At 40.8% G+C, this 124,377-nt stretch overlaps 2 protein-coding genes across 5 annotated transcripts; both read left to right on the top strand.

Annotated features, from left to right (window-relative positions):
* Window positions 1-13,104: 13,104 nt before the first annotated feature.
* On the top strand, window positions 13,105-78,414 carry MRPL42 (mitochondrial ribosomal protein L42). Of its 3 annotated transcripts, XR_004676120.1 has the most exons (8): window positions 13,105-13,145; window positions 14,735-14,898; window positions 20,134-20,197; window positions 22,287-22,371; window positions 28,515-28,678; window positions 71,010-71,093; window positions 71,211-71,260; window positions 71,592-78,414. XR_004676120.1 is itself a non-coding variant. In XM_034987844.1 (7 exons), the coding sequence occupies exons 2-6, from the start codon at window positions 14,829-14,831 to the stop codon at window positions 71,068-71,070; spliced, it is 444 nt and encodes a 147-aa protein (XP_034843735.1). In that variant the 5' UTR covers window positions 13,105-13,145; window positions 14,735-14,828; the 3' UTR covers window positions 71,071-71,093; window positions 74,122-78,414. The 3 variants fall into 3 exon arrangements, 2 of the variants coding, with proteins under 2 accessions (XP_034843735.1, XP_034843736.1); XM_034987844.1 differs by lacking the exon at window positions 71,211-71,260 and having other exon boundaries at window positions 74,122-78,414; XM_034987845.1 differs by lacking the exons at window positions 71,010-71,093; window positions 71,211-71,260; window positions 71,592-78,414 and adding an exon at window positions 43,189-43,354.
* Window positions 78,415-93,514: 15,100 nt separating this feature from the next.
* SOCS2 (suppressor of cytokine signaling 2) lies at window positions 93,515-98,994 on the top strand. Of its 2 annotated transcripts, none has more exons than XM_034987842.1 (3): window positions 93,515-93,779; window positions 95,076-95,433; window positions 97,158-98,994. In XM_034987842.1, the coding sequence occupies exons 2-3, from the start codon at window positions 95,295-95,297 to the stop codon at window positions 97,613-97,615; spliced, it is 597 nt and encodes a 198-aa protein (XP_034843733.1). In that variant the 5' UTR covers window positions 93,515-93,779; window positions 95,076-95,294; the 3' UTR covers window positions 97,616-98,994. The 2 variants fall into 2 exon arrangements, with proteins under 2 accessions (XP_034843733.1, XP_034843734.1); XM_034987843.1 differs by lacking the exon at window positions 93,515-93,779 and adding an exon at window positions 94,090-94,382.
* Window positions 98,995-124,377: the final 25,383 nt, after the last annotated feature.

Here is a 124,377-nt window from a genome sequence, read left to right as displayed (position 1 = left end):
CAGGATTAGAGAGCCCAGAGCAATCCCTGAGAGAGGGATTACCCGTGGAGCGCAGGGCCCTAAAGGAAGGTTAGAGTGGCGATGCCTGAAAATGGGACTGTTGGAGAAGCATTTTGTGACATTTGATGACTGCTTGCTTGCTCTGGGATAGGCTTTTCACAGGTATTATTTTACTTCACAGCAATCTTAAGAAGGTGTCTCTACAATGAGGCTCAGAAATGTCAACTAATTTTTTCCAAGATTATGCAGGAGAAAATGGAGCTGTTTTGACCCCGAGCAGGTCTCCCAAAACATGGACCCCTGATTGCTTAACCACAGTGTTTCCTAGCACAGCACAAAGGTAGATGGCGAGTAAGGCTGTGCCAGGTGCTGTGCTGGGGGGTGAGAATACAAAGACAACACTGACTGCCTTCCAGTCCAATAGAGAAGAGAGACAAGTAATTAATTACAACCCAGTGTGTTAATGGCCATAGTAGAGGTTCCTCCAAGGCGCTGTTTGAGCCCAGAGAGGCATTAATTGAAAAGTCAGAGAAGGCTTTCCCAAAGGGGAAGAGTTGCCCTCAAGGGTGAATAAGAGTCTAAGAGACCCAGTAGGGAAGAGCATGTCAGGCATAGGAAATAGCCTATAAAATGGCATGGGACTACAAGAAAAAGTATATGTGTGTGTATACACACACACACATTGCATTAAAGAAATGGAGACTATGAATGCAAGAAACCTAGTAAAAATAAAAGAATATTATGTGCTGGGCACAATGTTAAATGATTACATGGATCATCTCATCTAACTATAAAGCTCATGAGGTAGGTTCTGTTATTACCAGTGCTTTTGAGATGAGAAACCAAGCCTCAGAGGTAATAATGAGAACCTCACATAACCAGAAGTCTGAAATAAGTGGTTCTGTGATTAGAAGAATCTGGGAAAATAAAAGACATTGGACAAGGGTACTTTCAGAATATTTTAGAGAGGGCTCAGGAGAATTCACCCTGATAGGAAGAAAAGCAGAGTGAATATTAAGTTAGAAGTGTGCTGTTCCACTTACCTATTGTTGCCTAACAAACCAGCTCATACTTCCTGTTTAAAGCGACAACGATTATTTACTTAGCTCTTGAAACTGCAGTTTGGGCAGGGCTTGGCAGGGAAGGCACATCTCTGTTCCATGCTGTGCTGTGTCAGCCTGGGCAGCCTGACTGGGCCCAGATCCATTTCCAAGATGGCTCACGTAGCTGGCAGGTTGGTGCTGGCTATTAGCTTCTCTCCTAGTGGGCCTCTCCCTGGGCTTTCTCACTACCTGGTAGCTGGGTTCCAAGAGTGAGTGTTCTAGCTAGCAAAAACAGAAGCTGAATTGTCTTTTTTTGACCTAGTCCTGGAAGTCACATAGCATCACTCCCACTATAATCTATTGGTTGACTAATCACAAAAACCCACCCAGTTTCAAAGGTATGGGGGCATGGACTCCACCTCTTGAAAGGGGAGTGGAAAGATTCTAGAAACTAACATAGTATGTGTATGTTGGAAGATACGGTTGTGGCCAATTTTGGAAAACATAAACTGTCACAGGTATGAGAGTTGTCATTGTGCTTACAGCCAGCCGGCTTAGTGTCACCTGCCTGTACTGGTTAAAATAAGCATGCCTGGCTGGAGCCCTTCTCTCGGAGATTCTAATTCTCTAAGTCAGTGCCGGGGCCTGGGAACCTGCATTTAAATATGAGTAATTTTGATGGATCCTAAAATTTGAGAATAAAGATTATGAATAAACAACAAAAATGTATAAACAGAAAATATTGCCACGTGCCTTCTTTTGGCTGTTCTCTATTAGAATGGATAATGAGTATCATGCAAATTAAGAGTGAGGGCACTGGAGCCCTGGTCTAGGTTTGAGAACTTACATTTGCTATCCCTTCATTTTCTTCACCTATGAAATGTATATACTTCATGTGATTGTTGTGAAGCTTAAATAAAGACTACATAGCCCTTAGCAAGGACTATTATTTTCATAATCTTGATAGAACCAGGTATAGTTTTCCTTAGGAAACCAGACTTTTAAAACATGACAGTATAAATTTGTTTGGCAGAGACTATTTGATGGCATGAAATACTCTTAAGAGTATTAACAGTAAAATATATTTTTGCATGTCTCTTCTAGTTGTTTTTCCCATTATTTTCCCCCTTGAGAATAACTCACACTATACTCATCTGGAAAATAAAATCTGAACTTCTGATTCATATAAGTCCTGTAGAACAGGATATAGTCTTAGAAGGACAGGTTACCACAGGATCAAGATGAGGTCTATTCTCAAGTTACAAATCTAGTTAAGAATCCTTACTCTAAAATATGGATAAAACAAGGATATCCACTAAACTAACTGAGTTGATTCAGGGAGGGGTGTTTGGTATTGGAGGGAGGAGTGGGGTATTGGAGAACAGAGGTAAAAGAAAGACATTTCACTTACATTCTTGTACCTTTTAGATTTTGGACTGTGTGAATGTGTTACCTATTTAAAACATTAAATAATCTAATTCACTAATTTCAACAGTCTTAAGAGATACTCAAAGTTCTTTCAGTGCTGATCAGGATGATAGTATACACTCAAAACTCAGCAAAAAGATGCCGGTCCATGATACTGAATAAATTATAGTGACCAGATAGCTCTACTAAGTTGAGTAGTGCTAGGCAGAGTTCTTAGCTAATTAATCTTTGGCTTTTGACTTAGCATTATGCATCTCTTCATTTTGGTTACCAGTGTATCCCTGAGGCCTAGCTCAGGGCCTGCTATATGATAGTTCTCAAACCATGAGAGACTATGGACTCCGGGAAACAAACTGAGGGTTTCAGAGGGGAAGGGGGTGGGAGGATGGGTTAGCCCGTTGATGGGTATTAAGGAGGACACGTATTGCATGGAGCACGGGGTATTATATGCAAACAATGAATCTACATTACATCAAAAACTAATGATGTACTGTATGGTGACTAACAATAAAAAAATTATTAAAAAATAAATATCAGATCATTTTGGTAAAAAAAAATAAAAAATAAACTTCCTATGTGTGTTTTTATTTACATAGTTTTAATCATCCTGTATATATCATTTTGTATTCTATTTTTTCCTTGGTATCTAATCAGTAGCATTTCCATGTTCTTAACTGACCTCTGTAACTAGTATTAAAAACTGTTGCATTACATTCTACCCCCCCCAAAAAAAATTTGTCAAGGGAATGAACCAATAATTGCAGGGGAAAAATAAACACCTGTTTGAGAATAGGTTACATAGATTCATGATCAATATGTGAATGCTTACAGAAAGCACAGGATGTTTATGTTCATCCCTAAACTTTTCAACTTCCTGAAGGGCAACAGTTTTTTTCAGAAACTGCCTTGTGCTTTGCAGAGACAAAATAGAATAGATGAGTTTGGAAAATGGTATATCAGTCACCTCTACTAGAGGCTCTGTTTCAATTCAGGAGGGGTAGTCATCAGGCAGAAGTATTTGTCTGCAAGTACACTTATTGTTTCTTTTTTTTTTTTTTAAGATTTTATTTATTTATTTGACTTTGAAAGAGGCAGCGAGAGAGGGAACACAAGCAGGGGGAGTGGGGGAGGGAGAAGCAGACTCCCCGTGGAGCAGGGAGCCTGATGCGGGGCTCGATCCCAGGCCCCTGGGATCATGACCTGGAAGGCAGACGCTTAAGGACTGAGCCACCCAGGTGCCCCACACTTACTGCTTCTTGCAGCATAAGAAAACCGTTTCATGAGCGATCAAGACAGGAGTATCTGTGAGAAGAGAGTTCATGAGCACTGACTCAGGGGGGAGGAGGGTGAGGGAGAAAGAAAAGGTTGCACACTGAGTTAAAAGAAGAAAGAAAAAAAAATGCCTGTTGCCTCATATTCAAGAGGTCAATGTCAGTAGCTGAGCACTTATAAACTGTTAGCCAACACAGTGCCAGCCTATAAGAAGGAGCTGAGCAGGATCATCCAGGGTCATAAGAACACTATCTCAAGGTGGAAGGCATCAGGAAAGATGAGAGCCAGGAGAATCAGAGTAATAAAGTTTACCATTGTTTAATGCGTTAGCTTTACAAAGCATTTTTGAATGTCCTCTCATCCACGGAGGACCTTTAAGTGCATCCACCACTGGAGGCATTCTGTAGAGCCCACCATTGACTCCACCATGTCTCTATCAAAGTAGATGGAGGGGGTATGCCTTTCTCTGGGCCATTGCCCAGTGGTAACAGGATTCCAGGGGATGGTGACTCAAGACATTTGGCCAGAAGCCTGGCTGGAACAGGAACTCTGAAAGCAAGGTTCTTTCCCCTGCAAATGTGTGCTACCCTTCCAAGTTCCCAAAGAACTGTTTGCCTGCCATGACTTGGGCTTCAGTCGCTGCGTAACTGGGCCCGTGATTGCATACTCAGTCTACCAGCTAAACTGTCCCTGCCTTTCTCTCTACCTGGTATGCCTTCACCTTTCTTCTTCTCCAGCCAGCACCTGTCTCTCTGAGTCTTATTGGCTTCTCATATGCTTCTCGGTTGTGTTGCTTGCTGTCTGCAGAAACTGTCCACCTGGTTCCAGCATGATTAGAAACGTTTTGAAAACTGTTTTGCTTTTGATAACAATGACTTGGGATCCAATAAACTCTGGAGCAGAGGTTTCCAAACTTTGGAGGGTTAAACACCTCAGAGGCTGGTTAAACATACAGGTGCAGGGGCCCCACCCAAGGTCTTCTCAGTGCAAGTCAAAGGTCCCATGCATCTGTGTTTTTAACACACTCCCCAGGCACTACTGAAGGGCCCAAAGCTTGAGAGTCACTATCCCATATTATCTGATCTGCTCGAGAAAACAAAACAGTTGCAACAGCAACCCTGACTTATACTGTTCTTGTTCTTGTTTTGCTAGATCCTTTTTGACTCACTACTTTTCTCCTGCTTGTTCTAATTTTCTTGGTCCAGGTATTAGATATTTCAGATTGTTTGTGTTTAAGCTGGCCCAAGTGTTCAGTATTTCAGATTGTTAGGTTTTAAGGAGGCCAAGAAATAAAACCCACTTTCCCCTCCTGAAACTACAACCAAATTGAAAAAGATGGAGCTCAGAACATTGCTTTCATTACTAATAAAGCTGATTGGAGAACACAGCTCTAAGTCTGCAGTAATTTGGGTTACTCGCATTCCCCCCAACCTACTCCCCAGTCATAGGCACAGCCAGACAAGTGCGGGCCCCATAACCCCAGCGAGAGCAGAACTGGGAATGCTGGAGAGCAGAAGACAGGCCGCTGAAGAAGAAAGAGAAAGAGGAGGAGGGATTGGAGGGGGAGGAAAAGGAGAAAGAGGAAATGGAGGGGGAGGAAGAGGAGAAAAAGAAGAAGAAAGAGGAAGAAGGACATAAAGGAAGGAGAAAGGGAGAGGGAGAAAGGAAAAGAGAGGGGAAAGGGAGGGAGGGAAAGAAAAGAGAGAAGGAGACAAGGCTGAGCAGACCCAGCTCATCATTTTAAATTCACCAGAGAATTTATTCCTTTCAGCTTCAATTTACAAAACCTCTTGCCATCTTCTTAACCCAAAGCTTACTTTCCATCTCAACTTCCCGGAGGCAACCTCAGCCCTCAGTTCGGACAAATTCATCGAAGCTTTGAATATCCTGTGATCCATCATACCTATCTCTCTAACACCCTAATTTTCACACCTGGGTGCCTCTTTGCTCACAGTTCTCCACCCCATCTGCCCACTAGTCTCACCCTCCTCTCCAAAACATCTTCACAGTATGTTCTAACAAATGCTCACTCTGATCATCTGTTTACAAATCTCCCTCACCACGCTGTGCACCCTTCTAAGGCAGGGAGCACCATATTCTTCTTTCTGTGTGTTCAGCAGTAACCTAATGTCTGACACATATTCCTCCTTCCTGCCTTTCTGCCTTCCTTCATTCTCTGTCTATTACGTACTAGACCCTCCCTAGCAACTGGTATGTTTTTTTAATTTAAATTCAATTAGCCAACATATAGTACATCATTAGTTTTTGACATACTGTCCAATGATTCATTAGTTGCATATAACACCCAGTGCTCATCACATCATGTGCCCTCCTTAATGCCAACCAGTATTTTAAAATGAACTGGGTAGGATCTCCAATCTTGAGCTTACTTTCTAATATGGGAAACAGATATTAAAACAAATTAATATATTTTATGTGATAAGTTCTGTAATTAGGATATAGAAGATACAGTGAAGCATATACATAAGATACAGGGAAGGCTTCATTCACTCAATTATTTAATAAACGTTTGGTGAGTGCCTATTAAGTACCAGGCACCATACTAGTTTCTACAGGTAAATGATGAGCCAGATCAGACATGGAATTGCCCTCATGGAGAATGGATGTGGACATACATGAATGAAATTAATACAAGATAAGCGTGAAATGTTTTTTAATCAGAGTTCCCGGCTGCAGGCATAGAAACTGACGCAGACTAACAGAAAAGGAACTCATTGGGAGGACGTTGGGTGGTTCATATGATCACAGGGAAGGCTGCAGACCAGACTCAGAAACACAGAGGGTGTTGGCATTCTGGAACTGGGCAAGGAAGGGAGCCAGAGGACTCACCTGGCCAGTTTTCTGTTGGACACTTCTCCCCTGACCTCCTCCACGTATGGTGTTCCTGAGTCCAGAGCCTCTTGGATTCTGATTGCCATTTCTGGCTAGGGTGGGCTGATGGGCATGGGAGTCTGGCTTCTAAACTTTCAACCACTCCAACGGTTTTCAGTTCCCTCCTCACTCCCTCTTCCTAAATACTTGGTGCCACCAATTATTTGAACCTTGGTACAACCTGCAGTCTTAACGTTGCTAAGTCAGGTGTCATTCCTGCATTGGCTGGCTTCCATCCTTCTTCTCATTTGTGTTTGGGGCTGATTTTTGAAAAAGAGGGCAAAAACATCTTTATGACGAAATGAGTATTTTTGTGTCTTTGAGGCAACTTTCCTACAAAAGATTATTCACAGATTAGTTTTTAATAAATATTCAATTTATTGAAGTAACCATAAAGTATAGTTTTTCCTTAAGCTTTCAAGTTCAACTACAAATCTTATTATTCTATTTGTAAGACTAGCAAAAAAGTTTTTACAAATTAGGATCACAGGGGTACCTGGGTGGCTCAGTCGGTTAAGCGTTTGATTCTTGATCTCAGGGTTGTGAGTTCAAGCCCCATGTTGGGCTCCATGCTGGGTTTGGAGCCTACTTTAAAAAAAAAAAGATTAGGATCACAAAGCTCATCTAACAGGCCACAAACCAAATCTGATAGTACAAATTATATCTCCTAAATACTTCATTATAAACATGGCATACACATGTTTGTAAATGTGTTATATTTTCAAATCTAACCGGAAACTAGTACGACTAGGTGGGTTTGATTTACTTAATCATTTCTACACTTAATTCTAAATCTTTGAGGAACTAAAGTCACATCCAGGGGAACAATTAAGGAACCTCTAAGTACTCTGAGATTACCGATACAAGCAATTTGGGGGTGCCTTCTAGATTGGTTGTGAGGGTAAAGTCTGGAAGGACAGACTTCCAGGATCATCTTCTGAATGACCTGGAGGGAGAAGCAGAGCCCTCTTTTACGGTTGTGGTGCCAATAGGAATTCCAAGTCCATGCCCACCAAATAGGGTCGTCTCACTACCCCTGTCACTTGAACTCAGGTTACACATTTACTTAATTCTTAGTGTGATTGGAGCCCCTAATCTTTTACCTAGGTTGTTTCACTATTTGATTTACCAACATATTCAATAAAGCTACTTATTGCCTGAAACTATTCAGAATTCTTTTCACATTCTATCAATATGGGAGAGTCACATTGCTTATACCTAAGTGACATCCAGTTGGATTCTGCACCAATCTCTGGCTTTATAGTTACAACACTACAGGTATGCTAATAACACTTATTCTGATATGGTGCCACTTATCTCCCTTTTGCTCCTCCAGATCCACTCTTTATTTTGTCCACCCTGCTCTCTGCCCAGGAAGTTGATCTGAATGTACCACCCTGTGTGGAGGGGGTTCCTTGCCCTCTGGTTTGAGGAAAGATGGGAAGGTCAGAGTAATTATTAACCTGGGTTAGTCTTGGCAAGGCCACCTTAGGCTGACTATGCCCTTCAACAAAAGGTTAGTGCTCCTCTCAAGGTAGCCAACTATAAGATTCTCTCCTTCTGGGGTCCAGTAACTGCTCCCTCTCTTTGTTCCTTCTGGTCTGGAAGGAACAGCCAGTGCCACTAAGCCTGGGTTATACTCCTCCTCTTCCTTGGAATTCCACTCACACTTCTGTAAAGAATCCCACTGTAAATAAACTCTTCTGGAATTACACCAGTTTGAGTATGTCATCTGTTTTCTGCTGTGACCCTAAGTGATATACCAACTTAAAGCTAGAAATTATTATTGTCCATTTTAGACTATATTTTTCATTTTTAATTACATTCATTAGATTATTTCTGACAGTCAGAAGAGAAGGATTATATTTTAATGCCTAAGAAATAAGTAATCTCCTTGGGCAAGATATTCATAAAAATTCATTATACAAATATTTACTAAGCACCTACAAGGTATAATTATTGCTAGCATTGATTAAGTGCTTATTACATTTGCTAAGCATTTTACTTACCTTCTTTTATTTAATCCACTCAACAATTCGATAAAGTAGGGAAGATCATTCTTGTACCCCTTTTACAAAAAATAAACTAAGACTCAAAAATGTTAAGAAAAGCCTCTGCCTTCAGCTCAGATCATGATCCCAGGGTCCTGGGATCAAGTCCTGCATCAAGCTCCTTCCTCAGCGGGTAGCCTGCTTCTCCCTCTGCCGCTCCCCCTGCTTGTGTTCGCTCTCTTGCTGTCTCTCTCTATCTCTCTGACAAATAAATAAATAAAATCTTTCAAAAAACCTGACACTATTTAGGCTATTCACAGGAAAGATGTTCATGATATATTTTTTAAGTTATTCATATATTATACATATATATATAGTTTTTAAAAAGAAAATCTATATGTGCAAGTATATGTGTATTTATTTATATATGCATATTTATAGGAATAAAAGAAAACCTAAATATGTGTTTGTGCGAAAGAGAGGGAGATTGAAGGAGAACCAGGCCATCTGGTTCGTATCTCAGCTCCACCATTTACTGGCATAGGATTTTAAAACAGTACACATAATGTGTCCAATAAATGTTAGCTATTATAATATGGACATAAGAAGAGATGAAAAGTGACAGATTATACACCCAAGCGTTAGCAGTGACTATCTATTGGGTTTTGTTTTTCAACATCTGTATTAGTATTTTTTTTTAGTATACATTTTCTATTTGGAAATGAGCATTGCACAGGTTAAGCTCAGGGGTGCTGAGTAGTTCCCAGACTCAAGTCACAGTTCTACCATTCGTACCTTGCATGACTTTGAACAAGTTATTTTCCTTCTCTGTGTTTCTGGAACGTCATTTGTATAATGACAGTCACAATAATTATACCCACCTCCTAGGACTCTCAGAAGGAATAGAAAAAAAAACATTTAAAGTGTTTGAAGAATGGGCGCCTGGGTGGCTCAGTTGGTTAAGCAACTGCCTTCGGCTCAGGTCATGATCCTGGAGTCCTGGGATCGAGTTCCACACCGGGCTCCCTGCTCGGCAGGGAGTCTGCTTCTCCCTCTGACCCTCCCCCCTCTCATGTGCTCTCTATGTCATTCTCTCTCTCAAATAAATAAATAAAATCTTGAAAAAAATAAAAATAAAAATAAAGTGTTTGAAGAATAATGTCCGACACATAGTAAGTACTCAAAACTGTAGCCAATTTTATGTAATAAAAAATAAATAAAAGTTTTTAGAAACATTATCCCTAATGGCTTGGTAGTTATTGCCCTGGAGTCTTTGATCTCTGATTTATATAAAAAGTGACTTTATTTTGTGAAGTTAGGGAAGATAAAAGGCATTTCTCGGCAGAAGCCATTTGAAGCCAACTCCAAAGTTTTACAGTTTTGTCTGTTTCATCATTTTACTAGCATGAACTTAAACTGCTTTTATGTAAGCCAATGTAAGTTGTCACTGGTGTTCCCAGTTTGTATTTTGGGGAATTACAGTTTTAAACTTGCGGGTATCAAACTACTTTACAACATGCCTCTCTTAGCTGCACTCACACCACAGTCTCTTGGTTTTCATACTGCCTGTCTCCTTGCCACCTCCGAGAGGTCCTTGCGGGGTCTTTGCCCTCCTCCACGTGACCTCTAAATGTTGGAATTCCCTGGGCCCACATTCTAGGGCCTTTTTCTTTTTCTTTTTTTCTGCATTCTCTCCCTACATGCACTCAACATCTACATCTACCTTAAACTCTTCTTCAGACACATCTACATCTACCTTAAACTCTTCTTCAGACACATCTATCTAACCACGTGTCTCATTTTATATTTCTATTATATCTCTATTTATGTCTCAGAGATATCTCAAACTCAACAACGCTCAAGTGGAATTACTCATTTCCACCCTCGTCAGACCCCCCAACCTGCTCCTCTTTCAGTCTCCCCTATCTCCTGAACCATACCACCTTCAAGCTAGTCATCAAAGCATCTCCTGAGGGGTCTTTCCTCTCTCTCAACTCCCACATCTAATCAATCCATCAGTAAGTTCAGTCGTCATTTCTACTTCCAACATATATCTGGACACTGCCCTTCTCTTCATCTCATGGTTGCCATCATCTATCATGTCACCATTCCTCACAAGTAGAGCCAGAGTAATCTTTTAAAAACATAAATCATGGGGCACCTGGGTGGCTCAGTTGGTTAAGCGTCTGCCTTTGGCTCAGGTCATGATCTTGGGGTCCTGGGATGGAGCCCATGTCGGGCTCCCTGCTCAGCAGGGAGTCTGCTTCTCCCTCTCCCCCTGCCCCTCCCCCTGGCTCGTGCTCTCTCAAATAAATAAATAAAATCTTTTTAAAAAATTAAAAAATAGGGCGCCTGGGTGGCTCAGTTGGTTAAGCGACTGCCTTCGGCTCAGGTCATGATCCCGGAGTCCCTGGATCGAGTCCCGCATCGGGCTCCCTGCTCGGCAGGGAGTCTGCTTCTCCCTCTGACCCTCCCCCCTCTCATGTGCTCTCTCTCTCATTCTCTCTCTCTCAAATAAATAAATAAAAAATCTTTAAAAAAAATAAAAAATAAAAATAAATAAAAACATAAATCATATCATGTCTCTCTTTTGGTGTTAGAACCCTTCAGTGACTCCCTTACTGCATTGAACATAATATCTATGCATATGGCCTCTGTCCTGATTCCATGTGCTCTCTACCAATGCCTGCAAAGCCCAACATGACCTGGCTCTTATTCACCTCATCTCCTGCCACTCTCCTCCACACCATAGTCCAGCAGAGGGTAAGCTACTTCTACCCCCTTTAGACTTTTAAGTAGTTCCCTTAGAGTAGAGCTGTCTCTACTCTTTTTCCCATGCACATGGTTGGTTTCTTTTCTGGTCTCAGCTTTGTCATTTTTTCCTGGCCCCACGAAGTGAGTCTCCCTGTTGGTCAGTGGTCCCCACGCAGCTCACAGCCATCAAGATGGGTCCTCTGGAGTTATCCTTGATCCATCCATCTTCTGCATTGCATAGCAAATGCTTAACAAGTCCAGTTGATTGTTCATTCAAATCTGTTTCTCCTCTCTGTCTCTTCCTACAACATAGTTCAGAAAGACATTACAAGACAGCTTTGAAGGATGGGCAAGATTAGAAAAGACAGACATGGGTCCTCAGTGTGGGCTTCTACAGGAGCAAAGATTAGTAGCAGAACAAACTTGGTATTATGTAAAAATAAGGAAAGACACCAAAACAGCCCACATTTATTTTTCTTTATTGTGAACTTATATTATGTTCACTTATTTTCAATATTAACTACTCAGGACTATGGCCTTAAGTTTTTGTTTTTGTTTTTTAAGTAGGCTTAAAACGTGGAGCCCAAAACAAGGCTTGAACTCACAACCCTGAGATCAAGACCTGAGCTGAGATCAAGAGTCAGACACTTAACCAACTGAGCCATCCAGGCACTCATATCATATGGCCCTTGACTTTTGAGGAGTTTATTGTCCCCTTTGAATACACGATAAAAGTTATGAATTCTTTTCAGAAAAATGTAGATATATACAAAATTTTGCAAATCATTTGGGAAAGGAATTCCCAGGCTAAACTGCTGCTTCAGCAGTCAATCATCTACTGCTTTGGATATCTGCAGTGTTATTGTTTCATTCATTCAACAAATATTGGAGGCTTACAATGGGGCCAAATGCAGTTCTACATGTTGGGTTTATATAGAGTATAAAACATGATAGATACTTGTTCCTGCCTTCATGGAGCTTGAATTCTAGCATAAGAGACAGACATTAAACAAGGAAACAAATGATAACAGAATGTTATATAATGGTAAATGTTATGAAGAATAATAAAGGAGAGCAATGGGATAAGGGCAGATGAAGCTCTTTTCTTGATATGGTCTTCTCCGAGATGATATTTGAGCAAGACCTGTATAAAATAAGGCAGTAGTCATGAGAAGAGGTGAGAGAAAAGCATTGCTGGCAATGAGAACAGGAAGTGCAAAGGCCCGGGGGCCTCCTCGCCTCACAAAAATATAAGGCAAGGTCCAGGATTCTGCACATTTTCTTCCTTCCATAATGAATAGCCAGCACAATTCTCACAACAGTTTTGGGCTTTCAGGTGGAAGGGCCTCCCCACTTCCCTATGTCAAACGTCAAATCCAACCCCATCGGCCTTCAGGGCTTCTCTGAAATTACTTCTTCCCCCCAGGAAACCTTAGCTTACTCAACAAGAATGGATCTCGAACGCCTCTAATTATTTGTACAAAGTTTTTAAAAAGATAGTGCTTGCTACTTTCTAAGGATGTGTGCATGGGTCAGTGATTTTGTTTTTTGGGGAGAGGGGGGTTCATGAGCTCAAGTTGAGGCAAACAGCTTCAGCTAAACACGGGAACAAGTTCAATAGATCCGGCTCTCAGCCCACCCGGAGCTCTTCCCGCGGAGACTACATTTCCCAGAGTGCCCCGCGGACCAGGGGGGGTGCGTGAAGCCGTGTCTTCTAGGACCCGGATTCAGGTAAAATGGCGGGCTCGCGATGAACGGCTGTCAGGTAACTGCTACCCTCTCTTCCTCCGGTTAAGGAGTTTCTAAAAGCTAGGCAGGTCCAGAAGCCTTATGGGGAGATGTCGATGTGGTCTACCTATCGTTCGCGGCAGGGTGAAGCCCCTGGTGTCACCATTCTCAGTCCGTCCTGCAGAAGGGTTGGCGTGTGGCCGTGCCCTTCCTGTGGGCTCCCCTCGTGCCTCGGCGGATCGCTCGGGGACCCCTCCAGTCCAGGTCTTTCGATTTTGTTCTTGGGTGCTAGTCCCGATGCTTCTCTTAGCATGTTCCTCAGACCGCGAGTCCTTCGAAGCTCTCCGGAGTTTTTCCTTCGGGGTTGAATTCTGGGCCAAGGAATTTACTGTCTGAATTTCTCTCCCTGGAGTGAGTAATCTGACTTTCCAGTTGCCCTGATTGAGGGGGACATTAGATCCCCCCAGATACTTTGTTTCTTGGTTCGTAGTCAGAAGACATGGGTTTGCGTCCAACCCATGCCGCCTATAAAGCAGCGGTATAGCGGGCAGGTAACTCGTTTGACCTCTCTGAACCTCAGGTTCTCAGTGTATAAAATGGAGACGCCTACTTCACAGACTTGTGAAAGAGCATATAATGTATAGGGAAAGGGGCTTACAAACTGTAAAAAGCACACTGTATGAACTCAGGAAAGTAGTGCAAATGTACTGACGGTGCAGGGAATCACCCTGCGTAACTTAGTCTAGCAAGTAAGACTGTGAGGCCTGTGTCCCAATTCCATTTTATCACTATTGGGGGGAAGGGAACGAATAGTCATTGAGGCTAATTAAAAACAAGGGATGTAGCAATGGTTATAAGTCATTTACCGACAAAAGCCATGGAGGTTGTGGTTGTTTTCCCCATTTTACCGTGGAAGAAACAGAGGATCGTTTAGTTAATGACTTGCCCAAAGTTTCCCAGTTTATAAGTGACTGGCTCTAAAGTTCTTGGAAGCAAATCATTTAAATTTTGTACTTTAGTTTTTTCATGAATGAAATAAAGATACCTGTCATGATTAATAGAGTAAAATGAAATGGTAATGAAAGCACCTTGGAAAGTTAAAAACCTTGTACATATGTAAGAGGGTGAAATTTTACTAGGGACTTTAGAGTGTTTATATGTGTTCCTCTAAATCAGTATTTAATGGGTAAAGGATAGGCCTTGTTTAATATTTAATTTAATTAGAAACAATCCTACTTCAAGTGATGTAGTAAGATCATGTGTATGGCACCTGAGAGGCTGCACACAGACACATGAGCATTATGAAGGAGGATGCTTTGTGTAGCATGTGTGAGTGACTGTTTTCTAAGGGGAATTACACGTTTGCTGAGTGCTCACTAAATGGAAAGAACTATACTAGGTGCTGAGAAGTGTGCATTTAAGAAAAATAGTAATGGACATAGTTCCAGGGCGTTGGGTCTTATATTTTGGTGGTGTTCTTTGTCATATATTACATGGAAATGGAAAGTTGTTTAGAAGGTTTTCTTGTGACTGTAGTTCTAGCTAGCGATTCCTCTTGTTCTTGTAGCGTTCAATATATCGTATCACTTTATCATAAGCATTAATTTTTCTTTATCTTTTATGCAGGGATGAAAATAGGTATACCTGCAAGAAGATTTTAAAATCAGTTTCTCTTCAGATCATCTTCTTTCTCACCACCTAATAAGCATCTTGATTCACCATGGCGTTAGCAGCAGTAAAATGGGCGATATCAAACAGAGCTATCTGGAAACATTTATTTCCAATTCAAAGTGAGATTTTTTTCATGTTTAAAAAGAGATGTAAAATTTTTCATATATTAAGAAATCCATGTTCGCTGTAGAAGATTTAAAGTCTTTAGTTATTAGGCAAAAAAAGAAGTGTTTAGTTATTGTATATGCCTCTTAATAGGAGTGTTTGCAATAATGGAAAAGGGGAGAAAGTCTAAATGGCCATCAAAAGGGGTGGATAAATTTTGGCACATCTTTATGAATATCAACAGCTGTTACCAATATGAAAAGATCTCTAAATAGAAGGGGGGAAAAGTATGTCACGGAACAGTATTTATTGTATGATCCCATTTGTGCATTTAAAAGATGATCTACCGTATACCTGTATAGGTATATGCATAAATACAGAGTAAAAAGTGTGGACCAAAAAGGTTATCTGTATAGACCACTAGTGGGATTTAGCTGAGGGCAAGTGAGGGATTGACAAAGAGGAACTTTCTCTGGTTTGAATCACTTATGTTCACTATGTTTTCACATATCACTTTTTTAGTAGTTCTTAAAATTAGCAAGTAAAAGGCAAATTTACAATTTCATCTTATAAAAATCATTGCTAATATTTAGGATTTCAGTATGTGTTTTCTGTGTACTTAGCCATTTAAAAATATGTATGTTTAATATAAAGATGCATTTTATATGTCATAGTATGTAAAATATTTATAATTTATATGGGCACCTGGCTGGGTCAGTTAGCAGAGCATGCAACTCTCAGTCTCAGGGTCATGAGTTCAAGCCCCATGTTGGGCATGACACCTAGTTTTAAAGAAAAGGAATTTATAATTTAATATATAATTTGTACCTTTCTTTTTAAAAGAAATGTGCATGGTCTAATATTTTCTTCAAAGCCTCTTGATACATCTTTGATAGTCAAAACATTGGCCCATATAAATAAATAGACTATTATTAAAATCTTATTTCCCAACCAGTCTTGCTTTCACTCTCCCTTTCCTCTGTGAACTCTCTTCTTCCATTTCTAAAGCAGATAATGGTTAGAGTGTAATAATCAGTTTGCTTTTTCTTCTTTACCTATGCAAGCCAACTTTTTTACACATCTCTGGCTGACCTTAATCTCTTCCTTCATGTTTTCTATTTATTGCCATTTGTAATTGAATGTTTGTTTATTGAGTTAGGGGAAAAGAGTTGAAAACTAAGGTAAAAAGTAGATTTAATCAAGTAAATTAGGAGGAGATTGTTAAGAGACTTTAGATATAAACTAAAATCAGGGGGTCCCTGGGTGGCTTAGTTGGTTAAGTGTCCAACTTTTTTTTTTTTTTTTTTTAGATTTTACTGATTTATTTGAGAGAGAAAGCAAGAGACAGAACACAAGTGGAGGGGGAGGGGCAGAGGGAGAGGGAGAAGCAGACTCCCCACTGAGTAGGGAGCCCAATAGTGGCTCGACGCTGGGATCATGACCTGAGCTGAAGGCAGACACTTAACTGACTGAGCCACCCAGGCGCCCCTCGTCCAATTCTTGATTTTGGCTCAGGTCATGATCTCGGGGTTGTGAGAGCAAGTCCCGCATTGGGCTCTGTGCTGAGTGTGGAGCCTACTTTAGATTCTCTTTCTCCCTCTCCCCCTCCTTTCTCTCTCTCTCTCATCCCTCCCTTAAAAAGAATAAAAATCAATGAGAACAAAACAAAACAGTAGTCGGTTCTTGATCACTTAGGAGCATTTTTGTTGTTGAGAATTGGGAAAGACTTCTGCTTGCTTAAACCTTTGCCCTGACTTGAACCCAGCCTCAAGGCTGATGGTAAATCAGACCTAATCATTTTTTCCTAGTCCATTTCCTGAAACAGCAATTAGCCCTCACTGAGGTTAATCTGAAAACCAGTTAATCTGCCCCTGGATAAGTGAAAATTATCTATGTATACTTTACCTACTAGATTATAAATTTGTAGTGTCTAATTTATTTTGGTTTCCTTAGTACCTCTCATACCTGGTAGGTGATAAATATTTGTGAGCTGATTTGAATGGACTGGAGTTGTCAAAATATCTAGTTAACTAAGAATTAATTTAAGTTACCCCAGAAAATTATTTCATTATTACTCAGTCATCCTAATATTCAGTGACTGCCTAACTTCTTGCATCCTGAAGCCCCTTATTCTCCACAAGTCCTATAATTACTATTATTGAAGGTAAAGTATTATTACTATTATTGATATCTTATATGAAAAGGAAGAACATTAAGATTAGAGGCAAAGCAAAACCATGATTAAGGGAGAAAGTTCAGTGAGCAGAAATAAAAAGGCCTCCCATTTGCCAAAAGGAACATTTAAAACCTTCCAAAATATACAATCAACAATGGGAATGTAGAATATTTTAAGGGTTTTTAAGCATACTAAGTCATTGATCTTTACAACTTTGAATTTTACAACTTTGAATAATACTACATGGTAGGTGTTCTATGAAGATGAAGGAACTTGAGTTCTCTGACCCCTCAGAAACTTACCACGGTTGTATATCAGATAGATGAGAGCTGTGATCGAGACTTGGGTCTTCCCACCTTATTTAGTCTAAAACACTTTCTACTATATCTTCTTTCCTGTAGTAACTTAAAATATGGAGCATTTGAAGGTTAAGTGGGACTGTCAGTTTTTATAGATCTTATCAAAAAGCAGTTAAACATATGTATACATAACAAGAATAGCCTGTAAATTATGGAGAGCTGACTCATTGAAATTCTTTTTGGTAAATTGAGTTGATTGATGTTAACTTTGGCATTAATTCTTTTTTTTTAAAGGTTTATTTATTTGAGAGCGAGAGAACATGCGCTCGTGTGCGGGGTGTGGGGAGGGGCAGAGGGAGAGAGAGAGAGAATCCCAAGCAGACCACTGAGCACAGAGCCTGATGCGGGGCTCAATCTCAGGACCCTGGAGATCATGACGTGAGCTGAAATCAAGAGTCAGACGCTTAACCGTCTGAGTCACCTAGGCGCCCCAATTCTAATTATATATTTAAAACCTCTGATATTTACCATATTTAGAGTTTTTCTCTTGATAAAGTGTCAGGTGCATATCTCTAATTATGTACTAACTGTGAAGAAGTTAGCATTTTAGACACAGTTCAGCAGTCACTTCTCTGTTAGTAGCCACTGGAGGGGACAGAGTCATGATTGAGGTGTGGTTCCTGGCCTTAAGGAACTTATCTACACTTGTAGGTGAAGCAGACATCTATGGAAATAAGAAATACCTGAATATGATATAAAATGTCATGTATGTCATGAGGGTACAAACAAATGTCTGTGTTTAAGTACAGGGTAGAAATTTAACAGTTTCTTCTTGAACTGAAATACTGTTGTCTTGAGTTTTCCCTCCTGCCTATTTTAAAAACATTTAATTCTGTCTGTCCTGCCTCTGCCACCCAGCCCAACCCTGTTTCTTTCAGTGAATGTGTATATCACCTAGCTGGTATATATTCAGAGACTACAAACTTCTTTTAGTATTAATTCATATATAATTAAGAAGATTCCCGACAGTGTGAAGAAAATAAAATAAGTGTAAATGATGTTTATGTCATCCTCTGACTTGTCATGCTGAATGTTGCTTCATATTAGCACAGATAATCGAAAACCAAATCTTTTGAGAGATGAGGTTAAATTTCTAATTCTTTGTATTTTATAATCTTACATCAATAGAATTTTGGGATTGACATTTTGCTGAGCAATCTTTTATGATAGAAGTGAGTTTTGTTAAGGCACTTTTTATGCTTTGGAGTAAGAATTTATGTTTAGACCTCTATATGCAGCCCTTGGGGAAAGGAGGAATATACAAAGTTGGAAAATATATCTTATTTATACATCTTTGATACATATAAATAACTGATGCAGAAAAAAAAAAAAAGACCACAAAGAAGATATAGCAATGTCAAGTGAAGCATAGGTTTTGGGACATGTACAATAGACCACTCCTTTCTCTGTGATGGGAATTGTGGGGCAGGGAGGAGAAAAAGGATTTCATGGAAGAGTAGCATTAGACTTTGAAGGATGAATGGTATTTGAACAAAATGGGGATTGCATTTCATACTGAGGAGCAAGAGGCTCAGTTGAGAGAAGTTGATCCTTGGCTTTAGCCAGCATATAAAGTATTTCTCCCTTATCTGTGGAGGATACATTCCAAGACTCCCAGTGGATGCCTGACACTGTGGATAGTACTGAACCCTCTATATGCTATGCTTTTTCCTATACATACATACCTGTGATAAATTTACCAGTTAGGCACAGTAGAGATTAACAACCATAATTAATAACAAAATAGGACAATTCTAATAAGGTACTGTAATAAAAATTATGTGAATGTGGTCTTTATTGTCCTGTACTCACCCTTCTTCTTATGATAATGTGAGATAAAATGTCTATGTATTGAGATGAAGCAAGGTGAACGACATAGCATTGTGATATAGCATTAGGCTACTCCTGACCTGACACTGTGTCAGGAGGAGGATCATCTGCTTCTGGACTGTGGTTGACCTTGGGTAACTGAAACTGCAAAAAACAAAAACATGGATGGGGGAGGACTACCCTATTCAGAACTGTTTTTAACTATACTGAGCTACGTTTACATTTTTTCTTTGTATTTAAAGGAACACTGTTTCTCTGAACATAGGAGAAACAAAGTAATTATGGCTCTTGAATTTGCAGATATTCTAAAAAAGGAAAATATGCTTTGAAATCTGAGCATTTTGATTAAGAAAAGTTAAATTTGAACAGTTTATTTTGTATTTCATCACTTAACATACTCCCTTTGTACCATGCACTTGGTCTCACAAAGTTTTTATTTATTTATTTATTTTTACAAGTTTTTAGAATACCTAAATCCTTCCTGTATTCCTCTGATCCTTAGCACTTGTAACTCCCTACAAGGAACATTGTACTCACCCCTGCCAACTCCTGCTTATCCTTCCATCCTTCAGAGCACCTTAGACATCATCTTCACTGGAAAGGCATTCTTAAAACTGCACAGTCCTATTTTGTAACCTGTGTGCCCTCTCCCAGTGCCTACCCATCCTAACAAGGCTTGTCATTTATATTGGAATTGTCTCTCACCAGACTTGTACCTTTTTTGAGAGCAGGGACTAGATCTTGTTGAATCCCCGATCTCTAGTACACCCCTGTTTCATAGTAAACAGTAAATATTGGTTGAATGAATGAAACTAGCTTTACATTTATGTGAGAACATACGCTCAAATGAACTAAATCCATTTTACTGCTTGGGGTTTTTGCAGACGGAGCTTTATATTGTGTTTGTCATAAATCTACGTATTCTTCTCTACCAGATGACTATAATTGGTATGTATTTAAATTCAGTTGAAAAAATAACAGTTTGTTAGTTGTATCTGAAGTGTTTTAATTTTATTTCTCATTTTGGTATTTTCTGCGTTCTTTTCTGATTCTTTAATTTTGTATTTAAAAATTATTTCAGCGGCCTTATTTACACAGTATCTGGGCTCATAAATGTTTTAAATAAAAATCATTATCATTGTGTTTCAGTGAATCCTTAATTTGTTGTAAGACAGACATGCTGTTAGAAATGCTATCTTTTGGGCGCCTGGGTGGCTCAGTCAGTTAAGCGGCTGCCTTCGGCTCAGGTCATGATCCCAGGGTCCTGGGATTGAGCCCCACGTCCGGCTCCCTGCTCAGTGGAGAGCCTGCTTCTCCCTCTCTCTCTGCTTACTTGTGCTTTCTCTCTCTGTGTCAAATAAATAAATAAAATCTTAAAAAAAAAAAAAAAAAAGATTTAAAAAAAAAAGAAAGAAATGCTATCTTTTATTCTAAAGCATTCTTTAGCTTTTTGGAAAAGTTAATTAGTTTTTTTAGTTTTTTCTCTTGGGGTTCATATCTTTTAGCTTAAGCATTTATTTATCTTATCTTTTGGTTGATGTTGAATAACCCTAAATTACAAATAATTTAATTCAGTCACAATTTATTTGGTACTTACTCAATTCTAGTCACTATGCTAAGAACAAGGAATAATATATGAATAAGATGTTGTTTTCTTCTCTGTAGTAGTCTGATGTACAGAAACTCAACATATTTTCTTAAGCTATGATGTTTTTATTGCAAATTTTGGTAAAAAAATATTTTTTTCCCTCTTGACACTAGTTTTAATTTGAATTTTAAGTGTATACTTAGTAAGTACTAAGATAGTGATGAAATTAGACTAGGTAATAGGTAACACTTTAAACCTGAAAAGATTGAATCTTATAAGTGTTGTGTATTATATAAAACTCCATTCTTCATCAAAAATCACTTGATAGATTAAATGTTCATTATAGCTGTGTTATGCTATTTGATCTTAAAATCGTGGTGAAACAACCTAATACTGTATCTTACGTTAGCTAAAATACACTGTAGTGTTTAATTGCCAATCTAGTTCAAATCTGGTTAGTATTGAAACCCTAGAAACTTAAATGTGTAGGTATCTAGAGAACACATAAGGTTAATGAAAGCTGAAAGTTGTGCTCCTTAGAATGTATGTGGATTTGAGTATAATAGTTGATAGGATCTTTGAAAAATAGTCTTGGTCAGTTGGTACCTGGGTGAGATCCAGCCAGAATATTGCTGGAAAAAATATTTAGAGGAGTATTGCCCAAAATATGTTTTTCTGAGGGATATCAGTGGAGGGAAGGGATAGTATTCAGTAATTGCCAAATTTATTTGACTGCAGAACTCTTTTTACGGGAGACTTCTTACAGCTGTATTGTTCCGCGAAAGGCACTTGGAGAAGGCACTTGATCTAGAAAAGGGCTCAGCTGCAATCTTTATGATTGGAAATTCAAGTGATCCTTTGCTTGAAAGATTATGTACTTTGCTGATATTTAATTTTAATAATTTAACAAAGTAATATACTTCTTACAGCTTTTTGAAGGTAGTTTTTATTTTTTAAGATTTTATTTATTAGAGAGAGAGAGCACAAGCAGGGTCAGGGGCAGAGGGAAAGGGAGAAGCAGACTCCCATCTGAGCAGGGAGCCTGACAGGGGGCTCCGTCCCAGGACCCCGAGATCATGACCTGAGCTGAAGGCAGCCGCTTAACTGACTTAAGCCACCTAGGCACCCTGAGGGTAGTTTTTAGATAAGGAAAAAAGTTCTGGTAATAGTGATGAGTAAACATGAAGATCCCTCCCAAAGATTTGGATAGTCTAAAAACAAATAGGTAAAAGAGTGGGTTATGCATTAATGGTTTGTTGTGGTAGTTAAGCTGACATATTTTGTGGGATGGTCTGAGTTGTCCCCTCTGATACAGGTACCAGGTCTGCCAGTCTAGTGTCATAGCATCTATTCTTCAGGGATTTATGGTTGGTTAATTAATTTTATCTCTAAGAAAATCATTCTGTCTTGAATACAGTATAACTCTGTTTCTAAAACATTCTTTTTTAGCAAAGTGGAGCTTGCTTTGACATCGGATGGCAGGACAATAGTATGCTACCACCCTTCTGTGGACATTCCATATGAACATACAAAAGTATGTATGAGAAAATCTCTTGTAATTTATAATTTGCTGTTAGAAATATTCACATTTCCTTACAGTATCCAAAGAGAATGGAATTGTTTGATTTCCTTTATTTGGTTTATATCTTTTTTTGGTTTTTATTTTACTATTTCAGTTTTTCTCATATCTTTTTCATCTTCTTTCTTTAAAGACTTTTTCAGTATACAGAGTGAACCATTTAAACACAATTATGGCATCAGTTTTCTGGTCTAAAATCTGGTAGGTGATTTTTGGCTAGTACAGATTTATAAAACACATTGTCCCATACTACCTTATATTGTAATCTAATAAATCATGAAAAACTTGTATTTTGGTATGCTGTTTTATACCCTTTATATTATATTGGTTCTGATAATCCGTTGCATGTTTGGTGAATTTTTTTTTCCAGTTTTTTTCTAATGGGTCAACATGGGCATATATTTTAAGGACTAGTTTAATTTTTTCCATATTTCTTCAAAAGCCAAGCACTAGGTAGAGGAAGTTTTGTTTTTGTCTTCAGTACGATTTATTTTAGCTTGACCCAAGTCTTTTTCTTATTTTATATTTGAAATGCTTCCTTCTATGTCTTTTAAGCCTTAGTTTACTATATTTAGTAATGTTTGATTTGCTCTTTGAGGAGAAAAGAATTAGATAATTCAAATCGTCACATGATGCATCTAGTGGTACCTGTTTTTTAAAAATCATCATTAGGGTCAGAATAATGGTTGATTTGAGAAAATAGCTTAATTGTATTTTGCTAGTTTTTATTCCCTTTAATCTCACCGTTTTGTCTGCCTGCTTTGTATTCTAGTCACATATCATAGGCAGTAATCCAGTACCTCTTTCATTTCATTTCTTGGGGCAGTGTGTAGAAAATAGGCATAAATCACTGACTTTTGGCTTGTAAACACTACAGCTCTCGCTGTATTGTGCCCTGACCTCTCCATCTTTTTCCCCTACCTCAGCCTCCATTCCCACTGCTGTATTTTAGAGATGTTCTAATCACAAATACCTGCTCCTCCTTCCTGCCAGTCTAGATTTCAAGAATTCCCCTAGCTTCCTACCAGTTCCCCCAGTCTCCCACCTCCAAGAATTCTTCATCTCCTCATTGAGACCTACATCCATTGATCAAAGCACTTTTTCTTAGCCCTCATGTATCTCACACATTCTCACTTCTCTCCTTGCCTGGCATAGATTCCATGGTCCATCATTATAATCACTCCCTTGCATACATGTCCAACTCCCTGGTTCCTTTTTTTCTGTTGCACTCCCATTGTAGCTGTTGTCTCCTCTCCCACATCATCAGTATTCCTTCCTCCCTCTTTCTCTCCCTCCCTCTCTCTGTCTTTCTCTCTCTCTTGTCTAGAAGATTACTCTTATCACTTTACATGTAATCATTCCACTGCTCACCACACTGGCCTCCCTGCTGTTCTTCAGGTACATTAGGCAGGCTCCTACCTCTGGGCTAAATGTAGTACCCGTACTGCTGGGCTCCTTCCTATTGTCTTTTCTCAATGGCTTGTATCATTTCTGGCACAATAGATACTTTCTTGTATTTCTGTCTATCTCCCATCACTAAAATGTAACCTCCATGAGGACAGGGCTCTGTGTCGTTCTCTGGTATATCCTTAGCATCTGGAATAACACCTGTACTTGGTAAGTGAACACTAAATATGTGTTGATTAAATGAATAAATTTGTTCCTCTCTCTTCATGCTTATGGGTTTTCTGTTTTAGGGCTAAGAGACATTCACATGGGGAAGCATGGAATTTTTTTGTTTCTCAAGTAATAAATTATAGATTGGGCTGCACAATAAGAAACATTCTTGAAAACACATTACTGTTAGAATTTAGAATACAGTATGTTCTTTTTGAATCTAGATTTACAAATCTCATGCAGATAGTACATGATAATAAATAAATACCCTCCAACATGACTTGAAGTTTAGTCTTGATTTTTTTTCTTTCCTCAAGGAGGTAGGGCTGCTACAACTCCAGGGTGCCCTTTGATTCTCTAGGCCCTGGAAAGCAACTGCATGCAAAGATCCTGGTCATATGTAGAAATACCTACTGAGACTGGCTTTAAGAAAATTAGGATGATTTGCATGTTTGGTTTTCTGGTAATTTGAATTTAAAACATGTTGATTGTTTTCCACAGATCCAGATCTGTGAAGAAAGATCCTTCCTTCTTCTTTTGCCGAGTATATTTTTTATTAAAAGTACTAATATTCTAAAAATGTTTTTCTAGAATTTAGGATTTCTAGTTTAGGAAAATAAAGATATTACACAAGGGGCAAAAAGAATGACTTGGAAATACTAAAATGTAAGCACTAGGCAATTCTTTTAGTGGCTGATTTGGTGGAAAATTTCAAAAGTCAAATTTTGAAAATTCTTAAGAGAAACAAGGAAAAGTCAGGATGACAGTTCTGAATGTTTTTTAAAGTTGACAGTTTTATTTTAGTTTTTCCTTTTTTGAAATAGTCATGTGTCCTTTCTTTGAAGTTTGATCAAGGAGATCAAATGCTACCTAAAAATCAATTCTGAATCAGCCAGAGGCTCTTGGAAGGCAGCTATGCTCACCACTGTACCACCAACGCTGCCAGAGGCTCTTGGTATAGACTTTGAAGAATCCATTAATTCCGATGTCTTTTATCTATGTGCCTGGAAAAGAAGTGTGTTTAATCATACAAAGCAGAGAGAATTTGTGATATATTAGAATTGAGCCTGCTTGGGAATAGGAAGAGAGACAATGGAACATTCATGAATACTTGGAAACAACTTAACTTTTGATAATACTAAAAACATTTGATCTTTAGCAACAAGTATAGTCACCTAAAAGAGAGAAAACTATTATAGGTTCTAATCCTGTGTTTGCTAGACCTCTGAGGGTCTCATAGTAACTTGCAAAGACACTTACTAATATTTCGCTTTACATACAAGTAATGATCTTTTAAAATTACTTTAAATGTCTAAGGAGGACTTTTTCTTTAAAGTAAATTCTCTCCTGTTTGAGGCCTTAAAGAAATCTTAGTAGCTGCCTACCAGTATTGAACTCTTAAGAGTACAAGGGACAGCTAAGCATACCATATATTATTATTTCATTTAATCCTCACCAAGCCCTTTTGGGTAGGTATTATTTCTCTGACTTTACAGAAAGGGAAATTAAGAGCTTAAATAACTTGTCCAAGGTCACAGAGCTATTAAGTGGTAGAATTAGAAACCAAAGCTCAAGTTCTTAACCTCTTTACTACCTGCTCATTCCCTCCCACACTAAGTAGTTCCTTATTTCTACTTATCTCAAATTGTTACAAGTCTTACTTTGCAGGCCTTTCATAATCTGATTTCTCAAGATCCATTTTTATTTTTTTAAAGATTTTATTTATTTGAGCGAGCGAGAGAGAGGAAGCGCATGAGCAGGGGGGAGGGGCAGAGGGAGAGAGAGAAGCAGACTCTGCTGAGCAGGAGATCCCAGGACTCTGGGATCATGCATGACCTGAGCCGAAGGCAGGTGCTTAATCGACTGAGCCACCCAGGTGCCCTCAAGATCCATTTTAAAGTTTATCTCTTTATTGTGTGTTCTTTCCTACTTTTAATATTTGTTATTCCTTGTAGAATGCATTCTGCCCTCTGTAACAAGGCTCTGACTTGGCTCCTATTTTACCTCTCACTGATATCTTTTTGTTACTTTGCATTTCTGTAGTATTGAGTCAGTTGTGCCACCTTCATGCGCTTAGATACTGCTTTTTAAAGAAGTCTTATTTTTTATGTACATATGCCTAACAAATATAATTATATGCTATAGCATTTAATACAATGGGAGAATGTAGTAGTTGTCATTAATAGTGTATGAATGTAAAGACATTTATGTTTGAATTATTTTCTTTCTGGTTAAAAATTCAGATTTTCATTGTATTGTAATACGTATATATGGTATTTGTAAAGCAAGACAATGTTACCACCTTGTGTTACATACCTCATCATGTAATATTTAAAATATACATGACTTGACTTTCCAAAACAGTGATTCTTAAAGGCTTTAATGAGTTAGTGTTATTGATGGGAATATGTTATATCATTCAAATGTGTTGGGGAGGAGATGAGATTTTTAGTAGTTGATGTCTTTAGGTGAAAAAGTACTCAAGTTATCATAAAGCATCATTTGATGACATTTCAGTCACCTGAAATGAACGCACTGAAATTTTTTTGTTTCCTTTGGATGTAAGAAATACCATTTTCATTGTATCTCACTTTAATGATAAGCAAGGTTAAAGATTGTAAACTTTTTTCCTCCCCTAAGATTTTATTTATTTATTCTTGAGAGACACAGAGCGAGAGAGAGAGAGAGAGGGGCAGAGGCAGAAGGAGAAGCAGGCTTCCCACGGAGCAGGGAGCCCAATGCAGGACTCAATCCCAGGACCCCGGGATCACGACCTGAGCCGAAGGCATACAGTTAACTAACTGAGCCAGCCAGGCACCCGAGACTGTAAACTTTCAAGTTAAAAAATAATGGGCACAATTTATAGTTTTGGGAAATAAAAATTAAAGTAATAAGTGCTTTATTATTGGGGGAACAATAACATTAAATAAGAACTTTATTATTGGAAAAGAAACCCAAAACTTGATATGAGAGAAAAAATATTTGACTTTTTTTTTTTAAGAGGGGGAGGAGAGAGAGGTATGGGAGGGGCAGAGGAAGAGGGAGAGAGAATCTTTTTTTTTAATTTATTTTTATTTAAATTTAATTACCATATAATGTATTACTGGTTTCAGAGGTAGAGGTCAGTGATTCATCAGTCTTATATAATACCCAGTGCTCATTACATCATGTGCCCTCCTTAATGTCCACCACCCACTTACCCCATCCCGCAACCCTTCTCCCCTCCAGCAACCCTTAGTTTGTTTCCTATGATTAAGAGTCTCTTATGGTTTGTCTCCCTCTCTGGTTTTGTCTTATTTTATTTTTTCCTCTTTTCCCCTATGATCCTCTGTTTTGTTTCTTTTTTTTTTAAAAAAGATCTTATTTATTTATTTGACAGAGACAGAGAGAGCGAGAGCAGGAACACAAGCAGCGGGAGTGGGAGAGGGAGAAGCAGGCCTCCCCCCCGAGGAGGGAGCCCGACGTGAGGCTCGATCCCAGGACCCTGGGATCATGACCTGAGCCAAAGGCAGACGCTTAACGACTGAGCCACCCAGGCGCCCTCTCTGTTTTGTTTCTTAAATTCCACATATCAGTGAGATCATATGATAATTATTTTTCTCTGATTGACATACTTCACTTAATACCCTCTAGTTCCATCCATGTCATGGCAAATGGCAAGATTTCAATTTTTTGATGGCTGAGTAATATTCCATTGTATATAAATACCACATCATCTTTATCCATTCATCTGTTGATGGACATCTGGGCTTTTTCCATAGTTTGGCTATTGTGGATATTGCTGCTATAAACATTGGGGTGTAGGTGCCCCTTCGGATCACTGCATTTGTATCTTTGGGATAAATACCCAGTAGTGCAATTGCTGGGTCGTAGGGTAGCTCTATTTTCAACTTTTTGAGGAACCTCCATACTGTTTTCCAGAGTGGCTTCACCAGCTTGCATTCCCACCAACAGTGTAAGAGGTAGGGAGAGAGAATCTTAAGCAGGCTCCATGCCCAGTGCAGAGCCTGACAAGAGGCTCGATCTCACAATCCTGAGATCATGACCTGAGCCAAGATCAAGAGTTGGATGTTTAACCAACCGAGGTGCCCCTATTTCTGATTCTTTAATGAATAATGCAACTAAGTAAAATTCTGTTCTGAAAACTTACTTACCTACCTTGAGGTACTATAATGAATTCCGGAGTGTGTTAATTGTTGTGTTGTAAACTCAGTCAAATGCTGGCTAACATTCCTATATATATATATTTTTAAAGATTTTATTTATTTATTTGAGAGAGAGAGAATGAGAGAGAACACATGAGAGGGGATAGGGTCAGAGGACGAAGCAGACTCCCTGCCGAGCAGGGAGCCCAATGCGGAACTCGATCCAGGGACTCCAGGATCATGACCTGAGCCGAAGGCAGTCGCTTAACCAACTGAGCCACCCAGGCGCCCATCATTCCTATATTTTGATGCTGTTGATTTCTGATTATTTTGTAGCCTATACCTCGGCCAGATCCTGTGCATAATAATGAAGAAACACATGACCAAGTGCTGAAAACCAGATTAGAAGAAAAAAATGAGCAATTTGAGCAAGGACCCATGATAGAACAACTTAGCAAAATGTTCTTTACTACTAAGCACCGTTGGTATCCTCGTGGACAGTAAGTTCTTTTCTTTAACTCCCACTTGACAACTAAAAGAATGTGTAACTTTTCTTACATTAACAAACTTCCAAGGTTGTATTCTGCATGGGGAAATTAACACCCAGTATGATCACCTATTAAATGGTATTTTTATTTTTTTTAATATATATATATATTTTAAATGTTTTATTTATTTATTCATGAGAGTCAGAGAGAGAGGCAGAGGCAGAGGGAAAAGCAGGCTCTCCGCCTAGCAGGGAGCCCGATGTGGGGCTCGATCCCAGGATCCTGGGATCATGACCTGAACCAAAGGCAGACACTTAACCATCTGAGCCACCCAGGCGTCCCTTAAATGGTATTTTTAGATGTACAAATAGTGTAGCTAAAATGAAATAGTACTTCTTTTTTCTTTTATTTTAATCGGGGAATTTAACCAAAGCTTTCAGTGAATTTTGCAAGAATTCTTGAAAATTTTTCTATTTTGTGATATAGTCATTTACTGTTTTTATTCATCCTCCTGCCAAATAATTGACCTTGTTCTCAGCCCACCTATCCATTTATTTAACAGATTTCAAGTTATTGTTTAAAAAAATAGGGTATAGCAAATGATTGGGCAGTGTATATAGTTCTCAGTTCCTTTAGAAACTAGTTGCCCCTGTTTGCTAGTACTCACATTTTATTACATGGATTCTTACCTCCTATCTGACTCTGGCTTTAAATATTTTTCTTCTTTTAATTCTTCTTTCTTTTGTATCTATCTTATTCCCTACTAAAACTGAGAGGTGACTTTTTTTTTTATTCTTATGTTAATCCCCATACATTACATCATTAGTTTTAGATGTAGTGTTCCATGATTCATTGTTTGTGGAGAAGTGACTATTTTTAATGGCTTATGTTTGAGCAAACTTTGTTCTTGCTCACTTAGTCAACCAATAACTAAGCACTAGGCTGGCACATTTCATGGCAGGACATGCTTATGGAATTAATGAATATACATTCATCCACCTACTCTACTAAGTGCTGGGAGATAAAAAATACAGTCCTTGTTTACAAGTTGTTTATAGTCAAAGAGAGAGGATAATATAGTAAGTAAAGGCAAGTGATTGAGCCTTGAAGAATGGTTAGGAGCTAGCCATGGGCAGAGAGAACAGGATGTCATAGAGTATGCTGGGGAAATTGCAAGTAGTTAAGCTTGGATGGGACCCAGAATATGAGGAAGGAGTGTAGGTCTTATGAAGGATTTTGTATTGTGCTGAGGTTAGATTTTATTTTCATTGCCAAATTTTAAGAAAAAAAGTTAATGCATTAGAAAATCATAAAGTGGGTTCTGTACTTGGGATACATGGAAGGTGTATATGGAAAGGTGATATATGGAAAGTTTGGAGTCAGGGAGACCTGTTTGGAAACGATTATAATAGTCTAGGTGAAGTTTATTGAAAATCTTAATGAAAGGGCCAGAAATGGGAATAGAAAGGGGGAAAATAAAAGAAAGGACTTTGATAAAAGGAGGAAATAAAAGGAGGAAGGAGGAAAAAAGAATTTTAATTAACAGCAGTACGTCACTGACTAGGTGTGGGAAGAGACAGGCAGCCTCTCAAGTTTCTGACAGAGGTGTTTGGGTGATGATGGTGCCATTCATACATGTGGGGAAACAGGAAGATGAACCCGTTGTTGATCATGTTGAGTCTGATGGGTCAATGGATCAATCTGGTGGGGAGCATTTCTGAAAGCAAATGGATGTATGGATCTGGAGCTTGGTTTACTTATTTATTCAGAAGGTACTTCCTCCCTTATCCTTAGGTAAAATAGATTCCCTTATCCTTAGGTAAAGTAGAGATTCCTTAGGTAAAATAGAGATTCCTCAAGTCTCATACTCCATGTCTTGCTGAAATTCATTCTAAGAGCTTTAACTACATTCATTATATAGATGACATGCAACTTGCTCCATTATACATTTTTTTATTTCCTTGCTCTTATTCCCAGTATCATGTCCTTAGAAATTTCAAAATAGGTATCTGTCCAAAGTTTTAAATTCATATAACAAAAACATAGCTCTTCTATTTCTGTCTTAAAAAAGTTCCTCCCTTAATAATCTTTCTATAATAAAAGTGATATTTCTGTATCAATTTCCCAGGATAAAAATCTGCAATTTTTTGGCCACCATGGTGTCTTTCAATTCCTGCTTCTGTTTTCTCTCCTCTTCTTTGATTTTTCTTTCTTATTTAGTACCCACTTTGTTTATACATGCTCTCTGGGTTTTTCATAATTTAGGGTATGTGGAAACAAATCAGCAAACCATTTCTTAGCCCCAGATCTGTGTCATTACTGTATTCTGAGATTTCTTTCCATGATTCATAACATCACTCATGTTTATATTTTATTTTGTCTCATTATCCAGATATTTTAGTTCAAGCCCTATCTTGAAATTCTTCTGTGATGACTTTCAGTACCTGTTTTCTTCCTGTGTGTTCCATATCGCTGCAATCTTCTGCCGTCTTTTGTGTATAACCAAATCACTGTAGTTATAAAAGTCCTGTAAAGGGGACTTGAAGGGAACAAAATTGAAGGCAAGAAGACCATTAGCAAGTCTTAAAATCATGTGTGTTATCCTCAGACTTTTATGTCTAGTGTCCCACCTATGTTTAATCTTACTTATTTAATCTTATTACTGCTTACTAGCTTTTGACCGCTAATTAATTTAATCTTCTGGTATGTCTTGTCCCATCAGGATTACTAGGCACCTGCAATTTTAAGCAGACTTTAATTAGATGCAGTTGATTATCCCAGTATCTCTCCTAATAAAGGGTTTAGCAGAAAAACTCCAGATACTAGCTTATGTATATAAAGAAAATTTTTACCAATAGGCATTGTCCTTGTGATGCATCATCTTTCAGAATTTTAAATAAGCTAAGTTGTGATCACTAATCACTCAACAAGTATTTGTTTGCTATCTAAATATTTATTTTGGATTAATGTAAGCCATTATCAAGTGTTGATTTCTAGATGTCATTGAGCTCTTCTTAAACATCAAGCAGTGTATAGAAGGATGTTTTATTAAATATTTCACCATTTTTAAATTAGGGCAATCAAAAGACTGGGACCCATTATGAATTCAATAATTGCGGGTATATAATATCTTTTTAAATAAGCTTTTATTAACTGATACAAAACACTCGTTTAAAGTATTTTTAAACAATGCAGTAAAGTGTAAAGTAGAAATTTTCTTTATACTTACTCATTCCTTATGCCCCATAGTTAAACACTGTTAAACTCTTCCTATATGAATAGACCTATCTCATATTATACTCAATCTTGTGCTTTTTAAACTCCATTAAAGCAAAATTCTTTTCTGAGTGTACAATTTTGTTTTAAAGGGGCCTGGGCTTACTCAGATCATCTTCCCTCTGCTAGTTACTAGCTATTTATTTAATCTTGTTATTTTTTAAAGAAAATAGAAATAATAATGCCTAATTTGCCTGGTGGTTTTTAAAATGTAATTGATTAATTAATTCCAGTGTTATATTAGTTTCAGGTGTACAATATAGTGATTCACCAATTCTATACATTACTCAGTGCTCATCATGATAAGTGTACTCTTAATCCCCTTTACCTATTTCATCTGTCTCCCCACCTACCTCCCCTCTGGTAACTGCCCATTTGTTCTCTGTAGTTAAGTGTTTTTTGGTTTGTCTCTTTTTATCTTTGTTTACACATATGAGTGAAATCATATGGTATTTGTCTTTCTCTATTTCACTTAGCAATGTACATCCTCTAGATCCATCCATGTTGTTGCAAATGGCAACATTTCATTCTTTTTTATGGTTGAGTAATATTCCATATATATATGTATATATATGTTTCATCTTTATTTACTTCTTTATTCATCTATAGATGGACACTTGGATTGTTTCATGTCTTGGCTATTGCAAATAATGTTGCAATAAACGTAGGGGTGTGCATATCTTTTCAAATTGTGTTTTCATATTCTTCGGGAAAATTCTGCATGATGGTTTTGAGATAAAATATAATCATGTAAGGGGCGCCTGGGTGGCTCAGTCGGTTAAGCATCTGCCTTCAGCCCAGGTCATGATCCCAGGGTCCTGGGATCGAGTCCCGCGTCAGGCTTCCTGCTCTTAGGGAGCCTGCTTCTCCCTCTCTCTCTGCTGTTCCCCCTGCTTGTGCTCGCTTTCTCTGTCAAATAAATAAATTAAAATCTTTTTTTTTTAAAGATTTTATTTATTTGACAGAGAGAGACACAGTGAGAGAGGGAACACAAGCAGGGGGAGTGGGAGAGGGAGAAGCAGGCTTCCCACCGCGCAGGAAGCCCGACGCGGGGCTCGGTCCCAGGACCCTGGGATCATGACCTGGGCCGAAGGCAGACACTTAATGACCTAGCCACCCAGGCACCCCATAAATTAAAATCTTTAAAAAATATATATAACCGTGTAAGTTAAGCACTTTTTGAAATATCTTTTCTTAGATAGATTGTTTTGAAGTATAATTTACATACAGAAAAATTCACCAGTTTTAAGTATTCACTGTGATGAGTTTTGACAAACATGTATACAATTGTATAATCATACAATCATACTACCACAGTCAGAATAAAGACTGGTTCATCACTCTAAAAAGTTCTCTCTTTTGCAGTGAGTTTCTTCCCTTTAACCCCACCCTTGGCAGTCACTGATCTCCTTCCTATCACTTTTTAGAATTTCATGAATTTTTAGAATTTCATGTTTTTCCCTTTCTAGAATTTAATGTAAATGGAATTACATAGTCTGGAGCCTTTTGTGTCTGGCTTTTTTAACTTAGTATAATGCTTTTGAGATTCATCTTTGTTGTTGTGTTTACCAGTAGTTTATCCCTTTTTATTTCTGAGTAATATTCTCTTGTATGGATAGACCACAATTTGTTTATCTAGTCACCAGTTGTTGGACATCTTGGATTCTTTCCAGTTTGGGCCTGTTATGACTAAAGCTGCATAAATATTCAAGTACAAGTCATTATTGACATATTTTCATTTCTCTTGGGTAAATACCTAGGGGTAGGATTAATTGGTCAGATGATAAGGACATGTTTAAATTCATAAGAAACTATCAAAGGGGCTGAACCATTTTTCATTCCCACCAGCAGTGTGTGACAGTTCCAGTTGTTCCACATCCTTCCCAACACTTGCTATTATCAGTCTTTTTAATTTTAGTCATTCTGTTGAGTGAGTAGTAGTATCCTTGTGGTTTAAATTTATGTTTCCCTAATTGCTAATACTTATGAGCATCTTTTTATGTGCTTATTGGCCTTTGTACGTTGGGAGGGGTTTTTTTTGTTTGGGGTTTTTTTGGGGTTATTTTGGTGAGATATCTGTAAAAAGCTTTTGACTATTTTTAAAAAGCAGATTAGTTGTCTTATTATGGTGTAAAACTTGTGGATCAAAGCCCTTTGTGAGACAGATGTCTTGCAAATATTTTCTCTCTGTGGCTTGCTTTTTCACTTAATAGTGTCTTTTGAAGATCAAAAATTTTTATAATTTTCATAAAGTCCAATTTACAAATTTTTCCTTTACATTCTACTTTAAAAATCTTTGCCTAATCCAAGGTCACTAAGACTTTCTTCTGTGTTTTCTTCGAGGAGTTTTATTAATTTAAGCTCTAACATTTAGGTCTCTGATCCATTTTTTTTTTTTTTAATTAATTCATGAGAGACAGAGAGAGAGAGAGAGGCAGAGGGAGAAGCAGGCTCCCAAGGAGCAGGGAGCCCGATGTGGGACTCGATCCCAGGACCCTGGGATCATGACCTGAGCCGAAGGCAGACGCTTAACCATCTGAGGCACCCAGGCGCCCAGGTCTCTGATCCATTTATGGTTAATCTGTATATATGGTGTGGGGCATAAGTTGTTCATTTTTTTGGCATATATATATATATATATATATATATATATATATATATATATATCTCCAGTTGTTCCAACACTATTAGCTGAATATATTATCTTTTACCACTGAATTGCCCTACCAACTTTGTTAAAACTCAGTTGACCCATATATGTGGGTGCTGGATGCCATACCATTCTGTTTTGGCTAAATAACTTTAAGCCTTGAAATCAGGTAAAGTCCTCTAATTTTGTTCTTTTTTTCAAAGTCTCAGCAGTCTTAGGTCTTTTGCATTTCCATATAAATTTTAGAATCAGCTTATCAATTTCTATAAAAAGCCTGCTGGGATTTGAAGGAGATTGCATTCAGTCTCTAGATCAATTTCAGAATTGCTGTCTTAATGGTATTGAATCTTTCTGACCATTAAAATGGTATATTTCTCCATTTATTTAAGTCTTTAAAAATTTTTCACTTAACAGTGTTTTTTATAACTTGCAGTGTATGGATATGGTACTTTTTTGTTAAATTTATTTCAAATATTTCATAATTTTTATGCTGTTATAACTAGTATTGGGTTTTTAATTTCAGTTTCCAAAGATTTGTTGTTTCTAATACAATTTTATTTATTGTAGAAATGTGATTGATTTTTGTTTATTGATGTTGTCTCCTGTGATCTTGAGAGTAGTTCTAGTAGTTTTTTAAATATATTCCTTAGGATTTTCTGTGTAGATGATCATGGTATCATTGAATAAAGGTAATTTTACTTCTTCTTTTACAATCTGTGCTTTTTATTTATTTTTCTTGCCTTATAGCACAGCTTAGAGTCTTAAGTAAAATGTTGCATAAAGTGTTGAGAATGGACATCATTGCTTTTTTTCCAGTTTTAGCGAGGGAAAGCATTGAGTCTTTAAACATTGTGTGATGTTTCAATATGGGTCTTCTTATAGATGCCCTTTATCAGGTTGAGAAAATCCCTTCTATTCCTGGTATGGAGAGTTTTTATCATGAATGGATGTTGAATTTTGTTGGATGCTTTTCTCTATATTTATTAAAATGATCATAACATTTTTCTTTTTTAGTCATTTGATGAATTATACTGAATGACTTAAAATGTTGTACCAACCTTTCATTCCTGGGCTAAACTTCACTTGGCGATGATCTATTATTACTATTTTTTTTATGTATTGTTTGGATTCTATTTGCTAAAATTTTGTTGTAGAATTTTTACATCTTTGTTTATTAGGGATATTGGTCTATAGATTTATAATATCTTTGTCTGGTTTTGGTTTCATAGTAACACTTGCAACATAGAGTAGGTTTGGTACTATTTCCTCCTTTTCAGTGTTTGGGAAGAATATGTGTAGAATGGGTATTATTTCTTAATGTTGGAATTGACCAGTGAAGCCATCTGGGTCTTGAATTTTCTTTGTGGAAAGATTTTTAACTGCAAATTCAACTTCTGTACTCAATAGAAAGGACTATTCAGTTTATCTCTTCTTGAGGGAGCTTTGGTAGTTTGTATCAAATCCCTTTGGGATTTGCCCATTTTATGTAGATTGTTGAATTTATTTGTACATAATTTATAATATTCCTTTATTATCCTTTTAGTATTTTCATAATCTGTAGTGATGTCATCTCTCTCATTCCTGGTATTGTTATTTTGTTGATTTTTTTGAGAACCAGCTTTTGGTTTAATTGATTCTGTTGTCTTTCTGTTTCCTTCCTTCCTCCCTCCCTCCCTCCCTCTCCCTCTCCCTTTCTTCCTCCCTTCCTTCCTTCCCTTTCCTCCCTTTCTTTCCTTCTTTCTAAGTAGGCTTTACACTGGGGCTTGAACTCACAACCCTGAGATCAAGACCTGAGCTGAGATCAAGAGTTGGATGCATAACCGACTGAGCCACCCAGGCGCCCCAGTTTTCTATTTTTGCTCCTTGTTATTTCCTTCCTTCTGCTTACTCTGGGTTTAATTTGTTCCTTTTCTAGTTTCTTAAGGCTTATTGTTTAGAAACCTGTCTTTTTTAAGTTTTTAATGCTATAAATTTCCCATTAAGCACTGCATTAGCGCATCCCACAAATTTTGATATCTTTTCATTTTCATTCAGTTCAAAATGTTTTATTTCTCTTGTGATTTCTTCTTTGACCCATAGGTTATTTAGCAGTGAGTTAATTTCAAAATATTTGGAAAATTTTCAGATACCTTTCTGTTACTGATTTCTAGTTTAATTCTGTTGTGATCACAAAGCATACTTTGTATGATTTCAGTCTTTAAATTGATTAAGATTTGTTTTATGGCCCAGATTGTAGTCTCTCTTGGTGAATGTTTCACATACATTTGAAAAGTAGGTGTATATTCTGCCATTATTGCTAGTAGTGTTCTAAAAATATCAATTAGGTCTACTTGGCTGATAGTGTTATTCAGGTTTTCTATACCCTCACTAATTTTCTGTTTATCTAATTGATTATTATTAGAGGAACATTGAAATCTACATCTGTACTTACGGATTTTTCTATTTCTCCTCCTAATTCTGTGTTTATATATTTTGAAATTCTGTTACTAGCTGTACATATGTTTATTATTTATATTTTCTTGGTGAATTGACACCTTTATCTTTATGAAGTCTTCTTTTTTTTTTTTTTAAGATTTTATTTATTTATTTGACAGAGAGAGACACAGTGAGAGAGGGAACACAAGCAATGGGGGAGTGGGAGAGGGCGAAGCGGGCTTCCCACCAATGACAGAGAGAGACACAGCGAGAGAGGGAACACAAGCAGGGGCAGTGGGAGAGGGAGAAGCAGGCTTCCCACTGAGCAGGGAGCCCGATGCAGGGCTTGATCCCAGGACCCTTGGGATCATGACCTGAGCCGAAGGCAGACGCTTAACGACTGAGCCACCCAGGCGCCCCTGAAGTCTTCTTTTTATTGCTGCTAATATTTCATATCCTGAAACATAATTTGTCTAGTATTAATATAGCCCCTCCAGGCTTCTTTTGACTAGTGTTTACATGATCTTTCTGTTTCTGTTACTTTTAACTTATCTGTGTCTTTATATTTCAGGTGGGTTTCTTAGAAGTAGAATATAGTTGGATTTTGCTTTTTTGTCCAGTTTTACTTTTCATTTCAGTATTAAGTCGTCTTAAATGCTGTTTCCTTTGATTTTCAGTACTTTCATTTTTCTGTCATTTGCCTTTAGCTCACTTTTCTTCATGAAATTTAATTTGATTATAGTCATTTTGAATAGCTGTTACCCCTGTTAGCCCAACTATATATAACTATAGGTGGCTAGATATCTGTTAATGTTATATTTATATTTGTGGGTAAATTTTTGTTTACATCTCCTGCTCTAGATTATTCTCTCTTCATCAGGAATGCATCTTTTGTTTTGTACTTTTCCACGTGATCTCTAATACAGTATTCTTAATACAGTGTGTGAGTGCTTGCTCAGTTGCTGTCTGATGAAATATTATCTTACCTAATTATCTTCACAGCTTCTTTTCTTTTTTTTTTTTTTTAAAGGTTTTATTTATTTGAGAGAGAGCACATGAGAGGGGGGAGGGTCAGAGGGAGAAGCACACTCCCTGCCGAGCAGGAAGCCCGATGTGGGACTCGATCCAGGGACTCCAGGATCACGACCTGAGCCGAAGGCAGTTGCTCAACCAACTGAGCCACCCAGGCGCCCATATTCACAGCTTCTTGAAGGTGTTCAGTTTTTCTTTTTTTTTTTTTTAAGATTTTATTTATTATTTATTTGATAGTGAGAGAGGGAACACAAGCAGGGGGAGTGGGAGAGGGAGAAGCAGGCTTCCTGCAGAGCAGGGAGCCCGATGCGGGGCTTGATCCCAGGACCCTGGGATCATGACCTGAGCCGAAGACAGACGCTTAACCAACTGAGCCACCCAAGTGCCTCTCAGTTTTTCTTTGAAATGGTACTTTATTTATGCTAGTTTTGGGGGTGGTCCACTGGTAAATTTCTCAGTGATTCTTAGAAGTTTTATTCCCAGAGTTTAGCTATCAAATTATGTGGGTTTATTCAATTCCCATTTTATTTAGGAGAGTCTCAGGTAGAGTAGGATGTTCCTTATTATCAAATTCTTAATCAAGGTCAGCAAAGTGAGTTTCATGATCCCAAGGTGTTGCCTCACTTCATTCAGTCCTGAACCTACATGCATTTAATTATTGACTTCGCCCAGAGTGGGTGGGCTGGAAGGGTAGGTAGCATGACTGTACAAAACTGATGCTATGAAATAGCCCAGTGGCCAATAAACATTGGTGATTAGATAATCTCAAGTCTGGAAGTCTAAAGTTAATATTGTTACTACTAAATTTGTGAATTGCCTTTTGCCTTTTCCTAACCCTGGTGATTTTATTTACTTTGGGATGGCAGTTCAGAGATTCTTAGTTTTGGGCTTTATGCTGAGAGTGGGTGCTAGGGCTGTTTTGAATTTTTAATATGGGAGGTGGGTGATGAGGAAATCCAGGACATTGGGTTTGGGGTTAAATTGAACTTTTAGTTCCTTACTCTCTGCCTTTGCCCTAATGACTATTTTTACATTCATTTGTGCAGAGGTTGATTTCAAAAGATAACATATGTAACCATGCAGCTCCTGCTACTTCCTGTTTTGATATTATGGGTATGAAAACAAATTAAACTAGCTTAGCCATTACATTATATTTACCGGAAGTCATGGAACCTGGAGCATACTCTTTGAAAGGTGCCCCTTATGCAAATCCATTTTTTTCATATTCCCAACAGCAGTTTGTGTTAGATAGCCCCTTTGTAAATAGTTGCTGAGGACATGATTATGAGTTTTGCCCTCCCCAGCAGCCCCTGAGGTATCTCCTGTTGGCCTTTAGGGTCGCCAGTACTCAGAAAGCAAGTATGTCAGTGCCCTTAGTTGCTAGCATTTATGTACAAGCTGTTTTTCCTTTCTTCAGTCTTCCTCAGTTGGCATGAAAAAAATCAAAAGTGATGGTGCATTCTTTCCATTATAATTCTTTCCAGAACACGTCATTTTAGCAATATTACAGTCCCTAATGGTTGTGTGTGGGTTTTCTGTTATTTTTCTCCTTAATTCAACCTTAATAACCATTGAAACCCTTTTTACATATCCATAGTTCATATACTATCTTGGTTTCTTCTACTGATTCCTTTTCATCTTTTTTACCTCTAAGTTTTGGAGTGCTCAAGGATCAGTCTTCGGTTGTCTGCTCCTTCCTGTCCCGTTTTCTAAGACAGTGATTTCATCCAGTCTCATGGCTTTAAATACCTTCTGCATGCTAATGGCTCCCAATTCTGTCTCTGGTCAAGACCTGTCCCCTGACCTCCAGAACTGTATATCCTTCCAGCTGCCTACTTGACATGTCTAATAGGCATCCCTAACTTAATATTGTCTCTAACTGAGCTTCTGATGGTCTCCCACAAACCAGCTTCTCCTATAGCCTTCCCTATCTCAGTTAATGCTAGCTCCATTCTTCTGGTGGCTTGGGCCAGAAACTTTGGTGCCATTCTTGACTCTTCTCTTTGTCTTACACCCAACATCTGATCTGTCAGCAAATCCTATTAGCTCTGTCTCCCAAAATATATCCACATTTGACCAGTTATCACCATTGCTTTTGCCACCATCCTGGTCCATGCCACCATCTTTTGCCTGATTTATTGAAGTTACTTCCTAACTGGTCTCCCTCCTTCTGCTTTACTTCTCTATAGTCTGTTCTTAGCAAGTTGCCAGAGTAACATTGTTAAAACTTCCCTTAGTTCTTACAATTGTTCTGTTGAAAACCTTCTAATAGTTTCCCGTCTTACTCAGAAAAAAGCTAAAGGCCTTAACTGTTACCTATAAGAACCTGTGTGATCTGATCCTCCATTACCTCTCCACTCTCATTTCCTATTGTTCTCTTCCTTGTTTACTCTGTTCCAGCCACATGGCCTCTTGGCCATTCCTTGAACATGCCTTTCCTTCAGAGCCCTTTTACTTGCTGTTCACACTACATAGAATTCTCTTCCTGCTAGTATCAGCAAACCTAGCTTTCTCACTTCCTTTGGATTTTTACTCCCTGAAACCTTCCCTGGCCAACTTACTTGCTTTCCTGTTTCCTGCACTGGAATGTAAGCTTCATGAGGGTGGAGATTTTGTCTTGTTTTGTGTACTACAGAATTCTTAGCACCCAGTAGTCATCGCTGGCATGTAGTAGATGCTCATACGTCTAAAAATTAATAAATGAATGGGTAAATGATCCTGATTGTCATAATACCTCTTTAAAAAGAAGATAGTAAGCTAACATAGCTCTACTACATACAAAGTTATGTTGAAGGAAAGAAGGATGGAAGGGATTGAAAGAAGGCCTGATGGAAAGTAAGAAGGATTTGGAAAATAATTTTAAATTTCTTAAAATGTAGAGCGATCCTATAAATGTATGAATAGCAGTACTCTTTTATTTAAATAACTATTTATTATTTTTCCATGGAGGCCACAAAAATTAGTTACTCCCATCAGTAGGAAACAGATCTGAACATCAGGCTGCAGTGTGAACCAGGAGATAAAAGTTCTGCTCTGGGTTAAGAACTGTGGACTTAGATGTCACTGAGTCATTGTGTTATTTAAGAAGGGTAACAGTGTGTCTTGGTTTTCCAGGAATAGTCTTGGTTTAACTCTCTTGTTAATTATTAATAGGGTGGGTTTTTAATTCTCTCAAGGGTCCGAGTCTGATAAGTTTTAAGGGCACCCTATAATTAAGGTGCTTGCCCCTGGCTAGTGATTGTAGCAGATATTGAAATTTGTGCATCGTAAGAAAGTGTGACTTCCCCAGGGCGCCTGAGTGGCACAGTCTGTTAAGTGTCTGCCTTTGGCTCGGGTCATGATCTCAGGGTGCTGGGATAGAGCCCTTTGTCCGGCTCCCTGCTCCACAGGGTGTCTGCTTTCCCTCTCACTCTGCCTGCCGCTCCCCTCCACTCATGTGCATGTGCTCGCTCTCTCTCTCCCCATAAATAAATAAAATCTTGAAAAAAAAAGAGAGTGTGACTTCCCAAACCCCTATTCTGGTGATTAGTTGCTTTAAGAGGACACCTTTCAGGGTTGTACTAGTAAAACCTTGATTATCTGGCACGTAACTGGAACCCTTAAGAAAATGATAATTTTCCATAATTTTTCTATGCCAGTATAAGTACTTGTAGAAAAGTTTACATAAATTATATTATGCTATATGTATTATTCTACAACTTAATGTTCTGTGTTACTGTATATAGATGTACTTCATTATTTCAACTTAGTTTTGCAATTTTCAAAAAATCGGTATCAAAAAACAATGTATAGGAGAGTTGCCTGTATGAAACCATAAGATAAGCAAAAAAGAATGCTTTCAATATCTTAATCACAAGTAAAGAGCATAAGATACGTATCTTACCATTTATGGTGTAGAAATCCTTACATTGGATTTCCATATTAGCAAAAAAGTAGATAAAAGACCAACTTGCCAAAATCTGGTCTTAAGGGAATTTTTGAAGAGAACTCATTACCATAAACACATGTACTCTCTGTGGATAAGGAAATGCAAAGAAGCAAAAAGAAAAATTCTCCCTGGTGAAATCACTCAAAGTCAATCACTGCTAACAATGCATTTCATTTCTCTTTTTATATATTTCATAAGTTTTGTTAGCTTGTGTATTTTTACATGGCTTTAATCATACTGTATATATAAATTTGCATCCTGCATCTGCCCCTCCCTGATTAATATTTAATATTTTGGTATTAAAATAGTATTTTAACTGTTTTTCTATATGCTTTAGACTAGATTTCCAGAAGAGGAATTACTAGATCAAAAGCTATGACTATTTAAAAAATTTTTTTATATATATTGCCACACTGCTTTTCATAAGTATTGTACCAGTTAATACTTTAACAGGTTGGGTCTGATGTTGCTTATTTCATCACACCTGTGCTTGGGTTGGGCCTTATGATTTTTAAAATATTTGTGATTGCAAAAACAAAAGTTCGTCACTGTTTTAATTTGCACTTCTTAACATTTTTGTGACATACATTTTCTATAAACATTAATCGTATCCTATTGTATATTAGAACATGATTTTGCAGCTTAAGAGACCTCCATTTAGGGGGGAACATCCCCTTATAAATAAAACTTAGAGCATGTTCAAAAGACAATTATTAGTTTGCTTTTGTGTTTTTTTAAAGATTTTATTTTTTATTTATTTGAGAGAGAGCAAACATGAAGTGGGAGGAGGGGCAGATGAAGAGGGAGAAGCAGGCTCCCCCCTGAGCAGGGAGCCCGATGTGGAGCTCGATCCCAGGACCCTGGGATCATGACCGGAGCCGAAGGCAGACACTTAACTGAGCCACCCAGACACCCCAAGACAATTACTAATTTTTAATTAAGGATGAATTATCCAGGTTACCATATTGAAATTAACCTCAAGAGTGGCAAAAAAACCTTTCCAAAATGCTTATTTAGTAGAAAACAATTTTCACAGTGGGGAAATATGGCTTCTTATTAAGAAAAATTTAAATATTTATCTTGGATATATCTAACATTATATTAGGTTTCATTGATTTCATTGAGTACTAATGAACAACAAACTAACAGAAATTTGATATTTCTTTCAGGAACAGTTAATATTTAATAAAATAATATCTTAAATATTTTCTTCTTTTCAAGGTATCATAGACGTCGTAGGAAACTGGATCCTCCAAAAGACAGATGATACTGAGGTTTTCAGGAATTAAAAAGATGTTATCTTGTGTCTCATTTGCCATTTGAGAAAATGCAATTGAGTATATTTACTAATATGTTATATAGCAAAATAATAAAATGTCTTCATGTATTAGCATGTATATTTCTTTATATAAATTAGGGAATTGTGGATTTGACATTCTTACTTACAGAAACCTACTTCATCTTACTTTGCTTTTGAGATATTAAGATCTACCATTTATTTTTATGTGTCTAGTGTGATTATTTTTACATTATCAGCCAAATATTGTTAGTATTAATAGAAATATGCATGGCTCTCCTTCTCAAGGAGATTTTTAAATTGCTTTTGAAAAGAAACTCATGAGGTCCACCCAGAAAATAAACGTTACAATTCTTTCTTGTGGCTTCTAGGAAATAATTAAATTACGGTTGACCCTTGAACAACTCCAGTTTGAATCGTGTGGGTCCATTTATACACAGATTTTTTTTTTTAATAAATATAGTCCAGTACTGTAAATGTATTTTCTCTTTCTTATGATTTTCTTAGTAACATTTTCTTCTCCCTAGCTTTATTGTAAGAATACAATATAAAATACATATAACATGTAAAATATATGTTAACTGACTATGTTATTAGTAAGGCTACCAGTCAACAGTAGGCCATTAGTAATTAAGTTTTGGGGGAGTCAAAGTTATAGATGGACTTTTGACTGCATGGCAGGTTGGTATCTCTAACTCCCTTGTTGATCAAGGGTCAACTGTAGGTACATTTTAATTAGTTCCGTCTGCTGGGTCCTTTATATACATCATTATTAAATTCTCACAATAATCCTTTAAAGATAGAGCATCATCCCCATTTTATGGGTAGGGCCAAGTGACTTGAACCCTATCTACTTAGCAAGTGGGAGAGCCAAAAATCCAAATGGTCAGGCCCCAAAGCTTTTTTACAGTGCATTACAGTGACAAAGGGGTATTCTCTTTCACCCAAGAATGTACTTTCCTAGAAAGAAAGTACATTTTGCTTACAAATTATAAATTTGTTTTGAGATTTTTTTTTTTACTGGCTCTTTAAAAAATTATGCTAGCTTCAGAACACATGCAGCTCTGGTTAAAATGTTAATATCACTAAACTAGTGTTATGAGAACGTTAATAGATTATTCTGCTGTTGATTGTCACTACCACTTTATATGTGATCCTTGATGGCATTACTGCCCCTGTGATTTCTATTTAGGAGGTGAGGAATCTCTTAAGAAGGTGGAGAAATGTTTTATTCAAACTTGTAAAATATTTGTGGTATTTTAAAATTTGATGTGAAAGATGATTTCAGTGAAGGGAAATTGAAATGAAATTCATTGAAATGAAACTTCATTTAAAGTCTGTTGTTGAATCTAGTTCTTTTAATAAAGGAACTCTAGCTGAAGGTTTTTTAGTAGAATCTATGGAATAATAAATAGGGAAGAGTAAGGGAAATAATTAATAATGGCCACCCTCTGTTATCAAAACGAAATGTCTTTTAGTGGCTTACTTTTTCATTAATATATTGGGGGGGAAAGATTAAAGAAAAACAAGTTGATAGAACTTAGTAATCAGAAAGTTTTACCAGACATGTTTAATGACATTGAAAAATGGTTAAATTTTTTTCAGGTTGATTTATATCCAAATTTTTATAAAGATTAAGATATGCCACATTTTAAAAGTAGGGAGAATAAAGAATTGAATTAAATAAAAAATTTTTTTCTAAGTACAAAGATGAACTAAATGGAGATTGTTCAACTGTAGGATTCTTAAACCACACATCCGCATGTCAAAGCTTTGGAGAATTAACTTCAATCTTACTGTATTAGAAATACAGATCAATACTGTAGTTGCTGGAATTTTGGTTTTCATGGATTGCTGTTATTTAGTTTTGCTAAGTAAGTACATATTCTATCACCACCATCACCTCCTTTCTGCTCCTTCCATTCCCTACTACCCCAGGGGTACTTATCTGCTAACACTAACATTTTATTAAATGTCCACTTTTTTGTCTCCTTTTTCCCTGAAACTTAAAAACTACATAAGGTGGGACGGTCCTTTAAATGGAATTAATTTAGCTTCATGAAAAATTCACTACCCAGTTTTTTTTTTTTAACTACCCAGTTCTCATGTGTCCATTGGTGAGGTGGATCAACAGGTTAGGCTGATAAAAAGCACTATCAGTGAAACCACCAGAGGGCACTCTCACATAGTGTTCAATTCAAACGTTGCTCACCCAAAGGTAGTAACTTAAAGTGCTTAATTACCAAAGAATATTTGGATGTTCTTTAGGTAAGAATGACTAGTAGAAAAAATGGCAGTAGTGAACTCATTATTTATTCTGTTGATCTAGTTGTAAAGCATTTACCAAACCCGTAAAACATACGAAGAGGCATTATACTTTTTGCTAACCCAATAGCAAAAAAATGGTCCCTTCTAAGGATGATTGTGTCTACTTTACTAGGATCTACTGAGGTACTTAATTTTTATAATGATTTTTCTTAACCATGAACATAATGCATTATTTTTTAATTAAAAAATAGATAAATAGAAAATAGAAATTACCCATAATTGTCCCTTGTAAAGATAACACTAAAATTTTTGCTTTCCTTCTTCCATTTTACTTCACTGCATAACTATATTTCAGAAAATAAAAGTAGTATTAATTATGCATGCTATTTTATAACTTGCTTTTTTTCATTTAATATAATTGATTTTTTTGCCATATCATTAAATACTCTCATGTAACAAATGCATAGTATTGTATAATCTGATTGTTATAATTAATTCCCTACTTTTAGACATAATCATTTTTTCTGTTTGTCCCCTATTATAAATAATGCTGTTATTAACATCCTGCTGGATACTTTTCCTTTTTTCTAAGAGACTTTATTTTTAGGGGCACCTGAATGGTGCAGTTGGTTAAATGTCTGACTTGCTTTCAGCTCAGGTCATAATCTCAGGGTCTGTGCTCAGTGCAGATTCTCTCCCTCTCCTTCTGCCCGCCCCCCCCCCCAACCAAAACCCCCTAAAAAAAAAAAAAGTAAAAGACTTTATTTTTTAGAACAGTTTTAGGTTCACAGCAAAATTAAATGGAAGGTACAGATATTTCCCATATCCCCACACATGCATAGCTTCCCCCTTATCAATATCACCCACCAGGATAATACATTCGTTACAGTTGATGTACCTATATTGACACATCATCACCCAGAGTTCATAGTTCACATTAGGGTTCACTCTTGGTGTTGTGCATTCTTTGGGTTTTGACAAATACAGAATGGCATATGTCTACCATTACAGTATCTATAGCATAGTTTCATTGCCTTAAAAACCCCTAAAACTGGTGTCTGCCTATTCATTTTCTTTTCCTTCCTAATTCCAGATCAGAGGTTTCTGATCTTTCTTGTCTTCATAGTTTTGCCTTTTCCATAATGTTATATGTTAGAATCATACAGAATGTAGCATTTTTAGATTGGTTTCTTTCACTTACTAGTATGTCTTTTCATATCTTGATAGCTAATTTCTTTTTAGTGCTGAAAAATATTCCATTGTCTGGATATACCACACTTTATCCATTCACCTACTGAAGGGTATATATTCATATATTGAAGGGTATATTGGTTCCTCCCAAATTTGGGAATTGTAAATAAAGCTGCTATAAACATCTGTGCACAGGTATGTGGACATAAGTTTTCAGCTCCTTTGAGTAAATGCCAAGGAGCATGATTACTGGATTGTAAGGTAAGAATATGTTTAGTTTTGTAAGAAACTGCCCAGGTTGCTTCCAAAATGGCTGGAGCATTCTACATTCCCTCCAACAGTGAATAAGAGTTTCCATTGCTCCATTATCTTCACCAGCATTTGGTGATGTCAGTGTTTTTAGATGTTGGCCATTCTAATAGGTGTGTAGTGGTATCTTAATTGTTTTAATTTGCATTTCTTTGATATATTGCCTGTAGAGCATCTTTTCATATGCTTATTTGCCATCTGTATATCTTCTTTGGTGAAGTGTCTGTTGTTAAGGTCTTTGGTCCATTTTTTAATTGGGTTAGTTGTTTTCTTATTGTTGAGTTTTAAGAGTCTTTTTGTATATTTTATATATCAGTCTTTTATTAGATAGGTGTCTTACATATATTTTCTCCCACTCTGTGGCTTGCCTTTTCATTCTCTTCACAGTGTCTTTTCACAGAGAAGAAATTTTTAATTTTCCTTAAGTCTAGTTTATCAGTTTTTTCTTTCACGGATCATGCCTTTGATATTGTATCTAAAAAGTTATCACCAAACCCAAGATCATCTAAATTTTCTCCTATGTTCTGAAAGTTTTATATTTTATAGTTTTGCATTTTACATTTAGGTCTGTGATCTTTGTGTGTGTGTGTGGTCCATTTTGAGTTAATTTTTAGGAAGGATATAAGGTCTGTGCCTAGATTCTTTTTTTTTGCACGTGGATGTGTGGTTGTTCCAGCTCCATTTGTTGAAAAGACTGTCTTTGCTTCATTGTATTGCATTTACTCCTTCATCAAAAATACATTGACTATTTTTGTGTGGCTCTATTTTTTAGGCTCCCCTGTTCTATTCTTTTGAAATATTTTGTCTATTAGTTCACTAGTACCACAATCTCTTGAAAATTATAGCTTTATAGTAAGAGTTGAAATAAGATAGTGTCAGTCTTCTTCAATACTGGAGGATTATATTAATTGATTTTTGAAAGTTGAACAAGCCTTACATACCTGGCATAAATCCCATTTGATCATGGTGCATAATTCTCTTTTATACTTTTTTAAAATTTGATTTGCTAATACTTTGTTGAGGATTTTTGCATCTATATTCATTTTACTTAGGTATTGGCTTGTAGTTTTCTCTTCTGGTAATGTCTTTGGTTTTGGTATTAGGGTAATGTTGGCCTCATGAAATGAGTTAGGAAGTATTCCCTCTGCTCTGTGTTCTGTAAAAGATAGTAGAGAATTGGTATTATTGCTCCCTTAAATGTTTGGTAGAATTCACATCTGGGCTTGGTGCTTTATGTTCTGTGGAAGGTTATTACTGATACAATTTCCTTATTTATTTATTTATTTATTTATTTATTTATTTATTTATTGATTGATTGACTGACTGACTGACTGACTTTATTTGACAGAGAGAGAGAGCGCGCAAGCACAAGCAGGGGGAGCGGCAGGCAGAGGGAGAAGGATCCTGATGCAGGCTAGCAAAGAGCCTGATGTGGGACCCTGGGATCATGACCTGAGCCAAAGGCAGATGCTTAACTGACTAAACCACCCAGTTGTCCCAATGCAATTTCTTTAATAGATACAGGCTTATTTAAGTAGTCTATATCTTGTGTGAATTTTGCCAGATTGTGTCTTTCATAGAATTGGTCCACTTCATCTAAATTATCTGTGGTATAGAGTTATCCATGGGAATTGTAGTATCAGCAATTTGTGTCTCTTTTTTTCTTAGCCTGGCTAGTGGCTTATTATTTTTTATTCATCTTTACAAAGAACCAGCTTTCGGTTTTATCAATTTTTTCTGTTGATTTCCTGTTTTCATTTTCATTGATTTCTACTCTAATTCTTATTATTTCTTTTTTTCTGCTTACTTTGGATTTAATTTGCTCTTCTTTTTCTAGTTCCCTAAGGTGGAAACTTAGATGGTTAATTTTAGATATTTCTCTGGATCTAACCCATATAGTCGCCTGGGTGGCTCAGATGGTTACGCGTCTGCCTTCGGCTCAGGTCATGATCCCAGGGTCTTGGGATTCAGCCCCACATCGGGCTCCTGACTCCGCGGGGAGTCTGCTGCTTCTCCCTCTGCCTCTCCCACTGCTCATGCTCTCTCTCTCTCTGTATCTCTGTGTCTCAAATGAATAAATAAAACCTTTAAAAAAAAAAAATCTTCCCTTTAAGCATGGCTTGCACTGCATCCCACAAATTTTGATAAGTTTTATTTTATTTTCATTTAGTGCAAAATACTGTTTAATTTCTCTTGATATTTCTTCTTTGACTCGTGTTATTTAGCAGTGTGTTATTTAATCTTCAGGTATTTGGGATTTTCCAGCTGTCTTTCTGTAAATGATTTCTAGTTTAATCCCATTGTGGTCTGAGAGCAGACATTGTGTGAATTCTATTTTAAGTTTGGTAAGTTGTCTTATATGGCCAGGAATGTGGTCTATATTAGTGAATGTTCCATGTGAACTTGAGAAGAATATATATTCTACTGTTGTTGGTTGAGGTAATCTCTAGATGTCCGTTATATCTAGTTGACTGATGGTGTTGTTGAGTTTAGCTATGTCCTTACTGATTTCCTGCCTGCTGGATCTGTCCATTTCTGATAGAGCGGATTAAAGTTTGCAATTACAGTACTGCATTCATCTATTTCTCCTTGCAGTTTTATCAGTTTTTGCCTCACATATTTTGACATTCTGTTGTTAGGTGCATACACATTAACGGTTGTTATGTCTTCTAGAAAAATTACCCTTTTATCATTATGTAATGCCCTTCTTTTCCCTGATAGGGTTCCTTGCTCTGAAGCTTGCTCTGTCTGAAATTAATATAGCTACTCCTGCTTTCTTTTGAGTAGTATTAGTATAGTATATCTTTCTCTCTCTCCCTTTATTTATTTTTAAAAAGATTTTATTTATTTATTTTGACAGATAGCGAGTGAGGGAACACAAGCAGGGGGAGTGGGAGAGGGAGAAGCAGGCTTCCCCCTGATCAGAGAGTCCGATGTGGGGCTCTATCCCAGGACCCTGGGATCATGACCTGAGCCGAAGGCAGATGCTTAACGACTGAGCCACCCAGGTGCCCCTCTCTCTCCCTTTATTTTTAATCTATGTGTGTTTTTCCATTTTAAGTGGGTTTCTTACAGACAACATAGAATTAAGTCTTGTTTTTAATCTACTCTAACAATCTCTGTCTTCTAATTGATGCATTGGGACCATTGACATTCAAAGTGATTATTGATATAGTTGGGTTATTATCCACTATATTTGCTACTGTTTTCTGTTTGTTGCCCTTGTTCTTTGTTTCTATTTTTGTGTTTTACTCTTTTTCTGCCTTTTGTGGTTTTGATTATATGATTCTGTTTTCTCTCCTTTCTTAGCACATCTGTTATTCTTTTTTTTTTTTTTTTCCTTAAGGCCTTCCCTACATGCCAGGCCCTGTTGTAATACACTTATTTTTTTTTAATCTTTTTTAGTGGTTGCCCTAGAGTGGTTGCATATATACATTTGCAACTAAGCCAAGTCCACTTTCAAGTAACACTATATTGTATCATGGGCAGTACAAGTACTTTATAATAACAAAATAATCCTAATTCCTCCCTCCTGTCTCTTGTATCATTCCTGTCATTCATTTCTCATACATAAGCATATATACATATAATCAGATACACTGCTGCTATTTTTTAAAAATAATTTTTTATTTTTAAGTAATCTCTACACCCAACATGGGGCTCGAACTCACAATGCCAAGATCAAGAATTGCAGGCTCCACCAACTGAGCAGCCCAGTGCCCCTGTTGCTATTTTTTAAACAAACTGTTAATGTTAGATCAGTGAAGAATAAGAAAAGTTAAAGTTTGTGTTTTACCTGCACTTGTTTCTTCTTCATTGCTCTTTCTCTGTGTAGATCTGAGTTTCTGACCTGTATCATTTTCTTTTCCTCTAAAGAACTACTTTTAATATTTTTTTGCAAGACAGGTCTAGTGACAACAAATTCTTTAAATTTTTGTTTGAGAAAGTTTTTATTTCTCCCTCACTTTTGAAGGATAATATTGCAAGGTAGAGAATTCTAGGTTGGTAGGGTTTTTTTGCTCTCAATGCTTTAAATATTTCTTTCCATTCTCTTCTTGCCCCCATGGTATCTGAAGGAAGTTAGATATAGTTCTTAACTCCAGAGCACTTAATCAAAGTTTTTAATTAAGCATTTGTGTGTGTATGATTATTTGATAAATATCCATCTTATCTACTGGACTGTAAACTCTCTAACTTGCAAGGTCCCTGACTGGCTATGTATACCACTGTGTCCCCAGTGCTTAATATGGGCTGGTACATTCATTGTACCACAGACATATGATTTTATAAAAGAATTGCTATAATGCAGAGGATTAAAGCCCTCTCATTTCATGAATGGGATTAGGGGTTGCGGGGTATCTATGAAACTCCTGAAGTTGTGTAGAATTTTTGAGAATATGTATCTTGTGTGTTTTCCTGGGAATAGAATCTGTGGTTTTTCAGTTCATTAAAGGCTATTTCAAAATACATCATACCTTAGTTCTTACTTGCGTGCAGCTAAGTACATAATAATATTAGTACTGGTATTGATATACAAGATAGAAAGTGTGGTTTCCACATATTCTAAGAAAGCAACCTTAGTTAGATTCCAAACATTTTTTTAAGAACAGAAGAAAACAAGACATCATATGCCTTCATTTTGGAAGGCTCTAGCAATGTGAACAAACCCTGACTTAAGGAATATTTTTCCAGTTTCAGATGTGTATTTTTCAATTTCCAGAAATGAGTTAACTTGAATATCAGCACATAAACACAAGAGGTTAGCAAATTATTTTATTTGCTGGAGGCATAAATAAATGTCTCCATGGCTTATAGTCAAAGGGAATGATTTCTTAGATTTTTTTTCTCAGAAGTTCAAAATGACTTGCTAATATTCTTAGCAAAATAATTTGTAAGTATTGTCCCAATTACAATTCGGCCACTACCCCCAACTATTTTCTAATGTGCTGTGTAACCTTTTGAAAGAAAAGATATTTTAACACATCAGGAAGAAATGCTCAGGAAGAATATGTAATGTGCTTTCTAGTTTTGTACAAAGGCATCTGCTTTGATTTAGTAACATCACCTCATATTTATATAGCATCTTCCTGTAGGAACCTAAAATGCTTCGCAGTTGTGATTGCCTAAATTCTTACAATATTGCTTGTAAATTAGTACATTTTTAGATGGAGAAACTGAGGCAGAGTTCCACAATTACATCTGGATATTGCAAGTAGAATCTTGAGTCAGTCTTTAATTCAGCAATATTATATTTTCTAATGTTCTCTCCAGGCATTTAATTATTTCAGCAAATTTTATTAAGCACCTAGAGTTCAAGCCACAGTGTATTCAAAGATGAGACCTCATTCCTGATTGACAAAATATCTTGCCCAGACCTTTTCTCCTTTCCCTTCTAGTCAGAATTCACTTCTTCCTTCTCCATAATCCAAAGCACATTGAATTACTAATGAATCACTTTCTTTAACTTGTCTTGAATTAGAGCATAGTTTGTGGTTAATAACGTGGTCAGTATGGCAATTTTAATTAATCCCATTGGCCCTTTTCATCATTGCCACCCAGCTATAACTACCATCAGTAGGATTGTGGAAGATAGAATAGTAGACCCGAAAGACACCTTCAAGATGATTTTTGGGTACATACTTTGATTTTACAGAGAGGGGAACAGAGATTCAGTAAATTTGCCCAAGATCACCTCATGGCAGAACCAACCAATGTCTTCTTTAAACATTCAGGTTGTTTTATTAATTTTTTTTTTAAGATTTTATTTATTTATTTGACAGAGACACAGCGAGAGAGGGAATACAAGCAGGGGGAGTGGGAGGGAGAAGCAGGCTTCCCGCGGAGCAGGGAGCCCGATGTGGGGCTCAATCCCAGGACCCTGGGATCATGACCTGAGCCGAAGGCAGACGCTCAACAACTGAGCCACCCAGGCGCCCCGCAACATGTTTTTCAATGGCAGATCAAATTGAAGGGCACAACAAAAGGTAGAAGCTTGAAAGAATAGGGTTTCTATAGACTTACATGTTCCATAATTTAACAACAATTCCCAGTGAAGGTGATTATCTTGATGTTGCACATCTGCAAAAAAGTTATCAAACCATTATGAATTTGATAGGATGCTTTGAATTTTATTTTCCACTAAAAGAATGTCCAGATACAGCCAATTCATGGATCTGGAATCCATTTATTTCATAAAAAAATGATTTAAATTTAATTATAAACTGGCAACTAGTGAAGAATTGAAAATGAATTTTGAAAATACAGCATCACTCGCTTCATTTTGGACAAAGTTAAAAATGAATAGTCCGAGCATGTGGAAATTATTTTAAAATCTCTTTTTTCCATTTTCATCATCATCATCCCTTTGTAAATATAGTTATTTCTTATGAATAATATTAAAGCAACACACAGAAGCAGTTTAGATATGCATCATTCCCTGAAAGTAGTATTGTCAGTCCAACCTGGATTAGATATTTTATTATTATTTTTTTAAGATTTTATTTATTTATTTGACAGAGAGAGACACAGCAAGGGAGGGAACACAAGCAGGGGCGGGGTGGGGGGGGGTAGAAGAGGAAAAAGCAGGCTTCCTGCAGAGCAGGGGGGGCTCAATCCCAGGACCCTGGGATCATGACCTGAGCCGAAAGCAGATGCTTAACAACTGAGCCATGCAGGCGCCCTGGATTAGATATTTTAATAAGAAACTAGCTAATCTGTCATGTTAAAAACTTAAAAATATTAATACGCAAGATATTTATTCAAAGTGTGTACGTAATGGTCTAGTCTAGAGAATTACAATACACTCATAATTTTCTTCAGTTCTAGAAATTCTAGAAATTCTCTAATCTTAAATGCGCATTTTCAGTGAGCAAGTTTTATCACTTTTTCCCTTTTATGTTTGTTCAAATTCTAGTTGCTGAAATTTAATGTTCATTGAATCAGATAGTAAAAAATATAAGCGTGTACTTTTAACTTTTTTCATTTCTACTAATTTAGGGTTTGTTTGTTTTTGTTTTTGTTTTTGTTTTTGTAATTTATAAGAGTATCACACCACACCAGATTATAGAACTATCCCCTTCAACAGAAGATTTGACAACTCCTGTTTTACCATATACTTTCCAGACCATTATTCAGCTTTGGCTTGGCTTGAACTCTTCTAGTAACTAGGAGTTCATTACCTTTCCAGGAAGCCAACTCATTATTGGACTGTTCTGATTATTAGAAGATGTTTTCTTAGATTGAATAGAAATCAATCTTCCTCTGATTCGTAGTCTTCAGACTTGATCCTACTTCTGGAACTGTACAAAATAAATCTACTCCCTTCTGCATATGACAGCTCTTTGGATATTTGCAAACACTTGTCATATCCCCCGTTATTTTTCTGTAAGCCTCACTTGTTCTAATTGGATATGACATGGTTTCCAGAACCTCCTTGTCCTGGTTGCCCTCTTCTGGACATATTCTTTTTTTTTTTTTAAAGATTTTATTTATTTGACAGAGAGAGACAGCGAGAGCAGGAACACAAGCAGGGGAAGTGGGAGAGGGAGAAGCAGGCCTCCCGCCGAGCAGGGAACCCGATGTGGGACTCGATCCCGGGACCCCAGGATCATGACCCGAGCCGAAGTTAGACGCTTAACGACTGAGCCACCCAGGCGCCCCTGGACATATTCTTTTAATAATGTCTTTCTTAAAATGTATTACCCAGAACTGAATTGCACATAAATTTCTTGTTCTGGACAATAAATACACTTCTGCTAATGGTGCCAATAATGCAGTAAGTTTTTTAGCAGTCCTGTCACTCTGTTGATTCACATTGAGTCATAATTTTTTTTTTTTTTTTAAGATTTTATTTATTTTTTTGACAGAGAAAGACACAGCGAGAGAGGGAACACAAACGGGGAGTGGGAGAGGGAGAAGCAGACTCCCTGACGAGCAGGGAGCCCGATGCGGGACTCGATCCCGGGACTCCAGGATCATGACCTGAGCCGAAGGCAGTCGCTTAACCAACTGAGCCACCCAGGCGCCCGAGTCATAATTTCTTAATAGGGAATCAGAATATCAAAATAGTCTCCATATTCAGTTGATTCCTTATGTAAATACACCCATCCATCTTTTTTGATTCATTTTAGGGAGAAAAGAAAAAAATTAATTTTCATTGCTAACCTTACTGATTTTTAATTTTACCACTTAAATATTAGCAACACAGCTGGTAATGTAACCAAAGGAGAGTTTAAGCAGGGGTGCTGTATTTACCCACATCATGGTGGGTAAAGGATGGAGGGGAGCTGATGGACTGGAATAGGAGGGAGATGAAATGTTGGGTGAACTGTTCAGCGACTGATGTAGTCATTCAGATGACAAATGACAATGACCTGGGTTAGAGAGGAAGCAAAGAAGATGGAGAGAAGAGGACAGAGCCCAGAGATATGTGAGAAAATTAATAGGACTTGGTAACTAATTTATATGGGAATATTAGTAATGAATGTAATGAATGAGGAAGGGGGAAATGACAGCTCCTACATTCAGAAGCTGGCTTGGCATTTACAGGTAGGCCATGTTATTTCCTGTTGGGCATAAGATTATTCTGAGGCCATAGTAACATGAGACAAAACAGGTTCATTCCATAATTTTGTCTAAGCACAAACAAAAGCGGTCACTGTGCCATCCACCAAATTCCACACACCCCCTTCTTTCGGTTGAAATGAGCAACAGCTACTTCTTACCAATTATAGCATTATCCTTGCTCTGGATGGTGCATCCTGCATGTAAGATGTGTTGAGATCTCAATCATAAAATTCCCCCTCTTTCTGACAGCATCCAATCTAGAACAGGCCTCTGCTTCCTTAGACCCTCTCTCAAATCTCTCACGCAAATAGCAAATCCTATATGGGTTCTTTATAATGCTCTTGTACTGAGTTCCATGGTTCCCTATGCTGTGCATTCTTCCTGAAGTGAGTTATAAACTCACCTCCAACTAGAGATGTGTTCCTGGTTGTCTCTGACTGAAAGACATTAAGAATAATCCCAGAGTTTCTTGCTTGGACAATCAGGTGTTAGTAGTACTAGTAATAGAAATAAAGAATACTAGATGAGAGGAAGGTAATGTTTTCAATTTTTAACAGGTTTTCTTTGAGATATTAGTGGTTTAAACTTCGTGGAGCTATCCAGGAGGCTTTTGGTTGGCTATATGGCTCTGGGGCTTAAGAGAGATGTCTGTGCTGAGTGTATCTATCTCTTATCTCTACCCATACATAAGTATACTCAGAAATATATATTTGAGGGCGCCTGGGTGGCTCAGTTGGTTAAGTGACTGCCTTCGGCTCAGGTCATGATCCTGGAGTCCCGGAATCGAGTCCCGCATCGGGCTCCCTGCTCAGCAGGGGTCTGCTTCTCCCTCTGACCCTCTTCCCTCTCGTGCTCTCTGTCTCTCATTCTCTCTCTCTCAAATAAATAAATAAAATCTTAAAAATATATATATATATATATTTGAGAGCCATTATTTATATAATAATTGAAGCTGTGGGGTTAACTAAGATCATCAGGGAGGGAATAGAATGAGAAGAGAAAAGGGCTGAGGACAGGACCCCAAGGAACACCTGTATTTATGAGGTGAGCAGAAAGTGAGATACCCAGAAAAGACTCTTAGAAGAAGCTGCCATTGAAAAAAGAAGAGAAGAGAATCAGAAGTAGAAAAAGACCAGAAGTTAGAGAAGGAAAAAGTTTCAAGAAGGAGAATATTAGTAGTTTTATATGCCCCTAAGAAGTCAAGTGATATAAGGAGACCTTCAAGCCATTTGACATGTCCCATCATTTTTTGACTACCTCTACTTTCTTGCATAGTAAGATGTTTTAGGCTCCTCTTATTCTTCCCTGCCCTAGCCCTAGCATCAGCCATTTGTCTAAGGACTCCTGTTTCCTTTGAATGGAAAATGATATTTAGAAACCATGATCTGGGGGTACTATTCCTTTAAAGAAGCTTGCCTGTGAAGGCCTATGGCTATATGGTGATCACTTGAGGGAATGGAAGGTCAGAGAGAAGGAGAAACTTGGCATAAGTGAAGATAAGCAAAGTAGAGGTCTAATTATCAGACCTGAAGCTTAAGGTCAGAAGCAAGATAAGGATGCTGTGACCTTGAGTCCCAGAGTGGCACATAGAACTCCAAAGGTTAGGATTCATTTTAGGAATCTGGGTGAAGCTCTGTCTTTAAATATGCATTAAGTGAGGCCATCTGCAAAGGCTGGGCACCAAAGCAAAGACTGAAGCCACTTGTGAAATATTTGGGTTATCTCCTGTGTCAAGCATTTTATCCTGGCATGTGGGCTTTAGTGTTGGAATTGTTAAGTCTCTACTTACTAAAATGATAATTATGTTTATTGACTTTAATATTCTTTATCATTAAGAAAAGAATTGGGTGTCTGCTGTAAATATCTCTGATTTTGTTGACCAAGTATTCCAACCCTCTTTCTTCTAGAAAATGTCCATTTCTCTCCTACAAACATCGGTAGGGAGTCCAAACTCCTGACTAAAGTTTATTGGACTAAAGATGAGTAACCACATCAAGTAGGGCTGATCAAAAATACTGTGTTTTGGTCTTCAGTGAGCAGATGACCTAAACCAGGCCAGTGAGAGTCCTTCCTTGGGACTTGAAAAACTGATGCTGGGAAAGAGGCTTACTCCCTCTCTAAGACAGAGAGATGAAGCATCGATGTGTTTGTGGCATTGGTTTTTAGGAAGAAGCCAGTACAAGAGAAACAGAGATGAGAGATGAAAGAAGACTCCAGGTGGCATTTGAATCTCTGATCCCTTGTCTGAGGCCCAGGTGTGCTCTTGCCATCTCAGAACCATGAGCCTTCCAACACAGATTCCTTTTTGCCTAAGCTAGTTTTGACTTGGGTTTCAGTCACTTTTCACCAAAGGAGAGAGACCTCACTCATACAATGACTTCAAATAAGTCTTATTTGAATTTATATTGTCAAAGCTTATTTCATTTATATTGTCAAAGGTTAACTTCATTCCCCCCTTTTTAAATTGAAGCATATTAACATACAGTGTTATATTGGTTTCACGTGTACAATAAAGTGATTCAACAGTTCTATCCATTTCTTAGTGCTCATCAAGGTAAGTGCACTTTTGATCCCCTTTATTTATTTCACTCCTCTCCCTACCCACCTTCCCTCTGGCATCCACCAGTTCTTTGTATTTAAGAGTCTGTTTTTTGGTTTATCTCTTTTTTTAATTTGTTTTGTTCCTTAAATTCCACATACGAGTGAAATCATATTGTACGTGGTATTTGTCTTTGTCTGCCTGACTAATTTCACTTAGTATTATACCCTTTATATCCTTCCATGTTGTTACAAATGGCAAGAGCTCATTTTTTTATGGCTTTTTAATTTTTTATGGCTAATATCCCATTATATATATATAAAACTCACAGCTTTATCCTTTCTTTTTTTAAAGCTTTTTTTTTTTTTTAAAGATTTTATTTATTTATTTGACAGAGAGAGAGACAGCGAGAGAGGGAACACAAGCAGGGGGAGTTGGAGAGGGAGAAGCAGGCTCCCCGCGGAGCAAGGAGCCTGATGCGGGACTCGATCCCAGGACCCTGGGATCATGACCTGAGCTGAAGGCAGTCGCTTAACTGACTGAGCCACCCAGGCGCCCTATCCTTTCATCTATCAATGGATACTTGGGTTACTTCCATATGTTGGCTATTATAAATAATGCTGCAATAAACATAGGGGTGCATGTATCTTTTCAAATTAGTGTTTTTGTTTTCTTCAAGTAAATACCCAGTAGTAGAACTACTGGATCATAGGATAGTTCTATTTTTAACTTTTTGAGGAACCTTCATACTGTTTTCTACAGTGGCTGCACCAGTTTGCATTCCCATCAAAGTGCATGAGGGTTCCTTTTTCTCCATATCCTTATCAACATTTTTATTTCTTGTGTTTTTTATTTTAGTCATTCTGACAGGTATGAAGTGATATCTCATTGTGGTTTTGATTTGCATTTCCCTGGTGATGAGTGATGTTAAGCATCTTTTCATGCATCTGTTAGTCATCTGTATATCTTTGGGAAAATGTTCAGGTCCTCTGCCCATTTTTTAATTGGATCATTTGTTTTTTTGGTGTTGTATAAGTTCTTTATATATTTTCAATATGAACCCATTATTGGATAGGTCATTTGCAAATATCTTCTCTCATTCAGTAGGTTGCTTTTTTGTTTTGTTGATGGTTTCCTTTGCTGTGCAAAAGCCTTTTATTCTGTGGTATAGTCCCAATGATTTATTTTTGCTTTTGTTTCCCTTGTCTCAGGAGACAAACCTAGAAAAATGTTTATATGACTAATGTCAAAGAAATTATTGCCTATGTTTTCTTCTGGGAGTTTTATGGTTTCAGGTCTCACATTTAGGTCTTCAATCCTTTATCCTTTAAATCCTTTAAGATGAAGTTAACTTCATTTTGATAAGCATCTCAAACATTGAACCCAAATGGTAGGAAATAAAGTGACCACAAATGGCTATTATGTTTTTCCTAATAAAAACAGCAGTCGTTGGGGCGCCTGGGTGGCTCAGTCGTTAAGCGTCTGCCTTCGGCTCAGGTCATGATCCCAGGGTCCTAGGATCGAGCCCTGCATTGGGCTTCCTGCTCAGCGGGGAGTCTGCTTCTCCCTCTCCCACTCCCCCTGCTTGTGTTCCCTCTCTCGCTGTGTCTCTCTCTGTCAAATAAATAAAATCTTTAAAAAAAAAAAAAAACAGCAGTTGTTCAAACTGATTTTTTCCCTACTTACACCTAATATTAGAATATCTATCACAGTTAATCTCCCAAGGATCTTTTTCTTATTAACAACCTCAATTTAAATTGTATTTCCCTTCCTTGCATATTTCCCCATCACATTATTGCACTGAATGTATATTATCTTGTTGCTTTATTAAATTGTCCATTTCTAAGGGAACAAGAAATAAATGATTTGTAAGAGAAAGTATGTTTACTTTCTTATCTTTCTCCCCCTTAGTTATAAATAACCTACCAAGTGTTTACTCAAGCTTGCACTTTCTCTAACAAAGAGTTATTTTGACAGGTTTTACTGTCTACTCTTCCAGCTTTTCTAGTCCTTAAGGCTAAGTAGAACCCTTAATCCTTGTGTTACCGAGACATTTGCTGAGTTCAAGGACAGCTATCCAAGTTGGTTAATGGCTTTGTTCTTTAAAAAGAATCTGATTTTGGTTCAATGCTTATAATCATTAATGTATTTAATGCAGTGTTAAGTCATTGCATTCCGTAGTTCTTATTTGCCTGCCTCAATGGAATTAGCCTCTAGTTTTCTTCTAGGGATTTACCTTTTCCCCACTCTGAGTCTGTGAGGTCTCAATGCATTCTCCATATCAAGAATGGAGCCATGACAAAGGCCCAAGATAACATGCACATGTGTTCCTGAGGTAGGTGCATGACCCAAACCGGTGCAGTCTGAGGACATTTCAAGATTTCTATGAATGCCACCAGCAGGTATGTTTTTCCGCTCCTCGGGATATGAACTTAAGGGTTTATGAGGTTGGCATTTCTGCATCCGTCTCATGAACATGAAGGGATTGTATGAGAATGGAGTCAACCTAAAAGACATGGAGCCAAAAGATGGAGAAAGAGAAACCCAGGCCTAATTACTTGAATCAAAAATTAACTTTCTGCTCAAGCCCATTTGAATGAATATTTCTGTTACTTATAAACAAATGACTCTTAACCGATGTAATAAGGATCATGTAAAATTCACTTGGATAAGAGGAAAAATTAGATAAGTACATATATATCTGAATTTTTTTGAGCAATATCTGAGAAACAAATGAAAACTCAGAGTCTATTGGCCATGTCAGCTTGTCCTACACACTTGCCAAAATTAATCATCTAGAAAAGAGAGTAAAGCATAAGAAACTAGGCTCTGAGTATTCTAAAAAAAAATCCAACCAATTGCTTGGGATACAGCCCAGTCCTGTAACAATACATTATAATGAGAAAAGTTCTGAGTAGTGATCATGAGGTACCAGAAATCCACAGTTATCAGAAAGAGTCATAGGCTCCGCAGATGGAACTAGAGGGTATTATGCTCAGCAAAATAAGTCAGTCAGAGAAAAGACAAATACCATACAATTTCACTCATATGTGGAATTTAAGAAGCAAAACATTAATGTAACATATTTTAGCAAAACATTAACATATTTTTATTAAAAATAAAGTAAGATGAAAACAGGGAGGCAAACCATAAGAGACTCTTAACTCTAGGAAGCAAACTGAGGGTTGCTGGAGGGGAGGTGGGTGGGGGGATGGGGTAATTGGGTGATGGGCATTAAGGAAGGCACTTGAAGGAATGAGCACTGCATGTTGTATGCAACTGATGAATCACTAAATGCTACCTATGAAAGTAGTAATACACTATATGTTAATTGAGTTTAAATAAAAAATTTTTAAAAAGCCATTGGCTCATAGAATTTTAGATCTGGAGGAGTTAAAATCACCTACTACTTAGTAATAAAGGGGAATGGACTCATGCCTTTTCACAATGTAAGTTGAAATACATGGTTTAAGTTAATCCTTAAATAACTGAAAATTTAAATAAATGAAAACAATGGTTTTCCAGTCTCTTCTACTGACTGAAGCTCTACAGTACAGGCTAATTTTTTTTTAAAGGTTTTATTTATTTATTTCAGAGAGAGAGAGAGACCGAGCAGGGGGAAGGGGAGGGGCAGACTCCACGCTGAGCACAGAGCCCAACCATGACTATGACGACGACGATGGAGGTCCTCATTGTGGGGCTCCATCCCAGGATGCAGACGTCCAGGATGCAGGATGCCGAGATCATAACCTGAGTTGGAGTCAGATGCTTCACTGACTGAGCCATCCAGTACAGGGGAATTTTTTCATGGCTGAGCCTCCTCAGGTCTGGAAGGACATAGAAGTTTAACAAAGAATCTCTACCTCTTTTTCTCCATCCTATAATTCATATGGTGGGATGAATCTTCTATTTTTCCCAAAGCAATCTTTGAGGAATGTCATACATTTTGATTCATATTATTTGGGAGGAAAGATGTGAAGTAGAAAATAGAAGAAATTTAGAGTTAGCAGATTTTCATTTGCATCCTAGCCCTGTCCATAACTGTGTGAGCTACTAGATTAAGCCCCATGAGGTCATGGCCCAGATCTCTCTCAAATTCACTGATGGACACACAGTGCCATACTGTGCCACAATGTCTGGCATGTATAATAAGTGCTCAGCAGATTTTTGTTAAATTAATATCTAGATTTTGCATGAGTCCCTTAGCCTTTCTATGTTAGTTAGTCTAACCGGTACAACCACCACCAAAACTTCAGTGCCTGGACACTATAAAGGTTTATTTCTCACTCCTGTTGCAGTCTAACTTGGGTCAGTGAATGGAAAAAAACATCTCTGCTCCACAGAGTCATTCAGGGAACCCAGGCTCCTGCCAAGCGGTGGTTTCCTCATCCCCTGGGGCCTCAGATCCTCTACTGGATCCCGTACATCTAATGATCTAATGGCAGGCAAAAGAGAAGAGTGAATGTGTGGAAGAGAGGATTGTATACTAGGTTTTAGTCAGCCCAGAAAGGGGAGGGGGGCTCTTGCCACATTCCATTAGCCAAAACTCAGTTCTCTGCCAGCCCACTCCACCAACTGCCAGAGAGCTGAGAACTGTGAGCTTGTGGCATGTCCTGCAAGAGGAGAAATGTGAGCACTGGTGAGAACTAGCTTTCTCTGCCCCACGCGCTGAGCCCCGATGTTTCTTCTGAAAAGAAAAATTAATAATTGCTATTTACCAGCACTTTATGAGGATTTAATGGGGCAATAAATGTGTAAATGCTTGGTGAAGTGCTAATCAAGTGTTATGAATATTCCTGGGTAATTTTGTTCCCTTTACCTCTGCATTTCATCTGTAAAATGTGTAGGCTGATATGCTTTCTGAGAATCCTTTCCAGCTCTGAAATTATTAGATTCTGTGGTTCTTTTAAACCTTTATCAAGCAGGTGACCCTCTGACTTTGTACTGGTGCCTTAGGATTCCACACATGATGCTACAACCCAGTCCTCCTGCCCCCAAACCCTCTTCCATTGCTTAGTATTGCCCATGTTCTTGTGGAGACAACCTGATTCTCATCTCATTTTAATTCTGTTCATTCTAACTGGAGATAAAACATAATTTTTGATTCTAGCCTGCTAGATTTCTTAATCTCAGAAGAAAAACTGTAGATGTGGGGAAGAAAACCTAAGAAAGCATTTGACAGATTTGAAATATTTAAAACAAACATGATTACTTTAATCCTGTCTTGAAAGATGCTATGTAATAGAAATCTGGTTCGACCTATTTCCTTTGTCTGTGGTTTCCTTAGTGCTCTTAGCACAGTTTCCCAGCTTTTTTTTTCTCCAGCTGAATTCCCTTTGCGGTCCATTGACAACTGCTTTGCACAATTCCTGGGGGATGTCAACAAGGGGCGGTCTGAATTCTCCTATTTAAAGGCTGATGAGAGGCTAATATGCATTGATGTTCAGTATTCTGGCCCCTTCTTATCCTTCTCCAGACCACAGCGAGGGGGCTCTTGTCACATTACAAATCTCATGTCATTGCTGTGCTTAAAACACTTTATTGTATGTATTGTACTTTAAAAAAAAAAAACACCCAACTTTGATATATATTATACAAATATATATTATATGTGTTATTATATTATGTATATATTATATAATAACACAATGCACAGATGTTCAGTACAGTTTGAGGAGTTTTGGTAATTGAAGGTGCCTGTGAAATCACCACCCCAAACAAGATATAAAACATTTCTTTTTCATTTCTTTTTACCTCAGAAAGTTCCCTTGCTCCCTTTTCCGTCATTGGCCCCTGCCTGGCCTCCACACCCAGAGGCAACCACTTTCTGATTTTTATCACTGTGGATTAGTTTTGCTTGTTTTGGATTTGGTACAAATATAATCACAGAGTGTAGACTTTTTTATGTCTGATTATTTTTACTTAATGTAAGTAAAATCTTTTTTTTAAAGATTTTATTTATTTGAGAGAGAGAGAGAGAGAGAGCACAAGCAGGGGAGAGAGGGAGAAGCAGGCTCCCCACTGAGCAGGGAGCCCGACTCAGGGACTCGATTCGAGGACCCCGGGATCATGACCTGAGGCGAAGGCAGATGCTTAACTGATTGAGCCACCCAGGAGCCCCCTCAATGTAAGTTTTTTGAGAGTGTTCCATGTTGTTGTGTTCATTCCTTTACATTAAGTATGAATATTGCCACAATTTCTTTATCCATTCTTTTGTTGATGTTGATTTGGATTGTTTCCAGTTTTAGACTATTTTAAGACTGCTATAAATATCCAGGTCTTTTGAGGACATTAAGTTTTCATTTCTCTTTGGTAAATAAGAGTGGAATTGTCAAGAAATATGGGCTTCAATAATCTAAAGACCCATTTATAATGAAGACCAAACCCCCTGCATGGCCCTGATCACATCTCTGGAGTCTGCCTGCTCCCCCTTCTTCTCACTCTCTGAACTTCAGTCCCTCTGCTCTTCCCTCTGCCAGAAACACACTTCCTTCCCACAACTGCCTACCTTCCCCATTAAGGTTATTCCTTATCATAGGCATTCATGGTCTGTATTCTTGATGCCCTGGCACTTACCAAGATTGCAGTTTTATATTTATGGGCATGATCATTTGTTTAATGTGCTTCTCATTCAGGAGCAAGCTCCATGAGAGCAGGTTATCTGCCCATTTTACTCGCACAGTGCCCCCCAGCCTGGTTTCTAGCATGTACTAAACATTCAGTACCTCATTGACAGGTGAACAAATGATGGTCATTCTTCACCCACCACAGATTCTGTTCTCCACTTTGGTAAAACACCTTTTGGTCAACCAGAGAGGAAAGTCTGCCCTTGTCAGAAGTTTTCCTGCAGCCTGGACTCAGTCAGAGGGGGGAAAAATCCCAGGCAGTCAGTTACTTTTAGGCTGCCTGGCTTCCAGGAAAGAGAAAAGCTTGAATTTCAATCTTCATAGCTCTTGTCCTAAGCAGACCATTATAAAAATAAAATTCCTGCTCAAAGGGGCTTCTGATACAAGTAAGACAACAAGGCAATGCAGTTAACAAATATTCCACCTTGACTAGACCAAAGGGGACTTGCTCCTGGTTCTGTTTATTTACCCTAGTGTTTCTCCTTGAGCACCATGTACTGGGGGCATTCTCAAGGTGGCACTGGTTTTCTTGGAAAGCAGAAATTTTTCTTGAGAAGGAATAAAGTTATTCCAGAAAATACTAGAGGACAAAGTGCTATGCAATGAAATTTACTTTTACATTGAAAAACACCTCTGTGAGGTATTTTTACCATTTGACTTGCCAGAGCAGAGATGCTGATGAGCTAGGAAGGCTCATTTACCCACTGTGCTGTTATTGTGAACAAGGCTATTCAGAGATGTGTTTAGCTACACATTGTCCCTCCCCAAAAGCCCCATATGAACAGTAATGAAGATGATTACTATAATCTTACATACCTTTGCATGATTCTGTATTTCTCATGGATGATTTCCTCCCCAGGTTGACCTCTTGTCTGTCTGGAGTGATAATAATGAACAGACAAGTATATGGATACTCGCTCTTCTTTAAGTGTTTTTTTCTTTATGAAAAGAATGCAGAAATGTGATCCTTAAAAAATGAATGTGGTACAGAAAGGACTAGAGGTGTTCAAGGAAACAACCTGATTACTTTTATTGCCACCTGGAAATAAAATTATTTTAGGAATCAGCAAGCCTGTATAGAAGGAATAGAATATGCTTTCCTGTCTTTAAATAGTGGTGGGCGGTTTTTCAGTTGAAGAGGATTTGGGGAAGTCAAAGGTGATGAGATGCTTTGGAAAGTCTGCCAGAGTATTTATCAAGAAACTTAAGTGTTCATACACTCTGATCTAGTAATTCCACTTGTAGATATATGTCCTGTAGAATTAATCATAGATATGGACAAGCATCTATTACAAGGAAGATCACTGATGCATTACTTACAATAGGGAGAAATTAGAGATCTAAATGTTTAACAAAAAGAGAATGGCTAAATAAACTCTGGGCCCTGCTTATTATAAAATGTTATGATATTAAATCATGTTTGCAAAGAGATTTAAAAACATAGGAAAATTCTCCTAGTGAAATTCTCCTAGAATAGGGCCTGAAATATTGTAGGCACTCAATAAATATTTGTTCAATCAATACATGAATGAACTGCCAGAGAAATGAAGGTTAACATTTTTTAAAACTATAGGTAGGGTTAACACGTCTGCAACGGCATTTTAGAGGGAGAAAAGAAGATAAAAACGGTTCTCTCCCCTAAAAAAAAAAAAAAAAAGAACGGAAAAGAAAGCACACAAAAAAACTTGATCTTGAATGTAGGCCAATGGAAAAAACTTTCTTCCAAGACATTGTAGGTGGAAATGGAGTCCATTTGCAATACTGGAGGTGCTTTCCTCTAAAATGAGATTCTGTTAACTTAATAGTTCTTGAGCACCTTTTCTGTGTGCTAAAAATTTTGCTGAGATGTTAGTTTGAGGAACTTTTCTAATTCAAAAGAGTTTCATCCTTTTACCGTTTTGTTAGGTGAAGAGGTGGAAATATTTTTACCTCATTAAACAGCCTCGTTTCCAAAGACCCAGACAGAGCACCTGCTGCATAAGCCTGTTTCCTACGCTCGCCCTCTAAGGTTAAGACTGGCAGGGTGCATTCTTGAAAGTGTTTGCCTTGTACATTTTAGTTCATCTTCAAAAACTGGCTCATTGCCATTCTGCACTCCAGCTTGTGATACTTAAATAGGAGATTCAAATGAAGCAGATATAAAAGTGTGTGTGTGTGTGTGTGTGTAGTGCGATGATGGGGAGAGGCCCCAGAAAGAAAACCAACAAAGATATGTGAGTTGGAAGCCATACTCTGAGCCAAGGGCTGCACTTGTTAAGTGGAAATTAGGGGTCCACCTACAACAGGGATGTTTCAAAACTAAGATTGGGACAAAACCATCATCCAAGGTCACCCCTAGGGGTATGTGAGCTCTGAAGCGAATCACACTGTGCTTCACTGTGTGGGAAGACTCAGCTCTGGGAAGTGGAAGAAAGCATTATAATTTTAGAAACCCTCTTTAAGAAAAGAATACAGTTTTAGGGTGCCTGGGTGGCTCAGTTGGTTAAGCGTCTGCCTTTGGCTCAGGTCATCATCTCAGGGTCCTGGGATCGAGCCCCACATCGGGCTCCGTGCTCAGCAGGGAGTTTGCTTCTCTCTCTGCACCCCCACCCCCATGCTTGTGCTCGCTCTCTCTCTGAAATAAATCTTTTAAAAAAAGAAAAGAATACAATTTTAGGATACAAATACTGTAACAAAGAGACCCAGCAGTGCTTAAGAAACATTTAAATATATCCACCAAACCCTATTATGTGTATCCCCAAGCCAACTTTTCCTTTAGCTAGATCTCATAATGTCCAAGGCCCCTCTCCGAAGCTCTCTGACAGGAGGGTGATTGTGAAGAAAGGAAAATCAGAGAGCAAAGACAGAGGTCTTAACTGATTGTGATTAAAATACCTTAATTCTGCAAGTTTAACAAAAACACGTGCCCCTTGTGAATACATTATTAGGGCTCCTTCTAGGGCCTTTACAAGTTAGGGGCCTTGAAACTCAAGCATCATTAACTTTGAGATAAATCCTCCTCTGACCGTGCCCCACCCCTAGCATTTTTCTGCAGATTAAATCAGACTAAAGTTAAAGGCAGCCAAAGGGATGAGTAGAAGGCAGAAATTATAGAAAGGTCACAGTGGGGACTCATCACATACATCCTTTTTTTTTTTTTTAAGATTTTATTTATTTGACACAGAGAGAGAGTGAGCAAGCACAAGCAGGAGGAACGGGAGAGGGAGAGGCAGACTCCCCGCTGAGCACGGAACCCGATGGGGGACTCGATCCCAGGACCCTGGGATCATGACCCAAGCCACAGGCAAACGCTTAACCGACTGAGCCACCCAGGCACCCCAACATATACATTCTTATTCCTCTTGCAAATATTGAGCTCTCAGGCTGGAAGATGACGCAGGACACGTTAGGTCTTCTGGAAGATACATAAAGGAGTCTTGGGGCTATCAGGCCTCCAGATGTAAGCATTAGCACAAATTGGAAAGCAAGGCTGTTTCAACCCAGTGGAGAAGAGAAAGTGACTTAGGAGGGCAGGGGGGTAACTTGGAGGTAAGAGAGCTGAGAGATAGTGCCTCATCCAGATGCCTTGAATGCTCTGGACTGGGCACTCATTGCTAGCTTGGCAGTTCTCTCCAGGCTGGCAAATGGGGGAACTTGTACCAAGTTTCTCAGCAGAGAGGGCCGTGCATATGAAAAGACAAACCAAAACAAAATAAACCAAGATTGACTTTGGGGTTAACTGTAAGTGCTGCGGCCAGCCGCGGGGTTGGGGGTCAGTGGTTGATGGAGGGTTGATGAAGGACACCCTTGCAGCTCCAGGAATCCCTGAGGCAGCAACAGCCGAAACAGTGAGCGCAGAGTATTGGTGCTGGATGGGAGGAAGGATGTGGGGGGTGGGGGCAGGGGGGACCCAGGAATGAGAAATAAAATCAGACCATTTAGGCATTTGGGTAAATTAAAAATACAAGCTTATTAAACAATGCATACTTTGGAAGCACACACCAAAGGATGCAAATTCAGTACATCAGAAGGACTGCCTATGGGAGAGGGTTAGAAGTAAGAAAGAGGGTTAAAAGAGAACACATTACTCACTCACTCAATCTATAATAAACAAGAGAAGGACCATGAAAACAACAAAACACTCCAACAGCAAGGAAAGAAAGTCCATTTTTTTTTGCAAAAATGGGGAGAGTCCCAATAATAACACTTGGTGGGATCCGCATAGGGCAGTTTCAGACTCTCAGTGGTTCCAAGATTGTGGGGCTTTAGGAAACAAGGGCTCCCTCTCATGTAGGAGAACAGAAGAGATATTTTTAAAAACTGCTTCGTAGTTTTGGGGGAAAAATGATACATACTTTTGTTTTTAAAACATGCAAATAATACAGATTATTAAATGAATTGAATCCATGTGAAGTACTGACACATAATAAGCCCTCAATAAATGTTAAAAAATAACCTGAAATTTCTCCACCCAGAGATTAGCACAATTAAGATTTTGGTAAATATCTTTTCTAGGAAATATATCAATTTACTTATTTGCACATAAATGAAATCAAACTCTATGTGATGTTCTGAAACCTGGGTTTTTACACAACATCATACTATGGCGATCATTTCATGTCAGGAATATAGACTATCTTCACCCTTTCTAAAGTCTAGGGTGTACATTGTATAAATGTTCTATAATTTACTTAACCTGCTCACAATCGGTGGACATTGAAGCTGCTTCCAGTTTTTTATTTTTATTACTTTTTAAAAAAGATTTTATTTATTCATTTGTCAGAGAGAGAGCACACAAGCAGGGGGAGCTGCAGGCAGAGGGAGAAGCAGGCTCCTTGCTGAGCAAGGAGCCCGATGCGGGGCTTGATCCCAGGACCCTGGAATCATGACCTGAGCTGAAGGCAGACGCTTAGCCAACTGAGCCACCCAGGCGTCCCTGCTTCCAGTTTTTTTTATCATTATATGTAACATTGCTGGCCCATCTGCATATACCTACCACTTTATATTTGTTTGAAGATTCTCTTAGAGTGGAATTGTGGTGTCAAAAGGTATGCACATTTGACATTTCAATACCGCCAAACTGCCCTACAGAAAAGTTTTGGTGTCTGTGCCTCCAGCAATGGGGTACAGATACTTTGTTATCTCTCAACAAAAGGTGCAGTTCTTTTCAGTCTCTGGATACCCGCTGGGTGAAAAATAGCTTATTGTCAATTATATTTGCTTTTTTGTTATTAATGTAATGGTTAATTTTATGTGTCAACTTGGCTAGGCTATGGTGCCCAGTTTTGTTTTGTTTTGTTTTGTTTTTTGTCAAACACCAATCTAGATGCTGCTGTGAATGCATATTTTAGAGATCAACATTTAAATCAGTAGATTTTGAGTTAAGCTGACTACCCTTCACGATATGGGTGGGCCTCATCCAATCAGTTGACGGCCTTTAGAGAAAAGACTCTGGTCAACTTTTTCCTGGGTCTCCAGCCTGCTCTCCTGCCCTGCATGTTTTGGACTTGCCTATCCCCACATGAGCCAATTCCTTAAAATAAAGTTCCAGTTTCTAAATATACACATATCCTATTGGTTTTGTTTTTCTGGAGAACCCTGACAGCTACAACTAGTGAAGTTACCCCATTCAGCTGTTCATTAGCCACCTGTATTTCTTTACTCTTTTCTTCCTTCTTTCCTTTTCATTCTCTCTCCCCTCCCTCCTTCTCTTTCTTTCTTTCTTTCTTCGTTCTTCTCTCTCTCTCTTTCTCTCTTAAAATTATCTCCTTGCCCTGTGCCTGGGTCTTTCTTAGCCCCTCTGCTCATGCCTGACATGAACTATGACCTAGGGCCCCAAAGTGATGGTTTCTGCAGTATACACCCTGATTTTCTGACTAGGGAATTATACTTCAAGTGATTTAATGTAAATAAATAGATTGAGGGGTGCCTGGGTGGCTCAGTCGTTAAGCGTCTGCCTTCGGCTCGGGTCATGATCCCGGGGTCCTGGGATCGAGCCCCGCATCGGGCTCCCTGCTCCGCGGGAAGCCTGCTTCTCCCTCTCCCACTCCCGCTGCTTGTGTTCCCTCTCTCGCTGTCAAATAAATAAAATCTTAAAAAATAAATAAATAAATAAATAAATAAATAAATAAATAAATAAATAAATAGATTGAATAAAGCCAAGTAATTGAGAATGCTGCTTAGTTAAGGGAACTTACTTGAAAACCAGTTCCTCCTTCATCTATCAGTTAACAGCTGAATTTCCTGTTGTTTCTTTTTCCCCTCGTAGAGGCCGATGTCATCACAGCCACGTAGCAGAACAATTTCCCACAGCAATGGAAGTTCTGTGATGGCATTGGGATTACAAATGCTGGTAAGGAAATTTGCAATCAGTACTTACTATCAGAAATTACAAAGAAAATTAATTTTAAACTTTCTAGGAAAGGAGATGTTCAGTGAAACTAGAAATTTTTCTTAATTCATTATACAGAGAAAGCCTGTCTCTGATCAACCGGAGAGAGAATGCTCTACAACTTCAAGGTACCCAATAAATAGGACTGGTGTAAGAGACAGATAGTCCTACTTCCGTGGGTTAAGTATCTGTGCCAAAATGGCGACTATCTTCATATTGGATAGGCTGGTGCCTGGACTATTTTTCAAGACCAGACCTGCCCTGAGAAAGCTTTAGAATTTCTTACTTACTAAGACTTACTCTGTCTTAGGTCAAATCTCCTAAGCGGGGTTCCCCCACCTCTATTGCCCTGTTAGAGTGGAAGCAGGATATATTAGTTTCCTATGGCTTCTATAACAAATTACCACAAGCTGGGTGGGGGGAGGGGGATTCAAACAACAGAAATTTATTGTCTCACAGTTCTGGAGGCCAGAAGTCCCAAATCAAGGTGTCAGGAGGATTGGCTTGAAGTCACATCTGAACTGTGCTAACTGGGAGGGGCAGCTGCTGCAAAGAAGAGCAATACTCATCAGAAGGAGGGGAACAGAGGCAGCTGAGCAGGCTCAAACACCGGACAAACACTGTGGGGAGGAAGGCGCTGAGTTCCACTTGGACGTGCTGAGTTGTGATGCAGCTAGTGAGACGCCCAAGCGTGATGTCCCCTGTCCATCAAATTTGGCAGCAGGTGTATCGTTTTTAACTTTAGCAAGAACACTTTCTGTGGAGTGTGGGGCACAAGGACTATCAAAGGGAGTTGAGGAGTGATTGGGAAGTGAGGAAAGTTGAAGCGGGGCCGATCAGAAGCCAGAGAATTAGGGTCTGTTCGGGAACATTCTCAGCTCTGAGGACAGTGTTGCTCAGGCAGCTTTTCAGGACCGGAGGCAATGCCCTAAAGCGGTACTTCTCAAAGGCTGGTACCCAGACCAGCAGCATCCAGCATCTGGGAACTTACTGGAGAAGCGAAATTTGCGGACCCGCCCAAGACCTAATGAATCACAAACTCTAGGGTGGAGCCCTCAAGTCTGTGTTTAAGAAGCGCTCAAGGTGATCCTGATGCAGGCTACGTCTCAGGAGCCTGGGAGAACAAGCCTGACAGAGCCACTGGGGCCCTCTGTCTCAGGGAGGCATCTGTGTGTGGTGTTAGCATGTTTACTCCAGCTGGGCTTGCTTGGAAGCAGAGAGTCTGGTTTGGGGTGGGGGTGAGTCAGGGTGTTGGGCCCAAGGGCATGAATTTTTGTAAAGCAAGCCAATGAGAAAAGGGACCGGTTCCCTTCCGGGGCAGGATCCCTGCTGCGTAAGGATGAACTACACCTGTTCTGATCTTTCAAGCAGATCAGCAGTCTGACATCTTTCCACTCCTCTGAGCAGTACCAGAGGAAGGAGCTCTCTTGAAGGATGGGGCTGGGGATCAGCTGAAGCTGTCACCAAGTGGCATTTCTCACAATATTTGCAGAGCCCCTGGGAGATGTTAACCAGAAACTCGGTTTGCTCTTTGACTTCAGTCTTTATGGTTGAAAACCCTTCCAAAGTGGATCTGTCTTTTTACCACTTTAGAGACTAGAACAAAATCTAAAGTAGCCAAGTTGTGAAATATTTATTATCTTTACACTGCAGAGTGGGTTTAAGATGAGCTCTCCAATATTATTGCTCTTACCCTCTTGCATTCTGATTTGTTTCCTTGAAAGGGAGAGATTGGGTTGCATGGAGTTGCTGCTGACTGCTGGGATTTGCGTGTGATCCCCACCCCACATTATCGATGGCACACTCTGTTACGTGTGTCTGCATCTGATTTCCCCTTAATGGCTGTACATGCATGTCATCTGTCCAGTGGGCAGATAACAGGAAGTATGGCACAGTGTAAACACAATGAAGGCAGGGCTGGTTAGTTCACGGTTTTACCTCTAAAACCTAGAACTACAACAGCACCCAGTAAACATTGTTGAATGAATGAATGAAAGAACGTGGTTATTATAATTGGATTTGGGATCATCTTAGAATCTATGGGTCTAAGGGTTGCCATTCTGAGCATTAATCCTCACTATCTGGGACCATAAACTTACTAATCTTACTAATCCTGGTAACTTCTGGAAAAAGCTTTCAGAAAAATTTTGCAGAAATCCTTAAAATTACCTTTTTATGTAGTTTTCTCTTTTTTCACGAAAGAAGAGGACAATATCAAAATGGAGGGTGTTGGTGATAGGATTGGGTTACTCCAATTCTTCTCTTCCCCCTCCCCCTTGGAATATATCCCGTCTTTGCCACGTTGCTCTATAGTGCCCCCTACCGGAGGGATCAGACTATATTTCCCCATCCACTGATGTTGGACTTGGCATGACTTATTTTGGCCAGTGGAATTTACTAGTAGACATGAGACGAACAGAGACTTTAAATGTGCTCCTGTAGTTGGCTTGGCCTCTTGTCCTGTCCTCCACCATGAGAACTGACCTGGGCATCTTCCGGTCCAAGGAAAATGAGAGAAATGTGGAGTGGACCTGATCCCAATCTGCAGCCCAGCACAGAGCTGTCCCAGCAGTCCCACACACCTGGGAGGAAGAAAAAGAAATGCTTCTGATATGCCATAGAGATTTTGGAGTCATTTGTTATACAGCATTCACACAGCAGAAGCCCAACAAATAACATGTCCTTCAGGTGGATCCTAGCAAACAGATATTTTACTGCATTTTTAAAAACTTTTGGGGTGCTGAGGATGACAAGAGGCTAGAGAGGAGTTAAGATGCTGAACATTGGTGTTCAGTCCTAATGCTCAAATCAAGCCAGCAAGGACTAAACAAAGTACTAAACAGTGCTAAGCTGGATAGCATTAAAGAGATCTTATTCTAGTTATCTCTGGTTTTTTAGAGGTCGTAAGTACCAGATAGTAGCTCCCTGAAGAAGCAGCAGGAGGAAGAGGCCTCATTTTTAGGAATGCTCATCCCATGTTTTGGCGCAGGTGAACATTGAAGCTACTGGCTCATCAACCCCAGCAGCCTGGAGGATTGTCACAATATCTAACAGCCCATACAGAAAGGGCTCCAACTGCTCAAGGAGAGGCCCCACTCCTGAGCCATCTTCAGAGCAGATGAGCTATGATCAGCAATTTGGCGGGGGAGGGCCCCTCTTTTCCAAGAATTCCAGTGAAGTCCCAAACCCATCCTTTGAGCCAGGGTTGTTGAGTTGGACTCCCCCAGAATGTGTGATCCAAGAATGAAAAGGGGAGGTTTCCAGTGACAGGTAGAAGAACGCTCCAGGGGTCTATATCCTAACGCTGAGAAACTATGAATAGGCTACATGGCACGGGGGAATTAAGGTTGCCAGTCAGCTCCTTCAACTAGGGAGATGATCCAGGTAAACCCGATACAAGCAATAGGGTTGTAAGTGGGAGAAGGAGGCAGAAGACGAGCAACCAGAGAGATGGTAGTGAGAGAAGGACTTGGCCGGACGCTGCTGGGTTTGAAGATGGAGGAACTGACTTCAGTTCCGTGAGACCTGTTTTGGACACCTGTGACCTCCAGAACCGTAAGATAATAAATTTGTGTCGTTTTAAGGCACCGAGTTAGTGGTCATGTATTATGGCAACAACAGAAAACGAATACATTCCCAACAGGGAACGAGAGTGCTCTTCCCAAAATGAGGGGAAATGCCGGGCAGGCGAACAGAGAGACCAGAGCAGATGTGTACTGTAGCCTGGGTCTCTAGTATGTCTTGTTCTGTGGCTCTCTGGATATTTCCCCAGGGGGGACAGAATAGCATATACTTTCCAAAGTGTTGTGGATAGGAACTTGCACCTGTTCCACAAAGCCAAAGCTCATCGCACCTGTGAGTAAGAGCAGACAAGCCTGAGGGTGTTACCTCCAAAGGCATTCTACACAGACTTGAAACCTGGCTCCTTCACTTACTGGCTGGGCAACCCTAGGCAGGTTACTTAACCTCTCTGTGCCTCAGTGAAAAGAGGATGATACCTATCTAGCTGATGGAGTTTTTATGAGGATTGATGTTAGTACATGTAACTAAGCATCATGGCTGGCATATGATTAACACTCGAATAGTACTGGTTGCTATTAGGGCTAACACTACTAGGTAGTCTGTGTAGTAATTTGTAAGCCTTGGGTCTAGAGCCACAATATGGGAGGTCAAAGTTGGCTCTGTCACTTAGAACTTCTCTGCTTAGGCAAGTTATCAGGCCCAATTTTTTCTTGTGTAAAATGATGATATTAAAGTTACCTCCTTCATAGAGTTGTGATGAGGTATTAATCAATTAACAGGCCTAAAGTCCTAGAACAATGACAGACAGGTCCGATAAATATTCTCTATAATCATCACCGTTCGCAGTTGTCCAGGGTCACCATTGCTCTGAATGATGAATAACGAAACAACCACCATCATTGAGTCAGTGGCTCCTCATGGGACCATGAAGACCTTTTCGGTTGGGAAGAACCGTGGTCTCCATACTGGGGGAATCACCAGAGCAACACCACCCCTCCTCCTCCAGGAGGTCAAATCATGGGGGAGATGCACATATGATATATAAAAAGAAAGGAAAGTGAAAAACTTAGTTGTCAGAAACACACAGTCAGGAGAGACTCGTAAATGGGACAAAGGACACACGCCTGCCTCTCTTTCTTCTCTACTCTGTGATTGTGCAGCATTGGACTTGCCTATTGCCTTGGATTCAGTGCTTTTACACTTTGTAACATAGTCAGAACATTAGGTTAAGGAACCTTGTCATTTTCCTATTCAAAGCTGTCCACTCAATAATACCAAGAATTCCCACTCTGGTAGATAATGACAAGAAGTTAAGACAGCCCGCTAGTAAACAAGCAGATCATTTCATGGCAGCAGCTGATTTAATCAAAACATTCTGGTTCTCCCTCATCTGAACCCACACAAGGACTGAACCAATCCGATTAGAAAAAAATATTTGTTTTATCTTTGCTACATTTATTTACTCTTAGGGACTATTTAACTTGATCGGGCAGAGAAGCCGGAAAGAACGGAAATACTCGAGGCACTGAGCAGCCCTGTGTCTCTCCGGCACCGGGTGGAACGGCTGGGGGTCCTTCCACACCGGCCTATTCTCCAGCCACATCTAGAAGTCTTTTGCCCTTGTCTTCATGGGGGAGAATTGCGCCGTTCGTGTGCCCAGTTTGGGGGGTGGGTGGGTGCAGAATGGGAATTAGAGAAAACAAGCCAGTAATTTCACAGTTCTGCCCCGCCATGTAAGTGATTTCAAAATACGAAATATTTTGTCCTTCCACAACATTTTCTGACAATTGTGTGTGTGTAAGGCATGGTGAAGGTATTACAGGAAGGCGAAGATAAATTAGATCTGGATTAAATCCCAAGGAACGCCCAAAGTTCACATGATAGACACACGAATACCTGTGAGGGGCCGAAAGCTACAGGTGTGTTCTAGGTTGGAGCCAGGATCTCACAAAGATGCTTGCTGCCTGTGATACAATAAAAAGTTCTATACCTGGCACAGCGCTCCTAAAACCCTTAGAAATGGGGTGGTGAACACATCTACATGCCGGAAGGGTGGCCTACCCTTAACCCTCGAGGCTCCTGCTCTTGGGAGCCTTTCACATCTCACCCTATGTACCTCTTCATCTGGCTGTTCATTTGTATCCTCTATAATAAGCTTGAATAGTAAGTGGAGCACTTTCCGAAGTTCTGTGAATTGTTCTAGTAAATAATTGAACCCAGGTGGGGGGCATCGTGGGGACACCCGAATTTTGTAGTCAGTTAAGCAGAAGTGCTGGTCACCTGGGGGCCCCACTTGCCACTGGCATCTGAAATGAGGGCAGTCTTGTGGGACTGAGCCCTTTAACTTAGGAGCTCATGCTAACGAACTCCAGGTGTAGATAGTATTAAGATTGAATTGAATTGTGGACACCCAGTAGGTGCTGGAGAATTGGTTGGTGTTAGGAAAAACCATGTATTCAGTGTCACGAGTGGAGTCAGGAAACACCAGTCAGTCTCACAAAATTGCTCCAGCTTGAGGTAAGGGAGATGAGCTTTTATGCTCTGTATCAGCTAGCCATTGGCTATAGGCTGCCCCCCGGGTAGAATTACCTCCCAAATATTTCTGGGCAAGGTGGCTCCCACGGGTCAAGGGCAACTGTGCAGGGAAGGGTACAGCGGTAAGCCTGTAGCAGCTAATCCTTGCAGCAGTCATGGCTGACTAGACCTGCTGGGGAAAAGGGGGTCTGGACAGGACACAACAGCACTGATTACAAAGTTGCATTCCAAGGAAGATAGGAAACTGTGGGTGGAAGCTCCCATGAGATGCGAACTGATCCACTGACGTCAGTAGGAGGTGAGGAAATTCCTCGAAACAATCATCCAAGAAGCTCCTGCCTGAAGATTCCAGTAAGACATAGGTGATTGTATTAGCCAGCGTTGCCCAGAGAAACAATACCAGTAGAAGATATATATATATATATATATATGCTGATATGATTATGGAGGCCGAGAAGTCTCACCCTCTGCTGTCTATAAGCTGGAGAACCAGGAAAGCCAGTGGTATAATTCAATCCAAGCCCAAAGGCCCAAGGAAGGGGGTTGGGATACTTGATGGTTCTAAGTCCCAGGCTGAGTTGAGAATGAGGAGTGTGATGCCTGAGGGCGGGAGAAGATGAACATCCCAGCTGAGGCAGAGAACAAATTCTCCCTTCCTCTGCTTTTTTGTTCTATTCGGACCCTCAACAGATTAGACAATGCCCACCCACATGGGGGAGGAGGAGAGTGATCTTCTTCACTCAGTCTACCCATATTAATCTCTTCAGGAAACACCCTCACAGACACACCAAGAAAGAATGTTTTATCCGGTATCTGGGTGTTTCTCTGCCCGGTCACGTCGACTGTGTAAGATCAACGATCACAGTGATGCAATGGAAATGTGGTTAGGGCAGAATCGACGTGATGGGTATTTAAATGTAACACCTAGGAGTATCTGAGGGAGAACATCCGGAGGGCTCCTGGAATGAAAAATAAAGCCAAAAATGAAGTTTAAAATGAAGTCCTGGTTTAGGGGGTGAGACTAACATCCTTTATAGAAAACTAAGACAAAAACAACAACCATTTATTGAGCACTTACTATTTGTCAGGTGCTGTGACTTTTTGGCTCAAGCTTTGCAATTTATGACGAAATAAATTGTATTGTATTATTTATAAATTGTATTATCACCTTCACATGGACCATCTTATTTACCTCCCGCAACATTCTTATGAGGGAGCATTATCCCTACTTTTAGAAAAAAGGACACTGAGATTCAGAGAGTTAAGTAACTTGCTTATGGTCACTCAGCAAATGAGTGGGGTTTGGATTCCAGGAGTTATTTATTCAGAGAAGGACAAATAGGAGATCCAATTCTCACCGTCACCCTGTCCTGTTCCATCGGGAGTGAGTGGAGACGTGCCACTTTCTTTCATCAAGACCAAATTACGACTTCCAGAAGCACAAGACACAAAAGACACTCCCGTGCAGAGTGAACAGCCCCATCCAGGGCACCCTTCTTAGTCACAGTGGTGTGTCCTCACCTCAGTAGCTGTCCAGGAAAGTCACATAACATGCACACCAGAGAAAGCCCCTAGAAGAAGAGGTGAGACGGGGTGTGGAATCATTTCAGGGGTAAGTGGGAGAGTTACCGGGTCACCAGTCAGCGCAGGGTGAGATAAACCAGTCAGGGGGATTCTAAGGTTGTGTCCAGAGTGTGGCTCCTGGAAATAAGAATGAAGAATACACAGAAATCTTTCTGCAGCTGTTCCGAGAAGCCGGAGCTCCTTCTTCAGGCCTTCGGGCAGCTTTGCTGGAGAGTGTTTTTACCACCGTGTCCCTGCACGTAAGCCTGGCGTAGGTCCACGATGTTTGTGAGTTTGCCTGCCTGCCCTCTCTTCTCTGCCAGATAGGAGCTGCCAGCTCAAGTACAACCTCCTCACCTCAGATCAATTCTGCAAACATTTATGGAACATCTTCTCTCTGCTGGGCACCAGGCTAGGAACTAGGGAGCACACAGTAAATAGCTGTTGTTGTTTATTAACACTCTGCTTAGAATGTTGACCTCAAGCAAGTTACCTGGCTCTCTATATTTTAGTTTCCTAATCTGTGAAGTATGATAATAATAGGATTTACCTTGAATAATAGGCTCTACCTATAACTGTGAAGTCTAAATTGAGTTAATATATCAGGGACACCTAGCTGGCTTAGTCGGTGGAGCGTGCAACTCTTGATCTCAGGGTTGTGGGTTTGAGCCCCATGTTGGGTGTAGAGATGAGTTAAAAATAAAATCTTTAAAAAATTTTTTAAAAAATGAGTTAATAGATTAGAACATTTAGGTACTTTATATATAACAGGCATTCTTCTAATAAACATTAGCTCATAATATTATTACTACTATTGCTGATATTACTACTACAGCTACCACAGTGAATAAGATAAGATATGGTCTTTGGGTTATGGAATTTAAGGCTAGTGGGGAAAACAAGCAATTGCAATGAAGTGGCGGGTGTTCACGTACCCAGAAGTAGAGATGCTGTGGGAACATTCAGGAGGGGCCCCCAGGCTTTGGTGGTTATTGAAGGTTTCCCAAGGGAAACAATGGCTTAGTTGAGACCTGAAGAATGAAGAGGCCAGTAAAATTACAGATAAGAAAAGGCCCTAGCAATGGGAGCATGTAAGAGTGATATTTTTGGTTTTTATTTTTATTTTTTAAAATTGAGATATAATTGACATATAACATTGTGTAAGTTTAGGGTATACCACATGTCAATTTGATACATTTATATATTGCAACATGATTATCACTCTTGTCCCATAATATTATTTCTTTTTTGTGGTTATAGCATCTAGTAAGAGTGCTATTTTTAAATCTCTTTTTATGCTAAAGGTAAATCAGTATCTTTTCTTATCTGTAATTTCACTGACCATGAACTATTCTCTTTCTTGAATCACTTGAATTAAGGTGGGGTGGCGGGGGGTGTGTGTCTAGACCTTTAAGTTGTTCCTCTCCAAGTTAGTTATTTTTCAGTTTTATCTTTTCAAGAGTCAGGTTTATTGGGGAATAATTTACATAAAATAAAATTTACCCCTTTAGAGTGTATCGTTCAATGAGTTTTGTCAATTGTATATAGTCATGTAATTGCTGCCTTATTCAAGATGTAAAATCTTTCTACCAGCTCCAAAAGTCCCCTCATGTCCCTTGCAGTCAGTCTCCCTCACCCACTCCCATTTCCTGGCAACATCTAATCTGTTTTCCAGAAAATCATGTAAATGGAATCCTATAATATATAGCATTTTGTGCCTGGCTTCTCATACTTAACATACTGCTCTTGAGACTAGTTCATATTGTCGCATGTGTCAGTAGTTTGCTCTTTTTAATTTTTTTTTTAATTGCTGAGTATTATTCTATGTTCTGGATGTAGTACAATTTTTTAACCTATTTACGTGTTGCTGAACGTTTGGGTTGTTTCCAGTCTTTAGCTATTATGACTAAGATTGTTGTAAACATTCATGTACAGGCCTTTGTGTAGACATACGAAATCATTTCTCTTGCATAAATACCTGGGGGTGGTATTGCTGTTAAACATAATCAGTGTATGTTTGATTTTATAAGAAACCACTAAGCTATTTTAAAGTGGTTTTACCATTTCCCATTCTCACCAGCAGTCTGAGAGTTTCAGTTGCCTCATATGCCTGCCAATGTTTGGTAATGTCAATCTTTTAAATTTTAGATGTTCTAGTGGGTGTGTAATGGTATTTTGTCATGTTTTAATTTAGATTTCCCTAAATTCAAATTAGCATCTTTTAATGAACTAATTTGTCATTTATATATATTCTGTGATGAAAGTGTCTGTTTAAATATTTTGACCACTTTTTAGTTGGATTTTTATATTTTTCTTATTGAGTTGTAAAGGTTCTTTATGAGTATTCTTGTATCTAGAATATCTATTATCAGATACAGAAATTTCTAATAATTTTCCAAGTCTGTGGTTTTTAAAATTTTTCTTATTTCTTTTTTTAAAGATCTTATTTATTTATTTATTTGAGAGAGAGAGCACATGCACACAACCAAGGGGAGGCAGAAGGAGAAGCAGACTCCCCACTGAGCTGGGAGCTGGATGTAGGACTTCATCCTAAGACCCTGGGATCATGACCTGAGCCAAAAGCAGATGCTTAACCAACTGAGCCACCCAGGTGCCCTAAAATTTTTCTTAACATTATCTTTTTTGTAACAGCTTTATTGAGATATATTCACATTATCTTTTGAAGAGCAGAAATTTTTCATTTTGATGAGTCCAATGTATCAATTTTTTCTTACCATTTGTGATGTTTGTGTCCTAAGAAAACTTTGCCTGACCCAAGGTAACAAGATTTTCTCCTATGTTTCTCAGAAGTTTTATTGTTTTGTCTCTTACATTTAGGTCTATGATCCATTTAAAATTAATGTTTGTGTATGGTATGAAGTAAGGGTCAAGGTTCATTTTCTTGGTGTATGGATGTCCAATTATTTCAGTACCAGTTGTTGAAAAACTATCCTTTCTTCATTGAATTACCTAGGCAGTTTTGTTCAAAATGCGTTGACTATATTTTGGTGGATCTATTTCTGGACTCTCTAGTCTGTTCCCCTGATCTGTATGTCCATCTTTAGATCAGTACTACTCTGTCTTGATTACTATAGCTTTAGAATAAATCTTCAAGGGGCTCCTGGGTGGCTCTGTCAGTTAAGCATCTGCCTTCAGCTCAGGTCATGATCCCAGAATCCTGGGATTAAGCCCCACATTGGGCTCCCTGCTCAGCAGGGAGCCTGCTTCTGACTATCCCTCTACTGTACCCCCTGCATGTGTACTCTCTCTCTCTTTCTCAAATAAATAAATAAAATCTTTAAAAAAGAAGAATAAATCTTCAAATCAGATAGAGTGAATCTTCTACCTTTGTTATTCTTTTTCAAAAATGATTTCTAGGTCCTTTGCATTTCCAAATACATTTTAGAATCAGTTTGTTGATTTCTACAACACAACAAAAACACAAAAAAGTTGTGTTGTATCTATAGATCAATTTAGGGAGAATGACATCTTCACAATATTGACCTTTCCCATCCATGAGCATGGTCTCTCTTTTCATTTGTTTAATTTTCCTTAATTTTTCTCAGCATTAAATTTTTCTTTTTCATGTATGGGTCTTGCACGTATTTGATTACTCTCTAACTATTCCATGCTTTTAAACCTATCGTAGATGATATTTCTAACATTTCTAATAATTTGTTGCTAGTAAATAGAAAAACAACTTATTTTTTGTACTGACCTTATGTCCTGAAACCTAGCTAAACTCACATATTTATTGTAGTAACTATTTGTATTTCTGATTCCTTAGAATTTCCTAGAGGTGATTATGCTGTTTGCAATTGAAGACATTTTACTTTTTCCTTTACAATCTATATACTTTTATTTATTTTCTTGTCTTAATGCACAGGCTGGGATCTCCATCACAGTGGTGAAAAGAAGTTGTCAAAATGGACATTCTTACTTTGTTCCCAATCTTAGGGGGAAAGCATTCAATCTTTCATCATTAAGAATGGTGTTAGCTGGGGGTTTTTTTGTAGATAAGGTTTGTCAGATTGAGGAAGTTTCCTTCTATTCCTAGTTCGCTGAAATTTTTTTATGATGGATGGATGTTGAATTTTACAAATTTTTTTTTACATATATTAAGATAATTCTATGATTTTACTATTTTAGTCTGTTGAGATTGCGAATTATTGACTGATTTTGAATATTGAACCAGCCTTGCCTTCCTGGAATATATCCAAATGGGTCATTCATATATTATCTTCTTTATATATTCTGGATTCAGTTTGCTAATGTTTTGTGAGTGTTCTTTTGAGAGATATTAGTTTATAATTTTCTTTTCTGTTTTATCTATCTTTGGTATCTAGAAAGATGCTGGCCTCCTGGAAGGAACTGTGAAATGTTCCCACTTCTATTTTTTGGGAAAAGTTTATGAAGAATAGGTGTTATCTCTTCAGTGTTTGGTAAAATTTACCTGTGAAGCTTCTGAATCTGGAATCTATTTCTTAAATGGAGATAGGGCTATCCAGATTATCCATTTCTTTTGAGAAGGATTTAGTGTTTTATTCTTTTGTAGCAGCTGTCTTTATGTGAGACACTGTCATATTATAACTGTCTTCTGATTTCCCAGTTGCTATCAGTGAGATTTATTCATACCATCTTTATTTACTATACCATCGTTATTATGCCATCTTTATTTTTGTCCATTAAATGGCTGTTATATTACAATATAACTGATCTGTTGGCAATGAGCATGGAGCAGGGGAAACTAGATGCTAGTGGCAAAACAGAAGGCATGGTAGACTTTGGGCTACAAATATTGTGTCACGAAAGACAAGGATTTGCCTGATGATGTTGTGAGACAAATCTGCCTCTTTTAAGTATTGGTTTTAAAAATGGGAGGGGAAAAAAGGGAGAACTTGAAATAAAAGTCTTTTCAGCAACACTGGAAAAGCCAAAGGGAAAAATGATAGGACTTACCAGCACGATGTTCACAGAGTTTTTCTAAATAGATTTTTTTTTTAATTTTATAAGAAATAAAACTTCACTTTTGTGTTTATTTTAGAATTGTTGGCATATACTGAAATGTAACAATTTCTTGATTGGGAGTGTTTTAAAACAAAGGAAACTCACTTTCCCCCTCAACTCTTTATCACTTGCTTTGGTTCAAATATTATAAATAACCTTTGAAAATATTACAGCCACATTTGTTGGAATAACACTTTCAGTGATTTGAATGACCTATTTAAAAAGTAACTTACCCTCCAAGCTACTTTCCCACTTAAAATGTTTTCTTTGTTCATATTAAACCTTATACTGTTTTCCTAAGGACGATTTGTTTACAAGTACAGAACAACCTACCTAATCTACTTTGGCTTTATTTATTCCCATGCAAACTGGCATTTTTTTTTTTTTTACCACTGTCAAAGTGTTATAAGAATAAAATCAGGTATAGGCTATAATATATTGGTGAAGAGAGATTTAAGCCATCATATACAGGAGAACTGAAGATATTGTATTGCTTTCCATTATGTCGGGGCATGACCGCTGTAGTGTAAATGCGCTAGGTTAGCAGAAAAGGCCCGTATATGTGATCCGCTGGTCTTTCCATGTGGAGCATATACAGAGGTTGTCCTGTGGCTCGTGGAGGTGCTGATTGTGTTATTCAGAGCTGCCTCTTGTAGCTCTGCCACATGCCTCAGGTTAAAGTTAGTTTCATCCATGACTGCCAATCTCCAGATTGGTTCACTGGGTGCTGGTGCTTCTCAGAATTCCATGACTAAGCCAGGAGCGGTGTTTGTTATTTACTAACAGGTATTTCTTCTGACTGCTCTGCTTACCACATCATCATTCCAGGCCTTGACCTTTGTGAACATCTCTGGAAAATCAAACATACCTAAGCCGCCCAGGCTTAGGTCTAATAACACCATCAATTGCTCTTTGGGAGGTCCTGGAACAGGGCTTGGAGGGTGATTTGAATGAGAAGGAAACCTAACTGTTCATTGAATCCAAATTTTTCAAGAGAAAACAAGAATCCAGAGAAGTTAAGGGGCTTGATCAAGATCCCCCCCTCCTGTGAAGCCTTTTGGGACTTCCCAAGGTGGTTTGGAGAGGTGCTTCCCAGCTGTTTGCAAAACCAGTCTGTGCATTTCTCCATGACTTTTAACCCTTTGTTAGAATGAATTGTCAGTGGCATCTCTCTCCCTAAACTGAGACCCCCTTAAGAGTGGACTGAATCGGGGCGCTTGGGTGGCTCAGTCATTAAGCGCCTGCCTTCGGCTCAGGTCATGATCCCAGCGTTCTGGGATCGAGCCCCGCATCAGGCTCCCCGCTCGGCGGGAAGCCTGCCTCTCGCCCCTCCACTCCCTCTGCCTGTGCTCCTCTCTCACTGTGTCTCTCTCTGTCAAATAAATAAATAAAATCTTAAAAAAAAAAAAAAAAAGAGTGGGCTGAATTATATTTGTCTACAAGGCCTGGAACATTTAAGTCCTCATGAATGTTTCTTAAGCGGGTGAGTCCCTCGCATGCTGTCTACTAAGTACCATAGTTGTGAGGTCAGGCTCCAAGAGATTAAGGAGAAGTTCTAAACCAGCCAAGTTCCTCTTGGTAGCAGACCAGAGTCTGAAAGCTAAACCACAAGCTAGGGTGAGAAGCACATCTAGCTGGGGAAGATGAGAATTCAAGGCACCCAGGCCAGAAAGAAGGGAGTAAAAGCGTTTCAGCTTCCTTACTTGTAGAAGCACTCCATTCATTCATTCATTCAATAACTTTTTACTGGGTATCTACTAGGGGCCAGGAGCTTCTTTAGGCACTGGGAACACAGTAATGATTATATAGACAAAGTCCCTGCCTATGTTCCAAGAGGAGAGAGACATGAAACAAATGACAAATAAAAACCATTATCATGTCAGGTAGTAGTAAGTGCTGAAATGAAAAATAAAGCGGGAGAAAGAAATGGTCACTGATAAGAAAGGGGAAGCCTCTCTGAGCAAAGACCCGAACAAAGTGAGAGAGTGATTCCATGAGAATACTGTGGAAAGATATTTCAGAGAGAACAAGTACAAAGGCCCTGAGTTAGACTTGGTGTGTTTGAGAAACAAGGAGGCCAGAGGATTAGAACATCATGTGGGAGAAGAAAAGAGACAAAGAAAATTATTCTGCACTAGTGCAATAATGTCCTTTCTAACACCAAAGTCTTAGGATTGATGATCCTCCGACTATATAGACCAATTGCAATAAAGAGAGTCCCATACGATGCTGAAGGCAGACTTTTATCTCCGGAGTGTACTTCAATGGAGGCTATCACCCTTAGCACAGGGTTCTCACCTGGGGTCAAGAGGACCCTCAGGAGTCATAGTCAGCCTTCAGATTCTCAATTGATCCCCTGAATCTCTGCTTCCAGGACATTTTTCCTCAGAGAAAGTCTTAGATGGAGCCTGTATAGAAATGCCTGGGCCATGTAGGAATATAGAAGAATGAAATAGGTCAGGTCTAAGAACTTGCCACCCTTGGCTCATTATACACAGAGGAGTATGTTTCACTTTCACAGAGAAATAAGGTCTCTCCAATTTGTCTTGAAATATCCAGTCTTTTGGATCTTTCATTTCCCTGCTTCTGGTAGAGACTTGGGTCCAGAGAAATACTTCTTCACCATAAGAGAAACAACAGTGCAAGGGTGATGACCAATGGCAAATGATATTCAGTGTTGGGGAGACCGTAAGGGATGGTGAGGGCTGTGGTGAATGTGCCTTCCATACGGGCAGCCATTACCCTTCTTCAGCTGATCCCTGCCTTGAGGGAATGGGATCCGGTGTTGACAGAGTTCAGGGTTGGTTAAGAGAAAGCAGAAATCTGGATCATTTTGGGGGTGAAACCTCCAGAATTAAAAAAAAAATTTTTTTTAAGATTTTATTTATGTATTTGGCAGAGAGAGACACAGCGAGAGAGGGAACACAAGCAGGGGGAGTGGGAGAGGGAGAAGCGGGCTTCCCGCCGAGCAGGGAGCCCAATGCTGGGCCCGATCCCAGGACGCTGAGATCGTGCCCTGAGCCGAAGGCAGACACTTAACGACTGAGCCACCCAGGTGCCCCAAATCTCCAGAATTTTAATTTGATTCATATTTTTAAAATGTTTTATTATTATTATTATCTTATGTTAATCACCATACATTACATCATTAGTTTTTGATGTAGTGTTCCATGATTCATTGTTTGCGTATAACACCCAGTGCTCCATGCAATACGTGCCCTCCTTAATACCCATCACTGTCGCTCCAGTGATTCATATATTTTTTTTTAAAATCTTGGGGGGCACCTGGGTGGCTCAGTCATTAAGCGTCTGCCTTCGGCACAGGTCATGATCTCAGGGTCCTGGGATCGAGTCCCGCATCGGGCTGCCTGCTCAGCGGGAAGTCTGCTTCTCCCTCTCCCACTCACCCTGCTTGTGTTCCTTGCTCTTGCTCTCTCTCTCTCTGTCAAATAAATAAAATCTTTTAAAAAATAAATTTAAAAAAAAAAGAATCTTGGCACACCAGCCATAACAGCCTGAAGGATCAAATATGGCCCATAGGCAGGTGGTTTGTAACTCTGGTCCATAGATTTTACCAGAATTTCTGAAAGATCTGTGACTTTATATTAACAACTACTGTTGTAGAATATGATTCCCCTCAACTTCTGTGCATACAAAGACCAGGGGCATGGCCATATCCCAAGTTCCCGGGTCCTAGAAGTCTAGGGGAAAGCCATCTGCCTGGCTTTTCCCTCCTGCAGTCCCTGACCCAGAGCACTGAAGCCAGCCAGGACACCAGGGAGTGTCCTCCATTATGGAGATGGAGCAAGCAGGACATTGTAAAAGGGAATTGGTATTGAGAAGCACCAGAGGAGAAGTAAGAGATGCTCATCATACAGAAGACAGCTCTGTTCTTCATCTTCTCAATTCTCTATTCTATTCCTCCCCTTGGATTCCTCCCTATCCAACTCACCACACCCCACAAGAGCATTTTTTATTACAAGTTACAGAAACCCAAACCAAACGAGGTAGGAAAAAATTAACTCGTTGGCTCCGGTATCTGAGAAGTCCAAGGGTAGTGCAGCCTCAGGCATATTGGAGTCAAGTACTTGGGAACCTCTTCCTCTCACTCAAACCTGAGCCCTGCTTTCCTCTCTGTTGCTCTTCTTCTTTGATGGACTCCTATGTGGTAGGAAAGTTGGCTTACATGGTCATTATTGCTCATCATCTCGGATGGGGAGGGATCAGTCCTCTTGCAGCACTTACATCAAATCCTAAAAAAAATAATCTGCTTGGGCTGTGATTTTGGAAAAACCCCCTGTCCAGGGGAATAAGATACTTCTATTGATTAACCTAGGTCGCATGTTCTCCAGAGGAGTGGGTTCCAGAATCACGGGGATTCCTGCGGGCGGGGTATGTGTGATGGTGGTTGTGGTGGTGATGGTGACCTGGCAAAGTTTAAAAGGAAGAGACGGTGGCCAATTAAAAGTGGACCTTCTGCTCCCAGGCACTTCCAACATAAGAGCCAAAGACCATCCTGTATCTCCCCCACCCCTAAAACAAAAACTAAAGAACTCTCTGCAGCTAGGCAAAAGCTCAGTGTGGAGCACTTGTCAATTCTGGTGCTAGAACATCTGTCTTGCAAATCAAGAACAGCCAGTTTGACTTTGGCACACAGAGATTTTCAGGCCTTGGCAATTCCTCAGTGCGGGCAACAGAAGAAACTCTCCCGCTTTGTGAAAATCACTCTCCCTTCCCTCTTCAAGCAGAGTGACAGTTCCCCACTGCAGCCAGGCACCTGCCCCACTGAACAGAACAGAGATGAGATAGATATTTAGAGAGCTATAGAGATAGAGAGATGAGATATAAGTTCCAGTATTATCTCTGTAAAGGGCTAACTAATTTGCCAAAGTTCAGTCATGTAGCAAATGGTAGCAGAGTGAGGACCCTGCCGGGCAGTTTAACTTTAAAGCCTACTGCTTAAGCACCACCCACCCATCCGTTCACTCCTTCAGCAGTCCCGTGGAATGGCTGCTACATGCCGGCGACTATTCGAGGTGCTGAGCCATAGCTGGGAACAATGCAAATCCAAATATATGTCCTCATGAAGCTTACATTCTAATGAAGGAGAAAGACAGGAAATAAAATATAAACTAGGTTAGATAGTGATCAGCATTAAGGAGAAAACTGGAGCAGGGAAGAGAGAGAAATGTGTGTGGGGGGGGTCGATTCTGAATAGGGTGGTCGGGCACGGTCTCACTAAGAAGGTGGCACTGAATAAAGGTCTGAGGAAGTGAGGGAGCAAACCATGCAGATATCTAAAGGAAGAGCATGGTGGGTCAAGGAGACAGCATAGAAGTTTCTGAGGAAGGAGCAAGGACAGTCGGTCTTGGAAACAGCAAGAAGTCCAATGTGTCTTAGGCAGCGATCAAGGAACAGAGCAGGAGGGATCAGGGAGGTAAATAGAACCAGATCTTGTAGGATGTTGTGAGTGGCTACTTGGATTTTGTCATTCACTCTGGTGTGATGCAGCCATTTGGATTGTAGCAGAGGAGGGACATGCCATTGCTTGGTTTAAAGAGGCTCTTTTTTTTTTTTTAATTAACATGTATTGTTTCAGGGCTACAGGTCTGTGATTCATCAGTCTTACACAATACACAGCACTCACCATAGCACATACCCTCCCCAATGTCCATCACCCAGCCACCCCATCCCTCCCACCTCCCTCCACTCCAGCAACCCTCAGTTTGTTTCCTGAGATTAAGAGTCTCTTATGGTTTGTCTCCCTCTCTGGTTTTGTCTTATTTCATTTTTTCCTCCCTTCCCCTATGATCCTCTGCTTTGTTTCTCAAATTCCTAATATCAGTGAGATATGATAATTGTCTTTCTCTAATTGACTTATTTCGCTTAGCATAATACCCTCTATTTCCATCCACATCGTTGCAAATGGTAAGATTTCGTTTTTTTTTTAAAGTTATTTGACAGAGAGATCACAAGTAGGCAAAGAGGCAGGGAGAGGGAGAAGCAGGCTCCCCGCCGAGTAGGGAGCCCGATGTGGGGCTCGTTCCCAGGACCCTGAGATCATGACCTGACCCGAAGGCAGACGCTTAACCGACTGAGCCACTCAGGTGCCCCAAGATTTCATCTTTCTGATGGCTGCATAATATTCCATTGTATATATATACCACAAGTTCTTTATCCATTCATCTGTCGATGGACATCTGGGCTCTTTCCATCATTTGGCAATTGTGGACATTGCTGCTATAAACATCGGGGTGCACGTGCCCCTTCAGATCACTACCTTTGTATCTTTGGGGTAAATACCCAGTAGTGCGATTGCTGGGTCATAGGATAGATCTATTTTCAACTTTTTGAGGAACCTCCATACTGTTTTCCAGAGTGGCTGCACCAGCTTGCATTCCCACCAACAGTGTTAAGAGGGTTCCCCTTTCTCCACATCCTCGCCAACATCTGTCATTTGAAACAGGATCCCTCCCACTGTTCTGTCAGGAAGAGTCTATCAGAGGGACAAGGGTGGCAGCAAGAGGCTGCAGCAGTCAGCCAGGCGAGACTGGTAAGCCAGGCTTGGACTGGTATGTGCTGGAAATGTGGCAAGGGCTTCAATTCTGAGTTCTTTGTGAAATCAGAGTCAAAGGATTGGCCAACACGTGGGATGTGGGGTGTGTGAAAAAGAGCAGTCAAGGATGACTTTAAGGCTTTTAACCAGAGCCACTGAAGACTAGAAATGACATTTTTCAGAGATGGGGGAAAATGGAGGAATCGCTTTTGTTTTTGTCTTAAAGGGGGTTGTTTTAAGAAATTATCGGGGGGCGCCTGGGTGGCTCAGTTGGTTAAGCGACTGCCTTCGGCTCAGGTCATGATCCTGGAGTCCTGGGATCGAGTCCCGCATCGGGCTCCCTGCTCGGCAGGGAGTCTGCTTCTCCCTCTGGCCCTCCTCCCTCTCGTGCTCTCTATCTCATTCTCTCTCTCTCAAATAAATAAATAAAATCTTTAAAAAAAAAATTATCGGGTCTCAGTTTGGGACATGTTAAACTGGGGATGTCTATTAGACATCTGAAAGGCAATGCTGAGTGGCAGGTCTGGGAGTTCAGGAGAGAGATCCATCTGGACTGGGGTCATAAGCTCTACAAACTACACTCTACTCCCTTCGAGTCACCGAAGACACTGATCCACATGCAGTTTTGGAAAATGATAACTGTACCCAAAATACTGGAAAAAGGGGCACCTGGGTGGCTCTGTGGGTTGTGTCTGCCTTCAGCTCAGGTCATGATCCTGGGGTCCTGGGATCAAGCCCCACATCTGGCTCCCTGCTCAGTGGGGAGCCTGCTTCTCTCTCTCCAACACCCCCCGCTAAATAAATAAATAAAATCTTTTAAAAAATATACTGGAAAAGCATAGGGAAGTCAAATTTAAAAATTCACCTATATCCTGCCACCTTAAAAACAGCTGCTTTCATTTCTCCACATTTCCTTCTGTTTTTGCCCACAGGCATACATAATTTTATGTTGTAATCATAGCATAGATACAATTCCATATTCTACCTTTTTTCACTTAACATGATCCCATAAATATTTTCCTAAGAGGCTCCCATATGTGTTTCTTGGTGATTAAAAAGGCCAACAAAATGCTGGGTATCGCTGGGAAACATTTCAGAAACAAGTCGGAATCTTACTTTGCTACAAAGTTTGGTGCCCCTACAGCTGACATTGTGCTCATTGTAATTTTTGTGGACAATGACTGTCTGTGGAGATGACTTTGAGCGCAGACTCGAATGATGAGAGCTGGCCACATACCCAATCTGGGGAAGGGCAACCCAGGAAGAGGGAACCGTGTGTGCGAGAAAGAGGGAATGGCACATGTTAGGAGGCAACAGGAAAGCACATTATAAGGAGGGTTGCTGGCAGATTCATTTCAACTGACTAACAGAAATTTATCTTTGTAAAATGTTTAAAATCTTTTTATTTAAACTACCCAGAACAGTGGGTACACCCTTCATCTGGGATTCTCTAGAAAGGAACAGAAGCCATATGGAATAATTTAGAACATAGTGAACCCTAGTATGACTACCAGTTCTTAAAGGTTCTGGGCCTCAGACTATACACAAACTCTGCATGGAATTTGATTTGTTCATTCATCCCAGTCCCTGAGCCAGGACTGGAGTCCGGTCCCTTAATTTTATAGAAAAGGCCGAGAGTCCAGAGACAAGTTAAATGACTTGGGCAAAATTATTCAGCTACTTTATAGGGAGTTTTAACCAGGGTTGAATTAGCTCTGCCCTCCACATGGAAGACTCTAAAAAACAAAACATGATTCCATGCACACGACTCTATCATTGACAAAGCCCTTTGTTAGCTGGGAAATGTCCCCTCACTTCTTGGCTCACCTGCCTATCATTTGCAGAGTTATTTACTCAAAAGCCGGAAAATTGTTGAGAAAACCATTCCTCCCTGACTCCTGGCACGGAAGGCAGGAAGCTGGTTTGTTTCCTCCTAGGGCCAGCAGGGGGGGCACCAGGCAAGGTTTGCGAGCCGCGCCGCCCCCACGCCTCCTCCCCCTTCCGCGCCCAACTTCCCCTTAGCCGCTGCTTCTACTGCAAGTGGCCATTGACCTTTCAAGCTTTTGACAAGTGATGCAATAGAATAGTATTTCAAAGAAAAATAGTTATCGAAAATTTGGATCCGGTTTTCCCATGAGTGTTAATGGTTTTCAAAAAAAGTAGGTCACATTTAAAGTAGGTCACATTTTGGAGACGGGCATGCAGGCAAGGAGCTGAGTTCCAACTAAGGCCAGGTGGCCTCCAACCGGGTGGGAGGAGGTGAGGGTCTCCGCGCAGGGAAGTGACGGGATCTTTCATAATTCCCAGTCCCTGGGCGCCAGCCCTGCGGGAAATCGCCGAGACAAAAGCTCTCGGTTTTGCAGGCACCGAGGCCGACCGCCCAGCACCACCGAGGCGCGCAGGTAAGGGCGCCCCCCTCAGCAGTCAGTGCAGGTGAGCCGGGCTGTCGGCCGGAAGGAGACGGTGGAGCGGAGTGGGGGAGCAGGAGGAGGAGAGGAGGAGCCCGGTGGGGCCGGTGCGGGAGACAGCGAGCTGGAGCGCCTGGGGGAGGAGACTGAGAGCCGCTAACGCTGCTTAAGGAGGCGCCGCTCTGCACCCGTGGGCTGCCTTCTAGGACCTGGGCGAGGGCACCGCCTCCGGCCCGCTCCCCTCGGCCCTCATCTCCGGCTCTCGGTCGGGAGCGCGGGCGCCTGGAAAGGGGCCTCTCCCACTCCGTTACTGTGCTGTAAAGCGAGAGGGGCCGTTATCGCCCCCCCCCCGTCCCTCCCACACCCCGCTCACAAAATGTGCAGCCGGGAGGGTCGCGTCGAGAAGGCGCGGAGAGGGTGGGAGAGACAGAGCCCCGCGGCTGGCCGTGGAAGTCTCAGTCCTCAGACCCCAGCGCACGGCGGGCACGGCGGGGGGCAGGCTCCAGCCGCCGCAGCGGGGACGGCGGTGGCAGCGGCGCTTCTCCTGCGCGCCTCCGAGCACTCGGAGCGGCCGGGTCGGAGGCGGGCGGATTCCCAGGCAGGCCCTCCGCCCAGCCCCGCACCAAGCGCTCTCAGCCCGCCTCCCCTGAAGCCTGCGCATTCGCGCCGGAGCCTCTTTAAAGCAGAAGCGGGGGCCGCGGTCACGTGAGGTGGATTCCTGGAAAGTTCCTGGAAAGCGGCCTCCGCCGCAGCCGGGCGGGGCGCAAGGGGAGCGCGGACAGGGGAGGGAGGCGGGGGCGAGAGAGGCGCGCGGGGCTGGGAAGTCGCGCGCACACCCGGCTCCGGGGACAGACGTTTAACTCTTGCCATGTCTCGCCGCCGCCCCAGCGGCTCGCGGGCCTTGGGCTTCCCTTGAAGCATGAGCCTCCTCGCCCGCCGCTACCGGCGCTGCGCGGGCTGCGGACAGTGCGCCCCGGGGACCCGTGCGCACAGCCTCAGGATCCCGTGCGCCCACAGCCGGGGCGCCGGAGGAGCTCGGCCGGGCGCTGGCGGCAGGTACTGGTCCGGGGAGCCCGAAGGCTCTTCTCCAGGGGGGTCGCCGGGGAGGGTACCGGGGCGCGGCCGCGAGCGCGGGGCGGCCTTGGCTTCCGCAGTTCAGAACCGCCGGAGACAGAGTCGGAGCCGCGGCTCTGTCCCGCGGCCGGGCGCTGCAGCCTGCTTTCTTCCGCTCCTTCTAGGCGTCGGGAAGTCTCCGCGGAGTTTTCTCCCCCGCCGCAAACTGCCATCCAAATTAATAATCCTCCTAATAACCTGATCTGCCGCTCCTCCCCACCCGCCTGCCTCCCGCCCTAGCTCCTTTCTCCTCCCTCTCTTCTTCCCACCTCCTTGGTCGCAGCCGGAGGAAAAGCCAGCAGCTGGCCAGGGTGGGGGATTTCGGAGCCCGGGGGTTCTAGGCGATGGTCCCCGGCTCTTTTGTTTGCCCTCTGCGCAAGAATTCTGGCTGCCGCAGAGCGCATCCCCAAGGCATCTCGTTCCCAAATTAAAAGTCAACAGGGGAAACTCGGGCAGACACCCCTCCTCTCCCGGGCCCCTCCCGGTTCCCCCGCCCCATGTCCACTGGGGAGGCTGCCTGGTGTGGAGGCGGCGGCCGAGGCCGAGGTAAGGGCTCCGCGATCGTTGTCTTACACGTCCAGCGGCGCTAGCTGCCGCCTGTTCTGCCCCGGCGGGGGTTTCAGGTCCGAGCCCCCGCGAGGGCTGCGCGCTTGGGCCGATTCCTCGACAGCGCCCGCGGCGGCTGCCACTGCGCACGGCGGCGCCCCCCACCTCTGCCCCACGCGGGCGCTGGGAAACGGGCGGAGGGGAGGGTGCGGCAGCTTCCGCACCTTGGCGCCCCGGGCTGGCGACTCAGGGTGCTTCGTCCCGGAGCCCCCGGGCTGTGCAGAGTGTGAGATACAGGAGTGCCAATTTGGGGATCTCTCCTGTTCTTTCCTTTACAGTTTTTCTGCTTGTCCTTGACTAGGGCCTATTTGCCACCCTACCCGCAGGTGACTGCTCTGCTAGTCTGCGATTTCAGCCAGTAGCCCTGGGCGGGAAGACACCCTGTTCCCCACCCTCATCCTGTCCCTCCCCACCCCCTCCCTCTCGGCAACTCCTGCGTCTTGGAGCCCTGCTCTCTCTTTATCCTTTCTCTACAGCTGGGCCGGGGCAGTCCCTGGATGCTTGGGATTAAATGGTGCAGGAGTATAGACGTGGAGGAGTCCCCGGGATTTTCCACGTCTCTGTCTCCCCACCCACACCCCAGCCTCAGGGGTCCAGCTTGGACTGACCCAAACCCATACTTTCTTTTTGCAGGCAAACTGTGGGTGACCGCGCCTGCAGGGGACTTTGCCATTCGTCCACTGGAACCTGGGGAGGAAGAACCAGAAGCACCCCATCCCCTCCCCCTCCACCATTTCGGATACCCCGCAGGGACTCGTTTTTGGGTTCCCACTGACTTCCAAGAAGGACGCGTGCTCGGCTCTGACCCCATCGCGGGTGGCCACCTGTCTTTGCCGCGGTGACCTCTCTCCCATGACCCTGCGGTGCCTCGAGCCCTCCGGGAATGGCGCGGAAGGGACGCAGAGCCAGTGGGGGGCCGCGGGATCCGCGGAGGAGCCGTCCCCGGAGGCGGCGCGTTTGGCGAAGGCCCTACGGGAGCTCAGTCAAACAGGTAAGGAGCCGATCCGCCGCGACGCGGGCGACAGGGGTAGCTTCCCCAAAGACGCGGTTGCAGGCTTTGCTGGCGGGGAGCGCGGCTAGGAAACGGGGCCGCGGTGGGGAGCAAAGAATGGGATGGAACTAGGGCCCCTCGGTTCCCGTTCCGCCTCGGGGCGGGGGACCGCGGAGAGGATGCCCGCGCGGCCCTGGGTCCTTGGGAATGCGAAAGGAAAGTGGTTCTCGAGGGACTCTGAGGCCTAGGGGAGGGCAGAGCGCGAGAAGGGCTTCTTGAAAATAGCCTCGTAGGGCGCTGGAACCTTTGTTTGCCGCGGCCGCTCGGGAGTTGGTACACGGGCTTGAACCCCGGCGGGAGAAAGTGCCAGGCGCCTCCCTTTCCGCGGGGAACCGGCGCGGCGAGTGGGCGCTGCGCTGCCCGCGGCTCCAGCTGCATCCGGCTCCCGAGCGGAGCAGCCGCGGCAGCCCGGGATCTTGGCGGCCAAATTCCAAGGACCGACGGATTAGGGCGCCGGCGGCTGCCGCAGAGCCGGGCGGAAAGCGGCCGGCGGAGCCCCCGCAGAGCGCGGCCTTCAGGGGCTGCGCGCCCAGGGTGTTGCTGGTTTCGAGGGCAATCTTGCGCTTTGCGTGGCCCGCTGTCGTCTCTCGGCGTCTGAAAAAAGAACAGATTGGGAAAAAAAAATAATAATCTGGCAAACTACGCAAGCTTTCAAAATCTGGAATCCTAAAAGCTTACGTTTGGGGCTAAGTTGAAGTTTTGGTGGCACTAGGGAGAGGGAAAAGTCACTCTCAGTTCCGGTCTTTGAGTGCCAACCACAGGCTCTCCCCTCAGCGGGGCGGGCCGGTAGATTGCAGGTATCGGAGCTGTTTTTTTGGGTGGTGGTGGGGGGGAAGAGAGCACACTGTCAGACTTCTTATGCAAAAGGTCTCGAAGTCATTGCTGAAAACAGGATGGACCCTGGGATGACGCAAGCCGATCAAATCGAGAATGCTGGGGAGACCGACGGTTGTGATCGGATTTGGATTAGGGCAAAATCCGAAAGAGTTGCAGGTTGTAAGCTTGAAGTGCTAATTACCAGTTGGGGTTTCCCTCATTTCTCAATGACTGATAAGGTAGTTGTAATCAAAGCAACAAACAGAAGCTGTTAGACTGGGTCTGCACTTGGAGAAGACGTAAATAGCAGTGCTTTCCAAGGGCTTTGAACAGATGCAGCCCTGAACAGATTTGGGGGGGGGAGTAGGGTGGACACCAACCTTCCCAAAAGTTCTTTTGGTTTTTACCCTGTTGGAATTACTGGAGTTGGCCTCTCCACTTTTGTAAGGGCATGACTTTTAGTTCTAACTTCTGATTTATCTCTTAAGTTGCTTTGATTTCACTTGAATAGTGCTAGACGCATCATGCTTTGTCAGCCAGTGTGTCATATTGCAAATACTCTTTTGTTTCATTAGGAGAAAAATCTTCGGATAATTTAAAGAACAGCTACAGAAAGCTACTTTTTAAAGCCAAAAGCTGACTCTCAGTTTGGGTTCATAAAGTATAATGGGCCCACAGTTTCATTAAATTTCTACCGAAAGTATTTGTGGTAGTCTCTGGTAAACATTCACTCACACGTTTCTACTTAGAGCTAGAAAAACTGTTGCCAGGTATTTGCCCTATTTTTAAAATTCCTTATAATAACTATTTTACCCTCTTTTCTTTTTCTTTTTGACCAAAAACCCCAGGTTGGTACTGGGGAAGTATGACTGTTAATGAAGCCAAAGAGAAATTAAAAGAGGCACCAGAAGGAACTTTCTTGATTAGAGACAGCTCGCATTCAGACTACCTGCTAACAATATCTGTTAAGACATCAGCTGGACCAACTAATCTGCGAATCGAATACCAAGATGGGAAGTTCAGATTGGACTCTATCATATGTGTCAAGTCCAAGCTTAAACAATTTGACAGTGTGGTTCATCTGATCGACTACTATGTTCAGATGTGCAAGGATAAGCGGACGGGGCCAGAAGCCCCCCGGAACGGCACCGTTCACCTTTACCTGACCAGACCACTCTACACATCAGCACCACCTCTGCAGCATCTCTGTAGACTCACCATTAACAAATGTACCGGGACCATCTGGGGGCTGCCTTTACCAACGAGACTAAAAGATTACTTGGAAGAATATAAATTCCAGGTATAAGTGCTTCTCTTTTTCTAACCATGCCTCATATAGAGTCTCTCCGAATGCAGCTATGTCAAAGAGAACCAAAACTTGAGTGACTGCTCTGGATAACTACTCGGGATTCTAAAAACAGCTGAAGTCAATCTAATTTAAACCTGTGCCGAGGTAGCTAGGTATTTAAAGTTCCCCCAAATATTTTCACCTGAGAGTGATGCTTACCTTCCTGAGGCTGACCAAGACCCGTTAATCCTCTCAAGTTAAAAACAAAATGTCCCAAGGAAAGGCTGGAAGGAACGTGTTATCAGAATGCCTTAGTAGTAGGTAGTCTGAATGCCTTTCTGAGGTTCCTCCTTATTAGGTCAAAGGTCCACGCCCCGGTAGTAGGGAGAGAACTGGATGCAGGAGTACAGAAGGAACCCAACTGACACCAGGCTTAGCTTCAATTTTAGATGCCTGGTGGTCAGAGTCCCCTGTAGGCCATTTTCTCTTTTTGCATTCTTGATGTACCTAGGAGTTTTGTTAAACAGATAAGCTTGTGAGTATTTATCCTTCATTTATGCAATTAACCAAATCAACCAAAAAGGTGACCATGAAATCCTGTATTTGACTTTTTACTACACCTATGAACTCTCTCATGTGAATGAGTACTGTAGTAATCCGTTTTAAGGGAGCCTTATCTCAGAACTATTTCAAACTGGTGCACACAGAAAAGACTTTGTCTTTTCCTTTAAGGCTAAAGACAAGAATGTCATACTCTACAGGTGCAGCTCAACCCCTGTTAATAAAACCATGTAGATACAGACATTTGATCCTTTCAAGTAGCTGTGTCCCACCCTGTTGCCATTGACTTTTTGGAAATGGCTGTAGAAATTAACAAGTTGTCCTTGAATTGTCTAACCACAGACATCAGCAGTTGTCTCCCTTCTACCATGTAGAATACTTTGACTTAATTCTCTTCCAGATATAGGGGGATACCTGCCTGTTTTTTCAAAGTGTTTATTTACTGCTGTTACTCTTCGATTAGAATGTATTAAATAAAAAAAAAACTTTTACAAGTTGCACTTATTACTTTGGAATTGTAGAGAACGGACACGTTCATGGTAATAGTTGCCATAAAAACTCACATCACGTGAAATCAGCCAAATATTCGGCAAGTGGTAGAACATGACTTACCCTTCTCTAAAGTTATGGGCCGCGTTAGCCCTTTGCGTTTTGGAAAGCATGGTTTCGAAAGGACAAGTGTTGTCCAGTGGCCTGGTCTTTTACACATTGAATAGGCATCACACTAAAGCCCTGGGTGCTTCCAAAAACATGGTTTAGAAACTTACAAAGATTGTGACACATCCTGGTCTTCTATGGGTTGAGTAGGCATAATTCAAAATAAAAATTAAAAGTTTTATGGCTATTTATGTTTTGTCACACAGTCTCATGACTGTTGCGGATGAACCTCTTTAAATTTTACAGTCCAGACAGTATTCGTTTTGCCGCCTTAAAAAATACCTTGCATAGTTACGTACTCTGGTGTGTCATTGGGAAAGCGAACGTTGGAGATCATGTGTGTGCCCCAAAGTGAATTAGAAAATTCAGTTATAAATTATAGTAAAATCTGCTTATCTCCATGTCATGAAAATATTCACATTTTCATGAAGCTCTTGAAAAATGGTTTTGTGCCTGGAAGGAAAACCTAACCATGCATGTCCAAACAGCAGAGCCAAACACAAAAGATTGCTAGGTGTGCCTTAGAAAGAAATTTATTTGTAGCCTAAAATTTAAAGAAGAGCGATACTTTTGGGGGTCTGGTCTATAATGGGGACCTTTTCATTAGGGTCTTCAGATTCTGTGCTTAATTTGCCCCCTTTCCCCACTGACAACAGTTGTTTAGTGTGGGTTGTCTGATTTTTCTGGCAAAACCTCCACAGGATCGGGGCCAGGGGCTTTGGAATTTCTTTAAGGTCTTCTGCATTTCTGTTCTCATTGATTCAGACTCTGATACTTGTCACTGCTGAGGGTTGGACAGACAGGTGGGGTATGAGTACTCACGGGACTGTGGCAAGGTCTGCGTTAGCATTTAGCAGGTGGCTAGTTAGGAGAAAAGCAGAGGATAGCGAAGATCTCTGGGATGTGCGCTAGAACCATCACCTTATGTGTCGGTCTTCCCTGTTCCGAGTAAGTTGATAAGCATCAGGAGACAGTCTTTTTCAGGGCGCGGGTGTGGGGGTTGTTTTGCTGTGTTGTTGTTGTTGTTTACAAACATCGTTTCCTTACTGAGTTTATTGCGTGTCAAGTTCTCTCGCTCAGCACTTTACATGCTTTATGTCATTTAATCTTCACCCCGACCGAATGAGCAAAGTTCAGTGATCCCAGGAGGTACACCTGAGGAGGCATTCCAGGAACGTCCTAGCCCTTTTTATTCCTGGAGAGGAATTATGAAGAGCAAATTGCTGCTATTTCTACATTGATCCAGACGAACAAGTTAGAACAGGCTGTAAAAGGAAGCCTCAGCCTTTTTACTGCTGCCTCAACGGGAAAAGTGTGGGTACCTTCATTAATGTACTCTGTGGGATTCGCGTCACCTTGGCCCGGTGGGTTTTTTTCCTGGTGTGGATGTTAAGTCAGGAGAGGGTTAACTGTCTTACTTGGTTGCTGGTAAATGCTGCCGATTGTTGCTAGCCCCATTTTACAGATCGTCGAACCACCAAGTTAGGATGTGCACTTGACTAAATTATCCTCAACAGAGCCAGGAAAAATCACCAGTATGCTTTCCCTACAGAGGGCACTTTGGGACATCAGTGAGGGTATGTCTGTCTTATGGTTGTTAACTGTTAAAAGAATAGAGTACACAGAACTAACCTATATCTCCACGGACTTAAAATATTTTGATGTGAGTTTCCACTTTGAGCGGATTTGTGGCAGTGGAGTTTTTTATTCCATCGTAGTGGGCTCTAGGGACTGCTTTTTAGGTACTTGGGGTTTTTTTAGAGCTTTGGACAGTGAAGAAAAGGCAGTTTAGCTTATGAGCTGAGAGTTCTTTTTTGGCATGTCAGTAAGAAAGTCTTGACTTCATAGTAATTATGTAATCCAAATAGGTAACAGAATGGGACAGTTGTTTGGAGTGTTTATTTTCTTGGGAAGGATTTTTTCTGCTTTTAGAAAATTGTACCCTGGTAGGAGGGTAGGAGACAGAGACGTCATCAAATAATCCGAGGGATGGAATGTCCTGAGACCAGGCCGTGCCCTTCTCGGCTGTCGGTTTAGGCACAGGGTAGTGGGGGTTGAGTGACTGGTTCCATTTAAACAGCTGAGCTGAGGCCTGTCTTGTCTCTGTGGTCAGGGGCTCGGTTCTAATGCTTCTACGGGTTGTCATTCATTCTAGGCCTTTCATTTACTAAGAGGCCTGTCACCTCTCCCAGTTTTTTATTTCCTAGAATTTTAAAGCTTGAAATCACTTTTCAGATCATGTATTTTAGCTCTTGACACTTTCCTGAAGAAGGTTTTTCAGACCCAGGAGATTTGTGTGTACATGCTCACACACACACCCGGTTCAGCAACTCCATGGCAGGGTTGGTGTTTGAGCCCAGGTAGTCTAACCTCGGGTTTCATATTTGCAAAAGCTGCACCCTTCTACCCTGTGTGTGAATGGTCCGTGTTCCTCTTTGCTATCCTGCAAGCCCTACAGTGTTGTTTTTTTTTAAGACTTTATTTATTTGAGAGAGAGACAGCATGAGCAGGGGGGAGGAGGCAGAGGGAGAAGCAGTCTCCCCGCTGAGCAGGGGGCCCGATGCAGGACTCAATCCCAGGATCCCCAGATCATGACCTGAGCTGAAGGCAGCCGCTTAACCAACTGCACCACCCAGGCGCCCCCCTACAGTGCTTTTAACATCACATTTTTCTGCCTCTGAAAATTTAGAGCGGGCCTTTGGAATGCTATGTGGGATAATACCAGTTCTTGGCTCCTTCCACCCCAACCCTGGGGAGAGTTTCTGCTGGGGTTCATGATGTCCTGAATCCACATTAGAGTGTGGCATTAATTTTAACTCCTCTACGTTTCTAACCTATCTGCTGCTTTAAAATCTGAAACCTGCCATCCATGTGTGTTTTGTGATCTCCTTTCTATCTCTGCCAGAGGGGACTCACACCCAGCCATGGGTGCCTGGGTGACCCCCCACCCTCCCGTCCTCACCAGTGGAGCCCCTTCTGTGTTTTGCCCGTTCCTGGGCATAATGGCACAGTGAATTCCTGCCTGCCTTTCTCCCCGTTGTGTCATAAATGGGCCTTTTAGCTCATCTGACACAGCCCTGCTCAGCCTTATTTACTGCAGTGAAAGAGAGTAATTATCTTCTCCTTGAGTTGGGTAACCCAGTGATTTAAAATATCTAAAGATTAAATCTGTCCCCAATCTCTCTTTGATTCCTTTCAGGTTGTGAAACAAGGCGGTGGCCCCAAATGCCACACTTTGCTTATGGGCATGTTTTTATGTGTATGTGTGTGTGTGTGTTTGATGTAAAGTACCGGTCGCCCCTTCTTCACTGTTAAATTGCACTCCATTTGAATGGAAGGGAAATGCCCTCCACCCCTCCTTTCTCACCTCTGTAAGCATGAATCTGTGATCATTTTGTTTCTGTCCTCCCGCGTAGGCCTCTTTTGTCCTCAGATTCTCACCACATATTTTTGATTTTTCTGCTTTTTCCTCTCTGTGGCTTGAGTTCGGGTTCCTTCACTTCACTACTAAAGTAAAGTAACAGCTGTCGCTACCGTAGGCGGCGAAGAGCCCCGGGATCCCAAATGCCGAGATAGTAAGGAAGCTGAAATCATGGAGCAGAGCAAGATAGTCCTTCCTACGCCTTCAGGAGCTTTGGATCAGACTGGATGGACAAGTGTGGTCACCGGGAATGGGGTTCACATCAACAAACATGTACTGAGCCGTAAAAAGAAAAGTGCTTGTATAGACAACTCTGAACTCTGAACTACATCCTTCACGTGGAGGAACTCTGCCTTGCTGGAGAGATGGGGAGCACATTGTGTCAAGTATTACTCATGTGGTGCTGCCTCCGTTAGAAACTCAGGGAAGGGGAAGGCAAGCCAGAGTCCTAGTGAGAGGGAACGAGATGGTGCCAGCCACCTTCCTCTTCTGTCGAAGCATAAATAACCACCCAGCGAGCCCCTTTCCTGTGGCAGAGAGGGTGAGACTCCATCGCAGAACTTCCGAAAACTTTCCTAAATCTCCCCGCTTTCCAGCCACATTAAGATAAAAATTTGTTTTGCCAAACGGTTTTCCCTTGTTAGTTTGGTATGCTTTTTCCTGTTTAGATTTGGGTCCAGAAAGCTGCTGTGATCTTTAACATTCAGAAAAAATACTTTCCATGTTGTTCCTACCCAGAGAAAGTCCCATTTTAACATCCCCTCCGCCATCTTGATGAATTTGGCCTTTCTGAGGTTTCCACCATAGCTGCTTTCTCCCTCTTTCTGTTTCCAGGTTGTGGCCATCAGGTCGGTATTTGGTCAGAAAGCGTGTTTGTATTTTGCACATCTGATGAGGGCATCTGCTTTCACTTATCTGCAGTAATACGGGGCAGAGAGAATGGGGATAATAGAAGCCCATAAACACGTTCTAGCTAATAGTTTCAACTTCCTCCCCATTCAGTCTCCTTTGCTCGAACCACTGACAGAAAAATCAGCTGCTTCTCTGATCTCATTTTATTCTCCTCATCTGTCAGGCAGCGAGGCTCTTAATAAACAGCAGAGTGGCTAAAAAGATGGCCGAGTGCAGGAAGTACGGGGGATGGAGGATCAGTGGCCCGCCCAGGGCTCCTGAGAGCCGGACGGTAGATGGAGTGGCGCCTGGTCATTCATCCAGCGCTTCGCTGTCGGCTCTGTTCGTTACCCATGACCCGTCGCGGTCCCCAAGGCAGATGATCCTCATCCTGACGTAGGGTCAGATGTCCCCGGTAGCCAAATGCGACCTCGCAATGCCTGCCTCGTTCACTTTGCCTCCTCTGCTCACATAGGCATTTTATCATCTCCCATCTCATCACAAGGAGGGTGAGTGCGGTAAGGTATTTTGAGAGAGAGAGGGACCACATTCACATAAACTTTTCTTACGGTATACTGTTGTCATTGTTCTATGTTACCCTGTTGTTCATCTCTTACTGTGCCTAACTTATAGTTAAACTTTATTGTAGATATGTATGTATAGGAAAAAACAGAGTATACGTGGGGTTTGGTATTACCCGTGTTTCAGGCGTCCACTGGGGGTCTTGGAATGCATCCCCCGTGGAGAAGGGGGGTCCACTGTACTTAGGGATTTTGTGAGCTCAATCATTATGAGTAAATCATTGGCAGATTGAAATCAGCCACAGTGGGAATAGTTACGCCACAGAAATCGGCAGAAACAACAAATTCGCCTTTTTTTTCCTCCCTGGATGACTGGTTTAACACCACCACTGACCTAGGTATTAATATGTCCTCTGTAACTGAGACCTCACTAGAGTAAGATCAGTTTATTTGTATCCTTCTTTGTAACAAGTCCAGTGTTCAGAGCAGAATAGGAATGAACAAATGGAGGAATGCATTAAAAAAATATATATATGTGGGGCGCCTGGGTGGCTCAGTCAGTTAAGCGTCTGCCTTCAGCTCAGGTCATGATCCCGGGGTCCTGGGATCGAGCCCCGTATCGGGCTCCCTGTTCAGCGCGGAGCCTGCTTCTCCCTCTCCCTCTACCTTCTACTCCTCTTGTGTTCTCTCTGTCAAATTAAAAAAAAAAAAAGAAAAATCTGAAAAAAAAAAAAATACATGTGCCAATTCTATATTGAACTACACTGCTTCGTGGTCGATCGGCCTGTCTCTTGATTCAGTATCTTTTCTTAGTGACACAGTAGTGTCTGCAGATATCCTTGCAGAGTTGGGATAGGAGAGAGTAGGGAAGAACAGGACATTCTCAAAGTCCTATGACTCATATATAAAATACCTCTTTAGCTCTAACAGATCAGTGTCTCTTTTTTGCTTCTGGCTTCATTCATTCGTTGATTCATTTCATTATTTAATTTCCTTCCTCCTTTCTTCCCTCCTGCCCTTCTCAACCTGCTTTCTTCCCTCTCCCCTTTATTCTGCCAACATTTATTGCATGCCCACTGTATTATTCATGAGGAATACAAAAGAGTAAAAATCTGTTCTTGCATGACTGAGCTTTGATAGCCCAGGGGAAGAGATGGAGAGGAGAGGAAAGAACACTTAGTAAACAATCTCATGGGAACAATCTCGTGGGTTCTATGGCTTGCATTATCATTCCGTTTAATCCTTGCAACAGACTGGTAAGGTAGGTATTTCCCCATTTATTTAAAATGAAACTGAGGCTTGGAGAAAGAAAATAGCTTGACTAGAAACTGGTGAAATCATGGTTTGAACCCAGGTTTTGTTGGGCTCTGAAGCCCAAGGTCTGTGTCTCAGGATCCCACGTTGCATAGGAGCTTAAATTCTCTGAATGGTTTATTGTAAAATGCCGGGCTAAAGGCAGTAATAGTTACCTGTGGGCAAGGTGCCATCACCCTGCCATGAAGGGTTAGAGAAGAGCTCAAAGGAAGGTGCCTTATGTCGGCTCATGGAAGGGTGGTCGCAAGGAGTCTTTAGACTTCCTCAGTGAGGAAGGTGTTTCTCTGAGAGGTTGGAGAGGAGGGTAGGGGTGAGCTGGGGTAGATCTTGTAGATCTTAATAGCTTGGAATTTATCCGGAGGGCTGTGGATAAAAACTTCTTAAAGGCGGGAGTAACTAAACTAGGTTTGTGATTTATATCATCCGTCTGGAGCCCCTCTGGCAAATGTCCTGGACAAAGCAAGAGTGGAGTTAAGGAGACTGGGTCGGTGTGAGCTGCTAAGCACGGGGAAAGGAGGAGACAAGATTGGGAGAAGATGGGGAGGGGTGCAGAGGTTGACCCCCTTCCCTGTCTGCAGGCTCACATTTGCCCTGGAGTCTGGGGCTTTGGGTCCTGTACATGGATGCCTCCCTTGGAAGGTTGGCTTCCACACTGGCCATGCTGGGGGACTTGGCCGATTCCATTCTCAGGAAAGGAGGACGTGGTGGTGAGGAGCAGAATCTTGGACTATGACTGTAATTGGGGTGTAGGGGTGTGGGATCCCCTGGCTCAGGGGGTCCCAAACACACCAGGTTCAGCCACTCACCACTGACAAAATCCAAAGGCACGGAGAGGAGGGGGTGGTGAAATGAGGAAGGGATTTACTTCAGTGAGGCCCACAGCGGGAGGATGTCAGACTAACATCTCAAAGACAGCCTCCCAAGTGCCGAGAACACTCGAAGGTTTCTGTAAGGAGAAGTGGGAGAAAGGTCGGTAGGTACAGGCCTGTGAGCAGTAAAAGGCTGGTCATTGTCTTGGGGTCAACCACGTGGAGTCTTGCTGGCGTCAGGGCAGTCCTGATTGCCTGAGGGGGTAGTCTTGGTTCTCATCACGGGGTGATTTGCCTGCAGGGTCTTTTGCCTGAGTTCAGAGATAAGCTGGAAAGAATTTAATCAATTAGAAAGTATGGGCTGAGGTCAAAATGCAGGTAGCTGACATCGTCTTTCAGGACTGGGAAAACTTGGGGTCCATTTCTGGTCGTTTGACATGGGGCCAGGCACTGAATCTCTTAGGGCCTCTGTTATCTCATCTGTGAAAGGAGAAGCTTGGCACCTTCCTGCTTTTTTGACCCCTTCCAGTGACGTACCCCATGTGCGCAGATGTGGGCCCACTGGGATGGGAGGGGCCCCAGGAGAGGCAGGCTGCACATTTTTCTGGAGTCTCAGTTTCAACATAAATTATAGTGTAGATTTTACCTCTATGCCCCAATATATTATCATTTATTTTGAAAAAAATAACTTCCTTCTAACTGTGGACTTTTGCACAGCTGGAGGCCATTGCTTCCGTTGTCATCCTGGTTAGTTAGAAGAATTGTGTGTTTTCACCTGGCTGGGGCTCTTCAAAGGCGACCGCGAATCGAAGAGTCTGAGTTTGGGGCTTTAGATCTTGGTTGTGATGGAGAAACAGAAATCCCTGATGTGTGTCATCTATTCTCACACCAATTCTTTGGATACATTTTCTTTTTCGAGGGACCTGGAGGGCTGTCTTTGCTCCCTGACCAAGGTCAGAGATGGGCTCCTAGAAAATCGTGGGCACCAGCCGTGTTTTTACGAGTCATTTTTCCCACCTACATAGATTATTCTCATTTCTGATTGATCCTTAGTGGACAAGAAAACCACAGAGCTTTGTTTTCCTTTTCTTTGTCAAGCAGTTCATTCAAAGGAAAAAAAAAAGAAGAAAAAAAAACTGCAAAAGACTATTGGAATCTTGGATTCTTTGGTAAAATGAAAAGAATCTTGGAGCATGATTGATCCTGCCCCAATCTATCCACCTTGCATATTTGGACTTTCCTGGATCTGTTTTAAAGCAGGGCACACCTTTGAGCTTATGGGGGTGTGCAGCTGTCGCCGGCTGAACTCCGGGGGGGAGTTCAGCCATGATCGAGCGCTCCCACGAGATCCAGCTTGAACCTGCACTTGGTAGGCCATGGGATTGGTTACGCCCAGGGCATGCCCGTGAGGTGGCCCTTCAGTAACAAGCCAACTCTTGGGCTTCCGGGGAACTGGGAAAAGCTAGAACGTTTAGTAATGCCAGGCGCGGCTCTTGACACTTTACAAATAGGACCTCATTTAGCGCGCCCAACAAACCTGTGAAGTAGATTCTGCTTTTATCTCCACAGAGGGATTTAGTGATTTAAGAGGGAGAGCTGAGGTTTGAACTCAAGCCAGTATGACTCCTAAATCCAAGCTTTTATTCACTCTTGTGTCCTTTTTCTCAAGCTTACAAATGCCCTTAAGCTCCGAGGGCCCCAGCTAGCATGTACCATGATGACGTATGTGAGGCCACGTACCTTCTAGTCACATGTAGTTAATAGCAAGAAGGCTAGAACCCTGTCTGCCCGATGGGTAACTAGGGCATTATTGGGTCTTTCATTATGGAAGTGAAATGAGATGTGCCCAAGCCCTGAGCACCCACTGGGGAAGATCCATCTGATTTACTCCTCTTCTCCCTTCTGTTCTCCTTTAGCTCTCTATCCGGGGCAGCCATAACACACTGTCTTGTCCCTGTCATCTTTTTCTTTTCTCTGGAGGTAAACGAGATGAATAAGGTGTCAGTCATAATAAACTAGGTTATGCTACCAAACAAACTGCCCACACTCTTGGTGGCAGAAAAACAGCAACAGCTTCTATCTGGGGGGGAAAGGAGGAGACAAGACTGGGAGAAGATGGGGAGGGGTGCAGAGGTTGACCCCCTTCCCTGTCTGCAGGCTCACATTTGCCCTGGAGTCTGGGGCTTTGGGTCCCGCACATGGATGCCTCCCTTGGAAGGTTGGCTTCCACACTGGGCATGCTGGGGGACTTGGCCAGATTTCTCTGCCCATACGTATCTGCCAGATGTCACAAGTGGGGGTGGGGCTTCTCCTAAGTCATTTTAGAACCCAGGCTGCCAAAGCAGTCACCTCCTAAAACATGACCAAGGTGCCTAGCCAGTGGGAAAGGAGAAATCCAAGGATCTCTCGTTGGCATTTAGCTGCCCTGTCACTTCTCTCCACTCATTGGCCAGGACTCTGCAAAACGATGCCACCGAGACATGAGGGGGCCAGGCAGTCAGGCCCTGCCCTGGGCCGAGGAAGGGGGAGAAAAACAGAAATACTGGTGAACAGCAGTAATAATCACCACTTACACCGTGCCACATAAAGCTAGCTTCCTTCTCTTTTTTCTATTTTGGCTAATTCGACCTCGGATAACCTTTATAGGACACACATAGCCTCTTGAATTCCATTCTTCCTTCCCCTTTGTCTTCCAAAACTTTTTTCAAGTACTGCAAAATAGCTTCTCTCTTTCCTTTGTGTGAGCCAAACAGTCTTAAGTCTTGAAGTGAAATTATACATATTCAAGAGTTAGGGCTATTTACCTCAAAAGCTTCTGAAATAACCAGAAGTTCCTTCTGATCTTCATAAATATCTCTCCGGGCTTCCTCTCTCTGCTAAAATTATACCTGTCTTTTCTCCAATGCCAATATTCAGGATAAATGATGTTCCCATTCACTTCTGCTTACTGTTCTGTTTAACTGGCTATATGGTAATAGCATGGAACAGTATTACTTGCTCCCAATTTTCCATGGAACATGGAGGCAGTCAGGCATACGACAACTCAAGTGGACTTGGTGAGATAAACAGAACACCTTCTTACTAATTTTAATTTCGCTTCTGAGGGAAACTGTATTCTAAATTTCGAACAATGGGTTTGCAAACTTTGTTTTAGAATGCAACCTATTTCTGGTTTGGGTCTTTTTCTGTAGCATATTTATGTATAGGAAGAACACTAGAATAAATGCTGGTTTTCATGGATGATTATGCTCTACTGCATTCATGAGTTCATATCTTTGAAAAAATTAGAATCTGTACATGTACTTAATTTAAAACGTTATGAACACTATTTTTTGTTCATTCTCCATTTTTTTCCTACATTAACCCAGATCAGAAACTGTAACATCTTTGACTTCTCCCTCTTTATGTTTATCTCATTTATCTAGTCCTTCATTCACTCAGTCCTTCATCAGATATTTACTGAGCATCTGCTTGTGACAGGCACGAGGCAATCCAGCAGAAAGTTCAAAAACACAATCTCTGCCTCAAAGGGAGTCTGGGTGGTGGTAAGACACATGCCATCAACTACAGTACAGTAAGAGAATCCCTATAGTGAGGTATGTACAATGGGCAGTGGAAGCAGAGAAGAAACACCTGGGTCTGCTTGAAGACATCAGGGAAGGCAACAGAAATGGGACAGCTTTCGACCTGGCATTCATTCACAGCTTGAGTTGGCCTGAGCCAGAAGCAGGGCGAGGAAATTCCAGGAGTTGGGGGATAAGCCCAAGTTGGTGAGCAGAGAACAGAGCACCGAGGGTTTGGTTTGCCTTTCAGAAATGTTCACATTGTCTCCAGGAAGTGAGGAAGCTATGGAAGATTTTGACCTGGAGAATGATAGCATCAGATTTGATGGCAATATGGATGCTGGTCTGGAGGGGCGTGACCCCAGATCAGGGCTCCTTAATCCAGCCGCTGGGCTTGCAAGAGATCCCTGGATAGAATGCTTGGGATCTGAGAATTTGGATAGGAAAAAAAAAATTACATTGTTTCTGTCACTAATGTCTAACTGAAATCAAGCTTTTCCTTCAAATATAAATCTAGGCAACAGGTCACAGTAGAATTAGCAGAAGACATAAGTTTGTCACCAATAGAAATCAGGTATTTTCATATTACATATCATAAAAATATCGTATCACAGTTGTTGCAGATGTCTCAAAATAACCTTTACATTTTTCACTAAACTGAAATTTCTTTTTTTTTTTTTTTTAAGATTTTATTTATTCATTTGAGAGAGAGACAGACAGAGACAGAGAGAGCACAAGCAGGGGGAGAGGGAGAGGGAGAGGGAGAAGCAGACTCCCTGCTGAGCTGGGAGCTGGACATGGGGCTCGATCCCAGGACCTGGGAATCATGACCCGAGCTGAAGGCAGACACTTAACGACTGAGCCACCCAGGCACCCCTAAACTGAAATTTCTGTAGCCATCTAGACCCACAGGACATCTTATCGTTTAATGAAGTGATAAAGAACATATATTATTATGTCACAACTTAAAAAAAATGATATGTGCATTTTAATAGAATTCATCTTTGGTGATCTGCATATTTAATTTTATGATTTAAAAGGAGTATTTCCGAGAAGGGGTCCATAGTCTTTGCTGGGCTGCCCACCGGGTCAAAAAGGTCAGAACTCAAGTACCTGAGGAAGGAGATTGTGAGCAGGTGGTCCAGCCTGAAGCAGTGTGGTAGGGAGGAGGGTGAGGAGGAAGAATTTATGGGAGATTCTAGAGATAGTGGGGAACTTGTTGATAGATCTGGGACATAAGGCAGAGTGAGAGATATGCATGTATCTCCTACTCCCCCATTAGGTTTCTGGCTAGAGCAGAATTTTTCCTGTTGCTTTTCACATCTGTCCCTTCCTTCCCATTGCTAAAGTTCAGCTCTTAAACCTTTATTAATGTCATTCATGTAGTGAGGTTTTAAAAAAATAAAGCAGTATGGAAAGGCATAATGAAAAATACGGATCCCTTGGTCCGCCTCCTCTCCACCTGCCGATCTTACACTGTTTTGAACTCTTGCAGTGTTCTCTCCCCTAGCTAGATGGCAAATTCTGTACAGGAAGGTGCCTTGTAATCCCCACTCTGTTTCTCATTTTAGGTGTTGAATAAATGACTGATAGATTCCAAAGGCATTTCCTCTTTTGAGGTCAGCGTGTGCATCAATTATGCATACTCTAGTTACACACATTCTACCAACTGTGACATTGTAGGAAATTGGTGTTTTACCTAAATTCCCATGTTTTCTGTCATTTATCTTCATATAAAATAACACAGAATGTGCAAATAAAAATTCCATTACTTGGGCTTTCTGGTTGTTTCTGTGAAAGTGAGTTTAGTGTGATGGTGAGTTGAATAATCCTATGTAATCGCAAACCAGAAATTGAGAAGGTGGATTTGAAATTTCCACCCGTTCCTTTGTGGGGGACCAAGGGGGTAGGGGGGGAGTGTTGTTACTTGGCTTGGTAGCAGAGGTTAATTTCGGTTGTTGCCCATAGATTGCAGAGAGAGTTGCAGCTGAGCACTTGGTTGGCTGGCTGAAATTCCTTGTCGTGCTTCTTGTGAGGTCCAGGAATGTATAGTTCTGTGGTCTGCTGTATTTTGATGGTTGCCAGATAAAACTGATGTCTGGCACTTTTTCTAGGAAAAACACACTTAGACGTTTCCAAGTTGATTTGTAGGAACTTAGTGTTATTAGAATTTTGTGGCAGAACTTTTTCTCAAGTGGCAGAAGAAATAAAGGAACTTTAGTTTTGAGGGCTGTTAACAGCACCTTCCATTAGGGCCAAAGCTGAGAAGGTTGACAAAGTACGAGGTTGTTAATATGGATTTATGGCAAAAATAAGCAACTATCTGGACTTTTAGAGTTACTGATGCAATAAAATACAGTTTTAGCTACTGACACTAGATTAGCCCCCAAATTTTTAGAAAAAGGTACATTTCTCCCTTATTTTCTACATAATATTTCTCAACCCAGTAACTAGAGAGACTACTTTGGGGTTAACCTTGAGATTTGTTTCCTGTTACTGTTTTTTGGAGGGAGGGAGAGCAGGGTTTGGGAGAAACAGTACTTTCAGAAAAGTTAGCTTCCCAATTTGTACATGAAAATCACAGTCCTTTTCTTCATTTATATTATAAATATTCGAAGGGCAAGTTAGAGACTATTAGTGAAGAAGTGAGAGATATGACCTGAGAAGACAACGAGTTAACTTTTCTTTAAACTTACTGGCTTCTCCGTTAACACGGACTGGCTGGATAGCAAGTTTTTACTTGTTGGCCCTGCAGTTAAGCCTCAGAATACTCTGCGAGCAAAGTGACTGGTTTGTTGTTGTTGTTTTTAATGCATTATTGAAAGGTCATTATAGTGGAGGAAAATTTTATATTTGGAAGAACGTATTTAAGCTACAGACCTTCAAACCCAAATTTTCCCAAGACACTGACTGAGCAGGTCAATGCAGCGCCAGAAGAGAGAACTTGCATGGTTAATAAACGGGGGTAAAAACCGAGACTTGCTACGAGAGACTAGACCCGAGCCGGTTTTGATTTCTGTCTACAAGACCAGAAACGGAACAGCCCTGGAGATATTTCTAGGAACCAGTTGGAGGAGCAAGAAAAGGATGAGAGCGAGGAGAAGAAAGCCTGCGTGTGTCTGTCTGTCTGTCTGTCTGTCTGCGTGAGGAGGAAGCTCACTTGTAATGGTTTGCCTTCAGTCCCCTTGAGAGTTTTCGAAGGGCACTGCTCAGGTGACTCCAATGCCTGCGACACGTGCACGCGGGCTGTGGCCGGGGACGTGATCCCGGCGCCACTGGGCCAAACAGAAAAAGGGCTTTGTGTGTAGCCCCGCTTGCGCGCCGAGCTCCGTGGTGGCTCTGGCCCGGCAGCGTCCCGCGCCGCCCGGGATCCTGCGCCCCCCCCGGGACCCTCCGCCCCCCCCCGGGCCCCCCCCCCCCCCCCCGGCTCCCGCCCCCCCCCCCGGGACCCTGCGCCCCCCCCCGCGATGCAGCGTCGGGAGAAAGGAGCGCGCTAGACCCCGGCCCGATGTCAACGCGTTTAGCATTGGAAATACACCAGCTGAGCGGGGAGTTGAGAGGAAACGGCTGTGTTTCACATTTTGCTGTGCATCTAAGGGGTTAACGTCCGTTCACGTAGCCTGAGTTATCCTGATACCCGCGAGAATGTGGCTTCCTCGGATTGTCTCCTACGGGAGCATCCGTTCTGATTTTGCTAATGTGGGTTTAACATAAGCTTATAGGGTTAGCTAGTTTGTAATTATTCTAAAAGTAGCAACGCGGCTATTATTACCACGATTAGAAAGCAAATCGGTTCAGAAGCATAGGAAGTGAAAAATAAAATTGTCAACCTCCTCTGCAGAGGTCACTATTGTTAAAAGTTTCTTTTTTGTTCTTCCAGAATTTTAAAACACAAGCTAAGCACATATTTAAATCGTTTTTTTTTTTTTTTAAAGCACAAATAGTATACTATGCATTCTGCTCTGCAATTTAATATTTTTACTTTAATATCTGGGATCTCTCCATATCTGTATAGCCTTAGATACCTTTATGGAACAAAAAGCTCAACCACATTCTTTTCAACATTTACAATATTCTATCCTATGAATGCACCGTCGCTGATTGAATCGATCCCTTTCCAAAAGGCAAAATTTAGGTTGTTTCCAGTTTTCTGCTATTACAATGATGCAGGAAAAAAACCTCTGTGTCAACATTGCTGTGTGCTTATGGGAATATGTATGTTGAGTGCATTTCTAGCAGTAGAATTTTAGGGTCAAAGCGTATGCGCATTAACATCTTATGATATTTCCAAATCATATTCCAAAAGGGTTGCACTGATTAATATTTCAGGCTTGAATAAGTTACTGTCTTCTAAGTTGTAAACATAGTTGAGGGTTTTCCTTTAAATACTGTTAATTTTTAAACAGCATATTTAGTATTGAGACCAAATGAGTTTGTTCATTTGCTAATTAAATGACCTGGAAGTTAAATTTCCATTCCAGAAATGATGTCTCTGGTATGTTAAGTGCCCTATCCTGGGGCCTTTAGAACCAGCCAGAGGCCTGGCCCAGCACCCAGTTTGAGAACCTCAGACCCAGCCTGATCCGAGACATCCGGAGCTAGGGAGTAGGCACATGGCTTCGTGCTTCGACCAAGGCTCCAGGTAAAACAACAACCTGTCTTTAGAAATCTTAGGGCAGAATCAGAAAACCTTTTTTTTTTAAAAATGTGTAATAATATAATCTTCAATTAGTTCTGTTCAAAAGACATTGATTAAGCACAGCCATGGTACAAAGTTCCTCCTGAAAGAAGCCTGTCATCCCTACTGTCTGTTTATCTCAATTTTCTCTCTTTTTGCTTTCTCTTTTTGTATTTGTTTCTTTTCCTATCAACCACTTGCCCTCTTGCAGCCCCTCTTACTACCAGAGCGGTGGCCAGTCCTACGGACAGCTAATTGCTTTCCTGGTTCTGGATAGGGAAATAATTTTGTGTGTGGTTCTGACCACAGTGATTTGATTCTGTATCTCGATTCTAACCCCCCATGGGATAGTTAATCTGCTTATGACTTCAAATGCTTCGAGCGGTCCACCGATGCAGAAACACTTCATTTCTTATTTTTAATTTAAGGTTTTTGTAGTTAAAACCTATTACAGATGAAAAGATACAAGTCACATTTCAAAACCCTTGTGGTCCGAGTGGCTATTAAGTTGCTGTATAAGTCATCATAGTAGCACCCCAAAATACCTTTTCGATTATAGCCAACTCTTTGGGAATCACAGAACTTACACACGTGTTTTATTTCACAAATGACCTGCTTATTTGGAAAATGACCCCTTTAAAACCTTGCTCCCTTGCCCTTGAAAGTCATCTTAAACAAAGACACAGTCACATCAGAATAGGATCTAGGTGTCAGCAAAAAGGAAAAACAAACAAACTGAACTAAATTAAAATAACTTTCCCATTTCAGGTCTGAGCCCCTGTGGCTCTGTAAGCAACTCCACTACCATACAGAGACTATGCCTTAAAATAAAGGAAATAAGCCAACAGGCATAGAAAGACTGCCTAATTAAAACTTCTAATTTCCATCTCTTAATTTCCCAGCAACACATTGGAAGCCAGCAGGAAGAGAGAGGAGGTAAAATGTGTCGTTCCAATGTTGTCCCTAAATAGAATGTTCTTTACAACTGGCAGGAAGCACCTGGGAGATTATTTGCTTTGGAAATTTGGAAATAAATTGTTTTTGAAATAAGGGGAAAATAAATTGGTTTCTAAGGTCAGATGCTTGTTAACATTTTCACATACATACATTTTTATAATATGAATTCTGAAGGTAATGAATTCAAGTTAATAATGTATTTAAATTTAAGGAGAGATGAAGATACTGTTAAGATAGGAAATTGAGATAGGAAATTTTAGCTAAACTCTGAATCTCTTCTCATTTTGACTAAAATTGACCTTCAGTATTACAGTACTTTCATTTTTACAGCTCTTTACATATTCTGAAAAAAAGCTTAGAAGTGAAACAAAGATGTTTCTTAACTATTATAATTTCTACTGTCCAACTCTTGTAACTTTTTAAGTCCTTTAAGACTTTAGAAGGTATTCTTTACCGGATCTATCCTTTAATTAACAATTTCCTAATGGAGTGGTTATGATTTTTCCATTTTTCTTCTCCATGAGAAGAACTCTTCTGGTTCCTTTTATTAGTCTTATTTCCTTAGATGTGATTCTATTTTTATTTTGCAGTTAATATGAAATTAATTCATTGTAGAGAATTCTGTTGCTCTGATGGCTGATAATATGAATTCATATTTGCTCCCATTGCTAGAAAGAATGTTATGTAAGAGAGTTAGTGGAGGAATATGAGCTCCCGAACACTGGGAGTTACGGGAAAAATTAGTACTTGTGGGCCATTAATCTTTATGTTTTAAATAAAAATTAAAAAAAGAATCTCACCGTTATGTAACCAGTACTTTAAGCAACTTTTACTACATTCTGCTACTATGTCAAATTGAATAAGCCAACCAGAAACACAGAGTACCAATTCTTCTTGTCAGTAATACTTTAAAAGTAGAGATTTATTGAGAGTTCTTTTGTTACCTTGACTTCATTACTTTTGCAAAATATTTGATGGGCATTAAACTCAGATTTACTAGTGTACTTAAAATCTTGTCAAAATGAAACAAGCACTTCTTGTCATAAGTATTACTGATTTAAAAGAATTTGTGAGGGGGGTGGCTATGCTTTCGGAATCTCACTCATGACTGAAAATAAAATATGCTCCACCATTTTTTTTCTTTCTATAATAGACCCATATTTTACTGATTCCAAGTCACTTTAGGAAAGCCTCACATATTTTTACTAATTTTTGTGATTTAGCTCTAAAAAGGAGTTGCATTTTAGATCATTCCCTTTTTTAGCCAGCTGATTTATGTATTTCTGCAGCCACGGCGCAGACCCTGTCACTATAAATTCATCTGAAAGACCAATTCTTTCGGCAATTCTTTGTTGTTTTGAGTTCAGAATTTCAAGTGGGTTTGTTGTCAACTTTAATGTACCTTTTGAGAATAAATTGAGTCTCCAGTTTCGTGCGTGTGTGTGTGCATGTGCGTGTGTGTGTGTGTGTGAGTGAGTGATGCTCGCGCGCGCCTCTGGAGCTGGAATGCCTTTCTTCAGCCAACTGAAAACGGAGCCCGATGCTTCTCCTCTCAGAGACTCCATCTCTTTTCAGTAGTTTTACATTTAGTTAGTTCATGACCAAAAGGAAAAAAGGGCCCTCATTTTTCTTTTTAATTTTAAACAACCCCAGTCTACAGTCTCGCTATCTAGCCTTTGGGAACTTGAAGCATAGGGCTGTTTGGGGCTTTATGTCTGGTCAATCTAATAGAGTCTATGTTCTGTTGGCATTGAATGTGTGATTGTATCTTATTGTAGTCAATGGGTTTACACAGACCAAATAAATCATTTTATTTTATATTCTTTTCTTCTGGTTGGGTCTCCCAACTACTTTCTAGTAACAAAGAGAGGGCATAGGTAATGAAGGTAATTTGCCTCAGTGCCGCCTTCATCCCTGACCCCCACTTAGCCACAGTTCACTATTTCTCAAGAAGAACCTTCACACTTCACCCAACACAGAAACTGGTTATATGGTTGGACAGTATCATGCGAAGGAGGGGCCCTGGGACAAATAGTGAGCATATTTGGATTTATTTCACAGTTAATAGGCTGTGTTCCTTGACTTTGAATTACACTCTTACTATGCTATGTGCCAAGTTTTATGCCAAGCACTTTGCATGTGTTATTTGATCTAAGCACCGTATGTGGCATATATTCACATTGTCCCTATTTTGCAGACGAGGAAACTGAGGCTCAAAGAGTTTGAAGTAGAAGGCCATCCCTTCACTCTGTGGTGGAGTTGGGATTTGAGGCAAGCGTACCCAGTTTTAATATCTGGGATCTGCAGCTATGCTAGGCAGCCTGAGTCACCCACCGGGCAGTCAGTGTTAGATCAGAGCCCTAAGGAAGGGCTACCAAGGGATCTAGACCCATGCATTTGATGACTTGATTGTTCAAAGAAAACCGCAAGTTCTGTAGGCCTCCCTGCCCTGTCCCATACACCACCTACCAAAAATGGCTCTTCTTTTTCAGGGCCTTACTTGTCTCATCTGTCAAATAGGAATTATATTATGTGAGGTGGGCTGCATAGTTCTCTTTTTATAGAAAATAACTATGGGGGCACCTGGGTGGCTCAGTCGGTCAAGCGTCTGCCTTCGGCTCAGGTCATGATCCCAGGGTCCTGGGATCGAGCCCCACGTCTGGCTCCTCGCTCAGTAGGGAGGCTGCTTCTCCCTCTCCCTCTGCCTGCCGCTCCCCCTGCTTGTGCTGTCTCTCTCTGTCAAATAACTAAATAAAATCTTTTAAAAGGAGAACTATAGATTCACAGGAAGTTGTGAAGATTGTACAGAGAAGGACAGAGAGGACCTGCATACCCTTCACCCGGTTCCCCCCAGTGATTACATCCTATGTAACTAGCACACAAAGACCACAAAACTGATGTTGTTATGAAGTGTCTATATGATTCTGTGCCATTTCATTACCTGTCGGTTGTAAGTACCACCAGGAACAGGACAGAGAACTTTTCGGTTACCACCAAGAGCTCCCATTTATGGGCACCACCCCCACACCGCCTTCCTAAATCCTGACAACTACAGTTTGTTCTCTGTAATTTTGTCATTTCGAATCTCTTTGAAGCACGTAATTGTGTTTTCACTATGAAATATCTTGATTAGAAAAGCATGATACTTACATAACCACTACTCAAATTTAACATTATTCAGATTTGACAAATGTTACTGTATTTCTTTCACAACTTCAAAAAACAAACTCAGATTGATTTTAAAGCTTCTTTGTCCCACTCTCCAATCCTATTGACCTCCTACCCTTCCCAGAAATAAACTCTACCTCAGTTATTGTCCATGCTTTTCTCTTTTTCTATATAACTAGGTGCCCATAACAGCATATAGCATAGTTTTGTGTGTTTTAAACATTTATATAAACAAATCAACAAATATTTATCGAGCGCCTGCTATGTGCTAGGCACTGTTCTAGCCTCTGGGAATACGATGGTGAATAAGGTAAAACCCTGTCCTAAATATATAACTATGAATAAATGAAATAATTGTAGGTATCTGTAAATGTATGAAAATGATGAAATAGGATATTGTGGTTCAGATCAGCAGGGGTTAGGGGAATGAAGGGGCTGGTAGGGCATTGAGGAAAGGCCTTGCTGAAGATACTGCATTTAAATTCAAAACCTAAATGATAGGAAACAGTAAGTCAAACAGAAGGAACAGCAAGCAAGTGCTGATGCCCTCACATAGGAGTGAGTTCCATATATACATGGAAGAGCGAGACTCACACAGAGGCTGGGGTGATGTGAACACCAGGGAGCATGGAAGGAGGGGAGGTGGGGGATTGGAGGGCAGGAGGTAGGGAGGGGCTGGAAGGGATTAGGAAAGGCCAAGGAGACCTTGATAAGGAATTTGGATTTTATTAAGGCTGCTGTGAGAAGCCACTGAAAGGTATAAGCAGGGATATGCCCTAGTTGCCATGTGGAAGATGACTTAAGAAGGGACACAAATGGGAAGCAATTGGGCTGTTGCAGTTTTTCAGGGAAGAGATAAGTTGGAAGGATGGTGATGCCTTCTAATAAGTTGAAAAGGCTTGGTATCACCTTATCCTTCTGCGATTTGCCTTTGGGATTCAACATTGTGTTTCAAGATTTACTTACATTGATCCTTTTATATAAAGTTAATTCATTTTAACTGCTATGTATATCCCATTCTATGAATATACCAAATTTTCTCTGTTTATTCTCTTGTTAATAGACATTAAAGGTATATCTGTTTCTCCTATACACAGTTCTGCCATCCACGTATGGGTTCTTATGGATAGGATATCAGACTTTCTCTGGGATACACAAATGGCGATAGAATTGCTGGGCTCTGTGGGTATGCCCATTGTCAACTTTGTACAAAATCGTTCTCCAAAGAGGTTATATCAGTTTATAGTCACTACCTGTGTACGAGAATTTCCACTTCCCCACATCCTCAACATTTGGTATTGTGCTTTTAACAATTGCCAATCTGATGGGATAGGAAATGGAGGACCATTGTTGTCATGATATGCGTTTCCTGATCACTAGCTACTATGTTTTTTGGCCCTTTGTTTCTTTTCTGGGAATTCCTTCTTCCTATTCTATGCCTACTTTCCCAGTGGGCTGTTTGGTGTTCTTCTTATTGATGTATAGGAGTTCTTTATATATTTTGGATAATAATCCCTTGTTCGATTTTATGCATTGAAAACACCTTTCTTGCGTTTTTTGTTTTGTTTTTGTTTTTAAAGATTTATTTATTTGAGAGAGAGAGTGTGAGAGCGGGGTGAGGAGCAGAGGGAGAGGGAGGGAGAGAGAAGCAGACTCCCCGCTAAGCATGGAGCCTGGCCTGGGGCTCGATCCCACAACCCTGAAATTATGACCTGAGCTGAAATTAAGAGTCAGCTGCCCAACCAACAGAACCACTCAGGCGCCCCTCTTGGGTTTTATGCATTAAAATATTTTCTTCCAATCATTAGCTCATCTGTTTAATTTTTAATTTTTTTAAACAATTTTATTTATTTGAGAGAGAGCGTGCACGGTGGGGGGAGGGGCAGAGGGAGAGGGAGAGAGAGAATCTCAAGCACACTCTATGCTGAGTGCAGAGCCCAACATGGGGCGCAGTCTTACAACCCTGAGATCATGATCTGAGCCAAAATTACCCAACTGAGCCACCCCAGGCACCCTTCTGTTTACTTTTTAAAATGATGGTTTACATTTAAAATTTTCCACAGTCAGATTTACCAAAATTGTTCTTTATGTTTTATGTTTTCCCACCCTGAGGCCATAAAAATATTAAAGTTTAGCTTTCTATTTTATTTTATTATTTTATTATTATTTTTTAAGATTTTATTTATTTGACAGAGAGACACAGCGAGAGAGGGAACACAAGCAGGGGGAGTGGGAGAGGGAGAAGCAGGCTTCCCGCAGAGCAGGGAGCCCGATGCGGGGCTCGATCCCAGGACTCTGGGATCATGACCTGAGCCGAAGGCAGACGCTTAACGACTGAGCCACCTAGGCGCCCCTAGCTTTCTATTTTAATCACTGGGTTGACATGCAGATTAAGTTTGTAAATCAGGGGAAATATGGATTTCTAAAAAAAATTTTTTCCGAATGGGAATTGAACTGATCTAGCACCGTCTATTGAATAGTCTCATTCTTTCCCCACTGATTTGTAATGTTATCTCTGTCAGATATCAGGTTTTCCCATAAGTGTGAGTCTCTTTGTGGGCTCTCTATTCTGTTTTGTTGTTCTATTTGCCTGTCTCTGCACCAATGCCATTCTTTTGAAATAACTGTAGCTTTATAATAAGCCGTGCTGTCTAGTGTGTTGAGCTGTTTTTCTTTGCTCTTCTAAGTTATCTTGGGCATCTTAGGTTCTTTATTCTGATATTAATTTGTGGATCAACTTGTCAAATGCCATAGGGGAAAAACATATGGATTTTAATGTAATTGCAGTGAATTTGCAGACTACTTTGGAGAGAATTGCCATCTTTGAGTCTTCCCATCCCATACATGAACATAGTGTATCCTTTCATTTATTTAAGTCTTTTATGTGCATCAATCAAGCTTTACTCCGTAATGACCTTGTATTTCCTTTGTTAGATATGTTTATAAGTTCCCCAAGTTTTTGTTGCTATTGTTAATGGAATCTTGTTTTTGTTTCTTAATTATACCTTTGTTAGTTTTCTGTTGGGATATGGTGTTATTATTGATTTTTTCTGCTATTGATTTTTTAATATTCATTCATTTGTATCCAGCAACCTTTTTGATTCTAGTAGTTTGTCTGAAGACTCTTTTAGGTTTTTTTTTGGGGGGGGGGGGACAGTCATATTGTTTGTAAATAATTATCTTATTAGTTTTTCAATTAGCTAGCATTTTAGATAATTTCCTTAAGTCCCTTCCAAACTGTAGGTTCTGTGATTCCATTCAGTGCTTTTGTATTTATGTGTGGGTGAAAATAAAGCACGGGTACTCATTCTTTCTGCATTATATAATATCTTGATATACTGTACAGCAATCTTTCTTTATTCTTGCCTCCTATTCTCTTCTCTACTGAGTTTATTAGGAAATTTTCAGCAAAATTTTGATAACACAAATAGAATATAACTTAAAAAATCTTTATGAGATTAGACGTCATTCATCACATGCTGGTAACCACTATAGACTAAGACAAACGCTACATATATCACAGATTGCAAGATGTGGGTCAAGAAGAAAAGAGAAAAAGAAAATTGTATCAATTTTAGGTATTAGTAGAACACACACACACTCATGGTGAATCTGTGTGTTCAGACAGTGTGTGTGTGTGTGTGTGTCTAAAGTCATGTGAGCTATACAACATCTTGGAATGAGAACATATTTTCTACAGTCGGAAACATCAAATCCAGGAAATGGCTCCAGTTTCCAATTAAGATTCAAAGGTCATATGGTAAGTCTTTAGGAGACTTTGGGAGGTGTTATTTCTGGAGATGAATCCCTAATCTTGGCTGGGTCCCTGGGACCAGGAGTAGTTTGAGTGTGGATGGCCCTCAACTCTTAGGATAATAGTCAGGATCGTCCACAGGGTGGGTTGTAGCACAACTCCCCTCCACTGCTCAGCTCTTAGGAAAAGAAGAGGCTCTTTTCCACCTCAGAGCCCTGGATTCTCTAATTCACTAAGTCACGGCCCTGGCATTACATGGGATGGTGGTGGTAAGATAAGGACCCCAGAAAGTCAGTGAACTCCTCCAACTGGCAACCAGGTTGTCACCTGGGTCTTCTGCCATGTTTGCAGTTTCCTGCGTGAAACAGGAAGGGCAACAGGTCCGCTCCTCTTGGAAAGCCTTCCGCAGGGATTGGCCCATAGAAGTTTGCTGGGCCTGCTTTTCTGGGTTGTCCAAACCTCCCTGGACTGAAGACCAGTCAGGATGTGGTCTGAACTGAGAGGCAGTTACCAGTCTGCTTACGCTGCCACCGAATCTACTTGGTCAGAGACCAAGTCATAGCTGTTCCCCGAAACTATGAGAGTAAACACTGCGTCCTATTTTTAGTAGTTCACTGCCTGCAAAAATAGCTCAAAATCCAGACCTTTGAGTCTCGACAGCCTTCAGCTTCGCAGACCATCCCGTGGTCACAAGCACCTCAACAACGACGATGCGGCCGCCACTAACGTTCACAGGGAGCGGCTGCGTGCAGGGAGTGTTTCCTCCACACGTGCTAGCTTGTTTCATCCTCGCACAGAGTAGTCATTGTTACTATCCCTGGTTTTCAGGTGAGAAAACCAAGATTCAGAAAAGTTAGGCCATCTGCCCCAAGTCACACAGCCCTTGAGTTGCAGGGCCTGGTGCTGAACCCGGGTCAGGCCAGCAGGACGCCATGATCGGTGTTTCTGACCACGTCTTCTTGCTGCCTTCCCACATTCCGTAACAGCATCTGTGGTGGCATGTTTATTAGGTGGGATCCGGTCCAGGTTCTTCAAAGAACTTTAGTTGATAATTGGATTCAAGTGAAATAATCAAGAAATTATATCCATCTCTATGGGAGATATTAAATACCATTTTTCTTATGGTTTTATTACTTTTTTTTAAAAAAAGCTATTGGATTTACAAAGTTACCTTATTCTCGTCATGTTCTCTTTTTACAGAGAAACCTAAGTATTTTTCCAGCACACTGTTATTTGGGGTAATTGCTTGACAGCTTAAAGGGCACCCAGAAGCTGTGGAGAGCAGAGTCTTAAAATGGCCAATGAAACCATCTGAGTCTGAGCAAGCTCCAAGGGCGGAACCCGAAATGTAGCTCCCTGTGCCTTGTTGACCGGTTTAATAGAAAAATCACATTCAGGATCTTGTGTTTACTGAGATGATTGTCGTGCATTCGCAGAGTAGCTGCACAGGGAAAGTTTCTGACTTACATCAACTGATCTTATGTAAGTGGCATATGGAAAACAATGTGTTGGTTTGGTTACCAAATGAAAGTTCAGGGAACACCCACGTGGAGACGGTCTACTTGTTTCTGATTTGACAGCTCTCAGAGGGCCAACACTGTGGTGCTGGCCGTTTCCTGGTCAGTCCTCACCGGGTGGACGCGTGTATAAAATCTCCACTAATTATGTGGCGAGGTCGGATAGCGGGTGGTGGCCTCACAGAACGCCTGCTCTGGGAGTTGTAAGAGCCAAGCCTCTTTTGCTTGCAAGTAACAGAAACCTACTTCCAACTAGCTTAAGCAAAAATAAGTGAATAATAATCATATTTGCATACACATGATGTATATACATTAGGTATGTATATATTACATATATGTATACATATATCCATCCATACATGAGATAACAGAAATAGGACAAGAATTTTGCTCTGAGGATACAAGGTTATCTCATGGACTCCAAAGATCGACTGTTGGGGGCTTTGGGAGAGACCAGAATGCCTTTGGTCCCAAGGCAGCTGTCCTCTCAGGTACCTCCTCTCTGGGACCCGCGGCTCCTTGTCCCTGCTTCTGCACCTTCTCTTTTCTCTTTTCCTTCTCCGGGGTCAGCTCCATCTGCTTCTCTGTGCACGACTGTCTCACAACTCACAATGTTCTCTGTCCTTGGCTGAAGTAACCAACAGGCCCTGACTCCGTACTTCAAGGCCCAATTCTGGGTGAGAGAACGTAGAGGACCCAGCCCAGGTCAGGTCAGCAACCCCCCGTTGTCAGCTCTCGCCTGGCAGGTGAAATAGCTGGGCTCAAACGTGGCCTTAGAGGGGCTCCGCCTGTGTGAGAGGGGCCAGTTTCTAAATACGTTCTTTTCGTTCTATTCTTCTGAACACACAGATTCTCAAAAAGAAGTTGATTTTTTGTCATGGCGACTCCTCTAATAGTGGGGGGGGGAGTGTGAAGGGTAGATGCTATCCTTGCGCAAATAGGCCGTAGATGGGTGAAATATGGGAAATG

The sequence above is a fragment of the Mirounga leonina genome, unplaced genomic scaffold (assembly GCF_011800145.1).
Source record: "Mirounga leonina isolate KUSES-001 unplaced genomic scaffold, KU_Mleo_1.0 Mir_418, whole genome shotgun sequence".
Lineage (NCBI taxonomy): Eukaryota > Metazoa > Chordata > Mammalia > Carnivora > Phocidae > Mirounga > Mirounga leonina.
Note: the sequence above shows the minus strand (reverse complement) of the source record. Positions and strands in the feature narration are given on the sequence as shown.

What these genes read in the sequence shown, in the direction of transcription:
- SOCS2 (XM_034987842.1), top strand. Translation starts at nt 95,295, where the DNA reads ATGACCCTGCGGTGCCTCGAGCCCTCCGGGAATGGCGCGGAAGGGACG. An exon ending in ACGGGAGCTCAGTCAAACAG is followed by an intron (nt 95,434 to 97,157) that starts GTAAGGAGCCGA and finishes CAAAAACCCCAG; the next exon opens with GTTGGTACTGGGGAAGTATG.
- MRPL42 (XM_034987844.1), top strand. Translation starts at nt 14,829, where the DNA reads ATGGCGTTAGCAGCAGTAAAATGGGCGATATCAAACAGAGCTATCTGG. An exon ending in CTACCAGATGACTATAATTG is followed by an intron (nt 20,198 to 22,286) that starts GTATGTATTTAA and finishes ATTCTTTTTTAG; the next exon opens with CAAAGTGGAGCTTGCTTTGA. An exon ending in CGTTGGTATCCTCGTGGACA is followed by an intron (nt 28,679 to 71,009) that starts GTAAGTTCTTTT and finishes TTCCCCTCGTAG; the next exon opens with AGGCCGATGTCATCACAGCC.